The 144,179-nt window shown below is 45.8% G+C and overlaps 5 protein-coding genes, 1 long non-coding RNA gene and 2 pseudogenes across 6 annotated transcripts; 4 read left to right on the top strand and 4 right to left on the bottom strand.

The window, feature by feature from the left end:
* Positions 1–55,403: 55,403 nt before the first annotated feature.
* On the bottom strand, positions 55,404–57,853 carry LOC147956719 (uncharacterized). The gene is made up of 2 exons (XM_087531436.1): positions 57,169–57,853; positions 55,404–56,635 (listed from the first exon to the last, which is right to left on the bottom strand). The coding sequence occupies exons 1-2, from the start codon at positions 57,851–57,853 to the stop codon at positions 55,404–55,406; spliced, it is 1,917 nt and encodes a 638-aa protein (XP_087387562.1).
* A 757-nt stretch (positions 57,854–58,610) lies between these two features.
* LOC147956718 (uncharacterized) lies at positions 58,611–61,537 on the top strand. The gene is made up of 3 exons (XR_015610917.1): positions 58,611–58,795; positions 61,117–61,213; positions 61,465–61,537. It is a non-coding gene; the product is annotated as an uncharacterized LOC147956718 (long non-coding RNA).
* A 297-nt stretch (positions 61,538–61,834) lies between these two features.
* LOC147956717 (F-box/kelch-repeat protein SKIP11 pseudogene) lies at positions 61,835–63,373 on the bottom strand (annotated as a pseudogene).
* LOC125522744 (disease resistance protein RGA5) lies at positions 62,677–71,532 on the bottom strand. Its single transcript, XM_087535646.1, has 3 exons — positions 70,987–71,532; positions 65,646–66,594; positions 62,677–65,216 (listed from the first exon to the last, which is right to left on the bottom strand). Exons 1-3 carry the CDS (start codon positions 71,510–71,512, stop codon positions 63,446–63,448), a joined length of 3,246 nt encoding a protein of 1,081 aa, XP_087391772.1. The 5' UTR covers positions 71,513–71,532; the 3' UTR covers positions 62,677–63,445.
* A 2,354-nt stretch (positions 71,533–73,886) lies between these two features.
* On the top strand, positions 73,887–76,668 carry LOC125525269 (cysteine-rich receptor-like protein kinase 44). Its single transcript, XM_087531434.1, has 7 exons — positions 73,887–73,927; positions 74,012–74,121; positions 74,327–74,457; positions 74,868–75,078; positions 75,555–75,792; positions 75,888–76,038; positions 76,124–76,668. Exons 1-7 carry the CDS (start codon positions 73,887–73,889, stop codon positions 76,454–76,456), a joined length of 1,215 nt encoding a protein of 404 aa, XP_087387560.1. The 3' UTR covers positions 76,457–76,668.
* Positions 76,669–104,378: 27,710 nt separating this feature from the next.
* Positions 104,379–108,235, bottom strand: LOC125522196 (disease resistance protein Pik-2-like; annotated as a pseudogene).
* Positions 108,236–109,430: 1,195 nt separating this feature from the next.
* Positions 109,431–113,160, top strand: LOC125525584 (disease resistance protein PIK5-NP-like). The gene is made up of 2 exons (XM_087535648.1): positions 109,431–110,476; positions 110,625–113,160. Exons 1-2 carry the CDS (start codon positions 109,611–109,613, stop codon positions 113,137–113,139), a joined length of 3,381 nt encoding a protein of 1,126 aa, XP_087391774.1. The 5' UTR covers positions 109,431–109,610; the 3' UTR covers positions 113,140–113,160.
* Positions 113,161–127,680: 14,520 nt separating this feature from the next.
* LOC125522944 (disease resistance protein RGA5) lies at positions 127,681–133,086 on the top strand. Its single transcript, XM_048687984.2, has 3 exons — positions 127,681–128,562; positions 130,931–132,847; positions 132,935–133,086. The coding sequence occupies exons 1-2, from the start codon at positions 127,748–127,750 to the stop codon at positions 132,843–132,845; spliced, it is 2,730 nt and encodes a 909-aa protein (XP_048543941.2). The 5' UTR covers positions 127,681–127,747; the 3' UTR covers positions 132,846–132,847; positions 132,935–133,086.
* Positions 133,087–144,179: the final 11,093 nt, after the last annotated feature.

Below are 144,179 nucleotides of genomic sequence, written 5' to 3'. Positions count from 1 at the left end.
TACTGCTGGAAAAACAGAGGGTGGAACTCCTGTAGCAATATAAATAGGCAGCCAAACAGACAAAAATGACCATTTGAACATTAGAAAACAAAACGATTGTTGCAGTTTGAAACAGTCACAAGGCAAGACAAGCACAAAAAGTGTTCAGTAATTTCTTTTGCATATACTGTGTTAGTGAAGCTAAGTAAATAAAGTACACCACCTTCGCTAAGCTCTGCTGCACACCGCGATAAATTCCTTTTGACGTAATCTTATCCATCCTGGAAAACAAGTGCACCATGCTGTTAGAGTGGCTGCAGCTTGGAATAAACCATTGCAATTACTGGCCTGTTCTATCTATCTGTTCTATTTATCTCTAAAATTAAACCAGTACCCGTTACGAGGCAATAGTTAATTGATTAATAATCTTGGTTGCAATCAGCATAGCATGAAATCAAGTCTGCCTTGCAAACAAATTAAACAAACTGTTTCTATCACGCAACTTGAAAGCATCGTCTTGTTTTTCTTTGAAAAATTGCTGAGAACAGCAGACAAGTTAGAAGCAATTGCAATTTATCATAACATCGGAAGAGTCTATGTCAGAGATTAAAAGCAAGTCCACATACTCAACTATCACTTAGTCCTTCATAATTGCTAACACTCACGCAATACTTGTGGTTACGGAGTTTTAATCGGACACAGAGAAAGATAGGGGCTTATAGTTTTACCCCACAACCTTTTACCTCAAGGGTAATGTCAACAATAACAATTCATGCTCCCCTACATCCAATTAGATATATATATATATCATGTTCTTTCCAACATGCTGGGCTTGCCAAAGGATAAAATGAAAAAGGAAAGGTGAAGATCACCGTGACTCCTGCATAAGGTAGAAGATAATAATAAAAGATAGGCCCTTCGCAGAGGGAAGCAGAGGTTGCCATGCGCTTTTATGGTTGGACGCACAAAATCTTAATGCAAAAGAACGTCACTTTATATTGCCCCTTGTATGTGGAACTTTATTATGCAGTCTGTCGCTTTTATTACTTCCACAACAAGTTCGTACAAAGCTTATTTCTCCGCACTAATAAGTCATGCATATTTAGAGAGCAATTTTTATTGCTTGCACCGATGACAACTTACTTGAAGGATCTTACTCAATCCATAGGTAGACATGGTGGACTCTCAGGCTAAACTGGTTTAAGGGTATTTGGAAGCACAAGTAGTATCTCTACTTAGTGCTGAGAATTTGGCTAGCATGAGGGGGAAAGGCAAGCTCGACATGTTAGAGGAACCATGACAACATACTTTATCTCAGATGTAAGAAAACATAACTCATTATGTTGTCTTCCTTGTCCAACATCAACTCTTTAGCATGTCATATTTTAATGAGTGCTCCCAATCATAAAAGATGTCAATGATAATATATCTATATGTGAAACCTCTCTCTCCTTATTACTTCCTATTAATTGCAACGATGACCAAAGCTATATTTGACAACTCCCAACAACTTTTAATCATCTCATACTCTTTTTATGTGAAGTCATTACTTTCAATAAGATCAATATGAACTCTTTGTTTCTTTTTATTCTTTTCTTTTATTCAACCAAGATCATGGCAAAGTAATCAAGCCCTTGACTCAACTAATCTTTATTATATATAGCTCGCGGACTCGATTACATAGAGAAATCATAATGCAAAACTCAAAACCAGATCATGCCATGACTTTTATTCTACTGAATCGAGATGCTACTAATAGGATCGAACTAAGAAAAACGGTAAAGATAGGAGTTGTGATGGTGATACGATACCGGGGCACCTCCCCCAAGCTTGGCAGTTGCCAAGGGGAGTGCCCATAACCATGTGATTATGTCTCCTTTGTTGTTGGTGAAGAAGGTGTTGTTGATGATGCAAGCTTGTCATCTACCTTCCATGGCATAGGCTCACCCTCATAGAAGGATGATCGAGTCTCCGAAATCCTCAAATCTGCAACGGAAACAGCTCGAAACAAAAACAGAGGATATTTGCGTGATACGGTCGTCAAAACCTTTGGGAGAATATATAATGAATTTTTACCGACCGAAATACGTATCATGCAAGAAAACAGAGTCCGGAGGGCATACGAGGTGCTCACGAGGTAGGGGAGCGCGCCCAGGGGGTAGGGCGCGCCCTCCACCCTCGTGGAGGCCTCGTGTCCTCCCCGGACTGCTACTTATTTTTCTAAATATTCCAAAATGGAGAAATATTGCTTTAAAAAAATTTTGGAGTCGGTTTACTTACCGTACCACATACCTATTCCTTTTCGGAGTCTGAAACATTCCAGAAAGTGTCCCTTATGTATTCCTCCGGGGTTACGGTTTCAATAATATTAGTTTCAACATTTATAGGATTACCTGAGATATAATGTTTGATTCTTTGACCGTTTACCACCTTCGGATTTGTGCCTTCGAAGTTGTTGATTTTTATGGCATCGGAACGATAGACCTCCTCGATAACGTAAGGACCTTCCCACTTGGAGAGAAGTTTTCCTGCAAAAAATCTTAAACGAGAGTTGTATAGCAATACATAATCACCTACATTAAACTCACGCTTTTGTATCCTTTTGTCATGCCATCTTTTAACTTTTTCTTTAAATAACTTGGCATTTTCATAGGCTTGGGTTCTCCATTCATCAAGTGAGCTAATATCAAATAACCTCTTCTCACCGGCAAGTTTGAAATCATAGTTGAGTTCTTTAATAGCCCAATAAGCCTTATGTTCTAGTTCGAGAGGTAAGTGACATGCTTTTCCATAAACCATTTTATACGGAGACATACCCATAGGATTCTTATATGCAGTTCTATAGGCCCATAATGCATCATCAAGTTTCTTGGACCAATTCTTTCTAGACCTATTAACAGTCTTTTGCAAAATTAATTTGAGCTCTCTATTACTCAATTCTACTTGACCACTAGACTGCGGGTGATATGGAGATGCAATTCTATGATTAACATCATATTTAGAAAGCATTTTACGGAAAGCACCATGAATAAAGTGTGAACCACCATCAGTCATTAAATATCTAGGGACTCCAAACCTCGGAAAAATAACTTCCTTAAGCATTTTTATAGAAGTGTTATGATCAGCACTACTAGTTGGAATAGCTTCTACCCACTTAGTAACGTAATCAACAGCAACTAAAATATGAGTGTATCCATTAGAGGCAAGAAAAGGTCCCATGTAATCAAAGCCCCAAACATCAAATGATTCAATAACAAGTGAACAATTCATAGGCATTTCTTGACATCTACTAATATTACCAATTCTTTGACATTCATCACAAGACAAAACAAACTTACGGGCATCCTTGAAGAGAGTAGGCCAATAAAAACCAGATTGCAATACCTTATGTGCAGTTCTATCTCCAGCGTGGTGTCCTCCATAAGCTTCGGAGTGACACTTGTGTAGGATCTGTTCCTATTCATGCTTAGGTACACAACGTCTAATAACACCATCTACTCCTTTATAAAGATGTGGGTCATCCCAAAAGTAATGTCAAAAATCATAAAAGAACTTTTTCTTTTGTTGGTATGTGAAGCTAGGTGGTATAAATTTAGCAACAATATAATTAGCATAATCAGCATACCATGGAGTGTTACGAGAAGTGCTTACGACATTTAATTGTTCATCAAGAAAGCTATCATCAAGAGGTAGTGGGTCATCAAGAACATTCTCCAACCTAGATAAGTTTTCTGCAATGGGGTTCTCAGCTCCTTTTCTATCAACAATATGCAAATCAAATTCTTGCAGCAAGAGAACCCATCTAATAAGTCTAGGTTTAGCATCTTTCTTTTCCATAAGATATTTAATAGCAGCATGATTAGTGTGAATAGTTACTTTAGATTCAACAATATAAGGTCTGAATTTATCACAGGCAAATACAACTGCTAAGAGTTCCTTTTCGGTAGTAGCATAATTTCTTTGAGCATTGTCTAGAGTATTACTAGCATAATGGATAACATTTAACTTCTTATCAACTCTTTGCCCTAGAACAGCACCTACAGCATAATCACTAGCATCACACATAATTTCAATGGGTAAATTCCAATCAGGTGGCTGAACAACAGGTGTAGAGACTAATGCTTTCTTAAGTATTTCGAATGCTTCTACACAATCATCATCAAAGACAAATGGCACATCTTTTTGTAATAAATTAGTCAGAGGCCGAGAAATTTTTGAGAAGTCCTTAATGAACCACCTATAAAATCTGGCGTGACCAAGGAAACTTCTTATACCTTTGATGTCCTTGGGACATGGCATCTTTTCAATAGCATCAACCTTGGCTTTATCAACTTCAATACCTCTTTCAGAAACTTTGTGCCCCAAGACAGTACCTTGATTAACCATAAAGTGCCACTTTTCCCAATTCAAGACAATATTAGTTTCTTCACATCTCTGCAAAACTCGATCAAGATTGCTCAAGCAATCATCAAAAGAGGAACCATAGATGGAAAAGTCGTCCATGAAAACCTCACAAATCTTTTCACAAAAATCAGAGAATATAGCCATCATGCATCTCCGAAAGGTAGCAGGTGCATTACATAAACCAAAAGGCACACGTCTATAAGAAAAAGTACCAAAAGGGCATGTAAAAGTAGTCTTTGATTGATCTTTAGCCGACACACGTATTTGAGAGAAACTAGAATAACCATCTAGAAAGCAATAATGTGTATGTTTGCATAAACTTTCTAGCATTTGATCAATAAAAGGTAAGGGGTAATGATCTTTCTTAGTAGCTTTATTTAATTTGCGGAAATCAATTACCATCCTGTAACCTGTAATAATTCTTTGCGGAATCAATTCATCTTTATCATTAGGGACAACGGTAATACCTCCCTTCTTAGGGACACAATGGACAGGACTTACCCACTGACTATCAGCAACGGGATAAATTATACCTGCCTCCAAAAGCTTGAGTATTTCCTTTCTTACCACTTCTTTCATTTTAGGATTCAAACATCGTTGAAGATCACGAATTGGTTTGGCATCTGCTTCCAAATTTATTTTATGCTAACATAGAGTGGGACTAATGCCCTTAAGATCATCAAGAGTATATCCAATAGCGGCACAGTGCTTCTTCAGAGTTTTCAATAATCTTTCTTCTTCATGCTCTGAAAGGTTAGCAATAATAATAACAGGATATATTTTGTTTTCATCAAGATAAGCATATTTAAGATTATCAGGCAACGGTTTAAGCTCAAACACGGGATCACCCTTGGGTGGAGGAGGATCCCCTACGATTTCAACAGGCAAATTGTGTTTCAGAATAGGTTCCTATTTAAAGAATATTTCATCTATTTCCCTTCCTTCATTCATAAACATATCATTTTCATGGTCTAGCAAATATTGTTCTAAAGGGTCACTAGGAGGTACGGCAATAGAAGCAAGACCGATAATATCATCCTTACTAGGCAATTCTTCCTCACAATTTTGTTTACTAAATTTAGAGAAATTAAACTCATGAACCATATCATCCAAGCCAATAGTAACAACATTCTTTTCGCAATCTATCTTAGCATTAAAAGTGTTCAAGAAGGGTCTACCAAATATAATGGGACAAAAGCTATCTTGTGGAGAACCAAGAACAAGAAAATCAGCAGGATATTTGGTTTTCCCAGACAAGACTTCAACATCTCTAACAATTCCCATTGCAGATATAGTATCTCTATTGGCAAGTTTAATTGTAACATCAATATCTTCTAACTCAGCAGGTGCGATATCACGCATAATTTCTTTATATAAATCAATGGGTATAACACTAGCACTAGCACCCATATCACATAAGCCATGATAACAATGATCTCCTATTTTAACAGAAATAACAGGCATGCCTATCATAGGTCTATGTTTATCTCTATCACAGGGTTTAGCAATTCTAGCAGTTTCACCAGAGAATTGAATGACATGCCCATCAATATTATCAGACAAGAGATCTTTAACAATAGCAATATTAGGTTCTACTTTGACTTGCTCAGGAGGTGTATAAGTTCTAATACTGCTTTTAGGAACAACAGTTGAAGCTTTAGCATGATCCTTTACTCTAACAGGAAAAGGTGGTTTCTCAACATAAGAGGTAGGAACAATAGGATCATTATAAGTGATAGTCTTTTCTTCAACTTTAATAGGTGCAGCTACTTTTACTTCTATGGGAGGATGATATTTGATAACCCACAAGTATAGGGGATCAATTGTAGCCTCTTTCGATAAGTAAGAGTGTCGAACCCAACGAGGAGCTAAAGGTAGAACAAATATTCCCTCAAGTTCTATCGACCACCGATACAACTCTACGCACGCTTGACGTTCGCTTTACCTAGAACAAGTATAAAACTAGAAGTACTTTGTAGGTGTTTTTGGATAGGCTTGCAAGAAAGTAAAGAGCACGAAAATAAAACTAGGGGCTGTTAAGGTAAAGACACAACTAAAGTAAATATAGCGAGTATGGAAAAGTGGTGATAGGAGTTGTGGAATTGTCCCTAGGCAACTGACTATGTTACTAGACCGATAATCGTTATTGCAATTCTATTTGAGGGAGAGGCATAAGCTAACATACTTTCTCTACTTGGATCATATGCACTTATGATTGGAACTCTAGCAAGCATATGCAACTACTAAAGATTCATTAAGGTAAAAACCCAACCATAGAATTAAAGTATCAAGTCCCCTTTATCCCATACGCAAACAACCTACTTACTCGGGTCTGTGCTTCTGTCACTCGCGCCACCCACCATAAGCAAATCATAAACATATTGCAAACCCTACAGCGGGAATCCCTCACGCTTGCGCGACACAGAGGGCACAATAGGACAGCACCAATAAAATATGCAACTCAAACCAATCATAGAAATTCATCAATCACCGATAGGACAATAGAAATCTACTCAGACATCATAGGATGGCAACACATCATTGGATAATAATATGAAGCATAAAGCACCATGTTCAAGTAGAGGGTACAGCGGGTTGCGGGAGAGTGGACCGCTGTAGATAGAGGGGGGAAGGTGATGGAGATGTTGGTGAAGATGACGGTGGTGTTGGTGAAGATCGCGGTGATGATGATGGCCCCCAGCGGCGTTCCGGCGCCACCGGAAGCGAGGGGGAGAGAGCCCCCCTCCTTCTTCTTCCTTGACATCCTCCCTAGATGGGAGGAGGGTTTCCCCTCTGTTCCTAGGCTCCCATGGCTTGGGAGGGGCGAGAGCCCCTCCGAGATTGGATCTATCTCTCTGTTTTTGCGTTCTTTTCTGGCTCTGTTTCACCGTTTCGCGTATATATGGAGATCCGTAACTCCGATTGGCCTGAAACCTTTTCTGTGATTTTTTTTTCTGAATATTATCTTTCTTGCGGCAAAAGCAGAGCATCAACCGCCTTACGGTGGGCTCACGAGGGTAGGCACGCCCCCCTACCTCGTGACCACCTCGGGCACCGTCTCGCCTGGATTTTTCTTCTGGAATTTTCCATATTTTCCAAAAATAAGCTCCGTCCATTTTTATCCCGTTTGGATTCCGTTTGATATGGATATTCTGCGAAACATAAAACATGCAACAGACAGGAACTGGCACTGGGCACTGGATCAATATGTTAGTCCCAAAAATAATATAAAAAGTTGCCAAAAAGTATATGAAAGTGAATAATATTGGCATGGAACAATCAAAAATTATAGATACGACGGAAACGTATCAGCATCCCCAAGCTTAATTCCTGCTCATCCTCGAGTAGGTAAATGATAAAAAAGAATAATTTTTGATGTGGAATGCTACGTAGCATAATCTTGATCATATGTCTAATCATGGCATGAATATTAAGACACGAGTGATTCAAAGCAATAGTCTATCATTTGACATAAAAACAATAATACTTCGAGCGTACCAATAAAGAAATCATGTCTTTTCAAAACAACAAGGCCAAAGCAAGCTTATCCCTACAAAATCATACAGTTTGGCCATGCTTCATTTTCGTCACACAAAATGCCCCCATCATGCACAACCCCGATGACAAGCCGAGCAATTGGTTCATACTTTTTAACGCGCTTCAACTTTTTCAACCCTCACGCAATACATGAGCGCAAGCCATGGATATAGCACTATAGGTGGAATAGAATATAATGATGGAGGTTATGTGGAGAAGGCAAAAAAGGAGAAAGTCTCACATCGACGCGGCTAATCAACGGGCTATGGAGATGCCCCTCAATTGATGTCAATGCGAGGAGTAGGGATTGCCATGCAACGGATGCACTAAGAGCTATAAGTGTATGAAAGCTCAACAAAAGAAACTAAGTGGGTGTGCATCCAACTTGCTTGCTCATGAAGCCCTAGGGCATTTGAGGAAGCCCATCGTTGGAATATACAAGCCAGGTTCTATAATGAAAAATCCCACTAGTATATGAAAGTGACAACTCAAGAGACTCTCTATATGAAGAACATGGTGCTACTTTGAAGCACAAGTGTTGTAAAAGGATAGTAACATTGCCCCTTCTCTCTTTTTCTCTCATTTTTTTTTGTTTTTTTGGGCCTTCTCTTTTTTTGGCCTTTCTCTTTTTTTATATTTTTTTATTTTTTTTTTATTTTCGTCCGGAGTCTCATCCCGACTTGTGGGGGAATCATAGTCTCCATCATCCTTTCCTCACTGGGGCAATGCTCTGATAATGATGATCATCACACTTTTACTTACTTACAACTCAATATTACAACTCGATACTAGAACAAAGGTATGACTCTATATGAATGCCTCCGGCGGTGTACCGGGATGTGCAATGATCTAGCGTAGCAATGACATCAAAAAACGGACAAGCCATGAAAACATCATGCTAGCTATCTTACGATCATGCAAAGCAATATGACAATGAATGCTCAAGTCATGTATATGATGATGATGGAAGTTGCATGGCAATATATCTCGGAATGGCTATGGAAATGCCATAATAGGTAGGTATGGTGGCTGTTTTGAGGAAGATATAATGAGGCTTATGTGTGACAGAGCGTATCGTATCACGGGGTTTGGATGCACCGGCGAAGTTTGCACCAACTCTCGAGGTGAGAAAGGGCAATGCACGGTACCGAAGAGGCTAGCAATGATGGAAAGGTAAAAGTGCGTATAATCCATGGACTCACATTAGTCATAAAGAACTCATATACTTATTGCAAAAGTTTATTAGCCCTCGAAGCAAAGTACTACTACGCATGCCCCTAGGGGGATAGATTGGTAGGAAAATACCATCGCTCGTCCCCGACCGCCACTCATAAGGAAGACAATCAAGGAAACACCCCATGCTTCAAATTTGTCACACAACGGTTACCATACGTGCATGCTACGAGACTTGCAAACCTCAACACAAGTGTCTCTAGAGTCCACAACCACCCACTAGCATAACTCTAATATCACCATCTTTATATCGCAAAACTATTGCAAGGAATCAAACATATCATATTCAGCGATCTACAAGTTTATGTAGGATTTTATGACTAACCATGTGAATGAACAATTCCTGTCATCTCTCTAAATAGATATAAGTGAATCAAGAGAGTTTAATTATTTCTACAAAAGATATGCCGAAACTCTAACAAATATAAGTGAATCAAAAGAGCATTCTAGAAATGGCGGTTGTATATGTAAAGAGAAACAGGCAATCCAAACTTCAAATGATATAAGTGAAGCACATGAAGCATTCTATAAAGCCATGCTCAAAAGATATAAGTGAAGTGTAATGAGCATTCTATAAATCAACCAAGGACCATCTCATACCAGCATGGTGCATAAAAGAAAAAGAAAAACCTAATTGCAAAATACGCTCCAAGACTTGCACATATCGCATGAACGAAACGAATCTGAAAACATACCGATATTTGTTGAAGAAAGAGGGGATGCCTCCCCAGCATCCCCAAGCTTAGACGCTTGAGTCTCCTTGAATATTTACTTGGGGTGCCTCGGGCATCCCCAAGCTTGAGCTCTTTCCTCTCTTCCTTCTTCTCACATCGAAACCTTCTCAATCAAACACTTCATCCACACAAAACTTCAACAGAAAACTCGGTAAGATCCATTAGTATAATAAAGCAAATCACCACTCTAAGTACTGTTGAAAACCAATTCATATTTTGTTCTTGCATTGTGTCTACTGTAGTATAACTTTTTCATGGATTAATCCACAGATATAAATAGATAGTTTCATCAAAACAAGCAAACTATGCATCAAAAACAGAATCTGTCTAAAATAGAACAGTCTGTAGCAATCTGAACATTCACCATACTTCTGGTACTTGAAAAATTCTTCCAAAATTAGGAAAAATAAATTTTTTTTACATAAATACAGTGCGAAAAGAATCAGAACCATTTGACGTTCCAGTAAAAAATTAAAATTCATGCACTACAGCCAAAGTTTCTGTCCTGCACCGCACAAACCAACAAGCATTGTAAACATCCTAAAGGCAAACCTTGGCACATTATTTTTATAATACAATGGAATTTTACAAGGGGATAATTATTTTTGTTGAAAAGTTTCTCTAATTAAGATTCACAAAGTTGTCGTGAGCATGAACAAAGTTCAAGGAGCTCTCCCACTTCGACAATGCTTGTCTTTCTCACTTTCACTTTCCTTTTTGAAAAAGTTTTGGGTTCCCCTCTTTATTTTTGTTGTTTTTAAACTATATGAAAGCACTCAACAGAAATAAATGACTCTCTAAAACTTCCGGGTTGTCTCCCTGGCAGCGCTTTCTTTAAAGCCATTAAGCTAGGCATACAGTGCTTAAGTAATGAATCCACCCGGATCCCAAGGTATATCAAAGCAAATTTTAATTAGCAATGATTTGTAATTTAGTAGTAAGCACAAAGTAATATATATCATGTAATGACGAAGTCTAACTCTCTTCATATGCATCGGCATGTCATAAAACAAAAATTCATGCACACAAAGTAAAGGCCAATGCATAGTATAAATAGTTTCTTGCAATTTTATCGTATTGGAAACATAGAGAGGTGGAGATATAGTTCCTCTCTCATAATAATTGCAAGTAGGAGCAGCAAGCACATGCATATTATATCTATCAAAATCATCATGTGCAACAGTAAAAGGCAACCCATCAATGTAATCCTTAATAAGTGCAAACTTCTCCGATATAGTGTAGTCGGGAGAGTTCAAAAAGATAATAGGACTATCATGCGTGGGTGCAATACCAACAATTTCATGTTTAACATAAGGAACCATAGCAAGTTCATCTCCACAAGCATAATTTATATTGGCATCTTGGCCACAAGCATAGCAAGCATCATCAAAAAGGGATATTTCAAAAGAATCAACGGGATCATAACAATCATCATAGCAATCATCCTTCGGTAAGCACGAAGGGGAATTAAATAATGTATGAGTTGGAGGGTTGCTCTCATTAGAAGGTGGGCATGGGTTGCTAATCCGTTCTTCCTCCTTTTGTTCTTTGCTCTCCTCATCATCTTTTTCATCCAATGAGCTCACAGTTTCATCAATTTCTTCTTCCATAGCTTTCTGCAAAATATTAGTCTCTTCTTGGACAGAGTCGACTTTCTTCATAAAAGCATTAATATAGTAATTGTATTCATAATTCTCATAGCAATATTTGAGGATAGCTAACTTTTTAGATCTATAAACAGCATCTTCAAAATCATCAAACTCTTTAAACATAGATTCAACTTCATAAGCAGCCTTAAAAGCGACAAACTCTTCTATTTGTTCCACATCATAGTAATCATATATACCATTAGCATAATAAGCTAAGGTTTCATTATCATTAAATTTGCATGAAAAGGGAAGGTGTGGAGCCTTCATCCTAGAGCAACAAGTATAATCATATTCCAAGCATAGTTGTCTAGCATACCAACGCAACATAATAAATTGATCCCATAATAGTTTCCTTTTTGTGTCGAGCGATAATCCCTAAAGTATTCACGTTGATCCAACGTGTCTCCCATTATAAAGTTGAATGGGGTTTTCTCAGGATTATCAAAGTAGTACATAATATCTCTCACATAATGAGAATCGAGGGTTTTAGGAGTTACCCCATCCTCATGAGTAGCAAGTACAGCTAATTTTTTTGGTATTTTGCGTTCCATATCCATAACTAAAGATAGAGAACAACTAAGAACAGCAAATAAAAATTACTTAGTGATAAAGCAAACAAGCACACACGAGAATATTCACCCCACGCTATTGCTCCCCGGCAACGGCGCCAGAAAAAGGTCTTGATAACCCACAAGTATAGGGGATCAATTGTAGCCTCTTTCGATAAGTAAGAGTGTCGAACCCAACGAGGAGCTAAAGGTAGAACAAATATTCCCTCAAGTTCTATCGACCACCGATACAACTCTACGCACGCTTGACGTTCGCTTTACCTAGAACAATTATAAAACTAGAAGTACTTTGTATGTGTTTTTGGATAGGCTTGCAAGAAAGTAAAGAGCACGGAAATAAAACTAGGGGCTGTTAAGGTAAAGACACAACTAAAGTAAATATAGCAAGTATGGAAAAGTGGTGATAGGAGTTGTGGAATTGTCCCTAGGCAACTGACTACGTTACTAGACCGATAATCGTTATTGCAATTCTATTTGAGGGAGAGGCATAAGCTAACATACTTTCTCTACTTGGATCATATGCACTTATGATTGGAACTCTAGCAAGCATATGCAACTACTAAAGATTCATTAAGCTAAAAACCCAACCATAGCATTAAAGTATCAAGTCCCCTTTATCCCATACACAAACAACCTACTTACTCGGGTCTGTTCTTTTGTCACTCACGCCACCCACCATAAGCAAATCATACACATATTGCAAACCCTACAGTGGGAATCCCTCACGCTTGCGCAACACGGAGGGCACAATAGGATAGCACCAATAAAATATGCAACTCAAACCAATCATAGCAATTCATCAATCACCGATAGGACAATAGAAATCTACTCAGACATCATAGGATGGAAACACATCATTGGATAATAATATGAAGCATAAAGCATCATGTTCAAGTAGAGGGTACAGCGGGTTGCGGGAGAGTGGACCGCTGTAGATAGAGGGGGGAAGGTGATGGAGATGTTGGTGAAGATGACGGTGGTGTTGGTGAAGATCGCGGTGATGATGATGGCCCCCGGCGGCGTTCCGGCGCCACCGGAAGCGAGGGGGAGAGAGCCCCCCTCCTTCTTCTTCTTCCTTGACCTCCTCCCTAGATGGGAGGAGGGTTTCCCCTCTGTTCCTTGGCTCCCATGGCTTGGGAGGGGCGAGAGCCCCTCCGAGATTGGATCTATCTCTCTGTTTCTCCGTTCTGTTCTAGCTCTGTTTCACCGTTTCGCGTATATATGGAGATCCGTAACTCCGATTGGCCTGAAACCTTTTCTGTGATTTTTTTTCCGAATATTATCTTTCTTGTGGCAAAAGCAGAGCATCAACCGCCTTACGGTGGGCTCATGAGGGTAGGGGGCGCGCCCCCCTACCTCGTGACCACCTCGGGCACCGTCTCGCATGGATTTTTCTTCTGGAATTTTCCATATTTCCAAAAATAAGCTCCATCCGTTTTTATCCCATTTGGATTCCGTTTGATATGGATATTATGCGAAACATAAAACATGCAAGAGACAGGAACTGGCACTGGGCACTGGATCAATATGTTAGTCCCAAAAATAATATAAAAAGTTGCGAAAAAGTATATGAAAGTGAATAATATTGGCATGGAACAATCAAAAATTATAGATACGACGGAGACGTATCAATATTTAATCCACTTCTCCTTAGGGAGATCAACATAAGTAGCAAAAGATTCACAGAAAGAAGCTACTATCTCAGATTCAAGTCCATACTTAGTGCTAAACTTACGGAAAATATCGGTATCCATAAAAGATTTAACACAATCAAACTTAGGTGTCATACCTGACTCCTTACCTTCATCGAGGTCCCAATCTTCAGAGTTGCGTTTAATTCTATCCAATAAATTCCATCTGAATTCAATAGTCTTCATCATAAAAGAGCCAGCAGAAGAAGTATCGAGCATGGTTTGATTATTATGAGAAAGCCGAGCATAAAAACTTTGCATAATTATTTCTCTTGAGAGCTCATGATTGGGGCATGAATATAACATTGATTTAAGCCTCCCCAAGCTTGAGCGATGCTTTCTCCTTTGCGAGGCCAAAAATTATATATATAATTGCGATCACGATGAACAAGATGCATAGGTTAATACTTTTGATGAAACTCCAATTTCACACTTTTATAGTTCCATGATCTCGTATCATCACATAGCCTATACCATGTCAATGCGTCTCCCTCCAAAGAAAAAGGGAAAGCCTTTTTCTTAACAACATCATCGGGTATACTTGCAAGCTTAAATAGTCCACAAATATCATCCACATAGCGTAGATGCTCGTCAGGATGCTTTGTTCCATCTCCTGCAAAAGTGTTAGCTAGCAGTTTTTCCATCATACCCGAAGGAAATTCAAAAGGAGTTTCATTTTCAATAGGTTCAGTAGGTTGAGGAGCAACTCTTTGCTCTACTGGACGGGGTGAAGATATCGCGAACAATCCCCTCAGAGAATCACTTTCCATAGTAGCAAGTGACAGAAAATTTCAGCACACTATATAAATTTTTCCTTACCAAAGGCGCTACACTCCCCGGCAACGGTGCCAGAAAAGTGTATTGATGACCCACAAGTATAGGGGATCTATGGTAGTCCTTTCGATAAGTAAGAGTGTCGAACCCAACGAGGAGCAGAAGGAAATGATAAGCGGTTTTCAGCAAGGTATTCTCTGCAAGTACTGAAATAAGTGGTAACAGATAGTTTTGTGATAAGGTAAATTGTAACGAGCAACAAGTAACAAAAGTAAATAAGGTGCAGAAAGGTGGCCCAATCCTTTTTGTAGCAAAGGACAAGCCTGGACAACATCTTATAATAGGAAAAGTGCTCCCGAGGACACATGGGAATATCGTCAAGCTAGTTTTCATCACGCTCATATGATTCGCGTTTGGTACTTTGATAATTTGATATGTGGGTGGACCGGTGCTTGGGTGCTGTTCTTACATGAACAAACATCCCACTTATGATTAACCTCTATTGCAAGCATGCGCAACTACAACAAAAGTATTAAGGTAAACCTAACCATAGCATGAAACATATGGATCCAAATCAGCCCCTTATGAAGCAACGCATAAACTAGGGTTCAAGCTTCTGTCACTCTAGCAACCCATCATATACTTATTACTTCCCAATTCCTTCCTCTAGGCACAAATAATGGTGAAGTGTTATGTAGTCGATGTTCACATAACACCACTAGAGGCTAGACAACATACATCTGATCAAAATATCGAACGAATACCAAATTCACATGACTACTAATAGCAAGACTTCTCCCGTGTCCTCAGGAACAAACGTAACTACTCACAAAGCATATTCATGTTCATAATCAGAGGGGTAATAATATGTATAAAGGATCTGAACATATGATCTTTCACCAAGTAAACCAACTAGCATCAACTACAAGGAGTAATCAACACTACTAGCAACCTACTAGCACCAGTCCCGGACTTGGAGACAAGAATTGGATACAAGAGATGAACTAGGGTTTGCAGATGAGATGGTGTTGGTGAAGATGTTGATGGAGATTGCCCTCTCCCGATGAGAGGAGCGTTGGTGATGATGATGGCGATGATTTCCCCCTCCCAGAGGGAAGTGTCCCCGGCAGAACAGCTCTGCTGGAGCCCTAGATTGGTTCCGCCAAGGTTCTGCCTCGTGGCGGCGGAGTCTCGTCCTGAAAGGTTACTTATATTTTTTCTCATCGAAAGAGCTCATATAGGAGAAGATGGGCATCGGAGAGCCACCAGGGGGCCCACGAGGTAGGGGGCGCGCCCAGGGGGGAGGGGCGCGCCCCCCACCCTCATGAGCAGGGTGTGGGCCCCCTGGCCTTCATCTTTGGCGATGATTTTTCTTTATTTATTTTAAGATATTCCGTGGAGTTTCAGGACTTTTGGAGTTGCGTAGAATAGGTCTCCAATATTTGCTCCTTTTCCAGCCAGAATTCCAGCTGCCGGCATTCCCCCTCTTCATGGTAAACCTTGTAAAATAAGAGAGAATAGCCATAAGTATTGTGACATAACGTGAAATAACAACCCATAATGCGATAAATATCGATATAAAAGCATGATGCAAAATGGACGTATCAAGGACCCATGCATAATAATGGCTAAGTGTGTATACAAAATAGGAACATATATGCATGATATATATGTTCCTATTTTGTATACACACTTAGCCATTATTATGCATGGGTCCAATGATGTAATATATATGTTCCTATTTTGCATACATATTTAACCGTCAAATGATGCAATATATATCGCCCTCCCTTCGTTCACTGCTCTCGGGAAATAAAAGTGGGAGAAAATAAAGGAAAAGAAAAAGGAAAACTGGCAATAGCGAAGGTAGTAGCAGCGCGTTTTGTCTAAACCGCTATAGCTACTGAAGGTAGTAGTAGCGCATTTCGTATAAACCGCTACAGCTACTGAAGGTAGTAGCAGCGCGTTTTGTCCAAACGCGCTGCTGCTACGTCCACTTAACCCAAAATTCTCACTATCCCTGCTTCATCCCGCCTCCCCCCCCCAAATCCCCACTCTCTCTTCCCCCGTCGCTCGCCCCCGACCCCGGAGCTCGCCCCCGACCCGGCCCTGGCCCCCGACCCCGACCCCGGCCCTCGCCCCCGACCCCGGCACCGGCGCTCGCCCCTGACCCAGGCACTCGCCCCGACCCCGGCGCGCTCGCCCCCGACCCGTCGGCCCTCGCCTCCCTCCTCTGCTTCCTTCGCTCCCAACCTCGGCCGTCGTCGGGCCTGCCTCCTCGCCCCTGCACCCTCTATAACCCCCCCCCCCCTCTCTCTGCTAGGGTTCTTCGGTTAATTTACTTAGGTTTTAGTTAGGGCAGTATGTTAATTAGGTTATCTATTTAGTTATGAATTTAGCTAGGTTTCAAAATTAGCTGAATTTATATGCAAATTTGAACTGGACATGTGATATGTGGATATGTCATGTTTTGGACATGTCATGTTTGGAAAATGATCCGAGTGGCCTATGTTACGCCGGAATGTTGATTCATTTCCGTTCCGGTGAATTTCAGGCGCTCGATATGTCCATTTTTTAGCAAAGGTCATGCCGACATTTCCCGTGAATAAAGGCATGATTTGTGCTACACAGTTGGCATATCGAGTGCTGGCACATAGATTTCTTTTTATGTCATTTCTCATTTATTCATACTTTTAGAAATAAGTGAGGACACTTAATCATAGGAAACATGTCGAACAACGAAGAAACTGGGCCTTCTGACCAAGATGCAGACGAGATGGATTATGCGGGTGAACAACAGTACGTCGACTATTTGACTGCTAAGCAAGGTTTGTAGGTCGGCCTTGATGATGGTACTGACGCCGACATCGATAACGACAGCGCCGACACCGATGGCGGCGCCGAGACCGGTGGGGAAGGTACCGGCAGGGAAGATACCAGCGGGGAAGGTACCGGCCCCGATGCCGCTACCGAAAAGAGGAAGCATAAGAAGCAGAGGATACGAAAACCTAACAAACTAGGGATTGGACGACTTGTGATCACAAAGATGGCACCTGGCAAGTTTGAGCCGTTAGAGCCAGAAGAACCTTGCAAGTGCTATGGGAACCAAGTAGGATGCATCCTACGGGAATGCGTGAGCATCAACGACGATGACTTAACGAGTAAATAACATTTGATGAAGTTGCTCCTAACGAAGTTGCACAAGAGATTCAAGTTCCCCGACCGAGATGATAACATAGAACAACAGTGGGATGATCCGAAGATGAAAAAGATTAACAATCACACCATGGGCATGTTCGGCAATGATTTGGCCTCCTGGAAAGGGAGGGTGAAACGAGCTATTGAGGCTGATGAACCCCTGTCCAAGATTCTGGAGGAAAATCCGACACTTACGGAAGAGGAGTTCGAAAAGTTCAAGGACACTTGCGCTACCGAGGCAGCCAAGGCTAAGGCTGCGAAATCCAAGAGCCTTCAGCAAAGGAACACGGGGAAGCATCGCCTCGGAAGCCGTGGCTACCTCGGTAAAAGGCCCATATGGGATAAGGAGCACACGGAACGTGAAGCCGCAGGTCTCCCAGACCCCTTCGCGAAGTTCACCAACCCCTTGGAGCGTGACTTCATTAGGGCCCGCTACAAGTGGGACAAGGAGAAAAAGGTTTTTTACACGGATAAGATCACGAGGAAATTGATTAGACTACTGGAGAAGCAACACCAGCTTGCAGCCGAAAGCCCTACTTCTTCGATAAGGCCCAAGTGGGACACCCCTCTCAACCGGGCCTTGAACGAACTTAAGGGACTCCCTTTGGGCCAGCGGACGCAATATGGTCGTGTGCACGGCGCTGGAGACAGCGCCACGTGGAAGGTGTTTTACAACGAGGGCCCGGAGGCCAAGAAGCAGAAAAAGAAGTTTAGTCAGGCGGACATCGACGCGAAGGTGAAGCTTGCGGTCGAGAAAAAAACAGCTGAGGACGCGAAAAAAGCAGCCGAGGACAAATATGAGTTGCTATAGCAGGCAGTCAATGCAGTTGTAACTTCCTGCAGAAATGATTTTGCTACTAACTTGGTTCCAGTTATCATCAACTGGACGAAGGAAAATCCAGATAAGACGGTACATGATTTCCCGTTGCCTAGTTTCATAGGGAGCAACTCCATGAACAACAACACCATCGCACCATCACTTGCTCACGCAACCGGGCTTCCTCTCGCAGCCGCTCCCGCTCATAGCAGCCCGTCCTCAGTCTCTGGCGCGATAGGTGGGCCTTCGTCTTTGGCTGAGCTCGACGCCGTCATGGTAATTACATGTCGCACCAACATGTATATATATAATATTCCATTTTTGTTGCCTTTCGGTTGTTTTACGCCACAAACATATGTGTTTGCAGGCGAAAGAAACCCCGTGCACCATACTCTACTTGATCAAAGGACAGAAGGTGGATGTGGGAAAGGGGATGATAATGGACCCCTCGCAACCCACGTTCCACAACCAGCCGATCCCCCCTGGGCACTTCAGGGTTAGCTTGACCAGTGTGAAATAGGGGCACGAGGATTTGCCTCCTCCAGTACAGCATGTGGGAGCAGACGACGAGACCCCACCGCGGATTGGAAGCTGCAAGGGTTGGGTGCTGCTATGGCCGAAGAATCTTATTCGTCTGGAGCCGGTCGAGAGCACACCAATAACCACACATCAACAAGCATGTGCGGAGACCACCACCCCGCCTACACAATTACCAGCTCCTGTAGTGCCGGGTGAGAGCGGCGGACGACATGATGAAGGGGGTGCAATAGTACTGGTTGATGTAATTTATCCTGTAGAACAGAGAATGGATGATGAGACGGAGGTCGACCCTATGGATTTCCTCAATACAAATGCGTATGACTGTGACATAGATATGATGAGTCAACCATATGACGAATCGGGCTATCCGCTTGCTAATGAGGATATGGATGATATGCCCGGGCAGGGTTGTAGCAGGGATTGCAAAAAGTCTCTCTTCATGAAATCCTCAGAGGACACGCCTGAAGATGCCACCTCAACACAGGCTCAACTAGCCGGGCGCGAGGGTCGTACAGTACTTAGCCCGGGAACACTGGTGCAGGGGTTAAGGAAGGGTCTGGAAGGTGTGCCCAAGAAAAAGGAGAGGAAGAGATCGGGGAAGATAACTTCCTCCAAACAAGCCAGAGCACATAGCAGCCACACGATGCATTCTGAAGAGCGTGTACCCGTGAAAGGTGCGGTCATGTTCCATCTCACGGGCAAGCCGATGCTACCGCCGAAACTGCTGGAGGCACTATCAGGGGATCTCAGGAGACTGCACGACCATGTGCTGTCGACTGAGAAAATCCTACTAGCCTCAAAGGATCCAGGATATCCGACATACGCGGCTCGTGTGCCTGAGGAGAAGTGCTACGTCGAGACATGGCCCGCGGAGGTGTTCTTCCTGCGGTTTGACCATATCTTTGAGATGTTTCTAACAAGGCAGCTCGATTTTACAATCGTCCGCCTTTTTGCGCTACATATGAGCTCCGTCATGAAGAGTGAAGAAATCTCGCAAATCTGTGCGGTGGATCCGTACTACATGCACGAGTCTTTCTTGAGTCTCGGCGACTTTGAGGGTGAAATTGCTAGGGAGTACCTCCAAAACATCATGGTACAGAATAAGGACCGGGAAATTGTCCTCGTGCCTTATCATCCAAAGTAAGTCTGTTCTGGACAACCCTTTCGTACATTTCAATCATTCCTTCTCTCTCATATGGGGAATAATTTGAGGTGTCTTTTCCCCGCAGCAACGGGCGTGCCGTCCTTATCCTTCTTTACCCGCAAGTCTCCCACGCCATGTATTTTAACCCTTCCAGAGACTACGAGAAAAAAGACTACACCCACATAATGAATATTCTAGATGATGCTCTCCAAGGCTTCAGCTTTAGAGGTGGCCACGTGCAGATCAGGAAACAAAGGAACAAGAAGATGGGTTTCGCGCATAAAACTAACTTCTCCTGCATCCATGTCCCAAAGCAAGAAGGATGGATTCTACATCGTCCATCTCATGATTCAGTTCAACGCGGATCACCAAAAGCTTCGCATGAGAAGCAGAAATGATGATCATATCCACAAGTGGCTAGAATCTCATGGAGAAGCGGATTATAAACTTAGAGATGACTTCTTTCACATCCAAAGCGACATTGCGACGATCATCATGAAAGAAGTCGTCGATGAGAAGGGGATGAGTGTACAACGAGAAGGGAAGGTTCCGGGGGTGTACAACGAGTGGCATGAGTGTCAGGCGCAAGTGAATTGGTTCACGGGCGCCAGCCATAAAGGCTTCAAAAGCAGACAAGAAGGAGAAGCTAGTTACTCGAGGTTCACGCTAGCGCGAGAGAGGACTCGTAACCGCCACCTCATGTACTACATAGTTCCGCTCTCACTCATAGTGATAGCTCTTCTTGCGTATACCTTTGTTTAGATGGATGACGTTGTTGTAGTTGCAAGTATTCGAGACTTGCATGTATCGTTATTTTCGAGATGATGACAAGATACCACTTTGTGTTGGATGATGATTATGATGAGACTATTTGTATGTATATGCTATGATTACATTTGTGGTCTCGCAGGCATTTGTATGTGTATCATGATGACATTTCTATGTGCTAAAGATTCTTCTATAAAGCCTGTTCAAATACAAAACAAATATGCCGAAAAGAACAAAAAACTACTTAAATTAGCAGTAGCGAGTGTATAAAAGTTAGCAGCAGCACCGCGATAGCAGTAGCGCGTCCAGGCAAAGCGCGCTAGAGCTACTAGCAGTAGCGAGCTTCCACTAAGCGCGCTGCTGCTACACCTGTGTAGCAGTTGCGTCGGTCAGCACGCGCTACTGCTATGTGTTAGTTGTAGCGCCTTATTAGTAGCGCCACTCCCCGCGCTACTAATACACCTAAAACTCGCGCTGCTGCTAGCCTTTTCCCTAGTAGTGGTAGTCCCCAGGATATGATTTACTACTTCTTTGAAAAATATTTCCCTGCTCATAAGAAACAAGATGCCTTGCAGAAAATATTTAACTTTGTGCAGGTTCAAGAAGAGAGTCTCCCACAAGTTTGGGGGAGGCTTCTCCAGCTACTTAATGCTTTGCTAGATCATCCTCCGAAGAAAAATAAAATACTTGATATCTTCTAAAATGATGATTCTAGGGACCACCTAGATAGTTGTGCTGGGTGTGTTTTCAGGGAATGAACTATTACTCAAGCGGAGGAATTATTAATGAATATATTAAAAAATGACTAGCAAAAGAGCCCGTGCGTTGCAACGGGAGAGAAAACATAACACACGCTCTTAACCCAACAACCATCACTCAAGACCACAATAGGTTCGTCTCCTTTATTTTTGCGAGAAATCATATTTGTGTTGCCGCTTTCCTCCTTCTCACCCTCGCCAGCAATGGCCTCGGTGTTCACACAAAACAACAAAAAACATGTTTGAATATGGTTAATCCTAAGGTGTTTCTCTCTCCCTCTCTCCTCCATCTCCCTCTCTCTCTCTCTCTCTCTTTCTCTCACTCTCGATGAGAAATCTATTGTTTTCCCCTGCGACATTTTTCAGAGGTATGCATGTGTAATTATCAATGTTTTCTTTTCCCTATATGGTTATAGTGGGGTGTTTATTTGCAATCAGGATCACCGTTGGTACGAAAGAAAAACGGATCATGCGCTATAAATTATAAGTTTGCTACCAAAACAATATTTTCAAAATATTTAACAGGTAAAATTAACATCATATTTAGATTCCACACATTTTTCTAATAAAATTTCATATATAAGATGTTAAAATCGAAGTTACGGTTTAAAAGATACGGATAATTTAGAAAATCATTTGTTTGATTTAAATATTCCAAAATAATATTTAAAAATACTTAACAGGTAAAAATAATCATATTCATATTATACATATTTTTCTAATCAAATTTCATATATAACATGTTCAAATCGGAGTTACGGTCTAAAATATATGGATGGTTTAAAAAAACATTTGTTTGACTTAAATATGATCCACGGATGAATTACCTAAAACATTAGGGGGGTTTTCAAAAAATGTAAAATAACGGTTCGGGTGTGACTTAAATCCGGACTGCGGGTTGATTTCAAGAAAACACAGTGACTTTTGTGTAAAATACGAAAAGATGATTCGTTTTAACTTAAAACGGGACTACGGGTTGAATTCATTGAAATAGAGGGACTTTACTGAAAAGTGCCATGACGGACGACCAGAAACCCAATTTGCTTTATTATGAGGTAAAGATAATGAATGGACACTTCTTGAACCACCGCTTAAACCTACTCCGAAGAAGAGGGATATTCTATTTCTCAGTCTTGCTACACTTGTTACAAATCTGATAATGTTACTGTTACCGTCATCATTGCTACTTTGGTTACTCACTATCAAACTATCAAACTAGTTTACTACTAATCACTTTGTTGCAGATATCTATCCTCCAAGTATGGTTGAATTGACAACTCAACTGCTAATATATTCAAATACTTTTTGGCTCCCTTTGGATCGAATCAATAAATTTGGGTTGAATACTCTACCCTCGAAAACTGTTGTGGTCCCTATACTTGTGGGTTATCATGGGCTAATTTGACAACCCCACGCATACATCCATGGACGTGTTTGGGCGCTATCCAGGCGTGTTCACTTCAAACCCTTATTTGTTCGTGCGCGCAGCCATGCCCCTCACTTTAGCCCATGTCTAGTCACATGCATATAATTAATGGGGTGGAGGGAGAAAGAAAAAACAAACAAAGAAAGTTCTTCGGGGTGGGCCAAATCCAACATGGCAGAATGCTCGGATGCCCTCATACCTTCTATCACATATGGGCTGGATAGGAGAGTTCCTGAATAGCTTGAACATACGAGGACAATTTAAGGGCCCCATCGGGTTATTTTTCTTCTTCTTCTCTCTGCTCCATTGTTAGAGCATCTCCAGCCGCGCCCCCAACAGCCCCTCTCCCAGGCAATTTTTTAACGCCGGCGGGCGAAAATCGGCCCAGTCGCGCCCCCAGGAGTCCGTTTTTTGCCTGGTTGGGCCGAAATAACAGCCGACGCACCCGAGCCGAACCCGGCACGCTGGGGGCGCCTGGGGGCGCCGGCACAAGCGAAAAGGGGTGTAGGGCCGCTCTGTTGGCGAGAGGAGGGCCTTTTCCCGCCGTTTCTTCCTGCTTTCCCCCGGCTTTCCTCTCATTCTCTCCATTCCTCCCGCCAATCTCCTCCTCCTCCCCTCCAAGCCGGCCGCCATGCGGCCGAAGAAGTACGTGCTCCCCCTCGCCGCCACGGCTGCGACCGCCGCCGTCGTGCAGCCGAAGCAGAGGAAGCCGAGGGCGCTGCCGTCCAAGCCCCCGGGCATGTCCAACGCCGACTGGAGGGCGGAAGTTTAGCGTCGGAGGCTGTCACCACCGATCGGCGGAACCGGGCCAACTCCAAGAAGGCGCAGGACAGCGCGGCGCTCGCGGCTGCGATGGCGGCTGATCAGGCGGAGCGCTCGTCCGAACTAGCCGAGGCGGCTCACGTGGGGATGATGAACCCACCCGACAGCAACGCCCAGTACGCTCCCTGGAGCCTGCAAAGCATTGGCTCTCCGGCCGGCTTCTTGTCGTCACCGCAACCCTAGGGCTGCACGCCGTCGCCAGGCTACACCGACGGGGACGCGCATGGCGGTTTCAACCCCAACATCACCTTCCCCCATGGTCATCCGACCCAGCGCACGCCCTCGCCCGCCTTCGCCGGCGTGCAGTTTCGTGGTTCTAACTCTGACAGTGATGTAGGGGGGTATGTATGGAAAGGCTAGATCTTAGCTATGGAGGAGTTGTAAGCACACGAGGATTACGAGTTCAGGCCCTTCTCGGAGGAAGTAACAGCCCTATGTCTCGGTGCCCGGAGGCGGTCGACTGAATTATGTGTGTATGAATAATAGGGGTGCGAACCCTTCATACTGAGGAGGGGGGTGGCTTATATAGAGTTCGCCAGCCCCTCCAGCCCTCAGTAATGCAGGGTTTAAAGTACATTAAGACTGGGGGTTACTGGTAACGCCCCTAATAAAGTGCTATGATGACCATAAAAGCTACTTAATGACCGACCGTTTGCGTGCGGAGTGACTTTAGATCTCCTGGCAGTCGAGTGGTTGGCTTCGTGGTAGAGTGATAGCTCCATGGTCGAGTGTCTTGAATCCGTCGAGTGGGATACCTCCAAGTCAATTGAAAGGTGACTTCTTCCAGGGATGTCTTTGGGTAGGGCACTAAGGACAGGTCCATGCCCCTACCCTAGGTACATAGCTTCATCATTAGCCCCGAAAGGATCGAGGTTTGAGTGGGGAAGGAGTTGGGGATCCTTCCGACTGGTTCTCTGTGCTGTATGAACGCCTTGTTTTGGATCAATTGTCACGGATGACGTCATCAACTTCTTTCAGTCGCCTTGATCCATTCTAGGCCTCTTGTCGAGTGAATTTCTTTACCTGTGAAGTTCCGAGTGATGGTGAGAAAGGGATCTTCTGTTTGACAAGTTGTTCTGCAGCCCGCGGATTTTGCGGGATTTGAATTTCGGGAAGCGCGCGGGACGGGGGCGGCCGCAGTAATCGGATGGGATAAGACGGAAGCTCCTCGATCCCCGCGCCAACTTTTTTGCCACGTACCGCGCGCGCGCCTGTTGCGGGATTTGACGGGATTGCCCGGGCCTACCAGTCAGCCACTCGGAAGCGACCTCTTATAAGCTGCCGGCTCGGGACTCCCGAACAGTGCGCCTTCACTTTTCCTTCTCTCTTCACAAGATCCTCTGCCACCTCCGTTCTCATCTTGGTGCCGCAGGTCTGTTCAAGCTTCGCCGGCGACGATGGTGAAGGAGAAGACGTCGGCTCTGGAGCGCGCGAAGAAGGCGGTGGTGCAAGGGAAGGGGAAGAAGTCCGCTCGGGGCGGATCTTCCTCGAGGACTGCTCTCCCAGGGATTGGATCCACGGCGACTGGATGCCGTCGGCGATTCGGCAAGATGATCTTGATGATCTGGTCGAGGGGGCATTCATTCCCCACGGATCTGCGCGTCTCCCGGGGAAGGAAGTCGAACCCCAGCCTCTTGATGGTGAGTGCGTCCTCCTCACCACCCATATCGATCGCGGATTCTCTCTGCCCCCTCATCCTTTTTTCCGGAGCTTCTTGAACTTCTTCGGAGCGCAGCTCCATCACTTTACTCCCAATTCCATTGTGTACCTTGTTGCTTTCGTTTCCTTGTGCGAAAACTTCCTGGGTTGCCGCCCCCATTTGGGGACTCTTCAAGCACATCTTCACTTGTCGCTCTCAGTCGGTCAAGAAGGCCAAGTCGAGTGACGAACAGACGCAGGTGATCCAGCTGTGCGGGGGGCTGGTGATCTAGATGAGGGGAAAAAGTTCTTTTCCCTCTATCACTTTTCCTGAGTCGGTTCGTGGTTGGCAGTCCACTTGGTTTTACTGTCAAGACCAGGTGACCCCAGGACAGTCGACTGGGCTTCCCCCTTTCTCTCTGAACCGAGCACAAAAACCTGCCTCTCTGAAAGTGGCGCCGGAGGAAAAGGCGCAAATCAAGGTGCTGGTCAGTCGAGTGGTTCAGCTTGTCCGCGAGGGCGTGACTGGCATGGACTTGCTGGAAGTCTTCCTTCGAAGGCGCATCCAACCGCTTCAGGCTCGTGACCACCCGATGTAGCTGTACTCGGGTCTCGAGGACACCACTTGGATTCACCCAGAGGAGGTTACCGACGAGATGCTGGAAGGGTGGCTGTCGAGCATCACAGGGAACAAAGACAACCCACGAGGAGCTAGGAGGATTCCTCCACTCGACCACACATATGAAGTGGACAAGGTCTGACCTTGTGTTTCCGACTGAGATCTTGCTTTCTTTATTTGTTCTCTTTGAATCGGTCGATTGACTTTTGTCTTGTTTGCTGTCCTCCGGGTGTTGGGGAACGCAGTAATTTCAAAAAAATTCCTACGCACACGCAAGATCATGGTGATGCATAGCAACGAGAGGGGAGAGTGTTGTCTACGTACCCTCGTAGACCGAAGCGGAAGCGTTGACGCAACATAGAGGAAGTAGTCGTACGTCTTCCCGGTTCAACCGATCCAAGCACCGTTACTCCGGCACCTCTGAGTTCTTGGCACACGTTCAGCTCGATGACGCTCCCCGGGCTCCGATCCAGCAAAGCTTCGGGGAGGAGTTCCGTCAGCACGACGGTGTGGTGACGATCTTGATGTTCTACCGTTTCAGGGCTTCGCCTAAGCACCGCTACAATATGACCGAGGTGGAATATGGTGGAGGGGGGCACCGCACACGGCTAAGGAACGATCACGAAGATCAACTTGTGTGTTCTAGGGTGCCCCCTGCCCCCGTATATAAAGGAGCAAGGGGGGAGGACGGCCGGCCCTTGTTGGCGCGCCAGGGAGGAGGAATCCTCCTCCTAGTAGGAGTAGGATTCCCCTCTTTCCTACTCCTACTAGGAGGGGGAAAGGAAGGGGGAGAGGGTGAAGGAAAGGGGGGCGCCGCCCCCCTCTCTTAGTCCAATTCGGACCAGAGGGGGAGGGGGCGCGCGGCCCACCCTGGCCGCCCCTCTCTCTCTCTCTCCACTAAGGCCCATAAGGCCCATTACTTCTCCCGGGGGGGTTCCGGTAACCCTCCGGCACTCCGGTTTTCTCCGAAATCACCCGGAACATTTCCGGTGTCCGAATATAGTCGTCCAATATATCGATCTTTTTGTCTCGACCATTTCGAGACTCCTCGTCATGTCCATGATCACATCCGGGACTCCGAACAACCTTCGGTACATCAAAATACATAAACTCATAATGAAACTGTCATCGTAACGTTAAGCGTGCGGACCCTACAGTTCGAGAATCAATGTAGACATGACCGAGATACGTCTCCGGTCAATAACCAATAGTGGAACCTGGATGCTCATATTGGCTCCCACATATTCTACGAAGATCGTTATCGGTCAGACCGCATAACAACATACGTTGTTCCCTTTGTCATCGGTATGTTACTTGCCCGAGATTCGATCGTCGGTATCCTATACCTAGTTCAATCTCGTTACCGGCAAGTCTCTTTACTCGTTCTGTAATACATCATCTAGCAACTAACTCATTAGCTGCAATGCTTGCAAGGCTTATGTGATGTGCATTACCGAGAGGGCCCAGAGATACCTCTCCGTCAATCGGAGTGACAAATCCTAATCTCGAAATACGCCAACCCAACATGTACCTTTGGAGACACCTGTAGAGCTCCTTTATAATCACCCAGTTACGTTGTGACGTTTGGTAGTACACAAAGTGTTCCTCCGGTAAATGGGAGTTGCATAATCTCATAGTCATAGGAACATGTATAAGTCATGAAGAAAGCAATAGCAACATACTAAATGATCGGGTGCTAAGCTAACGGAATGGGTCATGTCAATCACATCATTCTCCTAACGATGTGATCCCGTTAATCAAATAACAACTCTTTGTCCATGGTTAGGAAACATAACCATCTTTGATTAATGAGCTAGTCAAGTAGAGGCATACTAGTGACACTCTGTTTGTCTATGTATTCACACATGTATTATGTTTCCGGTTAATACAATTCTAGCATGAATAATAAACATTTATCATGAAATAAGGAAATAAATAATAACTTTATTATTGCCTCTAGGGCATATTTCCTTCACCAGGCAACTACTGAGATGTACTCGACACCCAATGGAGCACAGGAGCAGGCCGAGGAAGGAGAGGCGAGCGGAGGCGAAAGTGGAGACGAGCAAGGAGAGTGGGAATCTGACGGCGAAGGAGAGGGGGATGACGACGACGACTCCAGCGAAGAGGAGGAGGAGGAAGTCAAACCTCCCCGCTCGGAAAGGCGATCCAAGCTTACACACGACCCTGCGCCGGAACATGGTAAGGCGACTGCCCCTGTTGGGCAGTCGTCGAAGCGCCCTCGGACCTCTTCTCCAGCGCCAACTGAAAAAGCTCCCAAGCACCCACGCGCGACGCCGTCCAAGCCGCCCATGGCTCTGCCCAAGATGAAGATGACTGTCCTCACCATTTCTGGGTAATAGTAGAATTTCTTTTCCTTTGTTGAACGTGACAGACTCTTGGTCTACTCATTGAGCAAGCTGACTGACTTTCAAAATTTGCAGTGCTGCCACCTCGGAGATCTCCGCCAAAGACGATGACCAAGAGATGGAAGACGCTATTACCTCCAACCCTGGTATGATCACTGATGCTCTGCCTTGAGTCGACTGCCGATTTCTTATAATTCCGGTCGATTGAATTTTTCTTGTAGCTCCTCCTCATGTCATTGACCTCCCTGATGACGACGACGAAGTACCGCTGAGGGCGAGAAGAAACAGGAGGGCGTCGGCTGGCAAGACCCCACAAACTACCCCGGCGCCTGAGGCCGTAGCTCGGGATGGTGGTGATACCACTCGGGCTTCGGTGACTTTCGCTGTTCCTCTGACGAGCGTGCGGCCTTCGACGTCGACTGCAAATCCGCCTTCGCTTTTTGCCACACACCACGACCCTGAGGACCAAGTGGGTGCCGCTAAAGAGGCTATATGCCAGGCGGGAATCATGATGGAGCAAGTGAAGGTGGTTCGGGAAGCCAGCCAGGCGGCTTATGACGCGAGTTCAGCTCTTCAGAGCAACGTCCAGGTCAGTCGATTCACCGCTTGTTCTGTTAGGATATGCTGTCTGAAGAATCTCTTTTCCGAAGATATTTATATCTGTACACCCACTGGATGTGTCTGTTAATTTTTGGACGAGTGGCGGCACGCTAAGTGCACCCACTGGGTGTAGTCCCCAAGACTACGGTGGACTGCTGGCAGTCGACTATAGTCTTTATATTGCGTTGCTGTAGTTGTACTTCTTCACTCGGTCTGGTCAGGCCATGTCAAATGGAACTGTATCCGGTCGACTACGGGCAGTCGATTTTTTTGGTCAAACCAGTGGGGGCACGCTGAGTGCACCCACTGGGTGTAGTCCCCGAGACTACTGTCGAATGTTTTTGATTCGGCTGTAGTCTTAGAAACGCCATCATTGTCTCTAGGTTACTCGGAAGCAACTTATCTTGGACGTCTGTCGACTGATTTTTTGCAGAAATCCTGCGAACTTGTGGCTCGCTATACTGAGTTGGCGAATAAATAGATCAAGCTCAACCTTGACTTGAAGCTTGCTCAAGAGAACTTGCAGAAGGCGCGAGAAGAAGCAAAAGGTATGGCTGGTGAAGTTTTCCATTCTTGACGAGCGACTTTTCTTTCTTGTCCATTCTTGATGTTGATCTCACTCGACGTTTCGTAGATAAACTGGAGGAAGCTCTGAAGAAGAAGGATCAAGATCTTGCCGAAGCGCAGAAGGAGGCCTTGAACAAAACGAAGTTTGCTGGAAAAAAACTGGCTTCAGTCGGTACTCTTGAAAAGGAGAACTCCAGACTGAAAACCGCTCTCGACGCAGCTAATCAAGAGGTCAGACGTCTGAAGAACGACAAGATAGCTCTGAATGACAAGGCAAGTGAACTGGCGGGGAAGAGGAACGATCTGGAGGCCTATCTCGGTGGACTCGCCAAGAAGCTGTTCGTCATGCTCGAGGGTAATTACTCCGGCCCGACTGTCTTGCAGTTACCAAACCCATGTAGATCCACTGTCTTATTCTTGAATCGTGTTTACAGAATTCTGCCAGAACTCTGAAGAGGAGACTAGTCGAGTGGAGACAGGCTTGGACCCCATCAATTCTCCAGTGAAGGACGAGGCTGCTATGAACGTGCTCCGACTGGAATCTCGTGTTGCCGGCGTTGTTGACTATCTTGCTCGGCTAAAGGTTGCGATGTCGCGGATCGACACGTCGCTCTGGCCTAGGACGATGCTTCAAAATGACCTCGAGTCCCTGATGACTCGACTGAATGAAGTCAGAATGGAAGAAATCTTCTGCTAGATGTGGCGCTGACGTCACTCTGTCCCTGGTCCGCGTCCACTGCAAGGAGGCGCAAGAGGAAAAGTTGGCCGCCATCCAAGTTGCCAATACCAGGAAGCACAGCTTTCGAGACTTCATGGAGACTTTCATTGCTGCTGCCACTCGTATTGCAGACGGGATCGACTTGGACGAGTTCGTCGCCCCTTCCGGTCCTCCGCCTGAGGAATAAAAACTTTTCATGCTTCACTTTAAATTTGCCTCGGAATGCCGAGTGGATTTTGTAACCGTTAAACTCTGTCGAGCTAGAGGCTCGAGTACTTTGATCTGCGGTCCAGGACCTTTGGATCTTATCCGAACTTGATTTATCGTTGAATATCTTCATGGATTTATTTGTCGAGTGGAACTTGATCTTCACTCAAAATAACTTCGTATTTGTGATGCAGCTCCGAAGGAGAAGGTAGCAGTCCATTCGCACCTCGTCGTCCTTGCAGATTGGGCTGTGTTCCATACTTAGGCGAGCGCTGGGCTGCAACTAAGCCCCCGAGTGGGAGGTTTGCTCCCCACTCGGTAGGATTTTAAACACTTAAGCGAGCACTGGGCTGCAGCTAAGCCCCCGAGTGGGAGGTTTGCTCTCCACTCGGTAGGATTTTTTCAAACTTAGGCGAGCACTGGGCTGCAGCTAAGCCCCCGAGTGGGAGGTTGCTCTCCACTCGGTAGGATTTTTAAATACTTAGGCGAGCACTGGGCTGCAGCTAAGCCCCCGAGTGGGAAGTTTGCTCTCAACTCGGTAGGATTTTAAACACGTAGGCGAGCACTGGGCTGCAGCTAAGCCCCCGAGTGGGAGGTTTGCTCTCCACTCGATAGGATTTTTTCAAACTTAGGCGAGCACTGGGCTGCAGCTAAGCCCCCGAGTGGGAGGTTTGCTCTCCACTCGGTAGGATTTTTCCAAACTTAGGCGAGTAGTGGGCTGCAGCTAAGCCCCCGAGTGGGAGTCTGGCTCACCACTCGGTAGAATTTTTAAACACTTAGGCGAGCACTGGGCTGCAGCTAAGCCCCCGAATGGGAGGTTTGCTCTCCACTCGGTTGGATTTTTCCAAACTTAGGCGAGTACTGGACTGCAGCTAAGCCTCCGAGTGGGAGTCTGGCTCACCACTCGGTAGGATTTTTAAACACTTAGGCGAGCACTGGGCTGCAGCTAAGCCCCCGAGTGGGAGGTTTGCTCTCCAGTCGGTAGGATTTTTCAACACTTAGGCGAGCATTGGGCTGCAGCTAAGCCCCCGAGTGGGAGTCTGGCTCACCACTCGGTATGATTTTTAAACACTTAGGCGAGCACTGGGCTGCAGCTAAGCCTCCGAGTGGGAGGTTTGCTCTCCACTCGGTAGGATTTTTTCAAACTTAGGCGAGCACTGGGCTGCAGCTAAGCCCCCGAATGGGAGGTTTGCTCTCCACTCGGTAGAATTTTTCCAAACTTAGACGAGTACTGGACTGCAGCTAAGCCCCCGAGTGGGAGTCTGGCTCACCACTCGATAGGATTTTTAATAACTTAGGCGAGCACTGGGCTGCAGCTAAGCCCCTGAATGGGAGGTTTTCTCTCCACTCGGTAGGATTTTTCCAAACTTAGGCGAGTACTGGACTGCAGCTAAGCCTCCGAGTGGGAGTCTGTCTCACCACTCGGTAGGATTTTTAAACACTTAGGCGAGCACTGGGCTGCAGCTAAGCCCCCGAGTGGGACGTTTGCTCTCCACTCGGTAGGATTATTAAACACTTAGGCGAGCACTGGGCTGCAGCTAAGCCCCCTAGTGGGAGTCTGGCTCACCACTCGGTAGGATTTTTAAACACTTAGGCGAGCACTGGGCTGCAGCTAAGCCTCCGAGTGGGAGGTTTGCTCTCCACTCGGTAGGATTTTTTCAAACATAGGCGAGCACTGGGCTGCAGCTAAGCCCCTGAGTGGGAGGTTTGCTCTCCACTCGGTAGGATTTTTCCAAACTTAGGCGAGTACTGGGCTGCAGCTAAGCCCCCGAGTGGGAGTCTGGCTCACCACTCGGTAGGATTTTTGAACACTTAGGCGAGCACTGGGCTGCAGCTAAGCCTCCGAGTGGGAGGTTTGCTCTCCACTCGGTAGGATTTTTTCAAACTTAGGCGAGCACTGGGCTGCAGCTAAGCCCCCGAATGGGAGGTTTGCTCTCCACTCGGTAGAATTTTTCCAAACTTAGGCGAGTACTGGACTGCAGCTAAGCCCCCGAGTGGGAGTCTGGCTCACCACTCGATAGGATTTTTAAACACTTAGGCGAGCACTGGGCTGCAGCTAAGCCCCTGAATGGGAGGTTTTCTCTCCACTTGGTAGGATTTTTCCAAACTTAGGCGAGTACTGGACTACAGCTAAGCCCCCGAGTGGGAGTCTGGCTCACCACTCGATAGGATTTTTAAACACTTAGGCGAGCACTGGGCTGCAGCTAAGCCCCCGAGTTGGAGGTTTGCTCTCCACTCGGTAGGATTTTTAAACACTTAGGCGAGCACTGGGCTGCAGCTAAGCCCCCGAGTGGGAGTCTGGCTCACCACTCGGTAGGATTTTTCCAACTTAGGCGAGTACTGGACTACAGCTAAGCCCCCGAGTGGGAGTCTGGTTCACCACTCGGTAGGATTTTTAAAGACTTGGGCGAGCACTGGGCTGCAGCTAAGCCCCCGAGTGGGAGTCTGGCTCACCACTCGGTAGGATTTTTAAACACTTAGGTGAGCACTGGGCTGCAGCTAAGCCCCCGAATGGGAGGTTGGCTCCCCACTCGGTAGGATTTTTCCAAACTTAGGCGAGTACTGGACTGCAGCTAAGCCCCTGAGTGGGATTCTGGCTCACCACTCGGTAGGATTTTTGAACACTTAGGCGAGCACTGGGCTGCAGCTAAGCCCCCGAGTGTGAGGTTTGCTCTCCACTCGATAGGATTTTTAAACACTTAGCGAGCATTGGGCTGCAGCTAAGCCCCCGAGTGGGAGTATGGCTCACCACTCGGTAGGATTTTTCCAAACTTAGGCGAGTACTGGACTGCAGCTAAGCCCCCGAGTGGGAGTCTGGCTCACCACTCGGTAGGATTTTTAAACACTTAGGCGAGCACTGGGCTGCAGCTAAGCCCCCGAGTGGGAGGTTTGCTCTCCACTCGGTAGGATTTTTTTTTACAAACTTTGGCGAAACGGATTCGTAGCTAAGTCACCCACTGGGGGATTTCATACGCAAACAAAAGCGGCAGCAATTATAGGAAAAATTGGAACACTCTTGTCTTTGATAAATAAACTACAGAAGTTTTTCTTATGACATCTCATCCGAGTGAGAATTCAAGTGTAAAAGGGGCGGAGCAGTTCCGCATTCCAAGCTCGTGGCTCATCGATCTGGCGATCGACGTTGTAAAGGCGATACGCTCCATTGTGGAGGACTCTGGTAACGATGAAGGGGCCTTCCCAAGTAGGAGCGAGCTTGTGTGGTTTCTGTTGATCCACTCGAAGGACCAAATCTCCTTCTTGGAAGGCTCGACTCTTCACATTTCTGGCATGGAATCGACGCAAGTCTTGCTGGTAAATGGTTGCTCGGACCATAGCCATTTCTCTTTCTTCCTCCATGAGATCAACTGCGTCTTGCCGGGCTTGTTCTGCTTCAGCTTCGGAGTAAAGCTCGATTCGGGGTGCATTGTGAAGTAGATCACTCGGCAGGACTGCTTCCGTTCCGTAAACCAGAAAGAACGGACTTCTTCCAGTCGATCGATTAGGGGTGGTCCTCAATCCCCACAGAACTGACAGAAGCTCGTCTACCCAAGCGCCTGCTGCATGCTTGAGATCACGCATTAGCCGAGGCTTTAGTCCTTTGAGAATCAGACCGTTTGCCCTTTCTGCTTGTCCATTCGACTGGGGGTGGGCGACCGATGCATACTCGACTCGTGTGCCTTGAGAGGCGCAAAAAGCTCTGAACTTGTCCGAATCAAAGTTTGACCCATTGTCGGTGTTGATGCTATGCGGGACTCCATATCTGAATGTTAACTCCCTGACGAAACTGATAGCTGTGCAAGCATCAAGATTCTTGATAGGTTTAGCTTCAATCCATTTGGTAAACTTGTCGACTGTCACAAGCACATGTGTGAAACCACTCCTGCCTGTTCTCAATGGGCCAACCATGTCCAGTCCCCAAACAGCGAAGGGCCAGACGAGTGGAATGGTCTTCAGGGCTGATGCAGGCTTGTGTGACATGTTGGAGTAGAACTGGCAGCCTTCACACTTGTCGACTATCTCTTTTGCCATTTCATTCGCTCTTGGCCAGTAAAATCCCGCTCGGTATGCTTTAGCCACAATGGTCCGAGAGGACGCATGATGACCACAGGTCCCCGAGTGGATATCATCGAGGATTATCTGACCTTCTTCTAGTGTTATACACTTCTGACTGACTCCAGTCGCGCTTTCTCTATACAACTGTCCCTTTATGACTGTAAAGGCCTTGGATTGACGGACGATCTGTCGAGCCTCTTCCTCGTCCTCCGGGAGTTCTTTCCTCAGGATATACGCAATGTACGGTATCGTCCAGTCAGGGGTGATTGCCAAGACTTCCATGATTAGGTCGACCACTGCTGGAATTTTGACTTCAGTCGGATCCGTGGCACTCTTTGGCTGCGGGGCTTCATCTGTAAAAGGATCTTCCTGGACTGACGGCGAGTGGACGTGCTCCAAAAACACATTGCTGGGAACGGCTTCTCTCTTGGAGCCTATCTTTGCCAAATCATCAGCTGCTTGCTTTTTCAGTCGGGGGATGTGATGAAGCTCTAACCCCTCTAATTTCTTCTCTAACTTTCTCACTGCATTGCAATAACCAGTCATAGCTGGACTTCTGACGTCCCACTCCTTCATCACCTGATTAACCACCAAATCTGTGTCGCCATAGACCATGAGGCGACGGACGCCGAGTGAAATGGCCATGCGCAACCCATACAAAAGTGCTTCATATTCTGCTTCGTTATTGGAGGAATCGAAGTGAATCTGGAGAACATATCTGAGCTTATCTCCTCGGGGGGAAACCAATACTACCCCAGCACCAGAACCATTCAGCATCTTAGATCCATTGAAGAACATGGTCCAGTGCTCCGAGTGAACTTGAGTCGGAAGTTGCTGCTCAATCCACTCGGCGACGAAATCTGCAATTGCTTGGGACTTGATAGCTTTCTTTGCCTCAAACTTGATATCTAGGGGAAGAAGTTCAATCGCCCATTTTGCCACTCGACCAGTTGCATCTCTGTTGTGTAAAATCTCTAACAGTGGAGCGTCGCTGACGACTGTAATGGAATGATCAGAGAAGTAATGTGCAACCTTCTTCGTGGTCATATAAATCCCATATACAAGCATCTTGTAATGAGGATATCTTTGCTTTGATGGAGTCAAAACTTCAGAAACATAATATACTGGGCGCTGAACTTTGAAGGCCTTTCCTTCTTCTTCCCGCTCGACCATAAGTACTGTACTGACAACTTGTCCTGTGGCTGCAATGTAAATCAGCAAAGGCTCTTTGCTGATTGGGGCAGCAAGCACCGGCTGGGTGGAGAGCAGGGCTTTGAGCTCTGCAAACGCTGCATCAGCTTCTGGAGTCCACTCGAACTTGTCTAACTTCTTCATCAGTCGGTAAATAGGAAATGCCTTTTCACCGAGACGAGAGATGAATCGACTTAAAGCGGCCAAGCAACCTGTAAGTTTCTGGACGTCGTGCACACGCACAGGACGCTTCATCCGGAGTATAGTTCCAACCTTTTCTGGATTGGCGTCGATTCCCCGTTCGGAAACGAGAAAACCCAGTAACTTTCCACCTGGAACTCCGAATGTGCATTTTGATGGATTGAGCTTCATATCTTACCTCCTGAGGTTGGCAAAGGTTTCAGCAAGGTCAGTCAGCAGGTCGGAACCCTTCCGTGACTTGACCACAATATCATCCATGTATGCTTCCACATTCCGACTGATTTGAGTGAGCAAACACTTCTGAATCATCCTCATGAATGTGGCTCCGGCATTCTTGAGGCCGAATGGCATGGTGACATAACAGAAGCACCCGAATGGAGTGACGAAAGCCGTTTTGATCTCGTCGGGCCCGTACAGACGGATCTGATGGTACCCGGAATAGGCGTCTAGGAAAGACAAACGCTCACATCCTGCAGTCGAGTCGACTATCTGGTCGATGCGGGGGAGAGGAAAATGATCTTTCGAGCAGGCCCGATTGATATGATTAAAGTCAATGCACATGCGAAGTGACTTGTCCTTCTTGGGGACCATGACAATATTGGCGAGCCACTCGGAGTGGTAAATTTCTCGGATGAACTCCGCTGCTAAGAGCCGAGCCACCTCCTCGCCAATGGCCTTCCTCTTCTAGACGGCGGACCGTCGAAGATGTTCTTTCACAGGTTTAACCTTTGGGTCGACTCGTAGACGGTGCTCAGCCAGTCCCCTGGGAACTCCAGGCATGTCAGAAGGCTTCCATGCGAAGATGTCCCAGTTCTCACGGAGGAACTGGATGAGCGCTTCTTATTTGGAGTCGAGCGTCGTTGAGATGTGAGTCGGAGCAGCATTTGGATCGGTCGGGTGAATGTGAACTGGCTTCGTTTCACCGCATGACTGAAAAGCTGATTCAGAAGCAGGCTTCTTGGCTCGCAGCAACTCACTCGGGTCTGCAGTCTTCTGATAATCTTGTAGCTCGACCACCGCCATCTAAGCGTCAGCAATCTTTGAGCCTTTCTGAAAACATTTTTCTGCTTTCTTCCGATTGCCTGTAACGGTGATCACACCTTTGGGTCCGGGCATCTTCAATTTGAGATACACATAACATGGTCGAGCCATGAAGTGTGCATAAGCTGGCCTGCCCAAAATAGCATGATAAGCACTTTAGAAATCCACAACCTCAAATTTCAACTTTTCCTTGCGGTAATTCTTGGAATCACCGAAAACCACATCAAGAGCAATTTGGCCGAGTGACTCGGCTTTCTTCCCAGGAATGACTCCATGGAAACTCATGTTACTGGTACTGAGCCTGGACATCGGAATGCCCATCCCTTTCAATGTTTCTGCATATAGTATGTTCAAACCGCTGCCTCCATCCATCAGGACTTTGGTCAGTCGACTGCCTTCGACAACTGGGTCGACCACCAGAGCTTGCCTCCCAGGGGTGGCAATGTGCGTAGGGTGATCAGACTGGTCGAATGTGATGGCAGTCTGGGACCACTTCAGATAATTGGGTGTTGTCGGAGCAACCATATTCACCTCACGGTTAATAACCTTCAGTTGACTTTTGCTCTCAACATCAGCAAAAATCATCAGGGTGGAATTGACCTGGGGGTAACCATCGTCACGATCTTCCTTGTCCTCAACTTTGTCCGACTCCTTTTCCTTATCTTTGGACTGCTTGCCCTCAAACTGCTGGATCAGGAGTCGACACTGTCGAGTGGTATGTTTTGGGTAAATGAGTTTACCCTCTTCATCTTTCTTGGTATGGATGTGACATGGCATATCCAAAACATCATTTCCATCTTGGTCTTTAACTTTCTTAGGGTTCTAGGGCCCTTTGGGTTTCCCCTTAAACTTTCCTTGGGTGACGGCCAGGGCCTCCCCAGGAGCAGCTGGCTCTGCTTTCCGCTTCTGTTTCCGACTGGAATTTCCTCCAGTTTCCTGGGCGATTGACTTATGCTTGCCACTTCGGAGTCGCTCCTCATCTTCAGCATTAGCGTATTTGGTGGCGATCTCCATCATCCGATTCAGAGACATTTCTCCGGTTTGACCGAACTTCATATTCAATTCTCTGTTCTTAACGCCTTCTTTAAAGGCACAAACTGCTTGATGATCAGGTACATTTTCAACTGTGTGATGCAACGTGATCCACCTCTAGATGTAATCCCTCAGAGCTTCACTCGGTTTCTGCACGCAAGACCACAATTCTGTAAGACCTGCAGGTCGCTTGCATGTTCCTTCAAAGGTTGTGGCAAACACTCGGGAGAGGTCCTCCCAACTGTAGATGCTGTTGGGTGCTAACTGATTTAGCCACGCTCTGGCTGAGCCCTCTAACATGAGAGGCAAATGCTTCATAGCTACCTCATCATTGCCACCGCCAATCTGGACAGCCACTCGGTAATCTTCGAGCCAAGTGTCGGGCTTAGACTCACCGGTGAACTTACTAACTCCAGTCGCCAACCTGAAGTTGGGAGGAATCACAGCGGCTCTGATGGCTCGACTGAAACACTCTGGCCCTGAAAAATGTACTCTGCTACTGGTAGGCGCATCTCTGTCGTGGCCTTCTCGATGAGCTCTGTTCCTGTCGACCAAACCTTGAACGAGAATGGATCTCGCATCAAAGCCTGGTTCCCTGGGGTCGACTGGAATTCTCTGCCCAACACTATGAGGGCGTCTGTCATCCTGCTGTCGAGGCGCATATGATCCACTCCTCGGGGGAGGGGTTGGAACTCGACTTCGATCATCACGATCGAAACGGTGATCATACTGCTCATTCCTTCTGTACTGATCATGCCGGTCACCACGTCCCTCGCGCCTCGGGGGCGATCTTAGGCTGTGAGCCGACTGAACTGTATCCGCTGCAACGGATCGACTATGGATCCTATTCCGCGACTGAGAAACAGCGGAATTCTGGTTTCCCGCTGCCCGGAGCAACGCTCTGATTTGCAACAAGCCCCTGCCAGCCTCTGACTGGGAGGGCTGAATCGATTCTGCTATACGGGCCGCAGCCGCCAAATTCTGAACCGGAGTTCGATATACCTGCGTAGGCGGAAAGAGCTGGCGTCGAATGGATTCTGGAGCCCGTTGACGCGCTTTCTCGTCGAGTACTCGCTGGAGATTCTCCAGTCGAGTGCGCTCGGCCAAGTTAGCCAAGCGCGCGTCCTCCAAGGCCCGGGCCTCGGGGGTTTCTCCAACGATAGGAGTGTGAAGTGCATCCATGTTCCGGCAGCGAAGCTCCTCTCGCTGCAATGACGTGAGAGGCTCGGGGAGATATTCTTCGTGGAGACGCGACGGGTCGCCCCCACCTGCACCTCCGTCAGTGCGAGGGAAACCGGGAGGACTGCATGGCCCATCGATCACCAGAACCTCTGCCGCTGGGTCGCTACTGTCGCACTCGGATGCGGTCTCTGCGGAGCCAGTCGAACAGGCCTTAGAGGGATTAGTCGGGCTCGATTGCCGCGACTTGTGGGGCGGCCGACTGGCGGGCCACCGCATGCCTCACCCACCTCTGAAGCCTCGATCGACCAGAGCACTTGCGCCGGCGAGAGACAGGAGCCGACCAATACCGGGTCGACGGCTGCCGCAGGAGGACACCACGGACGCATGCGCGAAAGTGCATCGCCCCCGCGGACGGGGAGCGCGTCGATGTCGAGTGGAGCCTCCTGAAGCCAAGCGGAGTCATCGGCGATGAACGTGAGAGCGCCGAGATGGATCTCGCGGCCCTCCACCAAAGCTCCGCCCGAAACCATGATCAAAGGGATCGGAAAAATCGCAACTTCTCCAATCTAGGCGCTAAGACTCCTAGCCCCAAGGTGGGCGCCAACCGTCGTGGTTCTAACTCTGACAGTGATGTAGGGGGGTATGTATGGAGAGGCTAGATCTTAGCTATGGAGGAGTTGTAAGCACACGAGGATTACGAGTTCAGGCCCTTCTCGGAGGAAGTAACAGCCCTACGTCTCGGTGCTCGGAGGCGGTCGACTGAATTATGTGTGTATGAATAACAGGGGTGCGAACCCTTGATACTGAGGAGGGGGGTGGCTTATATAGAGTTCGCCAGGCCCCTCCAGCCCTCAGTAATGCAGGGTTTAAAGTACATTAAGACTGGGGGTTAGTGGTAACGCCCCTAATAAAGTGTTATGATGACCATAAAAGCTACTTAATGACCGACCGTTTGTATGCGGAGTGACTTTAGATCTCCTGGCAGTCGAGTGGTTGGCTTTGTGGTCGAGTGATAGCTCCATGGTCGAGTGTCTTGAATCCGTCGAGTGGGATACCTCCAAGTCGATTGAAAGGTGACTTCTTCTAGGGATGTCTTTGGGTAGGTCAAGCTCAAGGTGGTCCCGATGGCGGTTTCAAGCTCAAGGTGTGGTACATGGCGGAGTGCGACCTCATCCTGAACCAGTTGCCGTCTACGGCGCCGCCAACTCCCACGCCCACGCCGACGACGCCGTCAAGCCCGAGCGATGATGTCTCCACGACGCCCAGCAGCACAGAGGCCGCGCCGCCGCCGCCCAGCATAGAAGCAGTTCCGACACCGCCAAGCCCGCGCACGCCGACTACGCCGACGCCGGAGGCCGACCCCGCCATTTGATGTGTTGCCCACGCGTCCTTTCTTTTGTTTGTACGACGAACTTTTCTTCCGATCGCCGAATTGGGCCGCTGATCGCCGGACTGGGCGTTTTTTTGTGAGTGGGAATGACGCAGTTTGAATTTGACGCGACTTGGGGGGGGGGGGGGGGCTGGGGGCGTGGCTGGGAGCTAGATCGCCCCAGGGGCCAATCTAGCGACGGTTCGCCCCAGGCAGCTCTTTTTCAGCGCCCTGGGGGGCCAAACGGCTGGAGATGCTCTTACACTGTCCAGTTGGGTTGTCCGTCGGGACCTATAGGGGAAAGTGATGGAAAGTGTTGGCTCCCGTTGTAGATGCTCTGACCAGCAGTGGACTTCCATGTGAACATCATTATTTGCAGGCTGGACCCATGTCGCCCACCGGTCCCTGCTATTTCTTCTATCCTTCTATTAGCATATTCATATGGTTGGCATCATTGCTAGCAAAATCGTAGTCTCCTGGTTTCTCTGCTGAGTTGCTCAACTATTTTCTGTATCCACGAGCTTCCATGAGGGCGGAGGAGGGGAGTGGAGGGAAGAATCAGTGTCAATTATGATCTGATCGGAACTCCGGCGCGGCGATGATCGAATTAACTGCGGTTGCCACGGTGGCGGCGAAGGTCGCTCCTAAGCTCACCGGTTTCTTTCTGAGAAGACGGAGGCTGCTGGCGGAACTGGAGCATGACATCGAACACATCCAAAGGGAGTGTTCGATCATTGCTGCATGCTGGTAATCATCAGCATGCGAGCGACGCCGCCGAGGCGCATCAGGAATGGATCAAGATCGTGCGTGACCTGGCGTACGACATTGATGACTGCATCGACCACTTCATACACCGCATCTCGACGGTGCCCGTCGCCGACGCGGGGTGGATCCGTCGGAAAGCCCACCGGCTCAAGACGGTGCGGGCCCGTGGCAAGTTTGCCGCGGCGATCGTCCTTCTCAGGAAGCGGTCAGACGAGGCGTCGGAGCTGAGAAAGAAGTACACCGATCTAGCGTATGGACATGGCCGGGCCACCGCCGTCTTTGATTCACGGGCACCTGAAGTGAAGCCGGAGCCGGAGACGTACACAGATAACCCCGTGGGCACGGACGCGGCCGAGGAGGAGGGTAAGTTCGACGCAAGGTCACCAACCCAAGGAGAAGCTCAATGTGATCTCCGTCGTCGGATTCGGTGGCATCGGCAAGTCTCAACTTGCCAAGCGTGTGTACGACAGACTTGACGACGAGAGCCAATACCCGGCACGGGCTTGGGTTCGAGCTGCAGAGAAAGGCCCAGAAGATCTTCTCCAAGCGATATTACAGGAACTTGGAGCACATATCACCACCATTAGCGCAAGCTCCAGCAACACCAAGCTCTGTGCAACCATACAAAAGCGCCTTGGGAAAAAGAGGTAAAGGGAATTTTCTACCCGATTATGCTTCCATTGGATTTCTCGAATCATGTTTCTCTCTAATTCCACTGTCCACCACACTACAATATCATTGATATAGCTATATAAACTGCATCTTTATTTTAGCACAATTTTATGCAACCAACAATTATTCACGTCCATTGGCACACTTTTGGAGGATGGAATTATTTTGTTAATCTCATTGTCGCATCATGTGATACAATTACAACCTCAAAAGTTATTAATTTCTCAACTATGTCTCTGCATGTTGAGATACTCCCGCAACAAGCAAAAGTTCTCAACGTTAACACTAACATCTTTGAAATGTAGTAATATGAACTGGAGTTGATTACACATAACGTACCACGAGTATCTTGTTTTCCACCTATAGCACCTTCCATGTACTGATCTATCCATACGATGTATGGCTGAAAGTTCAACAGTAACCCAATTACACAGCTCGAACAAATATTAGACACAGACTCTACAAATTGTTTTAGGAAGATGAGTCGTAGGGAGCGTCCAAGGACTGGCAGAAATGCTGGAGCAGGGTACAGGAGAACAAGCTGAAGAACTCCGACACTCTAAGCAAGAGTGCCGCCGAGCTGCACAATTCAGTGGCCCAGAGTGGGCTGCTTGATCTGACGGTTGGCTGTGTAGCGTCTAGCGAAAGTCGGTGCATCGTCAACAGCTGTCCCGGCCCTTAAGCGAGAGTTGTTTGCTTTGGGGTTGTTTTTTGCCATTGGAAAAACTTGTGACCTGTAACAATATATGAGACTCTGAATCTGCTGCCCTCTTTCTTCTCTGAATTCTACTCTCTGTCTCTTCAACTCTGTATCCTCCTGTGAACAGAGAATTACCAATCAGTTGGGTGCGTATGCTGGTTCATAACACACGGCGAATGTTAAACAACATGAAAGTAAAAAAGATAACATTAGAAGAATCTAAATTTGCACATATTAGTATATCTTTGTTTTTAGGCACAAAGGAAAAAAATTTAGCAATATTACTTCCGTTTCCTCGTGCTATCCGATAGTTGCTTTGCCTGAAGATTCTAACTCGTTTCTTTTTAGCAACATTACTTCGATTTCCTTATGCTATCCGATAGTTGCTTTGCCGAGATTCTAACTTGTTTCTATCACTTACAGGTTCTTCATTGTAATCGATGACATGCGGGAAGACTTTTGGGTCGATATAAAAGATGCATTCCCTGTGGTTCCTGGGGTCGGCAGTAGAGTGCTTCTCACAACTGAAGATTATTGAATTCTGAATATGTATTAGGGCCTCGAAGGGCTGTTTATATAAGATACAAACTTGGGGGCCAAGGATAGTAGAGATAGATTACAACTTGAACTATCAAATATACAAACCGAATATATACTCTAATACCCCCCCGCAGTGTCAACATCAGGTGTAACGATGTTGAGACTGGAGCGAATGCCAGTGAATGCTGCAGTGGGGAGCCCCTTGGTGAAAATATCAGCAAATTGTGCAGTGGTAGGAACATGAAGCACACGGACCTCGCCAAGAGCCACTTTTTCACGAACAAAATGAATATCAATCTCGATGTGTTTTGTGCGGCGATGCTGAACAGGATTGGACGCCATGTAGACTGTAGAAATATTGTCACAATAAACAATAGTTGCACGCTCGATTGGTCGATGGAGCTCAACCAGAAGCTGACGGAGCCACACCGCCTCGGCCACAGAATGAGCAACAGACCTACATTCAGCTTCTGCAGAAGATCTGGAAACTGTAACCTGCCTTTTAGAAGACCAAGAAACAAGATTGTCACCCAAATAAACACAAAAGCCGGATGTAGATCGTCGAGTATCTGGACAACCCTCCCGGTCTGCATCAGAATAAACTGTCAAGCTTGTTGGAGAGGAAGAGTTAAGAAGAAGACCATGATCAATAGTACCTTTGAGATACCGAAGTATTCTCTTGACATGAGAAAAATGAGGAACACGGGGATCATGCATATATAAGCACGCTTGTTGAACAGAATAAGATATATCAGGACGAGTGAGAGTGGCATATTGGAGAGCACCAGTGATACTGCGATATAGGGTAGGATCAGAAAAAGGTTCACCGTCGGCCGACAACTTGGTACCAACGTCGACCGGCGTACGACATGGTTGACAGTCAGTCATCCCCGCACGACAGAGCAAGTCAAGAAGATACTGGCATTGAGAGAGAAAGAGTGTAGATGAAGTGCGGGAGACAGTGATCCCAAGAAAGTGATGAAGAGGACCGAGATCAGTCATGGAAAATTCACGATTAAGAGAAGAGATAATGTGTTGTAAAAAGGAATCAGAAGAGGCAGTGAGAATTATGTCGTCAACATATAGGAGAAGATAGGCAGTATGGGAGGAGGAACGAAAAATAAAGAGAGAGGAATCGGATTTAGACAAGGTAAAACCTAATGTGTGAATAAAGGTGGTGAAGCGATGAAACCAAGCACGAGGAGCTTGTTTAAGACCGTACAGTGATTTGTGAAGAAGACAAACAAAATCAGGAGAAGAGGAATTCTCAAAACCCGAAGGTTGTTGACAATAGACAGTTTCATTGAGAGTGCCATGGAGGAAGGCATTTTTAACATCTAATTGATGAATCGGCCAAGAGGAGGAGACAACAAGACTGAGAACAACACGAATGGTACTAGGTTTTACAACTGGAGAAAAAGTCTCATCAAAATCAACACCGTGTTGCTGAGAAAACCCACGACAAACCCAACGAGCTTTATAACGAGCAAGAGTACCATCAGCATGAAATTTGTGACGGAAAACCCATTTGCCGGAAACAACATTGACACCGGGTGGTTTGGGAACGAGAGTCCAGGTGTTATTTTGCTGAAGAGCATGAAACTCATCACGCATAGCAGAATGCCAGAGAGGATCGAGAAGAGCACGTTTATAAGAGGTAGGAATAGGGGAGACAGTGGGAATGGCCGTGAGATTAAGACGTTGTGTAGGGAGGTGAAAGCCACGCTTACCACGAGTGCACATGACATGATCGTTGGCCGGAGGTATTATAGGAACGGCATTGCACGGAAGAGGCGGTGTGGAGGAAGAAGAGGAAGAAGGAGAAGAGACAATAGGGGAGATAGGCGTGGGAGGAGAGGAAGCTGCTGTCAAGGGAGGAGTGGGGGGCGCGGAAGGCTGTGGTGAAGGAGGAGTGGGCGGCGCGGAAGGCTGCTGTGGAGGTATGGGAGGCTGCTGTGGTGGTTGTTGCTCCGTGGCAATAGAGGTAGGATCTAGACGAGGGAGGAGAGAAGATGAAGAATGGACAAGGGATGATTGGGGTGTAGGTGATGTTTTTGTGGCAGCGTAGGGAAAAGTGTGTTCGTCAAAGACGATGTGACGGGAAATAATGACACGACCGGATGAGGGATCAAAGCAGCGAGAGCCCTTATGATCATCGGAGAGACCAAGATAGATGCAGGGTAAAGATCGAGGTTCTAGTTTATGAGAGGTCGTAGAAGTGATGTTGGGAAAACAGAGACAACCAAAAACACGGAGAGAAAGATAGTCGGGATGTGAAAGAAAGAGGGATTGAAAAGGAGTGTAGAGAGGACATGTTTTGGTTGGTCTAATATTTAGAAGAAGTGTGGCAGTACGTAGTGCTTCAACCCAAAAACGGGGAGGAAGAGAAGCTTGAATAAGCAAGGTGCGAAGAATATCATTGATGGAGCGAAGAGAGCGTTCTGCTTTACCGTTTTGAGGGGATGTATAGGGGCAAGAAAAGCGAAGGATTATGCCGTGAGAGAGAAAGAAAGTGCGATTGCGAGTATTATCAAATTCACGTCCATTGTCACATTGAATAAAGCGTATTGGAAGACCAAAGTGGGTTAGAACATATTGACGGAAATTGAGAAAAATTGGGTGTACATCGGACTTGGCTCAGAGAGGAAAGGTCCAAACATAATGGGAATAATCATCAAGAATTACAAGATAGTATTTATAACCAGAAACACTAGGAATTGGAGAGGTCCATAGATCACAATGTAGTAATTCAAAAGGAAAAGTACTAATAGTAGAGGATGTACCAAAAGTTAGTCTAACATGTTTGCCACATTGACAGGCATTACAAAGAGAGGAATCATGAGAGACACTAGAACTAGGGATACAAAACTCCTGTAATAATGATGATAGTGTAGCTTTATTAGGATGACCAAGCCGACGATGCCATAGATCAACTGATGCAAGCATGGCGCCAGGAGTGGAAGTGGGGGCGCCATGAAGAGGATAAAGATCGCCTGTGCTATTGTACCGAGCTAGAACCTCCCCCGTTGTCAGATCCTTCACAGATAAACCAAAGGGGTCAAAGGCAAGAATAACTTGATTATCGATGGTAAACTGACGAACGGAGATAAGATTAGTAATTAAAGATGGGACTACAAGAATATTACGTAAAAGAAAATTGTTAGAAGAATAGGGGATGTAAAGAGTCACCGGTGTAAGAGACAGGAATAGTGGAACCATCACCGATGGTAATGGAAGAAAAAGAAGAAGGGAAACATTAAGGAAATATGCCCTAGAGGCAATAATAAAGTTATTATTTATTTCCTTATTTCATGATAAATTTTTATTATTCATGCTAGAATTGTATTAACCGGAAACATAATACATGTGTGAATACATAGACAAACAGAGTGTCACTAGTATGCCTCTACTTGACTAGCTCGTTGATCAAAGATGGTTATGTTTCCTAACCATAGACATGAGTTGTCATTTGATTAACGGGATCATATCATTAGGAGAATGATGTGATTGACATGACCCATTCAGTTAGCTTAGCACTCGATCGTTTAGTATGTTGCTATTGCTTTCTTCATGACTTATACATGTTCCTATGACTATGAGATTATGCAACTCCCGTTTTCCGGAGGAACACTTTGTGTGCTACCAAACGTCACAACGTAACTGGGTGATTATAAAGGAGCTCTACAGGTGTCTCCAAAGGAACATTTTGGGTTGGCGTATTTCGAGATTAGGATTTGTCACTCCGATTGACGGAGAGGCATCTCTGGGCCCTCTCGGTAATGCACATCACATAAGCCTTGCAAGCATTGCAGCTAATGAGTTAGTTGCGAGATGATGTATTACAGAACGAGTAAAGAGACTTGCCGGTAACGAGATTGAACTAGGTATAGGATACCGACGATCGAATCTCGGGCAAGTAACATACCGATGACAAAGGGAACAACGTATGTTGTTATGCGGTCTGACCGATAAAGATCTTCGTAGAATATGTGGGAGCCAATATGAGCATCCAGGTTCCGCTATTGGTTATTGACCGGAGACGTATCTCGGTCATGTCTACATTGTTCTCGAACCATAGGGTCCGCACGCTTAACGTTACGATGACAGTTTCATTATGAGTTTATGTATTTTGATGTACCGAAGGTTGTTCGGAGTCCCGGATGTGATCATGGACATGACGAGGAGTCTCGAAATGGTCGAGACATAAAGATCGATATATTGGACGGCTATATTCGGACACCGGAAATGTTCCGGGTGATTTCGGAGAAAACCGGAGTGCCGGAGGGTTACCGGAACCCCCCCCCCCCCCCCCCGGGAGAAGTAATGGGCCTTATGGGCCTTAGTGGAGAGAGAAAGGGGCGGCCAGGGTGGGCCGCGCGCCCCCTCCCCCTCTGGTCCGAATTGGACTAGGAGAGGGGGGCGGCGCCCCCCTTTCCTTCTCCCTCTCCCCCTTCCTTTCCCCCTCCTAGTAGAAGTAGGAAAGAGGGGAATCCTACTCCTACTAGGAGGAGGATTCCTCCTCCCTGGCCCGCCAACAAGGGCCGGCCGGCCTCCCCTCTTGCTCCTTTATATACGGGGGTAGGGGGCACCCTAGAACACACAAGTTGATATTCGTGATCGTTCCTTAGCCGTGTGCGGTGCCCCCCTCCACAATATTCCACCTCGGTCATATTATAGCGGTGCTTAGGCGAAGCCCTGCAACGGTAGAACATCAAGATCGTCACCACGCCGTCGTGCTGACGGAACTCCTCCCCGGAGCTTTGCTGGATCGGAGCCCGGGGAGCGTCATCGAGCTGAACATGTGCCAAGAACTCGGAGGTGCCGGAGTAACGGTGCTTGGATCGGTTGAACCGGGAAGACGTACGACTACCTCTACGTTGCGTCAACGCTTCCGCTTCGGTCTACGAGGATACGTAGACAACACTCTCCCCTCTCGTTGCTATGCATCACCATGATCTTGCATGTGTGTAGGAAATTTTTTGAAATTACTACGTTCCCCAACAGTGGTATCAGAGCCTAGGTTTTTATGGTTTGATGTTATATGCACGAGTAGAACACAAGTGAGTTGTGGGCGATATAAGTCATACTGCTTACCAGCATGTCATACTTTGGTTCGGCGGTATTGTTGGATGAAGCGGCCTGGGCCGACATTACGCGTACGCTTACGCGAGACTGGTTTTACCGCCGTGCTATGCACACAGGTGACTAGCGGATGTCAGTTTCTCCAACTTTAGTTGAACCGAGTGTGGCTACGCCCGGTCCTTGCGAAGGTTAAAACAGCACCAACTTGACAAACTATCGTTGTGGTTTCGATGCGTAGGTAAGAATGGTTCTTGCTAAGCCTAGTAGCAGCCACATAAAACTTGCAACAACAAAGTAGAGGACGTCTAACTTGTTTTTGCAGGGCATGTTGTGATGTGATATGGTCAAGACGTGATGAGATATAAGTTGTTGTATAATATGATCATGTTTTGTCGAGGTTATCGGCAACTGGTAGAAGCCTTATGGTTGTCTCTATTGCATAAGATGCAAGCACCAAATAATTGCTTTACTTTATCGCTATGCGATAGCAATAGTTGCAAGAGCAATTGTTGGCGAGACGACCATGTGAAGACACATTGATATAGATCAAGATGATGGAGATCATGGTGTCATGCCGGTGACAATGGAGATCAGGACGATGCTTTGGAGATGGAGATCAAAGGCACAAGATGATGATGGCCATATCATATCACTTATATTGATTGCATGTGATGTTTATCTTTTATGCATCTTATCTTGCTTTGATTGACGGTAGCATTATAAGATGATCCCTCACTAAATTATCATAGTAAAAGTGTTCTCCCTGAGTATGCACCATTGCGAAAGTTCTTCGTGCTGAGACACCACGTGATGATCGGGTGTGATAGGCTCTACGTTCAAATACAACGGGTGCAAAACAGTTGCACACGCGGAATACTCAGGTTTAACTTGACGAGCCTAGCATATAACAGATATGGCCTCGGAACACGGAGACCGAAAGGTTGAGCGTGAATCATATAGTAGATATGATCAACATAGTGATGTTCACCATTGAAACTACTCCATCTCACGTGATGATCGGACATGGTTTAGTTGCTATGGATCACGTGATCACTTAGAGGATTAGAGGGATGTCTATCTAAGTGGGAGTTCTTAAGTAATATGATTAATTGAACTTTAATTTATCATGAACTTAGTCCTGGTAGTATTAGCATATCTATGTTGTAGATCAATAGCTCGCGTTGTTGCTTTCATATGTTTATTTTGATATGTTCCTAGAGAAAATTGTGTTGAAAGATGTTAGTAGCAATGATGCGGATTGGATCCATGATCTGAGGTTTATCCTCATTGCTGCACAGAAGAATTATGTCCTTGATGCACCGCTAGGTGACAAACCTATTGCAGGAGCAGATGCAGACGTTATGAATGTTTGGCTAGCTCAATATGATGACTACTTGATAGTTTAAGTGCACCATGCTTAACGGCTTAGAATCGGGACTTCAAAGACGTTTTGAACGTCATGGACCATATGAGATGTTCCAGGAGTTGAAGTTAATATTTCAAGCAAATACCCGAGTTGAGAGATATGAAGTCTCCAACAAAGTTCTATAGCTAAAAGATGGAGGAGAATCGCTAAACTAGTGAGCATGTGCTCAGATTGTCTGGGTACTACAATCGCTTGAATCAAGTGGGAGTTAATCTTCCAGATAAAATAGTGATTGACAGAATTCTCTAGTCACCATCACCAAGTTAGTAGAACTTCGTGATGAACTATAATATGCAAGGGATAACGGAAACGATTCCCAAGCTCTTCGTGATGCTAAAATCGATGAAGGTAGAATTCAAGAAAAACATCAAGTGTTGATGGTAGACAAGACCACTAGTTTCAAGAAAAGGGCAAAAGGAAGAAGGGGAACTTCAAGAAGAATGGCAAGCAAGTTGCTGCTCAAGTGAAGAAACCCAAGTCTGGTCCTAAGCCTAAGACTAAGTGCTTCTACTGCAAAGGGATTGGTCACTGGAAGCGGAACTACCCCAAGTATTTGGTGGATAAGAAAGGATGGAAAAGTAAACAAAGGTATATTTGATATACATGTTATTGATGTGTACTTTACTAGTGTTCATAGCAACCCCTCAGTATTTGGTACTAGTTCAGTTGCTAAGATTAGTAACTCGAAATGGGAGTTGTAGAATGAACAGAGACTAGTTAAGGGTGAAGTGATGATGAGAGTTGGAAGTGGTTCCAAGATTGATATGATCATCATCGCACACTCCCTATACTTTCGGGACTTTCAGGATTAGTGTTGAACCTAAATAAGTGTTATTTGGTGTTTGTGTTGAGCATAAATATGATTTGATCATGTTTATTGCAATACGGTTATTCATTTAAGTAAGAGAATAAATTGTTGTTCTGTTTACATGAATAAAACTTTATATGGTTACGCACCCAATGAAAATGGTTCGTTGGATCTCGATCGTAGTGATACACATATTCATAATATTGAAACCAAAAGATGCGAAGTTAAAAATGATAGTGCAACTTATTTGTGGCACTGCCATTTAGGTCATATTGGTGTAAAGCGCATGAAGAAACTCCATGCTGATGGGATTTTGGAATCACTTGATTATGAATCACTTGGTGCTTGCGAACCATGCCTCATGGGCAAGATGACTAAGACTCCGTTCTCCGGAACAATGAAGCGAGCAACTGACTTATTGGAAATAATACATACTGATGTATGCGATCCGATGAGTGTTAAGGCTCGCGGAGGGTATCGTTATTTTCTGACCTTCACAGATGATTTGAGCAGATATGGGTATGTCTACTTGATGAAACATAAGTCTGAAACATTTGAACAGTTCAAAGAATTTCAGAGTGAAGTGGAAAATCATCGTGACAAGAAGATAAGGTTTCCACGATCTGATCGCGGAGACAAATATTTGAGTTACGAGTTTGGTCTTCAATTAAAACAATGTGGAATAGTTTCACAAACTCATGCCACCTGGAACACCACAACATAATGGTGTGTCCGAACGTCATAACCGTACTTTATTGGATATAGTACAATCTATGATGTTTCTTACCGATTTACCAATATTGTTTTGGGATTATGCATTAGAGACAGCTGCATTCACGAAAAAAGGGCACCATCTAAATCCGTTGAGACGACACTGTATGAACCGTGGTTTGGCAAGAAACCAAAGTTGTCGTTTCTTAAAGTTTGGGGTTCCAATGCTTATATGAAAAAGCTTCATCCTGATAAGCTCAAACCCAAATCGGAGAAGTGTGTCTTCATAGGATACCCAAAAGAAAATGTTGGGTACACCTTCTATCACAGATCCGAAGGCAAGATATTCGTTGCTGAGAATGGATCCTTTCCAGAGAAGGAGTTTCTCTCGAAAGAAGTGAGTGGGAGGAAAGTAGAACTTGATGAGGTAACTGTACCTGCTCCCTTATTGGAAAATAGTTCATCATAGAAATCTGTTCCTGTGACTACTACACCAATTAGTGAGGAAGATAATGATATTGATCATGTAACTTCGGATCAAGTTACTACCGAACCTCGTAGGTCAACCAGAGTGAGATCCGCACCAGAGTGGTACGGTAATCCTGTTCTGGAGGTCATGTTACTTAACCATGACGAACCTACGAACTATGAGGAAGCGATGATGAGCCCAGATTCCGCGAAATGGCTTGAGGCCATGAAATCTGAGATGGGATCCATGTATGAGAACAAAGTATGGACTTTGATGGATTTGCCCGATGATCGGCAAGCCATAGAAAATAAATGGATCTTCAAGAGGAAGACAGACGCTGATAGTAGTGTTACTATCTACAAAGCTAGAATTGTCGCAAAAGGTTTTCGACAAGTTCAAGGTGTTGACTACGATGAGAGTTTCTCACTCGTATCTATGCTTAAGTCTGTCCGAATCATGTTAGCAATTGCCGCATTTTATGAAATCCGGCAAATGGATAAACAAAACTGCATTCCTTAATGGATTTATTAAAGAAGAGTTGTATGCGATGCAACTAGAAGGTTTTGTCGATCCTAAAGGTGTTAACAAAATATGCAAGCTCCAACGATCCATCTATGGACTGGTGCAAGCATCTCGGAGTTGGAATATACGCTTTGATGAGTTGATCAAAGCATATAGTTTTATACAGACTTGCGGTGAAGCCTGTATTTACAAGAAAGTGAGTGGGAGCACTACAACATTTCTGATAAGTATATGTGAATGACATATTGTTGATCGGAAATAATGTAAAATTATTCTGCAAAGCATAAAGGAGTGTTTGAAAGGAGTTTTTCAAAGAAAGACCTCGGTGAAGCTGCTTACATATTGAGTGTCAAGATCTATAGAGATAGATCAAGACACTTGATAAGTTTTTTCAATGAGTACATACCTTGACAAGATTTTGAAGTAGTTCAAAATGGAATAGTCAAAGAAAGAGTTCTTGTCTATGTTACAAGGTGTGAAATTGAGTAAGACTCAAAACCTGACCACGGCAGAAGATAGAAAGAGAATGAAAGTCATTCCCTATGCCTTGGCCATAGGTTCTATAAAGTATGCCATGCTGTGTACCAGATCTATTGTATACCCTACACTGATTTTGGCAAGGGAGTACAATAGTGATCTAGGAGTAGATCATTGGACAGCGGTCAAAATTATCCTTAGTGGAATAAAGGATATGTTTCTCGATTATGGAGGTGACAAAAAAGTTCGTCGTAAAGGGTTACGTCGATGCAAGTTTTGACACCGATCTGGATGACTCTAAGTCTCGATCCAGATACATATTGAAAAGTGGGAGCAATAAGCTAGAATAGCTCCTTGCAGAGCATTGTTGACATAGAAATTCGCAAAATACTTACGGATCTGAATGTGACAGACCCGTTGACTAAAATTATCTCACAGGCAAAACATGATCACACCTTAGTACTCTTTGGGTGTTAATCACATAGCGATGTGAACTAGATTACTGACTCTAGTAAACCCTTTGGGTGTTGATCACATATCGATGTGAACTATGGGTGTTAATCACATGGTGATGTGAACTATTGCTGTTAAATCACATGGCGATGTGAACTAGATTATTGACTCTAGTGCAAGTGGAAGACTGAAGGAAATATACCCTAGAGGCAATAATAAAGTTATTATTTATTTCCTTATTTCATGATAAATTTTTATTATTCATGCTAGAATTGTATTAACCGGAAACATAATACATGTGTGAATACATAGACAAACAGAGTGTCACTAGTATGCCTCTACTTGACTAGCTCGTTGATCAAAGATGGTTATGTTTCCTAACCATAGACATGAGTTGTCATTTGATTAACGGGATCATATCATTAGGAGAATGATGTGATTGACATGACCCATTCAGTTAGCTTAGCACTCGATCGTTTAGTATGTTGCTATTGCTTTCTTCATGACTTATACATGTTCCTATGACTATGAGATTATGCAACTCCCGTTTGCCGGAGGAACACTTTGTGTGCTACCAAACGTCACAACGTAACTGGGTGATTATAAAGGAGCTCTACAGGTGTCTCCAAAGGTACATGTTGGGTTGGCGTATTTCAAGATTAGGATTTGTCACTCTGATTGACGGAGAGGTATCTCTGGGCCCTCTCGGTAATGCACATCACATAAGCCTTGCAAGCATTGCAGCTAATGAGTTAGTTGCGAGATGATGTATTACAGAACGAGTAAAGAGACTTGCCGGTAACGAGATTGAACTAGGTATAGGATACCGACGATCGAATCTCGGGCAAGTAACATACCGATGACAAAGGGAACAACGTATGTTGTTATGCGGTCTGACCGATAAAGATCTTCGTAGAATATGTGGGAGCCAATATGAGCATCCAGGTTCCGCTATTGGTTATTGACCGGAGATGTATCTCGGTCATGTCTACATTGTTCTCGAACCGTAGGGTCCGCATGCTTAACGTTACGATGACAGTTTCATTATGAGTTTATGTATTTTGATGTACCGAAGGTTGTTCGGAGTCCCGGATGTGATCATGGACATGACGAGGAGTCTCGAAATGGTCGAGACATAAAGATCGATATATTGGACGGCTATATTCGGACATCGGAAAGGTTCCGGGTGATTTCGGAGAAAACCGGAGAGCCGGAGGGTTACCGGAACCCCCCCCGGGAGAAGTAATGGGCCTTATGGGCCTTAGTGGAGAGAGAGAGAGGGGCGGCCAGGGTGGGCCGCGCGCCCCCTCCCCCTCTGGTCCGAATTGGACTAAGAGAGGGGGGCGGCGCCCCCCTTTCCTTCTCCCTCTCCCCCTTCCTTTCCCCTCCTAGTAGGAGTAGGAAAGAGGGGAATCCTACTCCTACTAGGAGGAGGATTCCTCCTCCCTGGCGCGCCAACAAGGGCCGGCCGGCCTCCCCCCTTGCTCCTTTATATACGGGGGCAGGGGGCACCCTAGAACACACAAGTTGATCTTCGTGATCGTTCCTTAGCCGTGTGCGGTGCCCCCCTCCACCATATTTCACCTCGGTCATATTGTAGCGGTGCTTAGGCGAAGCCCTACAACGGTAGAACATCAAGATCGTCACCACGCCGTCGTGCTGACGGAACTCCTCCCCGAAGCTTTGCTGGATCGGAGCCCGGGGAGCGTCATCGAGCTGAACGTGTGCCAAGAACTCGGAGGTGCCGGAGTAACGGTGCTTGGATCGGTTGAACCGGGAAGACGTACGACTACTTCCTGTACGTTGCGTCAACGCTTCCGCTTCGGTTTACGAGGCTACGTAGACAACACTCTCCCCTCTCGATGCTATGCATCACCATGATCTTGCGTGTGCGTAGGAAATTTTTTGAAATTACTACGTTCCCCAACAAAACAAGCTGACAAAAAATTCATATTTGAAGACATATGCGTGGATGCACCAGAACGAAAATCCAATCCGTACCTTCGTTGTTGAGGGTGAAATTGTTCATGGCGGCGATGAAAGCAGCCTGATCCCAACTTGGCGATGTTGTCGAAGGAGAGGGGGCAGGCACGTTCATTGGTGCATGCTGACTGTATGCGTACGGTGACAGGGCCGAAGGAGCACCGGGCGCATAGGGAACCAGGGCGTAGCCGGGCGGTAACACGGGGGCGCCGAGCGGGGTCGGTGTAGTGGTGGCGGTGTAGACGTGAGCCGGCGGTCGGGGTCCGAGGAGACCAGGAGAGCCAGTGGCAGGACAATGGCCCGGGCTCCAGGCTCCCGTGTATGCTGGAGGAGCGCCGTAAGGAGATGGAGCAGACCAAGGCATGGGCCATGCCTGAACCAGCCCGGTCCAGGGATCTTGCTGCAGGTGCCATGCCGGTGGACTAGATGCCGGTGTAGACGATGATGATGATGACGCTGAAGAGCTGGCGGAGCGAGGCTGGGGTGGCCGATAGACGGGATTCTTCCTGCGGTAGTTAGGGCTTGGGCGCCAGCCTGGAGGCGGCTGGGCAGGTGCCGGCGACGGAGTGGATGGAGCTGGCGCCGAAGACTTGGTGGTGGCGTGAAACACTTGCGGGCGAGTGGCCTTGCGAGCTTGGTTCTGAGCCTCGAGCTGAAGGAGAGAGCGGACCTCGCCGAAGGAAGGGTAGGGCCGCAACATGGGGATGAAGGCCACCTGTTTCTCGAACTGCTCACCAAGGCCGACGAGAAGAGCGTTTATGAGAACGCGGTCGTCGACGTGATCACCAAGTTGCCGGAGTTCATCACCGATCGACTTGATCCGCTGGCAGAAGACGGTGACCCGGGAGTCTCCTTGGGTGATGGTGCGGAGCTCGGTGTGGAGAGCGTTGATGCGGGCGTTGGAGTTGTCTTGAAACAACTGTTGAAGAAAGGCCCAAAGCTCGGCTACGGTGGCGTCGTCGTTGGAGACAAGATTGAAGAGCTCGGTTGAGATCCGAGTATAAATCCATTGGATGATCGTGAGATTATCCTTCACCCAACGAGGATTGGCAGGCTGCGGGACAGAGGATGGATGTATATGGTGGCATAGACCGCAGCGACCAAGGTGGATGTGGAAGAGATGGCGCCAGTGGTAGTAATTGTGGGCAGCGAGATCAAGCGAGATGGGTATGAACGGCGCAACATCGGCAATTGTATCTGCTAGAGAGATTTATGGTGGCAGAAGGGCGTATTGGTAATGGGTAAGAGAACTAGGGTTGGAGGAGGAAGAAGAGACGGATGGCGATCTGGCAGCATTGAACTCAGCCGCGGTAAAGAGAGGCCGCGCCGAGAGAGGTGGAGGGGCCGGCGGAGAGGCCATGTGGAGGAGATAACCTAGGCGACGGATACCATGAAGATTATTGAATTCTGAATATGTATTAAGGTCTCGAAGGGCTGTTTATATAAGATACAAAACTTGGAAGCCAAGGATAGTAGAGATAGATTACAACTTGAACTACCAAATATACAAACCGAATATATAATATAATAACAACGGCCAGGCAGACCATAGCAATCAAAAGCAGCAGTCGTGATGGTCATGTGTATATAATGAGAACTCTTGACGACGATCATTCAAGACAACTGTTCTGTGAGGAAGCCTCATTGGTGTCTCCACCAACAGTCGGTGATACCAAGCTGAGTTTAGAAGTCATAAAGAGGTGTGATGGTCTGCCCCTTGCCCTTGTTACCACAGCACGGTTGTTGCACGGTGAATCCAGACAGGAACAATGGGCAGATATGCATAGGAGTTAGCACACATTTTCGTCGTGATTCACGCAGGACAGAGCTCGTCTCGCGCACGATGCAGCTGGACCGAGCTCGTCTCGCGCACGATGCAGCAGGACTGACCTCGTCGCCCTCTCGTCGCTGCAGGACCGAGCTCATCTCGCGCTTGGGGCAGCAGGATGGGTCGGTGGGTGCCAGTTCTGGCCGACCTATTGGGTCTCGACGCTGGGGGTCGCCCAGGGGCGCGAAAGGTGGGACCTTTCCGCTCGTCTCTTTCGTTGGGGTGCGGCGGGTCACGGGCGAGGTGGTGTCGAGGTCTTGGATGCTGGGGCGGCGGCCCTGGTGGTGGTGGTGGTTGCGCGGTGCTCTTGGACAAAGCCAATGCCTTGGTGCTGCCCGGTCATCATGGTCGTGTGGTCGGCGTGGTTGCCGGGGTGTGGCGTTCGGTGGCGGTGATTGTTGGCCGAGGTGAAAACCTGCTCTATCTTCGGACGGACCGGCGGCGGCGAAGATCGCTCCCTTCTTGAAGGCGTCGTCGCGGCTCTCATTGCCCGTCATGCGGCTCCTGGGGAAACTCTGATCCTTGGATCGGGCGGTGGCGGCGCTCCGGCGTCGTATCCTTCCTGAAGGTGCCGCCTTGGAGCACATGGTTCGTCATATGTAGCTTCATTTCTTCGGGGCGGTAGTGCTAGGAGTGGTGTTGCTGCGCTCAGCGCCTATGTATCATGTCTTGGGTGTGTGCGTGTGTTGCGGTGGCGTGGCGTGTCGTTGTACTGGATGCTTGTGGTTTGGTGCTTTATATATAAAGCGGGGCGAAAGCCTTTTTCGATTATGTTAAACCCCCCTTTTTTTTGAACATCAGTACAGATACAAGCACTCATATACACGCGCATACACTCATTCCTATGAATGCACACACGCACATCCTACCTTTATGAGCACCTCCAAAAGACTGAGCCAGTATATCATCTTGAAATTTTGAAGTCACCGTAGGCACCTTTCTTTCTGTAAGTATGATAATGAATGAGTTCATACATATGCGTGGGGCCTTTTGCATTTTTACTTGATGTAATAAACATTTTTTCCATTTCTAAAGTGCCGTGAAGAACCCGCAAAAAAAAGTGCCGTGAAGAAGGTATCAAGCTCCCTTGTGATAACTGGGTGAAATGTTTTGAGTTGTGCCGTCTCTTCGGCGAACAAAAAAGGTATTGTGATGGAGGTTCATGACAACCCCTCAATCAAACATGGCCAATGCGGTAAGCTGTCTACAAAGAATGGATTTTACTGCTAAAAAAAGAATGGATTTTACTAGAGCAGAGTCAGTCACCTGAAATAAAAAGACTTGCTGTAAATCGCAGCCGACTTTCCGTAGCCGTCCGATCTGCGCCAAGATTCGCGCGAACACTCATAGCGCTGGGCCGCGGGCGCCTCTCCGGAGCAGAGTTGTATGAGAAAGATGCCGGCCGGAGAGGCGGCGAGCCGATGTTTCTGCCGGCGGCCGGTGGTGCGGAGGAGGTCTCCCGGAGCCGGAGGCGGCAGCGCCGTACCTTCCCAGAGCGGGAGTTGGACACCATCGCGGCCGCTTCATCTGTAAGTGTTGGATCTGTAGCTAGAAGAAGCTAGGGTTCTGGATTCCTGCTGCTATCGAGATTCAGGCGGGGCTGGTCTTAGTTTTTTTTTTTTTTGGTCGCAATATTGTCTAGTGCGGAGTATTTCTTTCTCCAACAAAAGGATTGCATCAGCCATTGGCAGCGTCTCCCTCCGTCCTCTGCTCTGCTCAGGAGCAAGATGGAGTCGCTGGAGCAGAGCACTTGGCGCACAATTCTTAGTTCAGACATGATCCATATTACAGTAGCTTTTATACAGGATCCATTATGGATAGATGATTGACAACATTGATTGCTTTGTCCATTCGGAAACCAAAAATTAAATAAACTCTGGAAAATGTAGGTACATATAATATTGTCAACAACATACAAATAGATGATCCTGTAACTGTAACTGAATGAAGGATCATGGTAAAGTCCTATGAAATTCAGACAGGTCAAAGTCGTCCGGGACCAAATACAGTATGCATATGACAACATACACTCTTACATGGTGAGTCTTAGCCTTGTTATGGCAGAAAAGCCCACCAAATTGGAACATATGAAAACAATCTCATTTACTAGAAGCAAAAGTAAAGGGAGGACAAACTTGTTGGTAGAACTTCATCATATTCAGGAGACGGAGTCCATAGCCATAGCGGTCAGTCTGGCACACCCAGTCCACATTCTATAACTTCATGGTCTTGAGGAGATATTCCATATCCTATCTTCAGGAGACACAGTCCGATTCATCATTAGAAACTGATAACACAGGTTCCTGATAGTCCAAACTAGAGCAACTACTCCAAGAACCCTCAAATTTCTAACATTCTCCAGCAAACTTCAGAAATCCAAATCGACAAATCATTGAAAGAAGCAGAAAACAACCTGAATGTTCTTAGTCACACTCCACACATATTTAGAAACAGCGTGCAAAAGGAATTAGTGGCCTACTGTTTCTGAAGCACAAAAAACACATAGATTTGGGTCTGCTTACACCAGGGGAAACATAGTTAGACCTACTTAAACATGCTTCACTTTACAGCTCAACTACATACGTCATTGAAAGAAATAGGACCTATCGGAATATTCAGTGTGCAGCTTAACCACACTCCACAAATATTCAGCTTCCCTATCACTTGTCACTTGAATAGATTTATTTAACTCTCCCAACTTTACCTCAGATTTAATATCCACACTAATAGGAGGGCACTAGAAGAATTTAAGACAATTGGTTTGTGTAAATTACCTGCGAGCCATCTTCCATCCGCTGATTTTCTTAAACTGCCACTTCTTCCATCCTCTTTTTAAAACTTGGCATGGTAGTGCTTATACCATTTTCACATGCAAAATCAGTTGCACCATCAGTGTTATCTATATCTTCTGTCTCATGATCATCATCATTAGTTGAGTTGCGAAGCTTACCTGCCGGAGATCCCTTGATGACAATGCTGCTAATTATGTCTGTCTCTTGAGCTGTAGCGCTTTCCTCTGCTTTTGCTCTGTTTTCTCAACTCTGAATACTTTCCTGTAGCTTAAGGTTTCAGGCGTCAGGTCCACTTGGGAACATACAGAGATGTTAACTGAGTACAGACCACAAAATAGACAATGGCACTATACATAGTTATCCTGAAGCTTGGCAACGGAGACTGAACAGAAAGGCCTATGGATATAGGCAGAGGCAGATCTTGTCTGAGATCTTTGTAGAAGTCAAACAATACTAAGGAAACAGCAAAAATAGGGGATCATGAATCTGGGCCATTCAATCCTGAGAAGGTCCTTACTTATTGCTGTCTTACTGGACCGGAGAGCCTGATCAAAAGCAGTAGCGATATCGGCATCTGCGAAATTGCCAGATTCTCCATCGCCCATATCTCTTAGCTACAGGGTATCCGTACATAGGAGGAAATTTGAACTATTTCCAGTAGTTGGGATACTAGTTTCACCACCGATTTGTGGTCAGGACTCCGGACTACACACTGCAACTGTCCGTGTAAGATGAAATCCACGCAACCGTTTCGAGAAGATATTCGGTCATATTCATCTGAGTGAATACAAAATGATACTCATGTGCTTTTTTCCAAATAGTTTTATTTATTCAGAGTTTGGGAAATTTTGAACAGGAAACAACTCAAGATACAGACTGAATTTGATGTTCAAAAATAACTGATAGTAGCATGCTAAGGTACAGATAAAGTTGGGTCATAGTAAGTGACAGTAACATTTCTGGAATCCAAATTGAAACAATAAGTCACAGCTAGCTAACAACTGAAAAAACCAAATTGTCACTTTCTCCAAACTCATACATGTCTTCTCTTTTTGTAGCATCAGTGCTCACCGGACATTTCAGCAGACTTGAGAATGAAGCGCCCAGTGAGACGTTCCTGCAGCCACTGCATGGATATATGAACAGAAACACAAGGTCAGTCAAACAACTCGCAAATTGACCAGAACAAGTTCGCAACTAAAATTAAAATAATTTATTGAAGGCAGCACATTATAAACAGCAAATATTCACAACCAGCAAAACAGCATATCATTACCATTCAGATTCTGATAACTACACAGCGGAATAAAAGCATATCATGGAGGAAACTGGTTAGAAAAAAAGGCTACGGGTGAACAGGAGGTATGCACCTTGTTGATAACAGAAAAGACATGCCTTTGTTGCAGGAGCCAAATAAGGATTCAAGGGTTGCATAAGAGAGACTGCTGCCGCTCAGTACAAACTAAGGTCTGAAACCCCCACTGCATTCAGCATTTTTTCTGTGGACTGACTGCTCAGCAACCCATCACCGCACATTTCATGAATCGGCCCATGAATGGCCATGTGGCAACCAAATTCCACACAGGCGGTTGCCCATACGGGGTCCATGAATGAAGCTCAACCACTTTTTCATCAGTAGGATTGATTGGAGGCCCAATAACAATCAGGCGGTCACCACACGCTTGGAAACCCATGTCCCAGCCATTGTCCTTAGACAGTACAGGCAATTTTCCAAGAGTGATCCACTTGTTGTCCAGCTTATCATACTGCTTCAATTCATTATTCTCACTGTAATCAGTGCCATAGAGTTCATTGTTGACAACTGCAAGGAGCGGAGGACCTCCCTGGAGTCTGCCGTTGAGCCCATGAGTTATGTTGTCGATGACCCTCCATGACTTCTGGTTCAGGTCATACTCCTCACCGCATGTCAAGAGCTTGTGGCTACTGCTACTTCTTGTGGTGCTAGACCTTTGTGTGCGTGTGTGTGTTGTTGAACCTTGTCGTGGTGCTTGGCTTTATCTATAAAGCGGGGCGGAAGCCTTTTTCGGTAACACCACCGATCACATAGAACTTGCCGTCCATGAACGCGCCACAGCATCCGTACCTGGCCCTATTCATACTGGGAATGGGTGTCCAAGTATGTGCCTCCGAGTCATACATCTCTGCGGAGCTCAATGTCTGAAAAGAAGAATCACGGCCTCCCGCGACATACGCCTTCTCCCCGACACTTGCTGACCCAAACAAGCACCGCGGGGTGTTCATCGCATCAGCATCAGCCAGCCATGTCCATGAATTGGTAAGGATGCTATATCTCAAGGCAACCCTTCCGCGGTCCCCAAACAGCAGCAGCTCGGTTCCTACAGCCAGCGACTCCCAGAAGAAGATTTCAAGCGGTGGCATCTTGGCCACTTGGATCCAGCGCCCAGTGGACGGTTCATAAGCGTCCCACTCCAGACGATTATTACTGCTGGAGAGGTAGAGCCAGTGTTCTGCGACCCCATTCTTCCGACGCAGACGGTAGATGTCCCCATTGCGAACCACTGAATTGAAGTCACGGTTGAGGGAGGCGATGGCGCCATATTCCCACCTGGAGAGGCGGTGGAGGCAATAGATGAAGAGTTCCCGACCTATCACATCAATGGTATTGCTCCACGAGACCACAACCTGCTGCTCTCCACTATCTGGACCTGACAAAAGTCAACAGTTCATCCATCGTCTTACTAATTTTTATGAGTAATAATTTATCTCCTGATGACGAAACGTCTCTATTACTATTACAACTCGTGTTGACTGAATAACATACCAGGAGGATGCAGGCACGAAGAGGACTCTGTTGACCTCGATGATATCCTGCAGATTACAACAACCATTTACAGTGGCGTAACCAGCCCGATAAGTCAGGGCGGTCCATTAATAAAAATATTTACGTAAGTTTATTTATTTCTTTTTTTTGCACTGGTAAGTTTATTTATTCTCACAGAAATATTTTTTACTACATTATATACAAGCTATGGGAAAATTCCAGGGTGGTCCATGGACCACCCTGGCCACCCCCTCGCTACGCCACTGACCATTTAGACCATGAATAGTCAAATCAGGTTTAATTGAATAACTGAAGAGTTACAACAGCAACAATAATCATTTAGCTTGGACTGGCAGGCACTACCTTTGAGCACCACGGGAACCAGAATCTACTAGTTGCACGTCGATTATAGGATTGCTCGGATGATTGCTAACTACACCCATCCTCGACACATACTTCAGATCAGCAGCTGCACCCCCAAATTTTGCAGAGACCTCTCTAAGGCTTGTCATATGCTCAATGCTGATTAATGCAGTACCATGTCGATATTGTTTCAACTGGTCTCCTACTGAATAAAGATCAAGTCATTGGTCCAATTGGGGGATGACGTCGAAACCGAGCCTGAGCTTCCAGAGATTAGGCATTGCATCCTCCTCAAATTTTAGCCAAGCTATTCCAGTCATGAACCTCAGCTTCAGGTACTTGAGAGCTGTGAATCCAGCAGCCGTGCCAAAGATTATCTTAATATTAGGCGACTTCGCGACATACAACGTTAGAGCAGTAAGGGCAGGCAACCCTCTAAGAATATCAAAATTATCTATCGACAATCCATCCACTGCAATCTTCAGAATGCATAGGTTGCCAAGTTGTTCCATCCACACATCCAGATGAGAAAATATGACGATTTTGTGCGGTGAGAGCTCAAGTCTCTGGAGATGGTGGGGAGGTTTGACGAAATACCAGCCAACTCTTGCTTTTGAAGCGTCACCACACCTAACCGAGGATCTGTGAGCCACCACTTGTATAGTTTTCAGGCTGCCATGTTCAGATAATAAAGAATTCAGAGCTTCCATGCTTCTCTCCAGATGGTAGGAATCGGAAGAAGGCGGCGTAGAAATATAAATATCATGCAGGTGGCTCAACATGCCAAGGCTCCTAGGTGGATTGACGGACCAATCCAGCAGATTTGAGTGAGCTGGAAGACTGAGGTGCAACAAGTGTGGGAGATATATAATATCCCATGGAACATGAGTACCTCTTGTTGTATCCTTGACATCCAGTGTTTCCAGACATTGAAGCCCTCTCATACGGCTAGGCAGTTTTATGCAGACATCACAAGCAATCTTCAGATATATCAAATGGAACAGTTCTGAAATCCCAGTGAGGTCTATGGCCAGGTCTTGGTCGCCATTATGATGGCCTGATAGTTGAAGGTTCAGAACACGAACAAGCTTGAACTCTCCAACACAAGGCATACACTCTGCTAATCCAAAAAATCCAAGTGACCACACTTGTGACTTTCTGATGTTTGCTGGAATCTTGGCATATTTTGCATCACCAAGTTGAAGAGAGAGTCGATGGACCTTATGAGAAAGTGCCAAAATCTTCCGATTGTGATCTACTACCACAACGAAATTCTCTTCTGCAGACTTGTGTGCAATAAAATCATGTACCAAGTCATGCACTGTGCAGGACACCACCTCATTGTTGAAGTTCATATACATGGGCTGGATGAATCTTCTATCAACAAGCTCATCGAAATACATCCCTGCAACTTCCTCTGTGTCTTGCCCTTCACTAGTAGAAATAAAACTTTCAGCCACCCATTGCTTCACCAGGTCATGTTTGAAGATTATGGAGCCCTCTGGATACATGCCAAGTTGCAGCAAGCATGTCTTGAGGTAATGAGGAAGGTTGTTGTAGCTGAGGTTCAGTACTTGTCTCGTTCTTTCTGAAGTTGAGTTTGATGACAAACAAGACACTAACGAATCTTGTATGTGCGTCAATAAATCCACTGATACAGAAGGCTGGTTTGCTAGCAGACTTGCTATGCTGATGGTGGCTAGCGGCAAATCACCACACATTTCTACAATTTGGCTTGAAACTTGTTTGAATTCTTCAGGGCAGTCACTTTCAGAACCAAAAAGCCTGCCAAAAAATAGCTTCCTTGAGTGATCATCATCCAAAGGTTTCATCTCAAAAACTTGTTCTGGGTGATCACAGCCACACGCTAATGCAACATCTTCAATCCGTGTAGTTGTTATTACTCTGCTGCCTTGACTACCCTTGGGAAAAACCTGATTAATAACATCCCATGCTGATGTATCCCATAAATCATCAACAACTATTAGGTACCTGCATGTCAAGAATGCACGCATGTCACATTTATGTGTCAGGCTAACAGTAACAAAAGAATGAACTTTGAGTCCATACATGTCCAGGACTTGATGATATTAACCTGAAGTTAAATGTTATTGTCAGTATCAAGTTAGTGCTGTCTTGAAGAGTAATACTAATGTCCGTTGACTCGACACAGGCATGTACTGAAGATTTTCTAGCTCACTGTAAAGCTTACTATTGAGCTTTTCTAGCTCACTGAAAAGCATGTCCGATAAACATTTTTTTCAGAAATTGACTATATATCATCATGCCTTTTTTGTCAAAAAATATAAGAGCAACCTGTAGGGATTTAATGTAGTACATGCGATTCTGGATCATGTGGAAAATAAGTACATAGTATGCAATACAACTAGTACATGTGATTTGAATGTGGAAAATAAGTACCTCTTGTCATGTAGATAATTCCTGATATTTTCAGCAGTAACACGAAGTTCATCAGAAGCGTCTTGCCTTACTTGGGGCTGCTTCCGCTGGAATTGTGATAGCATGTCGCGGAAAAGCCTCTTCATATCAGGCTTTTTGGACACCCGGACGAAAGCCCAGCACTGGAATTTTCTCCGAATTTTATTGTACAACACTTTGGCAAGCATTGTTTTACCAAGACATCCAGATCCATGAATAGACACCGCCTTGAGCTGCTGATCTGCGTCGTTAGACAGAGAGTTGATAAACTCGCTCATCCGACCATCAATTACCAGGCCGGAACAAGTTTTCTCACAAGGCAGTTGAGGCATTGGCATTATAGGCCCAATGGCTGAAAATCTACGTGCCGCCGAGGTGCTACAACAATGGAGCTGGTACCTCTCGTACCGTCGGATTGCCTCCCGGGCATAGATCGTGAATTCTGATACCTTTTCAACCATCTGCTGGTACCACTTGAGCTTCCTGGGAGCACGAATGACATCAACACGAATGATTTTGGAGATAACATGTCCTGACACATCAGGAGCTGCACATTCAATCTGTTTCTGCCACTTGAGCCTCTTGGGCATCTTAACATGAGTCATCTTGTGGTCAGATTTGTAGCCAAGAGACTCAGGGGACACAAAGTTGTCAATACAATCGTGGATGTCATAAGATAACTCCCATGCCTCTTTCATCCAACACCTGGCCGCCAGGGGAGGGTCCTCCACCTCTAATAGATCTTCAAGGCATGCGCCTATTTCTTCAAGGTCATCTCTGAGGAGCTGTGACCTATCATTGACCCGCTTGGTTAGCTTGCATCCATGAGGACCAAGCATCATGTCAAGCTTCTTAAGAAGGGGTCTCATGACACCCAGAGAAATACTGATACTGGCATCTATCTCTCTGCCTCTACCTCCTGTTGAAACATCTGGAAAAAAACATACGACAAAAGAACGATTTAATTTACACAACTAATGTTGCATGTAATACATAACTACCAGTGCATGTCACATTCACATCTATTTCTATTCACATATCTGACATTCAGAAAAGCTAAATTATATCGATTTTGTACTTTATACTTCACTCATCATATCCACCAACACATTTAAATTGCGGAGTAAAAATTGCTTATAGATAATTTTTTGATAAAGAGTGGACTTTATTGACTCAAAATGAAGCATCGAAGATACAAGCACAATGAGCACACACCCGTTGTCTGCATGGCTAGGACGCCCACAACCAATACTAACGCACACACACCAAAACACACAGGCAAAGAGAAAGTTCACAAAAGACAGAAACTCAACCTTGTTTATTCAACCAGTTTGGCTGACGATCCACTTGTAGAACATGTGGATGATGTATGTAATCTTGTGTCTGACCAGTTGTGGTCGTGCTTTCTTTTTATTTTTAGTTTTGTTTGGTACTCGATGACTTGAACAAAATTGGTTGTGTGCATCTTCTGATGCAGAGGCCGGAGCACTCCCCTTTTCGGAAACAACAATTACTCTGTAATATAAGGGCAGCAAATTTGGGATTACCTAATTAGCTTGCGCACATTGCTATGTCATTGTGATGTCCAGTCAACTCTCATCTAGTGTTATTATGGTTTTGCTAACCTATGCTTGCACTAGTTTTAAATACTCCATTTTATATGTTTACTATTGTACTTTCTTCTTCCTATGCCACCACCTTCTTAAGGCGGCTATGCATATCTACTCCCTCTATTTTCTAAAACGGATATACATAGACACGATTTAGTGTGTTTGTTGGCTTATTTCAGTCCGTATGTAGTCTATATTAAAAATATCAATAACATTTTATATTTATGAATGGATGGAGTATTTAAAACACAACCCACCACCACAAATCTACTAAATGTTCTACCCAAGTGATTTGTACACGTGGAAGGTGGGTGGCGCGCAGCTGGTTGGGTCGTATCCTAGGCATTTTGTTAATTATTGGTTTGTTAATTTTTTAATGTAGATCAACCCCTGCCCTCTAGACCTGTTGATGTGCACAGCCATATATGATTGATTATTCAGTGATGGCAAGCAAATTTAAGTATTGAAGCTTATAAAATTGGCCTACATAAAGAGGAAAAAAATGTAGGAGAAAATGTTGGAAGCACGTTCAGGGCTGCCTCCTCGTCCCTTCTAGCCACTGCCTCATCACCATCTGGGTGTTTCCTACCATATTTATCAATCTAGCCTAGCTGATGCGGGGGCCAATGGCGCCATTCACCACTCCACCTGGAGGTTGGGACTGCTATCTATAGGACATGCGACACAGGCGGCACACTTGTATACATGAAGCCCTAGCCGCCGGGGGCTCCCCGTCCTTCCATCCCTCCCTCCGCCGCCGCCGAAGGACGCCGCCGGCCTATAGCCCGGGGGCTGACGGCGGTGGCGGGGGCCTTCCCTCTCTCCCGCGCCATGGGGGAGGTGCGGAGCCCCGCGGCATATGGTGGCACGGCCGATCTGGCCTTCGTGGTGTGGCGGGCCTGCCTTGACCGGCGGCGGCCTCGTCCTAGGGCGGTGGTGGTGGCGGGTGTGGTGGCCGGCCCTGCGTCGGGCAGCGGCTTGGCTGCGTTCGGTGGCGGCGGCTGGGTCTGCAGCGACGGACCATCTGACCTCGGATCGGCGGTGGCGGCATGGAGGGCCTAGTGGTTGGGTCGGCGCCATGCGTGGTTTGCCCTTCGGACAAATCTGATCTACCCGGTGCGGCTTGCTCGATGTGCGGCGGTTCAGATCGGCGGCGACCCGTGCACACGATGCTTGATGGAGGTTCTTCGAGCGGATCCAGGTGAAAACCTTGTTCTCGGCTTGATGCCAAGACCGGCGTTGGCGGCACTCTTTTGTGTCATTACCTTCTTGAAGGCATCGTCGCGGAGAAGTTCCAGACCTCTATCTGCTACCTCCGGGGGAAACTCTAGATCAGTAGATCGGATGACGGCGGCGCGTTGGTGTCGTTTCCTCCTTGGGGGTGTCATTCTTGGAGGCGTACACGGGATCAAGGGACCAGTGGGCGGCTTTTTTGGTGGAGCGGTGCTTCATCCTTCACATTGATGACGGCGGATCTCGGCGGCGTGGCGCAGTGGAGACTCGGCACCCGATGCGCGGTGATGGACTCGCGCAGGAGGAGGTAGTTGTCTGACGTCATGGTGGCGCCGATGACAGAGTGACCTGACAAGGTAGAAGCCTCAATATCTGCTCTGAAGACGGACCTGTGGAGGATGGCGGCGGCGACACTTGTGAGTGCGTCAGACCAGTTTAAGCCCTAGACTCGGTATGTGGCTCGGCTGGGGCTTCTGGCTTTTGATGATAGGCTTAGGTGAGTGGTCTGGGTATTTGGCCCAGCTAGCACCCCTTCATCATATGGATAGGAGTAGTGGCATATGTAGCCAAGATGGTGGATTTGGGCATATTGTTGTAATACTTTGTAAGGTCCTCGAGAATAATCAATAAAGTGGCAGCATGCATCTCGGGGGTCATCCTCCTTTTCTAAAAAGAACATGAAGCCCTAGCCGATCTGCATATGCTCCACCTGCCAGATTGACATGAAACCGTCAACTGCATAGCTCCACTGACAATCGTTGTTGATGGATGTCGCAGATGCGTCAGACATCGCCTACCAAAGCCGACACCATGTTGCCATGTGTCCACACACACTACCACGGGAAAAGATGGTAGAAGTAGCCCGGATGCCAGCACAAAAACGTTGGCTGATGTTTCTGCTACACGAATGGAAGACAATGGAGTAATGTGAGCTACCATTTGTTGCTACGGTGCGATAGGCAGAAGCCCACCGAGGGACACTGCCCACTTCATCTCTGCCTTTCCCGACCACCACGAAGCTAGGGCTTTCCACGCCCCTCGTCAGAGGCAAGCCCCGCCGCCACCCAACATGGAGGTTATGCCTAGCGCATCGACAATGATGAGAGGAGGAGATACATGGAAGGAGCCATAGCGTTGGTGGCCTGGTGGTGTCGCCAACGCAAGCTCCTGTTTTTTCGATGGATATTGGTGCAACATATATAATTAGACACAAAGTTATGGTGAGTGTGGCTAGTGGTATGCCTCAAAAAATAGCCATGATACCATTGGCGCACCCAACTCCACTATGGTCAACTGCCCATGCACTTACAAAATCACACACACTACCGGTCACCATTTTTTTTATGTCAGCAGTCACCCGTTTGATGTAATTCATACACATTAGCATCGAGAATTGTGTTGATGAGAGATCGACATGGGAGGTGGTTGCCTCTGTTGTGACCAATGTTTTAGATTTCATTTATTATTGATGACTAATTTCATGAACTTCAAAATATTTTGTTGTGAATTTTGGATGAATTGATAAACCATAATTTTAAAATTCAAAAAAGTGCAGGAAAAAATATCGTTAAATTCTAGAGTCAACCCTGCAACTTCACTAAGGCGTCGTATGTTCTTTACCACTAGTATGTAGGAGTAGATGGTAACTGAAATACTTTAGATTTCCATGTCTTTTTATACAACTATATATATACTTTATTTAGTTAGAACGGCTCATAGCCAAAATGATTTTCTTTCAAACCACACTAAAACCTTGGCCCAGGGATGGTGGCTATGACAATGCGGATGGCCCAAGCCTACCGCTGTGGAGAGATGATGGTACGGCAAGAATTTTAAACGGGAGAGAGACAAGGTTTTGTGCAGTGTAAAACTTAATAATTTTCTACTTTCCTCTTTGTTATTGTCATTACAAGGAAATTTCATGCCTAAGCTGATGCTGCCGGTCATGCCATCCCCCGACGCTTGGTGTGAGCTAGGTGTGCGCACTTGCCGTGATCACCACGTCATGCCATCCCGTGACCAGATCAATGTTAGCACTCATCTAGACTTGCAATTGTTTTTAGAGTCTTTGTTTGTTTTAGTATGAGACTGCACCTACTCATAGGCTGTTGGTCACGTTGATGAGAATGCACTACTCATAGGCTGTTTTAGTATGAGGCCTGCATGGGCGTCATAAGCCTAGTCTTTAGGATCCTAGCTAGAGAGATTAGAGGAGAAGATAAGACCTATGTTGGTATACATGCGAGCTGTGAGAGGCAGAAGAAGGAGCTGCGCCTATTCACCTAACGAACTAACAGAAGAAATCCATCAGCTCCAAAAAAGTCATGTGCAGAAGAAATCCTGGCCGTTTATTTTGCTAACTGAAGAAAATAACAGCAGCAGGGTTTAGGTTAACATAATGGAGGGGTTTTTGTTTTCTTTTTGTATAGGAGCTAGCAGTACAGGGATAGGAATTAGGAAGGAGAGAAGCGAAGTGTCACCTTGGGTTGGATAAAAAAGGACAACCCTCTCCTCCTCCTTCTCCTCCTCCTCATCCTCAATAATGCCATGATCCACCACCTTGTTGCTGCACTTTGGGCAGGCCGCGGAGCCGACCCTCCTGTGGGCTTCGCACAGGCACGCACGGCACGGCCTTGGGGCGGCGTCGAGGAGAGGCCGCAGCCCGCCGGCCCGGTGCAGCTTCCTGACATCGTCAGGTCCGCCGACGAGCCGGCCGCCGACGAGGAGCTGCGGGAGGGAGAAGGCGTAGCCCCGAGCCGCGAGCAACGACTTGAGATCGCTGCGGTGGGCTTTGCTCCTGGACACGTCGCGCACGTCCACGGCCAGGCCGTAGCCGCGCAGCAGGGCGCACACCGCGTAGCGGTCGGCGGAGGTGCGCGCTCTGCGGCGCGACGCTGAAGCTGACGCCGTGTAGAGAACCACCTCCGGCTGCAGCTCCTCCTTGCCGTGCGGCCGGGGCCGGGACGAGGAGCTGCCGCCAGGGTCACCCATGTCCGGCGGCCTCATCACCGAAGAGAGAGTGTGGCTACAAGGGTTGTGGCGAGAGGAGTGCGGAAGCAGATTGAGACGGGGACAAGTGTGATGCCTCGGTCTCTCTCTCCTCTTGTGGTCACATCACATGCATGGCACTGCGGGCTGTGCCTCTACTGTCGAGCCTGCCTCTTGTTAATTCCTCGTATGCTATGCGTCTTTGTCGATTGCATAGCTAGGTGCTCACACCGCTAGTTAATTACCTTGGCCTCTCCCTCACACTACATAGTTTCAAACACTGGAATCCGATTCGACAATCTCATTGGTCTTATCTTCTTTGGATTTGAAAGAGTAGTCGTACTTCGTCTCAAGTATTATACTGAAACTTAAAATACACGTAGGTTCTTGGATTATTACTTTCGAGGAGACTCTTGTGAGTGAACGTCGACAGGTCCCGGCCCAGGCGCACGCACGCTAGGAACATGCACATGGAGCGTATAGGATAAAATGGCACGAGCGCTCTCATGTGTATGCTCTCTCTCACCACATCACGTGACATGCACATGAGGAAAAAAGGGGACTGCCACGGTACTACCTCTCTCTCCCTCTCTCGGGCAAATACCTTGGAGGAAAGCTTTCTCAAAATTAATCTTAGAGGTGAAATCCATGATCTGGTGTTCAATTTTTGGATCCTGTGATATTTATGTTTTGCCCCGTCGTTCTCTTCATTTAGGCATTGCTTTTGAAGAACCTCTCTCTCGGAGTTCATGTGTTGTCGCGGTGGTTGGTCTTGTTGATTCTTGTAGCGTTCTTCTTATCGCTTGTTTGGTGTGATATATTTGTTTTATTCTTATTAATAATTAGATGGTGTGCAGCTGTGCACGCTTGATGTCTTGGCTAGATCTTACAATGTATTAGAAACCACAAATTAAGCCGTCTAAAATGCTATTTTCTCAGATGAAATCACTATAAAAAAATCTGACTAGGTCATCGCGCCGCAGGTCATCAGGGACGCTTCCAGGGCCAGAGAGGCGGTAGATCCATATCAGGTTGATATTAACATGTTGCACTTTAAACCGGGACGACAAGCTGCCGCCAGGATCGCCCATGTCTGCTGGCCTCATCCGAAGAAGAGTGTGGCTCGTTATATGATAGGGGAAGTAGATGGAGACGCGGACAGGTGGTGCCTTTCTCTCTCTTTCTCTCTCTCTGTCTCTCTCTCTCTCTCTCTCTCTCTCTCTCTCTCCTCTTGTGGTTCATCTCCTTACATTGTCACATGCATCACACCGGGGGCTTGCGCCTCTACTACCGTGCCTGCTGCCTTGTGTTTATTATCAAGCTAAGTACTCACTCACATTTTAGAGAAAACATATCATCATTATTAATGGTAGCTAAAAGAAACATACCCCCACCGTTCCTAAATATAAGCCCTTTTAGAGATTCCAATATGGACTACATACTAAGGAAAATGAATGAATTCCACTCTAAAATATGTCATGTAGTCCCTAGGGAAATTTCTAAAAAGGCTTATATTTAGAAACGGAGGAAGTAGCTTTCTTCACATGGAAATTAAATGATCACTCATGAATTAATTTATTTTACAATTGTTTCTTAATACCATTCATAATTGAAAGCATATGCCCACATATGTTGTGGCAACAAGCAATATCAGTACTAGTTTCAGAGGTTTATACACCAAAGAAAAGTAATATGATTATCTGTGTGCATGAGTAATTGAGCAAGATCAGCACTCCTGTGCAAATTGACGAACTTGTCATGTACTAACACATTGTTGATATAAGTTTGAAGTTCAAGACCAAGATCATTCATTTTTGTAAAATCAAAATTATATAAAATAGTGTGTCTCTGGATAGAAAGTTTGGGAGAATACCTTCAACAACAACATTTGGACTTTACTTGCAGTGCCCTTGAAGTCATTATCTGAATTTGGTGGTGTATTTCTCTTTTATGGAGTATCGCTCCATAACCTAGATTAGTTCAGGAAAAGGCAATTAAAAATTAGGGCAAAATCCATTGCCGAAATAAGCTACTATATTAGATTATATTAGACATATGCAAAGAAGAGAGAAGCAGTGGTGATCTAATCTTCCATACCTCAAATTTGGTTTGGGACCTGCCGCTGCCGGCGGTGACTCTGGCGATCGATCAGCGAGCGAACGAACAGGACGCCAGGGGGACGAGAGACAAGATCGATGGGGGAGTTGCCTGCCGAGAGGGGGGAGTAGCGGCGGCCCACTGGATATGTACGTACACCTGGGATATCTACAAGGGGGCAAAGCCATGGGAATCGATCAATTAATCAAGGTTATTTTTAGGCTTCTGGGCTGGGCTAATCAAGTTAGAATATTTTAAATGGAAGACTTTGCTTGTGCGCTGTAGCTACTTTCCGATGGGTTCAGCCTTAAAAAATTACTGGGTTCATAATAGTCAGTACCTGTGGACATATACGTGCCAGAGAAAACTCGTTGGGTTCAGTTGAACCCAACGGCTGTACGCTGCCTCCGCCGCTGGTAGCCCTGCAATCCTGCCAATTGTCCTCCCTGTTGCAACAATACTTGGTTTAATCTCAGCTATATCAATTTGCATATGGAGAAAGAGATCCAGTGTAAAGAAGACACAATCATGTAAGTACCTTCACAGTATACTATCAAACCGGGACCGCGAAAACTTCAGTAAATTGAATTATGAAGTCCCATTTCACCCTCACTTACATAAAGCATCCATTACAGATTGCTCCCTTGGTACTATTTCTTTTATAGCTGCTCTTTTAGTAGCTCTCTACAAGAAAAGAAAAAGAAAAATTGTCAGTTCTTTGTATTTTATATGCAGATACAGCTAGTTCAGAGGATATTGAAGATATTAAATCAGTGTTGTTGGACCCATCAGTAATAAGAATAGCAACAAGTAACTTCTCTGAGGAAAATAAACTGGGGGAAGGAGGATTTGGCCAAGTGTACAAGGTAATCCAGCAACAAACCCAATATTACTAGTTGTCTACAGCTTCCTGCTATTGTCATCATACTGTTTCACCTGACTTCCAGCTGACTCCTATTTTCTGTCATGAACAATTGAACCATCCATTAACAGGGCAATACATATTAGCTAACTTAGATTAAAGCCATTATGTTTTCTAATCCCACTTTGCACTTATGTGCTCTTTGCCTTCGAGTGGTGTGGGATTTACACTTTATGTCGGTCATTCAAAATTTATCTACTAACTGGCTTGACTTTGTAACTTCTCAATCCTATTTGAAAGCTAGTTTCACCTTACACTTCTTATACTAGCACAAACAATAGATACATGTCAAGCTAGATTACAAACATAATTGGATTTTATGATGTTATAATAATTTAAGTCGTTGCGTTGCAGGGTATGATGCCAGATGGACAGGAAATAGCAGTAAAACGATTATCGGAAGGATCAAAACAAGGCCTTCGTGAGCTAAAAAATGAGCTATTATTAGTTGCCAAGCTTCAGCACCGGAATCTGGTGAAGTTAATAGGCGCATGTCTCAATGGAGAGGACAAGTTACTTGTGTATGAATATATTCCAAAGAAAAGTCTTGATGCCTTTATTTTCGGTACATGAGTTTCTACTTAATTTTCTTATTTCAAGCAAACTTTGGATTGAAAAATACTAGTTGTACTTGGAATTGTTCTTTAAATAATGAAAATGGTTGATAAAAATAAAATCAAGCTTTTCGTGAAGCTACTATAAATTAAATTTAATACATACATTCAATGGTGGTGATAAGATAATACAAACATCAGTTCATGTCAATTAAACAAATCATTGTGTGCACATCAGTAGAACAAGCGTATAATTTGGATTCTCGAGAACTGATTTTATTTATTTAACGTGAGCAGGAACTTGGCAAACTCATGATTTTGTTATAATAAATAAAAATGGAGCTTGTTACCTTAATTGTTAGAGTAATCAAAATATCTACTTTGCTCTTCCACATGCATCTTTGCCACTTTAAAGTTAGTCCCAGTGTGCATGTTTGCATGTACGTTTTGTGTCCCCTGATTTATTTGGCTTACAATGCCTGTTTAGATGACGAAAAGCGTGGAAAATTAGCTTGGGATACACGATACAAGATCATTTGTGGTATTGCTCGAGGCTTGGTGTATCTACATGATGAGTCCCGTATAAAAGTTATACATAGAGATCTGAAACCAGGCAATATATTACTAGAAATGGATATGAATCCAAAGATCTCTGACTTTGGTCTGGCAAGTATTTTTGAGGGTGATCATACAAAGCATATCACAAGGAGAGTAGCTGGAACCTAGTAAGTCTATGGATTCGGTTAATCATATATATCATAAGTTCGTAACTATCACGTTCACAAAGAAGCAATGCTTAACCGTTTTCTATCACGTACAGTGGGTATATGGCGCCAGAATATGCTGTACTTGGACATGTTTCAACCAAATCAGATGTGTTCAGCTTTGGAATGATTATTCTAGAAATTATGACTGGGAGGAGAAACAGTGTATCCTCTGAAACGATGATGGCTGAGCATCTTTTAACTTATGTCAGTATTATATTCAGTGATTTCCAGGTCTTAAAATATGTTATGACATAGTAAGCTGTTTTCATGAGTCATTGCTTGTGTACAGGTATGGGAGAACTGGACCAAGGGGACAAAAGCTGAGATAGTGGATCCATCATTGCACTATAACAACAGCTCTGAAAATGAGGTTCTCAAGTGTGTACACATTGGACTATTATGTGTTCAAGAGAATCCAGGTGATAGACCCGGCATGTCCAATGTGATCCTGATGCTTGTTGGAAAGTCTACTACCTTGCCTGCTCCTTCTAGGCCTGCTTTTCTATTTAGGTTGAATGATGAAAACCATGCCCATGGTGGTGTAAATAACCGACTAGATGGCTTGAACGAATCAAATCCAACATTCAATAATTTGACAATCACAGAATTAGAACCAAGATAGCCCTGACCCACAAGTATGTAGTTAGGGCAGAGAAACAAGAAACACCATTATTTTTGTCAATTCAGTAGGATTGTCGAATAAACATTTGTAAATCCTATGACTAGCAAGACATATTTAGGGGATGATAGTGTGAGAATCTAACTGGTCAAATGACAAGAGTTATGACTTATGAGGTGCAGATCCGAAATTCTTCCAAAAGGGAAAAAATTCAAACGCGGCATTATTGGCTCATTCTCTGCGTTTTCCTTCAACTACTGGTAGAAAATCTGAGATTCTCAATGTCCCTCTCCCTCTTAATGTCTTCGTACTACCAAATTTCTCTGTCAACAGTCAAGGAAATTGCACAACCCATCTATTGAGGTCGATTTTGCATGGAATACCTACTATTCTGGTTTGTTGCACAAAACACCAGAAATTGGTGTAATTCATTGCAGCTAGCTCTAATCCATCATTTCACTCCATTAAAATGTTGTAGCTAGCTCTAATCCATCATTTCACTCCATTAAAATGTTGTAGCTAGCTCAAATCCATCATTTGACTCCGTTGACATGATTCTAGGCGGGTGGGTCCTGCTTGTAAGTTGCATACGTGGCAAAAATAAACAAGTCACACCAGTCAGCCAACTAAAATGGCCAATATCTCCCAAACTAGTGGTCACATTGTATGATTTAATTTTTTTATATTTTCTAAAATGTTGAATTTTAAACACCATCTTAATGAACCAACAAAACTGATGTATCTAACTTGTAATCCAAGTAAGTTGATTTTTTTCCATATCAGTACTAGGTAGAGATATAATTTGGAGTTTTAAAAAAACAACATTGAATGTTAAGACAAAAAGCTGAATGAGAAACTAAAACTACCAATGCCGATGGTCTTATTTGGCCAACGGATGTGGCCTTTTTTTACAGCGTGTGCACCTATAATGGGGACCCACCCATTAAGAATCATGTGAATGGAGTCAAAACGATGAATTAGAGCTAGCTGCAACAGACTACACCCAATAGGTGGTGTTTTCTGCCACAAACCGGAATAGTAGTTGTTCTATGCAAAATCAGCCTCAATAATTCACTATTGGAATCACCGAAGATACCTAGTTCTAGATGTTTGCCGAGTTCTTTTCATCGGGTGCTCAACAATGCTACACAGTTGCCGGGTACTAACTTAAATAAACTCGTTAATGACAAAAAAACTCGGCAATTGAGGCAGATTTCCCAGTGCCATGGAAAACAAACTCGGCGACAAGATTAAACTCGGTAAAGTCTAACATTTGTCAAGCACTATTCAAAATAAACTCGGCAAACACCTGACCGATGGGACCCAAACGGGACCAGGCAACAACTATGTGACGACGGGCAAACTTTGCCGAGTTATCCTTAATGGAGGAGATATCAACAAGGAGGGTGAGGGAGTCCTGGATTAAGGGGTCCTCGGGCGTCCGGGCTATGTAACGTGGGCCGGACTGATGGGCTATGAAGATACAAAATAGAAGACTTCTTCCCGTATCCAGATGGGACACTCCTTTGCGTGGATGGCAAGCTTGGCATTCGGATATGTAGATTCCTTCCTCTGTAAACCGACTTTGTACAACCCTAGGCCTCTCCGGTGTCTATATAAACCGGAGGGTGTAGTCCGTAGAGGCAATCACAATCTTACAGGCTAGACATCTAGGGTTTAGCCATCACGATCTCGTGGTAGATCAACTCTTGTAATCCTCATATTCATCAAGATCAATCAAGCAAGAAGTAGGGTATTACCTTCATCAAGAGGGCCTGAACCTGGGTAAACATCGTGTCCCCCGTCTCCTGTTATCATCGACCTTAGACGCACAGTTCGGGACCCCCTACCCGAGATCCGCCGGTTTTGACACCGACATTGGTGCTTCCATTGAGAGTTCTATTGCGTCGTCATCAGAAGGTTCGACGGCCCCATCAGTCATCTACAACAATGCTGCCCTAGGGGCCAACTCGCTTGGCCATCTAGAGCAGATCGACAGCTACGCCCCAGGTCACCAGATTAGTTTTGGCAATCTGGACTATGTCGCTGATATCCGAGGAGACTTGGTCTTCCAAGGGTTCACGACCCCAACCTCCGCTCTGGCCCTAGATCCGGAGCGCATCGCCAGGTCCGAAGACGGGATTACCGAGCCCGCCGGACTATCTGCGGCCACTAAACCCAGTACGAGAGAGCCGGAGGAAGTAGTGTCGCTGGCAACCCTCGTGAAGCCGGACTCTTCTCCGGGCACTGGCTCCGAACCCTCGGATTCAGCATCGTGTGAGTTCGGCCAAGGAGTCTCCCTCCCGCCATACTCCACGGACTCCCTTCTCCCTGGCCAAACCTCGCCTTTAAGCGAGGCTCTGGACTTAATGCGATCCCTTGTCATTATAGAGGAGCAACGTCCGAACTACACCCAGCCCGGACTAGGGGCTGAGAGCAGGGAATTTTACGTCCCACCCACCACCCACTTTATAGCCACTGTCGAAGACTTAACTGACATGCTCGATTATGGCTCCGAAGACATCGACGGTATGGACGACGATGCCAGAGAAGATCAGGCCCAAAACCCGCCGTTTACCGGACGCTGGACGACCACCTCTTCATATGACGTGTACATGGTGGATACACCAGCTAACGGCGATGACAAAGAAGATCCAGTCGAGGATAAACCTCCTGAGATACAGCCAAAGCGCCGACGTCGGCGGCACCGCTCTAAATCACGCTGTGGAAAAGACAGCAATACCGGCATAGGAGACAACAACACTCTGGACAATGCCGAAGACAAAGAAGACCCCGTCGAGCCAACTTTCGAACAAGACGATCGGGAAGATGGGCAAGTTAGCCCTGACGAACAAGACGTAAACGAAGACTCGGAGGACAGTAATTATCTCCCACTCTCCAAGGACGAGGTGAGCCTCGGTGACGAAGACTTTATCGTACCTGAGGAACCTCTCGAACAGGAGCGCTTTAAGCGCCGGCTAATTGCCACTGCAAGGAGCCTGAAAAAGAAGCAACAGCAGCTTCAAGCTGACCAAGATCTGCTCAACGGTAGGTGGACTAATGTCCTGGCAGCCGAGGAATACGGCCTCGAGCGCCCAACCAAAAGTTACCCGAGGTGTAAACGACTACACTAATTTGACGACGAGGCCCTCGAGCCCGTACCATCAGCATGTAATCCGGCTGACCGACCACCACGTGGCTGGGAAAAAACGACAACTCAAGCTGAACACCAGCCCATACTACCTCGCCATAAAGGTAGAGACATAACATCTCGAGGTTATACATATGATCTACGACAGGACCTGGAAAATAGAGCATGTCAGACCAGATCGATCTATGGATCACGGGGGCTTGCTCCGACGCGCGACGATGGCTATCTAGTTGGACGTGACAAGCGTAATCACGTCCGAGCCGAAAACCACAGACGGACTCCATCCGAGCTACATCGCGACTTGGCCCGATATAGAGGCACCGCACACCCCCTCTGCTTCACTGATGAAGTAATGGAGCACCAATTCCCAGAAGGGTTTAAACCCGTAAATATCGAATCATATGATGGAACAACAGATCCCGCGATATGGATTGCGGATTTTCTTCTCCATATTCATATGGCCCGCGGTGACGATCTTCATGCCATCAAATACCTCCCGCTAAAACTCAAGGGACCAGCTCGGCACTGGTTGAACAGCCTGCCTGAAAACTCCATTGGCAGCTGCTACCTCTTGAGCATGCGTTGGTTTTCCCTTGAATAGGAAAGGGTGATGCAGCAAAGTAGCGTAAGTATTTCCCTCAGTTTTGAGAACCAAGGTATCAATCTAGTAGGAGGTTACATGCAAGTCGCCTTGTACCTACACAAACAAATAAGAACCTTGCAACCAACGCGATAAAGGGGTTGTCAATCCCTTCACGGCCACTTGCAAAAGTGAGATCTGATAGAGATAATAAGATTTTATGATATATATTGGAAAGTAAAGATTGCAAAATAAAATAGATTGGAAACTTATATGATGGAAAATAGACCCGGGGGCCATGTTGGAAATATGCCCTAGAGGCAATAATAAAATGGTTATTATTGTATTTCCTGGTTCATGATAATCGTCTATTGTTCATGCTATAATTGTATTGACTGGAAACCGTAGTACATGTGTGAATACATAGACCACAACATGTCCCTAGTGAGCCTCTAGTTGACTAGCACATTGATCAATAGATGGTTATGGTTTCCTAACCATGGACATTGGATGTCATTGATAACGGGATCACATCATTAGGACAATGATGTGATGGACAAGACCCAATCCTAAGCATAGCACAAGATCGTGTAGTTCGTCTGCTAGAGCTTTTCTAATGTCAAGTATCATTTCCTTAGACCATGAGATTGTGCAACTCCCGGATACCGTAGGAGTGCTTTAGGTGTGCCAAACATCACAACGTAACTGGGTGGCTATAAAGGTGCACTACAGGTATCTCCGAAAGTGTCTGTTGGGTTGGCACGAATCGAGACTGGGATTTGTCACTCCATATGACGGAGAGGTATCTCTGGGCCCACTCGGTAATGCATCATCATAATGAGCTCAATGTGATTAATGGGTTAGCCACAGGATCATGCGTTATGGAACGAGTAAAGAGACTTGCCGGTAACGAGATTGAACAAGGTATAGGGATACCGACGATCGAATCTCAGGCAAGTAGCATACCGATAGACAAAGGGAATTGTATACGGGATTGATTGAATCCGCGACATTGTGATTCATCCGATGAGATCATCGTGGAACATGTGGGAGCCAATATGGGTATCCAGGTCCCGCTATTGGTTATTGGCCGGAGAGTTGTCTCGGTCATGTCTGCATGTTTCCCGAACCCGTAGGGTCTACACACTTAAGGTTCGATGATGCTAGGGATATTAGGAAGACTTGTATGTGATTACCGAATGTTGTTCGGAGTTCCGGATGAGATCCCAGACGTCACAAGGAGATCCGGAATGGTCAAAGATTTATATATGGGAAGTCCTATTTTGGCCACCGGAAAATGTTCGGGATTTTTCGGTATTGTACTGGGAAGATTCTAGAAGGTTCCGTAGTGGGGCCCACCTGCATGTGGGGACCCACATGAACGTGGGTAGTGGGGGCAAGGCCCCACACCCCTGGTCAAGGCTCACCAAGATTCCCCCTTAGAAGGAATAAGATCATATCCCAAAGGGATAAGATAAAGATCCCTAAAAAGGGGGATAACAATCGTTGGGAAAGGAAATGATGGGATTTCTTTCCCCCACCTTTGCCAACACCCCAATGGACTTGGAGGGCAAGAAACCAGCCCCCTCCACCCCTATATATAGTGGGGAGGCACATGGGAGCCACACCCATGCCAAGGCGCAGCCCCTCCCCTCCCCAACACCTCTCCTCCTCCGTTAAGAGCTTGGCGAAGCCCTGCTGGAGTACTGTTGCTCCACCACCACCACGCCGTCGTGCTGCTGTTGGAGCTTTCTTCCTCAACCTCTCCCCCCTCCTTGCTGGATCAAGGCGCGGGAAACGTCCTCGCTCCGTACGTGTGTTGAACGCGGAGGTGCCGTCCGTTCGGCGCTAGGATCATCGGTGATTTGGATCACGACGAGTACGACTCCATCAACCCCGTTCTCTTGAACACTTCCGCTCGCGATCTACAAGGGTATGTAGATGCACTCCTCTCCCTCTCGTTGCTAGAAGACTCCATAGATTGATCTTGGTGACACGTAGGAAAATTTTAAAATTCTGCTACGTTCCCCAACAATGGTATCAGAGCTAGGTCTATGCGTAGTTTCTATGCACTAGTAGAAAACAAGTTGCTGTGGGCGTCGATTTTGTCAATTTACTTGCCGTTACTAGTCTTATCTTTGATTCGGCGGCATCGTGGGATGAAGCGGTCCGGACCGACCTTACACGTACTCTTACGTGAGACAGGTTCCACCGTCTGACATGCACTAGTTGCATAAGGTGGCTAGCGTGTGTCTGTCTCTCCTACTTTAGTCGGATCGGATTCGATGAAAAGGGTCCTTATGAAGGGTAAATAGAAATTGGCATATCACATTGTGGTTTGGCGTAGGTAAGAAACGTTCTTGTTAAGAAACCTATAACAGCCTCGTAAAATTTTGCAACAACAATTAGAGGACGTCTAACTTGTTTTTGCAGCATATGCCGTGTGATGTGATATGGCCAAAAAGGATGTGATGAATGATATATGTGATGTATGAGATTGATCATGTTCTTGTAATAGGAATCACGACTTGCATGTCGATGAGTATGACAACCCGCTAGAGCCATAGGAGTTGTCTTAATTTATTTATGACCTGCGTGTCAACGTAAACGTCACGTAATTACTTTACTTTATTGCTAAACCGTTAGCCATAGTAGTAGAAGTAATAGATGACGAGACAACTTCATGAAGACACGATGATGGAGATCATGGTGTCATGCCGGTGACGATGATGATCATCGCGACCCGAAGATGGAGATCAAAAGGAGCAAAGATATTGGCCATATCATGTCACTATTTGATTGCATGTGATGTTTATCATGTTTTACATCTTATTTGCTTAGAACGACGGTAGCTTAAATAAGATGATCCCTCGCAATAATTTCAAGAAAGTGTTCCCCCTAACTGTGCACCGTTGCGAAGGTTCGTTGTTTCGAAGCACCACATGATGATCGGGTGTGATAGATTCTAACGTTCGAATACAACGGGTGTAAGCCAGATTTACACACGCAATACACTTAGGTTGACTTGACGAGCCTAGCATGTACAGACATGGCCTCGGAACACGGAAGACCGAAAGGTCGAACATGAGTCGTATAGAAGATACGATCAACATGAAGATGTTCACTGATGATGACTAATCCGTCTCACGTGATGATCGGACACAGCCTAGTTGACTTGGATCATGTATCACTTAGATGACTAGAGGGATGTCTATCTGAGTGGGAGTTCATTAAATTATCAGATGAACTTAATTATCATGAACATAGTCAAAAGGACTTTGCAAATTATGTCGTAGCTTATGCTTTAGTTCTACTATTTTAGATATGTTCCTAGAGAAAATTTAGTTGAAAGTTGATAGTAGCAATTATGGGGACTCGGTCCGTAAACTGAGGATTGTCCTCATTGCTGCGCAGAAAGATTATGTCCTTAATGCACCGCTCAGTGAGCTGAACCTCGAGCGTCGGTTGTGGATGTTGCGAACATCTGACATACACGTTTTGATGACTACATGATAGTTCAGTGCGTAATGCTAAATGGTTTAGGATTGAGGCACCAAAGATGTTTTTTTTTGAAACATCGCAGAACATATGAGATGTTCGAAGGACTGAAATTTGGATTTCAGGCTAGTGCCCATGTCAAGAGGTATGAGACCTCTGACAAGTTTCTTAAGCCTGCAAACTAAGGAGAAAAGCTCAATCGTTGAGCATGTGCTCAGATTGTATGAGTACTACAATCGCTTGAATCGAATGGGAGTTAATCTTCCAGATGAGATAGTGATGGTTCTCCAAAGTCACTGCCACCAAGCTACTAGAGCTTCGTGATGAACTATAACATATCAGGGATAGATATGATGATCCTTGAGCTATTCGCGACACCGCGAAAGTAGAAATCAAATAGGAGCATCAATTGTTGATGGTTAGTAAAACCACTAGTTTCAAGAAGGGCAGGGGCAAGAAAGGGATACTTCATGAAACGACAAATCAGTTGCTGATCTAGTGAAGAAACCCAAAGTTGAACCCAAGCCCGAGACTAAGTGCTTCTGTAATAAGGGGAACGGTCACTGAAGCGGAACCACCATAGATACTTGGTAGATAAGAAGGCTGGCAAGGTTGACAGAAGTATGTATTGGACATACATTATATTAAATGTGTACTTTACTAGTACTCCTAGTAGCAGCAGGGTATTAGATACCGGTTCGGTTGCTAAGTGTTAGTAACTCGAAATAAAAGGCTACAAAATAAACGGAGACTAGCCAAAAGTGAGACGACGATATGTGTTGGAAGTGTTTCCAAGGTTGATGGGATCAAACATCGCATGCTCCATCTACCATCGGGATTTGTGTTAAACCTAAATAATTGTTAATTGGTGTTTGCGTTAAGCATAGACATGATTGGATTATATTTATCGCAATACGGTTATTCATTTAAGGAGAATAATGGTTACTCTGTTTATTTGAATAATACCTTCAATGGTCTTACACCTAAAATGAATGGTTTATTGAATCCTGATCGTAGTGATGCACATGTTCATGCCAAAAGATATAAGATAGTAATGATAGTACCACATACTTGTGGCACTGCAATTTGAGTCATAATGGTATAAAACGCATGAAGGAGCTCTATGTTAATGGATTTTTGGACCCACTTGATTTTGAATCACTTGAGACATGCGAACCATGCCTATTGGTATATATGCATGAAGAAACTCCATACAGATGGATCGTTTGGGCTCAATTGATTTTGAATCACTTGAGACATGCAAATCATACCGCATGGGCAAGATGACTGAAAGGCCTTGTTTTCAGTAAGATGGAACAAGAAAGCAACTTGTTGGAAGTAATACATCTTGATGTGTGCAGTCCAATGAGTGCCGAGGCATGTAGTGGATATCGTTATGTTCTTACTTCACAGATGATTTGAGTAGATGCTAAGTATATTTACTTGATGAATCATGAGTCTGAATTATTGAAAGATTCAAGTAGTTTCAGGGTGAAGTTGAAAGATCGTCGTGACAAGAGGATAAAAATATCTATGATGTGATCATAGAGATGAATATCTGAATTACGAATTTGGCACACAATTAAGACATTGTGGAAATTGTTTCACGACTAATACCGCCTGGAACACCATAGTGTGATGGTGTGTCCGAACATCATAGCTGCACCCTATTGGTTGTGGTGCATACCATGATGCCTCTTATCGAATTACCACTATCGTTTATGGGTTAGGCATTAGAGACAACCGCATTCACTTTAAATAGGGCACCCGTAATTCCGTTGAGATGACACCGCATGAACTATGGTTTAGAGAAACCTAAGCTTTCAATTCTTAAAAGTTTGGGGCTACGACGCTTATGTGAAAAGGTTTCAGGCTGATAAGCTCGAACCCAAAGCGGATGAATGCATCTTCATAGAATACCCAAAAATAGTTGGGTATACCTCCTATCTCAGATCCGGAAGCAAAAGTGATTGTTTCTAGAAACGGGTCCTTTCTTGAGGAAAAGTTTCTCTCGAAAGAATTGAGTGGGAGGATGGTGGAGACTTGATGAGGTTATTGAACCGTCACTTCAACTAGTGTGTAGCAGGGCACAGGAAGTTGTTCCTGTGGCACCTACACCAATTGAAGTGGAAGCTTATGATAGTGATCATGAAACTTCGGATCAAGTCACTACCAAACCTCATAGGTCGACAAGGATGTGTACTACTTCAGAGTGGTACGTAATCCTGTCTTGGAAGTCATGTTGCTAGACAACAATGAACCTACGAGCTGTGGAGAAGCGATGGTGGGCCCGGATTCCGACGAATGGCTCGAGGCCATAAAATCTGAGAGAGGATCCATGTATAAAACAAAGTATAGACTTTGAAAGAACTACTTGATGGTCGTAAGGCTGTTGGGTGCAGATGGATTTTAAAAGGAAGACGGACAATGATGGTAAGTGTCACCATTAAGAAAGCTCGACTTGTTGTTAAGATGTTTCCCGACAAGTTCAAGGAGTTGACTACGATGGGACTTTCTCACTCGTAGCGATGCTAAGGGTCGGTTGGAATTATATTAGCAGTTACTGCATTATTTATGAAATCTTGCAGATAGGATGTCAAAACATTGTTTCCTCGACGATTTTCTTGAGGAAAGGTTGTATGTGATACAACCAGAAAGTTTTTGTCAATCCTGAAAGATGCTAACAAGTATGCAAAGCTCCAGCAATCCTTCTAAGGACTGGAGTAAGCATCTCGGAATTGGAATGCACGCTTTGATGAGATGATCAAAGATTTTGGGTTTATACAAAGTTTATGAGAAACTTGTATTTCCAAAGAAGTGAGTGGGAGCACTATAGAATTTCTGATGAGTATATGTTGTTGAAATATTGTTGATCAGAAATGATGTAGAATTTCTGGAAAGCATGCAGGGTTATTTGGAAAGTGTTTTTCAATGGAGAACTTGGATTGAGCTACTTGAACATTGAGCATCAAGATCTATAAGGATAGATCAAAAACGCTTAATAGTACTTTCAAATACAAGGTGTGAGTATTGAGTAAGACTCAAGACCTGACCACGGCATAAGAGAGAGAAAGGATGAAGGTCGTCCCCTATGCTTTAGACGTAGGCTCTACAGTATGCTATGCTGTGTACCGCACCTGAAGTGTGCCTTGCCATGAGTCAGTCAAGGGGTACAAGAGTGATCCAGGAATGGATCACAGGACAGCGGTCAAAGTTATCCTTGGTAACTAGTGGACTGAGGAATTTTCTCGATTATGGAGGTGGTAAAAGAGTTCGTCGTAAAGGGTTACGACGATGCTAACTTTGACACTAATCCAGATTATTCTGAGTAGTAAACTAGATTCATATAGTAGAACAGCTATTTGGAATAGCTCCAAATAGAGCGTGGTAGCTGCATCTAGGAGATGACATAGAGATTTGTAAAGCACACACGGATATGAAAGATTCAGACCCGCTGACTAATAACCTCTCTCACAAGCGAGATATGATCAAACCCCATGGGTGTTGAATTCATTACAATCACATAGTTATGCGAACTAGATTATTGACTCTAGTGCAAGTGGGAGACTTTGGAAATATGCCCTAGAGGCAATAATAAAATGGTTATTATTGTATTTCCTTGTTCATGATAATCGTCTATTGTTCATGCTATAATTGTATTGACTGGAAACCGTAGTACATGTGTGAATACATAGACCACAACATGTCCCTAGTGAGCCTCTAGTTGACTAGCTCGTTGATCAATAGATGGTTATGGTTTCCTAACCATGGACATTGGATGTCATTGATAACGGGATCACATCATTAGGACAATGATGTGATGGACAAGACCCAATCCTAAGCATAGCACAAGATCGTGTAGTTTGTCTGCTGGAGCTTTTCTAATGTCAAGTATCATTTCCTTAGACCATGAGATTGTGCAACTCCCGGATACCGTATGAGTGCTTTAGGTGTGCCAAACGTCACAACGTAACTGGGTGACTATAAAGGTGCATTACAGGTATCTCCGAAAGTGTCTGTTGGGTTGGCACGAATCGAGACTGGGATTTGTCACTCCATATGACGGAGAGGTATCTCTGGGCCCACTCGGTAATGCATCATCATAATGAGCTCAATGTGATTAATGGGTTAGCCACGGGATCATACGTTACGGAACGAGTAAAGAGACTTGCCGGTAACGAGATTGAACAAGGTATAGGGATACCGAGGATCGAATCTCGGGCAAGTAGCATACCGATAGACAAAGGGAATTGTATACGGGATTGATTGAATCCGCGATATTGTGGTTCATCCGATGAGATCATCGTGGAACATGTGGGAGCCAATATGGGTATCCAGATCCCTCTATTGGTTATTGGCCGGAGAGTTGTCTCGGTCATGTCTGCATGTTTCCCGAACCCGTAGGGTCTACACACTTAAGGTTCGATGACGCTAGGGTTATTAGGAAGACTTGTATGTGATTACCGAATGTTGTTTGGAGTTACAGATGAGATCCCAGACGTCACGAGGAGTTCCGGAATGGTCCAGAGGTAAAGATTTATATATGGGAAGTCCTATTTTGGCCACCGGAAAATGTTCGGGATTTTTCAGTATTGTACCGGGAAGATTCTAGAAGGTTCCGTAGTGGGGCCCACCTGCATGTGGGGACCCACATGAACGTGGGTAGTCGGGGCAAGGCCCCACACCCCTGGTCAAGGTGCACCAAGATTCCCCCTTAGAAGGAATAAGATCATATCCCAAAGGAATAAGATCAAGATCCCTAAAAAGGGGGGATAACAATCGGTGGGGAAAGGAAATGATGGGATTTCTTTCCCCCACCTTTGCTAACGCCCCAATGGACTTGGAGGGCAAGAAACCAGCCCCCTCCACCCCTATATATAGTGGGGAGGCACATGGGAGCCACACCCATCCCAAGGCGCAGCCCCTCCCCTCCCCAACACCTCTCCTCCTCCGTTATGAGCTTGGCGAAGCCCTGCCGGAGTACTGCTGCTCCACCACCACCACGCCGTCGTACTGCTGTTGGAGCTTTCTTCCTCAACCTCTCCCCCCTCCTTGCTGGATCAAGGCGCGGGAGACGTCCTCGCTCCGTACGTGTGTTGAACGCGGAGGTGCCGTCCGTTCGGCGCTAGTCATCGGTGATTTGGATCACGACGAGTACGACTCCATCAACCCCGTTCTCTTGAACGCTTCCGCTCGCGATCTACAAGGGTATGTAGATGCACTCCTCTCCCTCTCGTTGCTAGAAGACTCCATAGATTGATCTTGGTGACACGTAGGAAAATTTTAAAATTCTGCTACGTTCCCCAACAGGCCATAGGTTTCACTAGTGGCTTCTGTCAAGATAGCATCTACGGTGGGTGAACAAATTACTGTCGAGCAATTGATAGAAAAGCGCATAGTTATGAGAATATCTAGGCATGATCATGTATATAGGCATCACGTCCACGACAAGTAGACTGAAACGATTCTGCATCTACTACTATTACTCCACACATCGACCGCTATCCAGCATGCATCTGGAGTATTAAGTTCAATAGAACAGAGTAACGCATTAGGCAAGATGACGTGATGTAGAGGGATAAACTCAAGCAATATGATATAAACCTCTTCTTTTTATCCTCGATGGCAACAACACAACACGTGCCTTGCTGCCCCTGCTGTCACTGGGAAAGGACACCGCAAGATTGAACCCAAAGCTAAGCACTTCTCCCATTGCAAGAAAGATCAATCTAGTAGACCAAACCAAACTAATAATTCGAAGAGACTTGCAAAGATATCAAATCATACATATAAGAATTCAGAGGAGAACCAAATATTGTTCATAGATAATCTTGATCATAAACCCACAATTCATCAGATCTCGACAAACACACTGCAAAAAGAATTACATCAAATAGATCTCCAAGAGAATCGAGGAGAACTTTGTATTGAGATCAAAAGAGAGAGAAGAATCCATCTAGCTAATAACTATGGACCCGAAGGTCTGTGGTAAACTACTCACACATCATCGGAGAGGCTATGGTGTTGATGTAGAAGCCCTCCGTGATCGATTTCCCCTCTGGCAGAGCGTCGGAAAAGGCCCCAAGATGGGATCTCACGGGTACAGAAGGTTGCGGCGGTGGAAATAGGGTTTCGTGGTGCTCCTGGATGTTTTCAGGGTATATGAGTATATATAGGCGAAAGAAGTAGGTCGATGGAGCCAGGAGGGGCCCACGAGGGTGGGGGCGCGCCTACCCCCCTGGGCGCGCCTCCCTGCCTCGTGGCCGCCTCGTTGCTTCCTTGACGTCCACTCCAAGTCTCCTGGATTGCGTTTGTTCCAAAAATAACTCCCCCAAAGGTTTCATTCCGTTTGATATTCCGTTTAATATAAAAGTGGCGCCAAATATATGTTTTGCAGTGCTTCAAAAACAGTGTACCACTTATTCCTTTTGCACCTGTTTCTGAATATTTTGTGGAGTGTGACTAAAGAGCACACTGAACATTTCAGGCTATTTTCTGCTTCTTTGGATGATTTGTCTAGTTGGATTTCTGAAGTTTGCCGGAGAATGTGCGAAATTTGATGGTTGTTGGAGTAGTTGCTTTAGTTTGCACTAGGAAAATTGCCCGTGCGTTGCAATGGGAAAACAAATAGCACACGCCCTAAGCATGGCTCCAGATCCGCCCCCTCCCCCCAACTACAAACCGCTTAACGTTCGTCATGTCCTCTCTCTCTCTCTATCCCTGTGTATGTAACCTCAATGTAAGTTACTGCAATAATATTTTTATTACTACGAACAAAAATATCCCATCGTTCACATAGCTTCAGTTCACGATCAGTTTATTTAAATGCCATATGTGTGAGGGCTTGTTCAGCATCATTGTCATACTCTTGGGCGAAGGCTTTGCATTGTGTACACTCAATTCAGTTAAAGAAGGTCCTACATCTGTGGAATATCTGGGTTTTTTATGCTAATACTTCTATCCATATGATCATCTGGCCATGCAAATTGAACAAATCAATTTTCAATATAGCATATTGCAGGAATCTGAACAAATATAGAGGCATATATTTGATTGTGACAAATAAACTTATAAAATAAAGTCTTTAAGGATAAACGTTTTTCAACTTCCAATGTTTTTGTAATTATCAAGCATGTCCCAAAGAGCGACATAGCTTGGGAAACCATGCTAAGGATTGTCTTATTTTGGTTTATAACCTAGGTCGACATCAATGGTAATTGAACAATATATGGACATTGGGAGTGCAATGCTTGACGATGAGTGAAAACATATGTGTGACGATGAGTGTATCTTCCATCCTATGCAAGGTCATAGTCAGTAAGTAGCATATTGCAAGGTTTAGATACATGGTTAGAAAATATTCTAAAGCGAGAAAAACAAAATTGACCCTGGAGGGAGAAAACAGTGACTCTGCCTTAGGTTTCAAACCCCCTGATAACAGTGGAATTCGTGTTTCATAGTAAAAATAACCTAGTGTAATTCCTATATGAAAAAGAAAGGAAACACGGTATCAAGACAATCAAATATACTGAGGTATCATACCATAAGTCTTTGCTGCCATTCTTCTTCGCGTAATTGAGGGAACTACACAACGCATCATGTACTTCATAGCACGCTTTACATTCAGAGTCATTACTAACCGAGCAATGTCCTACAAAAACATTGGAAGTAGAACCACCAGCACCCAGCAAAGAAAATTTGTCCGCGGCGGACGATTGGACAAAATAGATGCCACGGGCTACCGATCTACACAAATGGGCATTACCAAGTAAGTTCATGTTCAGGCCCTTCCCTGTGTGACATTTGACATTCAAAATCATGATCAATTATGTTCCTCTATTAAACCAGGATCATGAGTGACACTGGATTCTACCCAATATCCCTAAGCATCAGAACAAAGAGTGAAGCATTCAGAGCTTTCAACAATTGCCACGGATGTGTTGTTGGAAATATGCCCTAGAGGCAATAATAAAATGGTTATTACTATACTTCCTTGTTCATGATAATCGTTTATTATTATACATGTGTGGGTACATAGGCAACACCATGTCCCTAGTAAGCCTCTAGTTGACTAGCTCGTTGATCAATAGATGGTTATGGTTTCCTGACCATAGACATTGGATGCCGTTGATAACGGGATCACATCATTAGGAGAATGATGTGATGGACAAGACCCAATCCTAAGCCTAGCACAAAGATCGTATAGTTCGTATGCTAAAGCTTTTCTAATGTCAAGTATCATTTCCTTAGACCATGAGATTGTGCAACACCTGGATACCGTAGGAATGCTTTGGGTGTGCCAAACGTCACAATGTAACTGGGTGGCTATAAAGGTACACTACGGGTATCTCCGAAAGTGTCTGTTGGGTTGGCACGAATCGAGACTGGGATTTGTCACTCCGTGTGACGGAGAGGTATCTCTGGGCCCACTCGGTAGGACATCATCATGATGTGCACAATGTGACCAAGGAGTTGATCACGGGATGATGTGTTACAGAACGAGTAAAGAGACTTGCCGGTAACGAGACTAAACAAGGTATTGGATACCGACGATCGAATCTCGGGCGAGTACAATACCGCTGGACAAAGGGAATTGAATACGGGATTGATTGAATCCTCGACATTGTGGTTCATCCGATGAGATCATCGTGGAACATGTGGGAGCCAACATAGGTATCCAGATCCCGCTGTTGGTTATTGACCGGAGAGTCGTCTCGGTCATGTCTGCATGTCTCCCGGACCCGTAGGGTCTACACACTTAAGGTTCGGTGACGCTAGGGTTGTAGAGATATTAGTATGCGGTAACCCGAAAGTTGTTCGGAGTCCCGGATGAGATCCCGGACATCATGAGGAGTTCCGGAATGGTCCGGAGGTAAAGATTTATATATATATATATATATAGGAAGTCCAGTTTCGGCCACCGGGAAGGTTTCGGGGGTAATCAGTAATGTACCGAGACCACCGGAAGGGTCCCGGGGGTCCACCGGGTGGGGCCACCTATCCCGGAGGGCCCCATGGGCTGAAGTTGCGTGGGAACCAGCCCCTGGTGGGCTGGTGCACCCCCCTTGGGCCTCCCCCTGCGCCTAGGGTTGGAAACCCTAGGGGTGGGGGCGCCCCATTTGGCTTGGGGGGCAAGTTTCCCCCTTGGCCGCCGCCCCCCTTGGAGATGGGATCTCCTAGGGGCGGTGCCCCCCCTAGGGGCCCTATATATAGTGGGGGGAGGGAGGGCAGCCGCACCCTAGCCCCTGGCGCCTCCCTCTCCCTCCCGTGACACCTCTCCCTCTCGCTGAGCTTGGCGAAGCCCTGCCGAGATCCCGCTACTTCCACCACCACGCCGTCGTGCTGCTGGATCTCCATCAACTTCTCCTCCCCCCTTGCTGGATCAAGAAGGAGGAGACGTCTCTCCCAACAGTACGTGTGTTGAACGCGGAGGTGCCGTCCGTTCAGCGCTAGGATCATCGGTGATTTGGATCACGACGAGTACGACTCCATCAACCCCGTTCACTTGAATGCTTCCTCTTAGCGATCTACAAGGGTATGTAGATGCACTCTCCTTCCCCTCGTTGCTAGATTACTCCATAGATTGATCTTGGTGATGCGTAGAAAATTTTGAATTTCTGCTACGGTCCCCAACAGTGACATCATGAGCTAGGTCTATGCGTAGTTTCGATTTTGTCAATTTACTTGCCGTTACTAGTCTTATCTTGATTCGGCGGCATCGTGGGATGAAGTGGCCCGGACCGACCTTACACGTACTCTTACGTGAGACAGGTTCAACCGACTGACATGCACTAGTTGCAGAAGGTGGCTAGCGGGTGTCTGTCTCTCCCACTTTAGTCGGATCGGATTCGATGAAAAAGGTCCTTATGAAGGGTAAATAGAAATTGACATATCACGTTGTGGTTTTGGCGTAGGAAAGAAACGTTCTTGCTAAGAAACCTATAGCAGCTACGTAAAAATTTGCAACAACAATTAGAGGACATCTAACTTGTTTTTGCTGCATATGCCGTGTGATGTGATATGGCCAAAAGGATGTGATGAATGATATATGTGATGTATGAGATTGATCATGTTCTTGTAATAGGAATCACGACTTGCATGTCGATGAGTATGACAACCGGCAGGAGCCATAGGAGTTGTCTTAATTTATTTATGACCTGCGTGTCAACATAAACGTCATGTAATTACTTTACTTTATTGCTAAACCGTTAGCCATAGTAGTAGAAGTAATAGATGACGAGACAACTTCATGAAGACACGATGATGGAGATCATGATGATGGAGATCATGGTGTCATGCCGGTGACGATGATGATCATGGTGCCCCGAAGATGGAGATCAAAAGGAGCAAAATTATATTGGCCATATCATGTCACTATTTGATTGCATGTGATGTTTATCATGTTTTACATCTTATTTGCTTAGAACGACGGTAGCCTAAATAAGATGATCCCTCGCGATAATTTCAAGAAAGTGTTCTCCCTAACTATGCACCATTGCGAAGGTTCGTTGTTTCGAAACATCACGTGATGATCGGGTGTGATAGATTCTAACGTTCGAATACAACGGGTGTAAGCCAGATTTACACATGCAATACACTTAGATTGACTTGACGAGCCTAGCATGTACAGACATGGCCTCGAAACACGGAAGACCGAAAGATCGAACATGAGTCGTATAGAAGATACGATCAACATGAAGATGTTCACCAACGATGACTAGTCCGTCTCACGTGATGATCGGACACGGCCTAGTTGACTCGGATCATGTACTGCGGCCATTCAGATGACGAGAAACGACGGCCATCGAGATGGCGCAAGCCTGGCCGGCACGTAGGCTGTGGCAACCGCGACCCTCTGACGGTCTGACCCCAAGCAGGAGCAAGCATCGATGATGATGGCCGGACAGGAGGAGGTGTCTGCAGCTGGAGGCATCATCAGTTGGCTAGCACGCCCTCATCTCTCTCTTGTTCCCAGAGTATGTGTTTTGTTTTGTTTCAATTGTTTTATCAGGTTTCGCCGGTGGAGGCACGGCCAGAGAGGGACGCACGGCCAGAGAGGGGAGGCGAACCCATGCAGCCATCCATCCATCACACGCAGCACCCCATCCATCCATAACTCACGCACCCGAGGCCGTACGGCGGCAGCCAGCCCGTGGTGGCAGCGCCAAGGAGGTGAAGACGCGCCCATGGCAGAAGCGTCCTGGAGATACGCTCGTCGGGTAACCCTGTTCCGCGGCTGTGCGTGCCCTGAGGAGGGAGAGACACCCAGGAGGAGACGCGCCCCTGCGGCAGCGTTGACGAGAGTTGGCATCTTGCCGGCGGAGATGTACAAGTGTTGCGGCAGCGCCGAGGCCGATCAGACGAGGAGAAGCGGCCGCGTCAGGAATGACGACTCGGAAACTGCCCAATCTTGGCCGGCGCGTCGTCAGTAGCCACGACGCCCTCATCACCCTCTTCCTCCTAGTACATGTGTTTTCTTTGTCATTGTTTTTCCAGGGTTCAGGGAGGGGAGGCCTCGCACCAGGAGGCACCAGGAGGAACGCCCCAGGAGGCGACGGCGTGCCCGCGGTCGCGCAATCGCAAACCATGCACCATATGTGATGGCCGAGGAGGAAGAGATGCCGGCGACGGGGGCGGTCTACCCACGGCGAGCATGCAGGCGCCGGAGGAGATGAAGAAACGGGAGCAGACCAACCCCCGCTGACTAATTCTATTTGTTACTATATCTTCCATCCATCAGGTTCTACACGAGAAGAACAACCGGAAGAAGCAGGCGGAGTCCTGCACACACAAACATCCGGAGAGAAGACAAGGCGGAGACGCGCCCCTGGTGGCAGCGTCGAGGAGATCGGAGGGCGCGCCCTTGCGGCCGCCCGTGCGCCAAGGGCACCCAGCCGAGAGAGAGGTGCAAGCACACGTGGGAGACTCGTCCGTGGCGGCGATATGCTGCAGGGCGCGTCGTACACGACGAGCATACCGGACTCGAGATGCATGCACATGCAACAACCCTCTTCTTTTCATTTCCTTAGCAGGTTCCTCGGAAACGGGAGAGAGACCACGCCTCACGCACGCACCAGGAGGCACCGGGAGGGATAGCAACCCAGGAGGCAACGGCGCCGGGCAGGAAGAGACGCCGGCCATGACGGCGGCCTGACCATGGCGAGCACGCAGGCGCCTGAGGAGATGAAGGAATGGGAGCAGACCAAGCCCCGCTGGCTAATTTTTATTTGTTATACTATATGTCTTTCATCTAGCAGGTGCTATGGGAGACAAGACCAAGAGAGGAGATGCGCCCTAGCGGCAGCGTCGAGAAGGTCGAGACGGAGATGGTAGCCAGCCGAGACAGATGCGCCCACGGCGCCGGCTCGCTCGCTGCGGTGCAAGTACACGCGCGAGAAGACTGGCGAGAGGATGCGGCGGCGGCGGCAGAGACACCTCTCCGAGCTCGACGACGGCAACGGCAACACACCCGAGGCCGTTTGCGTGTAGTCAAGCTAGCTTGTCTTGAATTGCATGGCACATGCATGCAAGGGCACGTACGGCGTGTGCTTTTCTCTTCAGTGGCTCGTTCCTTTTCTTTTTTTAAAGCACCAGATCGCATCAAGAGGAATCCAAGCAACAAACACCCGAGAAGAAGAAGAAGAAAAGGGCACAAACAATAGAGGAGAGGAGGCTCCCGCGGCAGCGCGCACGGCGCGTGCGCCCGGGACGCCAGGAAACCAGAGGCAGGACCGGGGGGACGCGAGACGGCACGCAGCGGACGCGCCAAGAGGAGACGCGCCCCGCGCCGGCGGTGGCGCTCGCTTCGTCCCGAGTTTGCTGACGAGCCGACTGCGACGGTGTCGACTCGCAAGGCACGTACTGCGTGTGCGCTGCCGTGAGCTGCTCGCAGCGGCGCCGTGTTGGAGGCGTCGTGGCGGCAGAGAAGAAGAACACGCCACAGCGACGACGGCGGCGGGAGTGCGTTGCCAACGATCTGAAGTTGGACACGCTCAAAGCAAGCAAGCACCCGACAAGATGAAGAACGTGCAGCAATGCATACCCTGCTGACTAACTTCTTCTCATCTATATGTATGCTTTCGTCTAGCAGGCGGCCAAAGAGAAGACACCGAGCCAGGAGGCGACGGCGCAGGCGGCATCATCCAGAAGCGGAAGCCTCGCACCGGGAGGCACCGGGAGGGATCCAGAAGGAACGCCCAGGAGGCGGCGATGGCAAGCCGAGGAGGAAGAGACGTCGTTCACGTCGGCGGTCTGCCCATGGCGAGCATGCAGACGCAGGAGGAGGAGATGAAGAAACCGGAGCAGACCAAGCCCCACTGACTACTTCTACATATTACTATGTGTCTATGTCTTTCATCTGTCAGGTGCTACACAAGAAGAACAGCGGAAAGGAGGAGGACGGAGGGAGCCGAGGGACAGAAGACCAAGAGGAGATGCGCCCTAGCGGCAGCATCGACAAGATCGGGCGAGACGCACACACGCGTAGACGCCGCAAGGCCACCGCCCTTCACAACGCACACATCCATCCATCAGGAGATCCATCCATTCACAACGCACGACCGGAGAGCCACGCAGACGGGAGAAGACCAGATCACATCGATGGATGAACGCAGTCGGCATGCATCCGCTGCATGGAGAGTACGTGCCGGTCACCGGAGACGACGCTCGTGCGATCGCGTCGCCGCCGCCAAAATTGACTTCACCGGACCAGATAACTGCACCGACACCGCCGGAGTTCGTCTATGCCAAGCCCCCTTCATTTTCAAGTGTCATGTTTTGGCTGGAGATTACTCAGGGAACAGTCGGACGCAGCCCAACCGCTAGCCCCGGCGCTCTACCATGGCGGCCTTCATGGCACTCGGCGAATAGCCCATGGTGTACAGGTCGCGACGCACAGATTGCAACGAACAGGGCCACGATGAATAGGTTCATGGCGAAGGAGACACAAGCGTACAGGTTTTGCATCATGCTCTTGAAGGAGACGGCCTGGCGAAACCGGAGCTCGCCGACGACGGAGCCCAAGACCCGCCTTTCCCTTCATGGCGTCCAGATTCTCGACGGAACCAGTGTCTACAGCGACGCGGCCCACGACCGGTCCCTCCTTTATGAGGTGCACGTCCCCGACAGATAGGTCAATGGCAAACAGATCACAGGCGTACAGGTTTTGCATCACATTCTTGGAGGAGACAGTGTGGCGGAACCGGAGCTCGCTTACAATATAGCCCGAGACTCGCTTCTCCCTTCATGGCGAACAGATCTTTGTCCAAACCGGAGTTTGCAACGACGCGGTACAAGACCAGTCCCTCCTTCGAGAGGCGCACCCAATCGTGGCGAACAGGTCCTTGACGTACAGGTCTATGGCGTCGCCGGCGCACAGGTCACTCTTTCACGTAGCACCAGCCCAAGGCGACGCGGCCTCTACGACGCCACTTTCCACTGCCCCGTGAGGCAGCACCTTTGCCTTGGCGGACCGCCAAATACTTGGCGTCTAGCCGAGACGAGGTGCCAACCACCCCGGCCACGCCAATGTGAGCGTGCGTTAGTTTTTACACTGATGCCGGTCTCCCCAAACCATTACTCCGGCAAGGAGTAGCCCCTTGAACACCCCGATGAAGTAACCGGTCGTCGAGAAGTCTAAGCCGAGCGCGACCCATGCTATCCCAACACCAACTACTCCAACGCCGCCAAGACCGACGAGGCACAACGGCGAGGGCAGGCGCGGCCACCGCTAAGGCCACGCTACATACGGCGCGTGTACCGACGAGGACATGGGCTCTGCCGCCGCCCACACACACATCATCATCATGCATGGAGAACGCGAAGCGAAGACGACGAAGACGACCACACAGCTTAATCGGAGGTATCCCGCGGAGCAACCCGTGGGAGTAATTAACCGGGAGCCTTCCGAGGCCCCGGGAACCAGGAGACCGCAATCGCCACAGTCAGACTGGCCGCGCTAGTAGGCTACGGAGCGCACTTTTTCTTTACGGGATTTTGTAATTTTATTTCTCCACTGTGATTAATGAAATACTCGTTTTTCGTACCTTTTTCTTTGTGTACTACGGTACACTGGCACGCCCGCATATTTTTTTTCCCTTTCCCGGCGCAAGAGAGAAATACGCTCCCCTTCCCTTCTCGCGGAGTCCTAGATATTTTTCTCGTGTCAAACACATAGCAAAAGCAGCAAAAGCAGAGGATGCTTCCTACATGCAAATATTCAGAGTTCAGAAAAACAGGGGAAGTTCAGGTTATGGTGTCGCTGGAGCAACGACCAACGAGTTTGCAATCCAAGCCCTCGGCTCGAAAGAGAGACAGAATTAACAGCATGATCATCACACAAGGGATCTCCTGCAGGCGATAAGCAGGCTGGGATGCCGGAAGGAAAGTCACGGTCGACATTCCTGTTGAGGATTGTTCAGATTCTAAACACATAAATTCAGAAACAAACACATTCGGTTTGGCTTATCATACTTTCTGCCTCGGCCTCCTCTGGAAGTCTGAATTTTCTGCGAAAGGATTCCTTCTGCCTTATGATTCTTCAGATTTGGTTTACCAATCTGAGCCTTTTGTTTGGTAGGCTGCGCATCCTTCTTGAAAACATGTTTACTATTTGTATTCTGCAGCGCGTGTGGAAAATGTTGTTGCAAAGCTGACCCTTGTTTTCGGAATAAATGAGGGGCTGATCCCAGTCGTCAAAGACGCAGCTGCGTTGGCCATGTCAGATCGTTACGGAAATTACTTCACTCGCTGGGATTATGGCACTTCATTATGCTTTGAGGGACGGCCTTCCAGAACCGATTGCAGAAGCACTGTTCGAGATAACACTTCCAAGGTTCTCTGGTGATGCGTTTCCAAAAACAGAGGCTGGTATAGTCCTTGCGGTTGCTCATAGGTACTTCCTGCACATCCATTACCATTGTTAATCAGATGTTGAATTGAAAACATAAAATTTTCGTACACTGGGAGAACCTTGATTCTGTTAATGATCTTTTTTATTTTCACAGACTGGATAGCATAGTGGGTCTGTTTGCAGCTGGATGTCAGCAAACGACCCATTTGGACTGGTAAGGGAAACTGAAGTTGCAAATATCATCGTATATAAAGGTTCTCATAATACATTTTGTGCAGGTCCAAATATTGGTTGAGAATAAGAAGAACTTTGACCTCACCAAGGCTTTGACCTTGGTGGCAGAGGTGCAGCCTATAAGAATAGACAGTGACGTTATAAATGAAGCCAGTATGTTTTTCAGATCATCAGTATGTACTAGTATGATGATGAATACATGGTTTTTGACAACTTTGATCAAATGCAATTTTGCAAACTTTAAAAAATGCCACTGCAAACTTTGAAAAATGAAAATGGCATTTTACAAAGTTTGAAAATTGCAGTGACGTTTCTCGGAATCGCCAAAATTCGAGTGGCATTTATCAAATTATGAGATGCATTTGTTAGACGCAACAAAAATTACGTGCTCTGAGGCGTGAACGGCTACATGTCGTTATCTCCTAACGTCCACTGCACCAAGGAGAAGGGGGAGCTCTCACATGTCACGGACAACTAGTTATCTCGTGGGAGCCCAAGCTCGTTATCCCGCATGCAAAGGCTAGGAAGGCTTTGGCTTCTTTTATCATGCTTGTCTCATGAAACGTTTGGAAAGAGAGAAATAATCATGTCCCCCGCCACCACACCTCCCCCATCAACCTAGTTACTTCAAGAATCAAGGAGGAGACCAAGCTTGGGGCTTGGGCCGGTAACTTTCGCTTGCGCATTGTAACTCCAGGATATTAATGACTTAGACTTGTGTTTGTAAGCCCTAGGATGTGTTTTAGTAATTCAAGACGTAAACAGTGAACAAATCACAAAACAAGAAAAAAAAAGAGAAAACGATGCACCGCGTCAGGCTTCGACGCGTGTATCGCGTCACCTTCATTTTTGTTTTTGTTATTGATGTTGTTTTCTTTGAGTTTGATTTCCTCTGGTATTTTTGTCCTCTGACTGTTTGTTTCATTTTTATTAAACTTTTCCTTTCATTTGTTCTGCTTCTGTCTCATTTTTTACTTTTTCTATCTATATTGCTATCTTGGTTTTCTCTTTTTTCTGTTGTTTTTTTCTTTGTCTTCTGATATTTTTGATCTTTTCTATACTATATGTTTTTCAAAGAGCTATATGAACAATTATTTAGATATGCAAACATTTTTATACTATAGTTTTTAAGTGCATGAAAATTAACCCGCAAAAAAAGTACATGAAAATTTTATTTCATAGTGAACATTTCTTTTCTAAATTTCAAATAGTGGGATTTTTTTATTATAAAAGTAATTGAACATTTTACCTGCTTCTTTCTTATAAAATATAAAACATTTTGACAAATGCATTTTTTTAATACATGATGTTTCAAAATATGTGATGAACGTGTTAATACACGTTGGACATCTTACAAATACACTATAAGTATTTTTAAATACATGATGAACTTTTAAAATACACGATATTTTTTATAAATAGAAGATGAAAATTCTTTTAATGACACATTACTCTTTTTTAATTCATGTAGAACATATAATATTATAAGATGAATATTTGTTTTCAAAATGAGTATTTGTCAATACATGATGAACATCTTCATAAATACACAATACAAAGTTTTTCTTGCACAACGAACAATTTTTCATGCATGATGAACACTTTTAAAGTACACCATGAAGATTTTTTAAATAAATGTTAAACATTTTTAATACACAGTCAACCTTTTATATATACACGATGAGTATTTTATAATACACCTTGAATATTTATAAAGTACATGATTATGAGTTACATGATTTTCTTTTTGCGGGAAAGGAATTATGAGTTACATGATGATCCTTTCTAAGCACACGATGACATTTTAAAAGACCCATTGAGAGTTTTTCACATACAATCAATTTTATAAAAATATATGATAAACATTTTACAAACAATGTTATATATTTTGAAAATCATGGAGTACTCTTTTTAAATTATACATACGTTTTTTATATTCACGAATTTTTTATGGCCATACTAAAACATTGTTTTTAAAGTACAAGAATATATCTCTTTGGCATGATAACGTTTTTGTTATACAGAAATAAATTTTCCAATAGACATGATTTTTTTATATACACGAATAAATTTTGAAATACATGAATATTTTATTTAAAAAACAGGTGATATTTGCTTAATTTACTCAAAAAAATATAAAAAAAATGTAAGAAAAAAAGAGAAGATTAGGCGCTGCTGGGCCTAGTGCAGTGCCACGCAGTGTAAGCGACTGGCCCCCATCGGAACTCCCCCCGCCGCCGCCGCCGCCGCACTCACCCTGCTGCTCTCCTGCTCCTCGCCAGCCAAGGACCTCAAGAGGTCCTCCAATCTTGTTGCTGGAGGCGCCTCCGCCAGATGCCCGCCGTGCACGGGACTTTTCGCTTCCGTCAGGACTGCTGGGGAAGTGGGACGCCGCTGCCGCTGAAACCGGCGAGGGGAAGGAGGAGGAGGCTCTGATGGGATGGGGCAGGCCACAAGCCTCGTGTGGTCGGCGCACTCGATGTGCAAGCTGAGCGTCCCCCGGGCGAGCTATCGGAGAAGCTCGTAGCCAGCAGCAGCTCATCAGAGAAATCGAAAGGTGACTTCTTCTCTACTGATGCTGCAGAGGTTACGGATTGGGGAAAACAAAGCTGTCGCTGTTGTTTGATAAAGTGAAGGAAGCTATGGGGATGGGGGGCAGTTAATTAGCCACTGCGCACGTTTTCCCCAATGTAGAGATTGCCTAAAGTTCCCAAGGTATGAATCAATGAACCACTGCGCATGTTTTTTGTTACTTATATTCCGTAGATTTCAGAAGCATCTTGAACAAATAGCAAGTCAATTCTGTGTCTAAATGTTTATCCTTACTCCTGCTAGGGAACACGTGACTTTTGGGGGAGATCAAATGGCCATAAGGCGGCGTGCGCTTTCAATAATAACATGCGTATTTGAGATCCATGGTGCTGTTCAAATTGATGCACCCTCATGGGCAAATATGGTGAAGACTGGTATCTGACCTTGCTGCTCAGGTACATGCAGTTTCAGTGTCCTTTTATAATTAGCTAATGTTAGCGGAAGGGTTTGGTTTTGCTGAGAATCCCAAATTCTGTTTGATTTGTCATGTGCTGGTTCTGTATATACTCCCTCCGTTCCTAAATAATTGTCTTTCTAGATATTTCAACAAGTGACTACATACGGAGCAAAATGAGTGAACCTACACTCTAAAACATGTCTACATACATCCGTATGTTGTAGTCCATTTGAGATGGCTAGAAAGACAATTATTTGGGAACGGAGGGAGTATTCAGACAAGTTTAATTGTTGAATTGTTAGTATGGCGCCATTCAGCAACTCCGTCAGTCCTTTATTGCATTATATACATTCCTAGATGTTTCAACTTTGAAGGGTGTTGAGCTTTGCTCTCTGCGGTATGATCTGACCATTTTCATTTGCCCGGTATCTTGCAATGAATAACATAAGTGCACTGAGGAGGTACCAGATAGCAAAACTATACAGGAGAGAGATAACCCATCAAAGGGAAGATACCGAGGATTCTACCAGCGTGACTTTGACATTGCTGGAGTATATGAGCCAATGGAATTCTGACAGAATTTCTGGATAGGCTAGATATTGGAACGTATGATAAAACTAAATCACAGAAAGTTGCTTCATGTCGTGCTGGAGATCTGCGGTGTGCTTCCTGACAAGTTCAGAATGGTCTGCTCAAGCATCGACAAGCTTGACAAACTGACATTCGAAGAGGTGAAGTAAGAACTGATATGCATGCAGTGGTACTAACTACTCTGTTTCTTGGCAGCAGATCATATTGACACTTTGCATCATTCTTTTGCTCTGTCGGCAGAGATGAGGTACCCTGTTCTCTCCCCCCTGCTCCTGGTTAGTTATTCAGATTAACATCCATTTATGTGATAAATGACTGTAGGATCTACTCTCCTGAGCTCTCTGAAACCTTATACATTGGATGTATACAGCCAAAATTTCAAAAACTGTCACTGGTAGCATTGAACTTATATGCATTCGAGAATTCCTATGTTAAAATACATGACTTTGTTGCCAATGTCCAAACACAAAAATTGGCTGTTTCCAAACACGAAACATGGCATAGTTTGCTACAGTACGGTCGCAAAAAAGAAACCTTCGAGCATTGATATACAAAACCGGGGTTTCTTCTTTGCTTTGCTAAGACAGTCAAACACGTACAAAGCGAGAGTTCCTGGTAAAATAGGTTAACACAAACTCTACATTGCCTGCATGCATTTGAAGGCAATCTACCTTCCTAAAACTCCAGCACTTTGGGCAAGAGACCTCCATACACCAACTGAACCATGTGACTGCTATTTAGTTAAATATAGGGTACAGAAATCTCAATCAAACACATACTGTAGGATATACATACCATAACTGAACACGAGGTAAGTTCAAAAAGATCAATAATGGAAGTAACATTACAATACAAGTACAAATTACAAGATCAGTGATGGATTCAACAGTGCCACATACATATGCATTACAAGAATCAATAATGAATGCAGTCTGTTTATTTAACCCTCGAGAAGGCAACGTAGACTTGATGAAACAACCCCCACTTAATTATACAATACGTACCAGATGATTTTTTGGTCAATCAAAAGATAATGTGACATATTCCAGTCTCTTCACTCGGTGATTATCTTTGGCCACTTGTTGGCATACTTTTCATCCAAGTACTTGGGGGTGTCCTTCAAATCTTGTACCAAGAACTTGGTTATTTCATCTTCTTGATTACCAACACTGAGATGCACCTCTTGGAGGCTCTTGAGAGTCTCAATGCCGTAAATCCCTTCAAAGGCTTCAAACCGCATATCAATCCTCTCCAGTGCTGGCATTACCTCTCTTCCTCTAACTGCAAAGCTCAGCCTTGGCACCATAGTTGCAAAGAAGCGAAGCAGCTTTAGACTCTTGAATCCTCCAGGTGGAACAATGATCTCCCTGTCGGTAAGCTGTTTATTTTCCTCAAGAATGTCCACTGTGTCCCTATCATCCTTGGCTACGCTGAGTGTAAAGGTGAGCGTAAACAATTTGGGCAGGTCCTGGATGAGCTTGAAAGTATCAGTCCGAAGAACTGTCACAGAAAGGGTCATCTTATAGAGGTTATTGAGTTCCTTGATCCACTTTGGGGGCCTTTCCATCTTGCCAGCAACTCTAGGCCGATGATGTATCTTGGAGGAGTGGTCATGGTGTCTAGAGAGTTGATAAAATTAGAGCTCTCATCATTGATTGCCAATGTCTGCAGACCGCAGCTACAGAGGTACTCAATGGAGGAGCGTAATTGTTTGAAGGTCTGACCACCTTCCCTTATATTGAGCTTGTAAATGGCAAGCTTCCTTAGCCCTGTCAGCTGATGAAGGCTTGCTACAGCTGATGAGTCCTCACCGATCTCAATCCCTGACAAGATCCGAAGTGCTTTCATCGGCTCCTTGTTCTTCTCATGTGGCAACTTCAAAGCCTTCTTTGTGTTTTTATTCCCTCCAAGCATGCTACGGAGCTGTTTGAGCTGTCCAAAAGCTTTTGGCAGCACCCCGACATTTGTCTCCCTTATGTCAAGAGTTTCTAGATACTGGAGCTTCTCGATCTTTGATGGAATCTCAGAAACCTCTGTTCGTCGGAGGCTCAAATACTTCAGCACAAGCATTTTACATATGTCATTCATATGCTTATCTGTCAAACCCTTCCAGCCCTCAAGATCAAGCACTTGTATTATTCCATTATTGAATGAATGGAATGGGAGTCGTCGGTTTTGGCTTCCAAATGCTGTCAGTGACCGCACTTGAGACAAGTTCATGCCTTTTGTTGAATTCCCATGCTTGGAACCACTGCTTTGCATGGAGAGTCGACGGACTTTGTTGCTAGGAGTTGGCATCAGCCAATGTCCACCAACAACAGTAATAAAATTCTCTTCGCTTGACTTGGACACGATATATTCCAGGATCATGTCATGAACTTTAAAGGATTTTACCTTCCCGTTGCTGATGTGATCCACAGGGCGTATTATTTTCGTGCTTACAAGCTGATTGAAGTATGTTTCTGCCACTTCCTCTGCACTCAGCCCTTGCTTCTCAGTGACGAAACATTCTGATATCCATCGCCGGGTCAGACGCTTCTTACTAATTTTCGAGCCCTTGGGGAATATGCTCAGATACAATGAGCATGTCTTGAGATCTGCTGGCAAATCATTATAGCAATAATCAAGTATCCTTGTGACCCCCTCCAATGTAAGGGGAGCCACCTGCTCCGGGAATAATGACTTGCAAACTTTACTCCAATGATCATTGTTTCTTGTTGGGTTGCAAGCCACAAGGCCAGCCATGGTGACTATGGCCAAAGGCAGCCCCCCACAATATTTCCATATCTCCTCATGGACCTCTTCTATCTCCCTTTCTTTGCTTCTCTGTGGATCAGAAACACGGTCATCGAACGGACCTTTGGCATTGGCATCACTTGGGCCATCGGCTGAATGCAGATGATTTGTTCCATCTCCTTCAGAGGACTCATCACCAACAGCTTGAGATCTTCTATCCATTCTTTTGCTTTCTTGGCTGCTTGGGGATTCAGAGACACCCAGATGAAATAGACTTCTGTAGTCGGCATCACTTAGGGCATTAACTGTATGCAGATAATCAGTTCCATCTCTTTCTGAGCAAGCCGCACCAACAGCTTGAAATCTTGTAGTTACTATTACTCTACTATCCTTATTATTATCATGTGGCAACCAATTTCTAATGGTCTCCCATGTTTGTACAGACCATATATCATCAATCAAGAGGAGATACCTGCCAAAAAACAGGAAACAAAATACAAGTGAGAAGAAACATCCTTAGCTTATTTAAGTTCATACCACTGAGAAAAAAATCCTCCGAATAGTCCAAGAGAGCCTTATACGTATTCAGATTCAACACAAATTCAACTAGTTCGACCCAACCTATGTCCAAATTGCCATATTTTTATGAATTGGATGGATATAATTTTATGATTTTGATTCTACTTTTTAGGTCCAATTTTAGTATGTTACCTGCTACGTTTTCTATAGATAATTTTATTTATACTCGACTAGGTTCAGCTATAAAATTTGCTATTGGTAACAAGTTGAAGTTCAGTTATAAAATTTCCACAATTATTCCTTGTGCAACCTTTTTTTTGACGAAACTTCCTTGTGCAACTTTAACTATTAATATTTTGGTGTTTATTTATCAAGGCTCCACTAGTTAGATAAGGTTTCTATTTTCTGAAAAATATTCCTTTTCTCATTCACTATTGTACATACTTAAGAATGAAATGTCTGTGGTAAACAACACAATTTTATCGCAGCTTTACTACAATTTAGACACTTGATGCATATACACAGTCATTACTATCTAACTACGAGTAATTTAGAAAAAACAAAAGAAATGATTTTGAGGTACCTCCTTCCAAGCAGGCGCTTTTTGAGTTCTTCAATAAGCTGGTCACGATTCATTGTTTCTATCTTATTCTGCATGCTGCCATCATTGCTTTGCGGCCTGTGACCAGAGAGCAGTGGCACAACTCGCTTAACTGAGCTATTAATACCTGTCACTAGGCTCTTCTTCTCCACCTTCCCTGCGTTGCTGACCTCCTGCACCTCCTCCTTTGTCTTGATTTGACTGTCTGCTGGCTTGATTTGCCCAAGAACATCCCTTAGGACTTCATCTTCATCAAAGTTCTGAGACACTGTGACTGATGCCCTGCAGTCAAATTCATTCCTGAAATCTTGGTACAGTGCCATGGCAATGGTGGTCTTTCCCACACCACCAAATCCAATCAATGACACAACAGCTCGATGAGAGCCTTTATCATGTTTGGCTAGCCAACCTCCGAGCTTCTTCATGTCCACCTTCACTCCCACAGGGTTCTCTGTGCGGATGAGCTGACGGCTCGCCACGAAATGCTCAGCAATGCCATAGGTAACAGCATGGGTTGCTCCGGCTCCGGAGCTTGTTCTTGGGTTTGGGTTGTTCACTCCATATCTGCTGCGCCTCTCAGCAATGTACTATGCCCGGACCTTGAGCTCGGCAATCTTGGAGGCAATGTCACGGCGAGGCCAGAACGTCCACATCTCGTAGACTATCGTCACGATGAAGGAGCATCTTGCATCGTTGAGAGAGTCCTGAGGGAGGCGATGAGCAAAGTCATCGATGCAGTCTTCCATGTCGTATGCCATGTCACGAATCTGCTTCATCCAGTTCTTGAGCCGGCGATCGTGGTCATCCAGGGCAGAGCCGAGGTCGCCAAGAAAGGCCTGCATGCTGGCGAGCTCGTCGCTAATGTACTGGATGTCGCCGCGGATGCCGCGGATCAGAGTGTACTCTTGGGCAAGGAGACCGCCCAACTTGCCTAGGAGAGATCTCATGGTGGCTTCCGAAGCACCCACTACAAACTCCATCTTCCTTATCTGTGATCTTCACTGCTACAATCTGCCCCCCGTTGTTGTAACTTGCAAGTCACCGTCCGCTCCGCCTACCGGTTCGCCATGGACGAGCGCGAGCGTCCACTGGCCACCGCCACGAGCAGGGCACCGGATGGTCATCGCGCCATCTGGAAGATCATATGGGGGTGCCCTGCTCCCCCTAAGGTACGCATGTTTGCTTGGAGGATCGTCACCAACTCGCTTGCTACTTGGGCAAATAAGCTCTCTCGTCATCTTGAGGTGTCTGACCTATGCCCCTTGTGTGGACTGGAACGGGAGGATATGTTCCACGCCTTTTGCAAGTGTCCCTTGGCTAAGGAGCTGTGGCACAGCATGGCCATGGACTGGTGCATCCCCAAGGTGGAGGACATCATGAACACTGGGCCAGAATGGCTCTTCACCCTGCTGGACCCCCTGGACGAGGCAACGAGGATGATCGTACTTATGATCATGTGGAGAACCTGGCATGTCCAGAATGAGATCACGCATGACAAGAAGCCGCCCCCTCCTGAGGCCTCACGTCGGTTCTTGCATGGGTATATCACCTCGCTGCTCTGTATCCAACAATACCCAAATGCTGATATGGTCAAGGGGAAGATGACGGTCTCCTTGCCACCGTTTGTCACTCGCCCTCCCAAGGTGGCTAAGGAGGACAGATCATGGACCGCGCCACCGCCAGGCTGCACTAAGCTAAACACCGACGGAAGTTTTGTTGCGGCGACGGGAGCGGCCGGAGGAGGAATGATTCTGCGCGATGATCGTGGAGAAATCATCTATACTGCATGTAGAGAGTTGCGCACATGCGATAATGCCCTGGGTGCGGAGCTCGCGGCTTGCAAGGAGGGCCTCGACTTGGCTCTGCATAGGACCGGTTTGCCTATCACGGTCGAGCTTGATTGCGCGGAGGCTGTGGCGATGATCACAACAAATGTGGAGGATCGTTCGGTGCACCGCACCCTCATTCAGGAGATTAGAGATATAGTGGCTGCCGCTGGAAAGGAGATCTCATTTACTCTTTGTAATCGCTCAGAAAATAAATGTAGCCATGAACTTGCCTCTTACGGGCGTAGGACCCCCCGGACCACCGTGTGGCTCCACTCGGGGATTGAGTCGGTTGTACGTCTGGCCTCTGCTTAGAGGCCACCTTAAGTAATGAGAACTCCCTTTTCACCCGCAAAAAAAATCATCAAGACAAAGAACCATTTTTCTATTTGTTGGAATCTGGGTTTGCTGCAAGCTAGGAGAAGGCATAACTTAATCTCACCTCTGCTATGATAACCAGCTGAAGTAACCATTTGGAGGTTGATCTCCACATTCCACCCAGATTGACACAATTCGCAAGGATGGCCGCTGGCTCCTGCTCCGGCTCTCCAGTGCATACAGCCTGCACGGCCTAGCTGAGCAATGGAGAGAGCTCCCGTGACAGCAGCCACGGGGGCCTTGGGACCCGTCGTAGCCAAGCTGGGTGCTTTGCTGGGCAGCGGCTACAAGCTTCGGCGGCGGACGCGCAAGGACGTCACGTTCATCAAATCCAAGCTCAAGTCTGTGCACTCCATCCTTTGGGCGATATGGGACAAGGAGATTCTTGATTCGGAATCCAAGGTCTTGAAGAAGGAAGCGCTGGATCTCGCCGATGATATGCACGACGCCATCGACGAATTCATCCAAACTATGAAGCCCAGCCGCAGAAACAAGCACTTGATTATCCAAAGCAAGATCGAAGCCAGCTGCCCTTTCCAAGATCTGAAGAAGAGGGTAGATGACGTGTCGGGCCGGTGCCGCAGCAAGTGGAAGTGGAAGAAGAACAAGTGTGCTGAACCCATCTCCAGCTTATTTTCAAGAAGAAACTCCAAATCCAGCCCTCCCAGCAAACCGCCTCCTCCTCAAGCTCCATTCGTCCACAAGGATGCGGCGGAGATGGTTGGTATGGACATATGGAGGGATGATCTCATCACATTCCTGGCAGGAGGAGGAGGAGAAGAAGAAGGAGAAGAAGAGACCACAACGGTGCCGCCGCAGCTAAAAATGGCATCCATTGTTGGAATGGCTGGTGTGGGGAAAACAACCCTTGCCCACCTTGTGTACGAGGATGAGGAGATTAAAAGTAAGTTCCAGTCACGGGCTTTTGTGTCCGTCACTCCAAGTCCCAACATGAAGGAGGTCCTCACAAGTATTCTCCAACAAGTAGGAGCTGAACCACTTGCTGGCACCCAAGCAAGGACACAGGAAGATCTCATCCACACCATATCCAATTTCCTAGAGAACAAAAGGTGCGCAAGTTTATAAAAAAAAACCCTCGATTTAAGTAATGTCTTCTGAGATGTGCAGTGCTAGCTAAATTTATATTGTCTACTAACTAAACTTGGTCAAGCTGTCTATACTAACTATCTTAATTGTACGTGCAATCAACTTGCCTAGGTACCTGGTAATAATTGATGACATATGGCATTGTGAAGAATGGGACATCATCAGCAAGTCTTTTCCACAAAATGATCTTGGTAATAGAATCGTCATCACAACTTGTATTGCTTCTCTACCAGGAGATGATTTGGATAATAGCAAGCTCTACATCAGAATGAATCCTATATGGTTTTCTGTTAAGGAAAGATGGTTGTACGGACCTCTTGTGAAAGATTTCACCGCTCGGATGAAGCCTGGCATGGTTGGAGAAGGTTTTGACCAGCACCATCCTATTGTGCGCATGTGTGGTGGTGTTCCGTTAGCACTAATTTGCCTGTTTTCTGCAATGGCAATGATCCAGGAACAACAGGAACAACTAGGGGTACATGTAAAGGCATGTGATGTGCAAGATATGATTGAGAAGCAGCTTAAGCAAAGCGGAATTCAGAACACTCCAGGGTTTGAACCGTTGGTAGAGAGTTTGCAGCTTTGCTACACCGATCTTCCTCACCATATGTTGAAGACCTGCTTGTTGTACTGCAGTATATACCCTGAGAATTACTATTTTCAAAAGAAAGATTTGGTCACGCGATGGGTCGCTGAAGGATTTACTTATAAAGTTGATGTAGCAAAAGATTATCTTGAAGAGCTTGGCAACAGGGGGTTGATGCTGCGGGGTGGTGATGGTGACTACCAAATGAACCCGATGATGCGAAATTTCCTTAGATGGAAATCGCGTGAAGATAATTTCATTACTTGCAGCTCCGACATCACATTGCCATATGCATGTCGCATCCATCGGGTATGTATCGACGATTATCTAGTTGATGACGGTGCGGTGGAGGTGGTGGATACCTTGTTGGAACTAGATTGGTCCCAGATTCGATCTCTTGTTGTTTTTGAAGGTGCTAAGAGATATGTCCCTTTTGAGAAGTTGGACCGTGTGCGAGTGTTGGATCTTCAATATCATCATCATTATTTTGAATTCGTACAGTCTCCTTGGATGTCTCTAGATTTCGAGGCCCTTGGAAATCAGCATGTGAAGGATATATGTGGATTGCTCTCTGTGAGGCACCTATTCGGCCTAGAAGGGACAGGAATCAGTGAGATACCAACAGAAATAGCAAGGCTACAACATCTGGAGACTTTGCAGGTAAGATTCACATCGATCACAGAGTTACCCAGTGAGATTAGGGACCTACAACAATTGAAGACTCTTGTCGTGAGTCAGAACCAAAAGCTGGCAGAGCTGCCCAGGGAGATAGGGGATCTGCGACAATTAGAGACTCTGGACCTGAGCTGGACGAAGCTGACGGAGCTGTCACGTGAGATCGGGAACCTCCAGAATTTGGAGAATCTGATCTTGCATCACACCGAGCTCAAAGAGCTGCCTCCGGAGATTGGGAAGTTGCAGCATTTGAAAGCACTGGAGGTGGGCTGGGCAAGCATCACAAGGCTAGGCAGTGAAATTGGGGACCTGCATCATTTAGAGACCCTGGACCTGAGTTGCAACGGGCTCACACAGCTGCCTCGTGAGATGTGGAAACTGCAGAATTTGAAGCGGCTGCTCTTGAATGCTACAGGGGTGGCGAAGATACCAAGGGAAATGGGGGAGCTGAAGAAGCTGGAGATTTTGGAGTTAGACTATACCATCTCTGCACTGCCTTGGGAAGCTAGTCAGCTCTCGAAACTGGAGGGAGTGCCCGAGTGCGTCCGCCAAGCCTGGAAGAAGAGTGATCTTGTGTCTGAGTTAGCCGGGGAGATCTTGTTCGTTCAGCTGGTTAATCGGGCCACTGATAGCGGCAGCCTAATCGTTGGCAGAAAACACATGGGAATTCCACGGTGGATCAAGGATCACTTCCACGACCTTGACTCCTTGGATATCAGGATCTGCAAGCTAGAGGAGAAGGATCTCCTGATTTTGCGGGAGATGCCCGACCTGTACGATCTGAAGCTAAGGTTGGAGGTCGTCCCAAGAGAGCCCATGGCCATCAGCGGTGAAGGGTTCCCGAGGCTCGGGGAACTGGTTGTTGACTGCCGCGTTCCACGGGTTGTCACCTTCCAGGAAGGAGCGATGCCGATGCTGGGATATCTCTACTTGGAGTTCCAGTTCTACGGTGGCCCACCACCAGCTGCAAATAAAGGAGACCCTCAGCTGGGTATCAAGCACCTCCGGCGCCTCCTGTGGGTAGAATTTAAATGCAACTTGGAATGGTATGGAGGAGCAGCAGAGAGCAGCCCGTGCATCAGCGCCATGATTGACGTCGTGAGGAAAGAAGCCCAGGAGCATCCCAGAGAGATCTGCTTTCGTGTCTCTGGCCGCAAAGATGAGGACTTTCCAGCGAACAAGGAGAGCGCACAGTCTTCTAGCAGTGGGACAAGCGAGATCAATGACACTCCAAATGGTGGGAGGGGCGAGATCCAGGGGGAGGAGGAAGAGACTTTTCCAGCGAACGAGAGCGGAAAGGTTTCCGACAGTGGGACGGCCGGCGAGATCGAGGAGGAGGAGATCCACGAAGAGGAAGAAGGGTGATTGGGTTTCTTGACGAGTATTGCCGAGGTAATACATACTCTTGGCTCTTTCGTTGTTTTATTTATTACCGCCACTATATATAGCTAACTAATGCACTTACTTGTACAGTCGTCCTAATTTGCAGGTTGGTTGGTTGGTTATTTCATCATCGTAATTAATGACTGCCTCAAATCTATCTGCAACCATCTTCAACTATATATCTACGCATGGCTCTTCTTCTTCAGGCTTTCTCCATCTGATGCTAGCTAGCTGTTGCTTAATTTCCATTGTCATATGCAACCAAGGCTTCCAAGTTGAGTTGGCCCTTCAAAGGCACCTGTATCTGTATGGCACTTCAAAGGTGCGTCTGCCTTGCACCGTGCAAGTGGTGGAACACTTTGAATTAGGGCTTGGTATTGTCATGTAATTTATTTAATAGTAAGGAATCGCTTTGAAGGGAGCCCAACAATTTGCTCCTCGTATCTACTAGAGTAGCTTTTATCATGCACTTAATTGTTATCAAAACTCTCTTCTTATTATGTAATAATAATAAAAGTGACGAGTTTTCTTGTTTGTTTGTGATCGAGCTAACGCTCAAGCAGAAATTATATTATATAGTGTTTCACAGGTACACAGTAATATAAGATCGTTTAGATCACCAAGTAGCTGGGGGGGGGGGGGGGTGTATGTACTGATTGATAAGAGTAAGCAGTTGGAATTAATTAGATTACGAGTATATCCGTCTACATATTATACATATCTCTTTATTTTTTTCTGCTCCGTTACTACTTTAAGTTAACAACTCCACATACTAACATCGATCATCTGTAGGCAGGTCCAACAGAAATGTTAAGAATCTTACACTTTTTATACTACATGCAACCATATCATACACGGGTAAAAGCCAGAAGAAGGAAGCAACATTTCATTTTAGGATTTCTCTTCTTCCATTGTAATGGGAAGGCCCTTACTAAAACAATTACGTACGCTACTAAACCGGATTATATACTACAACAACCCGGCAAAAGCTAACTGGTAGTATCTTTTACCAAAAGATTGACCAAAATGATCAGGAAGGAACCAACAGACAAAAGGAAGGCTAGCTTCAAATGTTTCAACCTTCTTCAAACAAAAATTATACAGACAAATAAATCTCAAGATCAGGGAGCGCCTGCCTGATCTGCTTGAAATTGGTAATATCTAAATGAATGCCAAATAAATTTTTCCTGGGTCACCATCCTCCAATCAAAGAGGATCCCAAATAATATCAGCAACACAACACAGAAGAAGAAAATGCATTTAATCAACTAGCATAAACAACATACTAATACAGAAACCCTGGGAACTGAACCAACTGCTATGAAAGGACCTGTTGTTACATTCTCATTCTCATTCTTCACCCAGTAATTTTTTCCCCAGATGAATGACCAGTAACAAATGTAAAAAAAATGGCTCCAACTTGAGGACACCAGCTCAAAAATGGGACGTACCCTCTAACTCGACCGCCTGCTCGCTCCAAGGCTGACTAAAACCCTGGTAAAACCGAGAGGTCGGCGATCCCCTTGGTCAAACTCGCAACCTTTTGCAGCAGCGCCAGCCGATTGTTGCGGATCCTCTCGTTTTCCTGTCCCATGGGCCATCACCATACAAGTTTAATTAGCAAAGCTATAGATATGTGCATATGTACACTGTCAAGTGGTAAAATGAAATGAATCGTGGTACATCTTAAAACACATAGATTTGTGCTCACCGCCATGACAAAAACATTGTTGAAGAAATCCTCCAGGGGTTGTATCAGAAGCAAGGAGGCCTAGGCGAAGGTTTTGACGTCGACTCCTGCAATGGCAGTGAACAGAATAGAGTACAGGTGAGCAGCATGAACTGCAGATCTGAAACCTGTCGCTTTGAGAAATAGTAGACTTGTGTACCAGGATGGATCTTATCGGCAGCCTCTAAGTAGGCGCTCCACAAGGCCTTTTCTTCTTCTATCTCGAATGCGCTTGCGTCAACCTGCATATTGCATCAGCAAGCTTAGTTCATGACTCAAGCTGCACTTTGAGTATGTTACTATAAAGAATTGTGTTGGTACATGTCTACGTAAAAGCAGCTCGTACCTCCCAAGCAGACTCAATTTGCTTCCCACGTATAATCCGAACTGGCCTTGAATACGCCTCGACAATTTTTGGAAAATCTTCAGTTCTTGAAAAAGCTTCCATCTGCAAGTGTCCACATACCAAAACCATCACCCAAAAACTTAGGATGCTTCAATAAATTCCAGCAAGTTAGTAAGCACATAAAACGTAACGCGGATATTTTACACCACATAATATGGAGTTCCAGGTTACAAATACAGCCTTTGAAATTAATGTAGCTTCTAATCCACGGAGCATTAAAAAAATGATCTTAAAGTTTAGCACTGTATGATTTCTTACTTCAACTGCCGTTTGTGATGCTAGATAAGGGCAGTTTGCACGCTCCATAAGCACTGACCGGACTATTTCATAGTTAATTCCTTCATCCACCTGATACAAAATGAGGAAACAACGAGTCAGTTAAAAAAGACATGGAATTTTACTCACATACAGGTTTTATAACAATGTTTATATGTCTATCCTCAGTACATTCTAAGAGGATAAAGTACAAGAATCTTGGAGAAGAATAGCCTTATGTGCAACTCTATTGTTATGACAGGTCAAGAAGATACTTACCAAAAGTTGTTCCAGTCTCCGTGTTACAAATTGTACTACCTAAGAATAATTTGATCAGAGTTCTCATAAACCATTTATTCATGAACATACTGCATGGTGATGAATATGAAATATATACCGACCTCATTTATGACGTCACTGTCTATTCTGATAGGCTGCACCTCTACCACCAAGGTCAAGGCCTTCATGAGATCAAAGTTCTTCTTGTTCTCAACCAATATTTGGACCTATATAAAATATATATGAGAATAGTTTACATGTAATGATATTTTCAGTTTCAACTTCCCTTACCAGTCCATAAGAGATCCTTCTCAGTCCAAATGGATCGTTCGAAGAACTTGGCTGACATCCAGCTCCAAACAGACCCACTAAGCTGTCCAATCTGTGTAAGTAAAAAGGTCATTATCAGAATCAAGGTCCTCCAGACTTTATCAACATTTTGTGTATTCAATTTAGCTTCCGATTAACAATGGCAATATATGTGAGAGAAGTACCTATCAGCAACTGCAAGGACTATGCCAGCATCTGTTTTTGGGAAAACATCGCCAGAGAACCTTGGAAGTGTTATCTCAAACAGTGCTTCTGCAATCTTTGACATGAAAATTTGCTCAGTCAAAGTTGAGGACCGGCTTAACTTTCCCTCTTAAGAGTTGGCAACAAATGTACCTCTTCTGGAAGACCGTCCCTTGAAGCATAATGGCGTGCCATAATTCCAGCGAGTGAAGTAAATTCCGTAACAATGGAAGTGGCAAGATCTGACATAGCCAATGCAGCTGCATCTTTGACAACTGGGATCATCCTCTTGTTTATCCCGAGAACAAGGGTCAGCCTCTGCAACAACATTTACAACATGCGCTGCAGAATCCAAATACTAAACATGTTTTCACCAAGGACACGCGGCCTGCCAAACAAAAGGCTCAGATTGGTGAACCAAATCTGAACAATCATCAGACAGAAGGAATCTTTTAGCAGGAAAAATTCAGACTTCCCGAGGAGGCACGGGCAGAAAGCATGTTAAGCCAAACAGAATGTGCTTGTTTTCTTAATTTATGTATTCAGGATCAGGATCTGTACAATCCACAACAGGAATGTCGACCGTGACCTGCTGGAGATCCCTTGATGATGACGCTGTTAATTTTGCCTGTATTTCAAGCTCAGGGCCTGGATTACAAACATCATCTTCGTCAGGTTGCTGACTCGACTCGGTGCGTTATCAGCAGGCTTTGTGAAGGCGGAAAGCAGTGGACAAATATGGAGAATCAGAACTGATGCGTATATAGATACATACTGTAAGTGGGCTTCCTCTTCTTTGCTCTGCTTTCTGAACCCTGAACACTTGCCTGTGGCTTCCTCTGCTTTTACTCTGCTTTCTGGACTCTGAATACTTGCCTGTAGCTTGAGGTTTCAGGTGTCGCACTAGACTGTCTTCCTCCTCCCGACCAGAGCACGGGTGGAGATGCTGCCTTCTCACGTCACTTTAATGGCGGCTGATAACTTTCTTTACGTTAGCAAGGAGAATACACACTAGACTGTGTGATATTAGATACTCGATCTACGAAGCCGAATCTACTGCATCAGGAAACTTAACTAGCCACAGACCCAACACTTACAGACTAAGCCGCATCAACCCCACTTGAGCTCTGGATCATATACTAGCCACAGACGCAACACTTACTTGAGCTCTGGATAAGGGTGACATAGTACATCGATGACACTTGCTCAATCTGTATATCTTTGCATAGAACAAAGTCCATGTCTGAATGAACCGTACCTTAGAACAGAGACCGACTTTAATTGAGCTGTATAGTATAATTTTCCACTGGTAGAAGTAGACACAAATCTATTTTTTGTAGTGCCTCAGAAACTGTGGACCACTTAATCCTTTTGCACTCTATGTCCAAATATTTGTAAAGTGCACATTCAACATTAAGGTTGTTTTCTGTTTCTTTCAATGATTTGTCTTGTTCAATTTCTGAAGTTTACAGGAGATATTAGACATTTGATGGTTATTGGACTAGTTGCTCTAGTTTAGACTATAAGGAGCCTGTGTTATCAGTTTCTGAAGAATGAGGGCTATGGACTCTGTTTCCTGAATATGATGAAGTTCTCCCAACAAGTTTCTCCTCCCTGTACTATTGCTTCTAGTATGTGCATTTGTTTTAAAAGCATGTCAATTTGGTGAGCTTTTCCGCCGTAACAAGGGTCACCATGTAAGAATGCATGTTGTTGACGTATCTGAATTTGGTCCCGGTCGACTTTGCCGTGGCTGAATTTCAGAGAACTTTTACCATAATACCATGGTCCTTCATTCAGTACTAGCATATATGCCGGTGCGTTGCAACGGGTGAGAAAATTAATATATACTTAAATTTAGGAAACATGGATGTGCAGTCCTCACGTCACCGCAGTCCTCCTCGCGCCAAGGGCAAGCACAGCAGCGGCAACACCAACAACGGCGGCTCTCGCGGCGGTCGCCCCATCTCCACCAACAACAGGGGTCGCCGCGGCGGCTCGGGTCGTTCACGTCCTGATGCCGTTCGATGCCAAATCTGCGGGAAGCCAGGCCACACCGCCAAAGATTGCTGGTATCATTTCGATGAAGACGATGCCTCCTCTGAAGATGATGACAAGGTTGCCGCTGCCGCTGAAGGATCCTATGGCGTTGAAACCAACTGGTACCTTGACAATGGCACGACCAATCACCTCACGGGTGAGCTGGAGAAGGTGACCCTCCGTGAGAAGTATCACGGGAAAGATCAGATTGACACCGCCAGTGGTGCAGGTATGAGCATACGTTACATTGGTCACTCGGTTATACGTACCCCTTCTCGTAAAATTCATCTTCGGAAAATCTTGCATGTTCCTAGTGCCAACAAAAATCTCTTGTCCGTTCATCGCATTACCATTGACAATAATGTCATGTCTTTATTGAATTCCATTTTTTTTCTTTTTGATAAACGATCAGGCCACGAAGAAGGTACTATATCGAGGTAGATGCATTCGAGGGCTTTACCTGTTGATTCCGAAGCTTAGGAGATCCAATAAACAAGCCTATGGTGTTGTCAAACTCTCATCAACACGTTGGCACGATCGTTTAGGCCATGCTTCTTTTCCTCTTGTTGAACGTTTGCTTAGGAAAAATAAGCTCCCGTTTGTTGGTGAGCGAAATATTGAAACTATTTGTGATTCTTGCCAAAGAGAAAAAAGTCATCAATTACCATATCCTATTTCTACAAATGTCTCTACTCAACCATTGCAATTAATTTTTTCTGATGTTTGGGGCCCTGCTCCTAGTTCTGTTGGTAGACACACATACTATGTCAGTTTTATTGATGACTACAGCAAATTCTCCTGGATCTATCTTCTCAAGAAAAGATCCGAAGTTTTTCAAGTGTTCAAAAATTTCCAAGCACTTGTGGAACGTAAGTTTGATAGCAAGATCATTGTTGTTCAATCTGACTGGAGAGGGGAATACGAGAAATTAAATTCCTTTTTCCAAACACTTGGCATTTCACACCATGTGTCATGCCCTCATGCTCACCAACAAAACGGTTCTGCCGAACGTAAGCATAGGCATATAGTTGAAGTTGGCCTCGCACTCCTAGCAGGTGCTTCCATGCCACTAAAATTTTGGGATGAAGCGTTTCTCACTGCCGTTCATATCATCAATATGCTCCCAAGCCGTGTCATAAACAATGAAACTCCCACAGAACGGCTTCTTCATGTCAAGCCCAACTACACATCTCTACGTGTCTTTGGGTGTGCATGCTGGCCCAATCTCCGTCGCTACAACCCTCGCAAACTCATGTTCTGATCTAAACAGTGTGTTTTCCTTGGGTATAGTGCACAACACAAGGGGGTTAAGTGCCTAGACATTTCTACAGGCCGTGTCTACATTTCTCGTGATGTTGTGTTCAATGAGAACAAGTTTCCTTTCGCTGATCTACACCCTAACGCCGGTGCTTTACTTCGTAAAGAAATCCTCCTTCTACCATCCTCTCTTACTGGCCTCGATGAAGGGGAACGAAACCATGATGATCATATGTTGACTAACCCCCAAACCACTGTGCACGAGTTGTGTGATATTGCAGGAGAAAACGGATCAGAAAATGATGAAGAAAATGATGTACGAGGGCCATATTTCATGTGCCCCGAACCAGGGAGCAAATCAGCCTCGGGATCAGCTCCCGTGACAGCGGTAGACCTGCCCAGCGGATCAACCTCGGGATCCGGCACTGCTGGCAGGGGGGCAGGATCTCCTCGGGAATCCGCGCCATCAGCGCCAACAACCGCGCGTGGACCCGCGCCGACTGCGCGTGGGAACAGCGACACCGCGCACGCCGCGGCCAGCGAGTCCGCGTCTGCCACTTGTCCGCCTCCGATTGGTCCCTCGGGGGCCAGGTTCTCGGTCCAGCCCGTTTGCTACAAACGGCGTGATCTGCGTCGGCCGACCGGCGCGGGACCCGCCTCTGGCGCAGCGGACGCTGGCCCCTCATCACGGCGCAATGATGAGCCCTGTCCGTTGGGATCTTCTGCGGAGCCGCCCCATTGCACACCGTCGCCTACTGCCATAGAAGATCCACCGGCGGAATCTGCCGCTGAACCTACTGCTGCTTCGCCCAGATCCGCCTCGGGATCAGTTCCTGCTGCTCCTACAGGCTGCACGGGATCTTCTACGCCACCAGTACAAGCTACACCACCACCGAGATGTACACGGCTACAACAGGGAGTAATTCAACCAATCAATTATAAGCACATTACGAAATATGGCATGGTGTGTTCTACAGGTGAACCAGGTGAACCTTACACACTTGATGAAGCCCTAGCTGATGAAAACTGGAAAAGGCTATGAATGAAGAATACATGGCACTGAAAAGAAACAAAACATGGCACCTGGTCCATCCACAGCAAGGTAAAAATCTCATTGATTGCAAATGGGTGTTTCGGATCAAGAGAAAATCTGATGGCACCATTGATCGTTACAAGGCAAGACTTGTGGCAAAAGGCTTCAAGCAACGGTATGGTATTGATTATGAGGACACATTTAGTCCAGTGGTAAAAGCTGCAACCATTCGTCTTGTTTTGTCCATTGCTGTGTCCAGGGGCTGGAGTCTCAGACAGCTAGACGTGCAGAACGCGTTTCTTCATGGTGTTCTGAAAGAGGAAGTGTACATGAAACAACCTCCTAGGTTTGAAAGCAAAAGTGCACCGCTGCATGTGTGTAGACTTCACAAAGCTTTATATGGGTTAAAGCAGGCTCCGAGGGCGTGGTATTCACGTCTCAGTCAAAAGATGCAAACTCTTGGCTTTGTTCCATCTAAGTCTGACACCTCACTGTTTATTTATAACAAGTACAATACTTATATTTTTGTTCTCATCTACGTTGATGATATTATTGTTACAAGCTCATCTGATGAAGCCATAACAGGATTGTTGAAGGATCTCAGTGCAGAGTTTGCTCTTAAGGATCTCGGAGATCTGCACTATTTCCTAGGGATAGAAGTGAAGAAACATAATGGTGGACTTCACTTGTCTCAAGAAAAATATGCAACTGACCTGGTAAGAAAGGCTGGTTTGCAAGGCTGTAAACCTTCACCTACTCCATTGTCCAGTTCAGAAAAATTGTCTCTCATAGAAGGACAAGTCTTGAGCCAGGAAGACAGCACTAAATACAGAAGTCTTGTAGGTGCACTTCAATATCTTACTCTTACAAGACCTGATATATCATTTGCTGTTAACAAAGTCTGTCAATTTCTTCATGCACCCACTACTGTTCATCTGACTGCTACTAAGCGAATAGTTAGATATGTCAAGAACACTCTTAATATTGGTCTTAACTTCAGCAAAGTCATCATCCATATTGCTTAGTGCTTTCTCAGACTCTGACTGGGCAGGCTGTTTGGATGACAGGCGTTCTACTGGGGGATTCGCAGTGTTCTTTGGTCCTAACTTGATTTCATGGTGTGCAAGGAAACAGGCCACTGTTTCCAGGTCCAGTACTGAAGCAGAATACAAGGCATTAGCAAATGCTGCAGCTGAAATCATATGGATGCAGTCTCTCCTAAGGGAGCTTGGTGTAAAAAGCAAACAAGCTCCATGCTTATGGTGTGACAATTTGGGTGCAACTTATTTGTCTGCTAATCCTGTTTTTCATGCCAGGATGAAACACATTGAAATTGACTTTCATTTTGTCAGAGAGCGAGTGGCTCAAAAACAGCTTGATATTCGTTTTGTGCATTCCAAGGATCAGGTTGCAGATGGATTCACCAAGGCTCTACCCATCAGAAATTTTGAAGACTTTAAACATAATCTCAACTTAATGAAGTTGTGATTAAGGGAGGGTGACAAACACAACATATTGTGTCATGTACATGTCACGCATGAGTTGAAGACTCCAAAGTGTCCAAGGCGCAGGATAGGATAGATTTTCAGTTTAAGATCTCTTCCTATCTCCTGGAACCAATTCTATCTCTTCTTCTGCAAGATGTAAACCTCCTGTAATATCTCAACGATGTATGCGCTTCAGGGAGGTGCGCCCCTGCCTATAAACACGTAGCACGTCGCCTCAGGTCGAGGTAAGACGTTTCCGCCTAACGCACAGACATTAGCAAGTGGCTTTGGTTCAGTTTACTTTCTTCTAGATGCTTCCGAGCAACAGCAGGTAACACAATCAGTGGGCATTCAAAACCATAAACTTTTGTGCATTTCACTCAGTTGAGTAAGGAAACTTCCCCGCCATCTCTTTTTGTACAGTATAAGGAAGCACTCTTGGCATATGCTATGTTACTCGGCAGAAACAAGTATCAGGTATGCCTTGCTACTTTTAGTACTTGAGACTTGTCACATTTCATTTACAGAATCTTTGGCCTGATCCCATCCGTGCAGGTGTCTTCTCGCGCAAGCATCAGAGATATGTGTGAGCAGTTTATGTATGAGAAATTTAATGCAAAGGTGTGGTGTCGACACCTTCCGTATCTCTGCCTGTCTTTTCCGGTTATCATGAAACCGTCAAGTGAACTTCTAATTTTCCATATGTCTGTCTGTTTATTTTCTGCCTGTCATGAAATCTTTAAGTGTGGTCCTGATTTTCTTGTAGATTGAAATGCCTATCGACAAAGCTATGGAGACGCTGCTGCGGTTGGGTCTGGTGGTCGAGCTGTCAACTGACGGCAGCTCCTCCTCTCTAATAGCTCTTCCCTGTCCAGACGCTTACGAGATCCTCAAAGGCCGCTGGGATAGTCTGCTGGAACATATATAAGACATAACAAGGTTAGTAAACATTGATGAACTCGAAGCATAGCATAGCTATTCAGCAGAGATGTAGTGACCAAGTAGACGATTATGTGATGGAGAATGATGCATGTTTTGCAGGGTGACGAAATCTCGCTATCGAGTTTTGTTCGTACAGCGGGGGCCGAAATTACAGTGTAGTCAAGTGTGATAGCTGATGGGAACCGCTGCTGATTTTGCTTGATCTCTCCAAGGTGCACACTGGAGAAGTCGAAGGAAAAATACACTGCCGAACTTACAAAAAGAATAAATGCTTCTGGATTTCGAACCTGAGCCAACGAAGTATAGCAGTTGTTGATAGAAAATATGATATTTTTCTCTCTCCAACTCATGTGATGTGGAGACAAGTGGGAATTTCTAGGATCTGAATTTGTGCATATATAAGCTCACTCCAAGATTTGTATATATTTTTGAGGTATATATATTTATTCGGAAAATGTTCAGCGTGCCATACAGGACACAAAAGGGGATCAACTGAGAATTACAGGCGGTTTTTGCCAGGTGATAGATGATCTTGTTCCTTTTTTCTCTGTTGAGAAGACAGGTTAAGCTCCTGGTCTGGCAATGCTAATTGGCGGTCACCTGCCAGTTAGCTCATTAAGGGCCCAATTCCAACAAGGTGTTATTTCTTTTTTGTAAAGCTCATTAAGGGTCGAGCGCGCCCCGCCGCGGCGGTACAGCTCAAAGCCGTACCCCGGCGGAGCTGGCACGACGCCGGCGACCGCCTGCGCGCGGTACGGCTCGACCACCTCCTCGAAGGTGCGCCCGTCCCAGAGCTGATGCCGCCGCGCACGGTTGTGCTTCGTGGGCGGGCGCGGGCCGGCATAGGCGTGGAGGCGCCGCAGGTGATCGTCGGCGAGGCGGTCCGCCCAGCCGGGGTTGTTGGGGGCGTACTGGGGGTCGGCGAGCTCCTCCGGCGACAGGCAAGCCCTGTACAGGCCGACGGCGCGGGCGAAGAGGTGGGTGCCGACCTCGGGCACCGGTGCAACGGGAACGCCGTCGACGCTCAGGCGCCACCTCGCCGGCAGGCGCACGTCGGACGCGGCGGGGATGCCGAAGTGGGCGAGCTCCTCCGCCTCCTCGATCGTCAAGTTGGGGCGGGCCATCGTCGGCGAGAGGGAGAGGCACGGCGTGCGAGGTGGTGAAGGGCGCAAGAGGACGACGCCGGCGACAAGGGGAGAAGGAGAGGCGAGGCGAGGGTGGTGTGCGAGCCGACGGAGGGCGCGAGGCGCTTTTTATAGGGCGTAGTGGTGGGTGGGGCGGGGTGCCGGCGATCAATGCTGGTGGGCAGCCGAGCGGTCAAGGGCGCAGAAGGGCAGGCGGCGGCGTGTGAATCGGCGCCGGCGATTAATGCCTGGTACGCGAGGGCGGCGTGCGCGGGCGGTCAAGCGGTGACGTGCGCAGGCGCGCGGCAGGCAGTGGAGTGTGAATCCACACCGCCCGCGGACCGACGCCGGCGACGGGACGGTTCACTGTGTCGGTGTTAATGGTTCGCCTAATCCGTGCCGAATTAATGGATTAGGTTTAGTACATGTGGGCCCTCCCTCCTCCTCACGCGGCGTACACCGCCCACGTACGGGCGTACAGCGGGCCGTACGGACACGTGCCTCGCTACGCCGCGGTACGCCGAGGTACGCCTCCCCCACCTTAATTTCTCATCCTACCCCTACTAACTTATTCTCACGAAAGGGTATCTTTTAATCTGGACCGTTGATGTGTACAGAGGGTTGTACCGAAGAAGAAGTGTTACACGTGGTTTTTGTCAGACTTTCTAGTATCTGGAAAATCTGGCTCCAACCTTTTGAATTTCTAGAACTTTGGAAATGTCAAAACTTATGGTAATTCGGACTTTAAGGAATTTGGAACTTCTGAAAATTTCAAGCTTTCATAGTTTCAGTTTTCTTCATTAAAAAAATCAGAAATTTCTGGTGCCCGGGAGGGGGGCATTGGAGAAGTGGAAGGAAACATTTGCTTCTGAATTTCCAGGAAAAAAGGCGCTCTTCTGAACATTTTTCAAGGAAAACAGTAACTACCCTACTGCAAGCACATAAAAAATTTCAAATGCCTGTAACTGAAGTAAAATAACAAAACATAAAGATAGCGATTCTATTCAAATATAGCCTTCAACCCGTGCATGCTTTTAACATTTGCACCGTGCATAGCCATGGCAAGCTCTGCTTTTAACATTTGCCCTCCATCTATAGAGGGAGGTTTGGCTGGGTTTCTTGTGCCCCAAATGGCCCAGCCCAACTGATCAGAATAACCAGCCACCTCAATGAAGAAACAGCAAAGGTTTGCCCAGCTCAGGCCCAGCTGCTCTCTGAAGGAATGAAAGGCAGTCTTGAACTGATGCCCCCTGGATAGATTTCGAAGGCATGGGCAGATTTACTGCCAGCAACTTGCAGCACATGTGCATGAGAAGAAGAGACGATCCCTGAATTCTAGCGGTAAATTTGCACACAAAACACAAGTGTAATCCTGCAAGTGAAAAATCTCCTGATGCAGTTCTTCTGAATTTCCCAGCCTTGAGCCAAGGAGAGAATTGTACAACAGTTTTTGAGGATCTGACATCTCTGTTGAGAAATGAGAAGCCCGTTTCTGAAGAGCCGACAGTTTTAGTTGCATGTATTCTTAAAAATTCTCAGTTAATATATAACCTTGCGGATCCATCAATTGACAGATGGGAGTTCAAGGAGCCTCTTTTTCCGAGGGAAACCCACAAAAGCTTAGTGCTGCATAGATTCAGATCTGAGAGAGGTGTGCAAAAAAAATAATCTACGTTTGAACATGTCTTGGGATGCCGACACAGTTTAGACGGTGGCCCTTGGACAACCGATGGGACGAGCTGCTCACTAAGCAAAATCATTTAGTTCCGGACTAGACTCGGCTGGTGCCGGTGAGTCGTATTGACTACATTAGGTTCCAAATGCTACGGTTTGAGTAGGACTAAAATACACCGACCATTTGAACTAGGGAATCATCCACATGTACAGTTCATCTCTCGTAGATCGGTGGGCTTAAACTAGAACGGAGATGAGCCAGCTGGGTGTCAGAGGTGTGGCACTTAATTAAGCGCAGCATCTTAATCACTGTGCATCTTAATCACATGCACATAGATCATGTTCAAACTGGTGGTGGAGCTTAATTGCGCCTAAGCGCAGCATCTTAATCACGGATGTTGTTGTTTCTTACATTTCACAGCTAAATTACTTTCGCAAAGCACAAATAATACTGTATGTTCAATGGACATAAGTATAACAGCTCCCTTTAGGTCCGGTCATGCAAAAGGTGGACTGTTTTTATAACATTGCAACAAAAATTTGCATCTACAGTATCATGCCCTAAAATGTCAAATACAAACTCAGAGTTTCGGAAATAAAGATACAAAACCATGTGGCGCAAAGTAGTTGTGCAAGTAGATTTTGAATTAGTCACAGTACTATTTCCTCATCACTCGTCATTCTGTTTCACGACACATGCATTAGTTGAAAGTTGAAGCTATACTTGAAAGTTGAAAGTTAAAGCTAGTACAAAGTTGAGTCACTTATTTTGGGACGGAGTGAGTATATGATAGATGAACCTTGTGTCAATGCAGCTAAAAGGGCATGCTTACCTCTCCAGATTGCATGAATTATTTATATGCAACAGAGTGAATAACTGGAGGACAGTGCCTGATCTCCGTTCAAAGTGGTACCGTGAACGCATTGATGATGAAGTTGACTGGCATATATATGCAATTAAATTGAAGATAGTACGTCTCAACTTGCACAACTTTCTGTTGTTAATTGGCATTAGCTCACTATGTATGTACAGCCTGTTGGCATCTTCGAGAGACTCTTGTATAAATGTAGTTAAATAGTGCAATAATGGTTTATTTGTTTTAAAGACCAACGTTAACAGGGGGTCTTGGTTGCTTTTTTCGTACATGTATATGCATATACCATGTCATCTAATCTGCTTGAAGGGTTGGGTAAAAGTGTAGAACCATCCTTGACAAAACCATGTATGTATGCTGAGTTAGTATGAGAGCAATATGCCTACAGAACTTTTTGTCACAATTTTCGATTGTAAATGTCCGCTGAAGAATTAAAGGATACAAAACGAGAGAATTTTGCAAAAAAATGTAATTCTAGTTCTTCCATGCTCAATATATAGAAATAAACATAATGAGGTACTAGTTCTCAAATTTTTGAAATGGGTGGATTTATTGAATTAAGACAATCATTAAGCCTTGATAGACAACACGTATATGCACGTACCATGTGCATTCAGCACAGTCAAAGCCTAGATCCACGCGAGTAGTTGAGCCAATGCACGTTGTAGTACAATGTGCATTTAGCACGGTCAAAGCCTAGATCCACGAGATTAGCTGAACCAATACACGTTGTACCATGTGCACTTGATACATGCTAGCTGTAGTGCTCCTGAGGAAAACGGTGGGCAAGACATAGGAGAATGGAAGACAAGTTTCTTTGATCTCAGTTTCAGTTTGAAACAACTAGAAAGACAAGTGTGTGAGGACAAAACTTACCCCCCCCCCCCCCCCCCCCCACACACACACACACACCCTCACCCACAGAAAGCACTATTGTGCACAAACAAATCGAGCAACCCAGCTGCTGAGAGCGACCATGGACCTCGCGACGGGGGCCATGGGCAGCCTGCTCCTCAAGCTAGGCCAACTCCTCATGGTGGAGTACAAGCTGCAGACGGGCGTCAAGGAAGATGTTGAATATCTCAAGAGAGAGCTGGAGAACATGTATGCTGCCCTCCGCAAGGTGGGGGGCGTGCCGCGAGACCAGCTCGACGAGCAGGTCAAGCTCTGGGCGAACGAAGTCAGGGACTTATCGTTCATAATGGAGGACATCGTCGACAAGTTCCTGGTGCGCGTCGAGGGAGCTGAGCCAGCCATCAAGCCACACAAACTCAAGAAGCTCATGAAGAAGATGGGGAACTTGTTCAGCAAGAGCAAGACTCGCCATGAGATCTTGGATGAGATCAAAGACATCAAGCTCCGCGTCATGGAGGCGGCTGACCGACGTGATAGGTACAGGGTCCACGACGTGGTTGCTAATCCAGCTAGTGTAACCACGATTGATCCTCGCCTGTTGGCTCTGTACAAGGACCAGAAAGAGCTTGTTGGTATTGATGATTCATTGAATGAGCTAACCAAGAAGATGAGTGATGGGGATTTTGACGCGTCCAAGCAACTCAAGATACTCACTATTTTCGGATTCGGAGGCCTTGGCAAGACAACTCTTGCCAAAGCAGTGTATGATAAGCTTAAAGCGCAGTTTGATTGCAATGCTTTTGTTCCGGTAGGACGGAACCCTAGCGTGAAGAAAGTTCTCAATGACATAATCCTTGAAATTGACGGGCAAAAGTACTTGGAGTTGGATGAAAGGCAGCTAATCAACAAACTCAAAGGATTACTCGAGAACAAAAGGTATGCACCATATTATGTAGTTTCATATACTTGAAGTAGTAAATAGGGGGGTTGCATGAAAGGCATCCAATCGTTGAACTGTGAGAACAAGTGGTACGCACCCTGTTATGTAGTTTCATATACATCAAATAGTAAATGGGGAAAAGTTGCCTCAACCCTGAGAAGAAATGATTTAGAGATGCATGCAAAATTTGGTTCGAGACATATTACAAGAGAAGGGTTTCAATGTTCCTATCATCACTCTTGTGTTTTTTGCAAAAAAAGTGTATTTTTTGCAGATAATAATGTATTGTATCAAGTTTTTATACCTTCTTTGCCATAATTTGGGTTGTGACTTACCCTCGAATCTTTGCCGGTGTTCATTTATTCTAGAACTTATAATTGATGTCAATTCAAAAATATATCTATTAACTAAAAGTATCTAGATTGGGAAATGTTGTTAATCAAAACTAGAACTCTGGACCATGAGCTAGATTGGGACCGAAATCTTGTCCCTCTCCTCACGTCGTCCCCCTGGGCGGCCGGTGGGAGCACCCAGATCCGCCGCCTCTCGCCCCCCCCCCCCCCCCCCGCCCCCGCCCTCCTCGCCGCCATCGTCGTGGGTTGCCAGGACAAGCCCGGTCGGCGTGATCTGCAGCGGGGCCGTCTTCTCCTCCCGCTCGGCGCGGGGTGCTCTCCTCTAGTGGCGGCATGGCGCGGGCGTGGGGCACGACGGCGCGCGCTAGCGGAGGTGGATGATGGGCATGCGATGCGCCCAGATGGCTGTGTGGCGGCGTCCTCTTCTGTGCCAGCGGTGGGGTCCGGTTTTCGGCTCTGCTACGGGCTTGGGCGACTCTGTTGCCCAGGCGCGGCACGACTGGTTGCCGGCGGGGCTGTGGGCTGCAGCTGGTGCACAGGGCCGACCGACAACGATGGTGCGGGCTGGTAGATCCGGATGGATCTGTCGCCAGGCGGCCAGCTGGTGGCGTATAGAGGTGGAGAGTGTCCTTGGGGGCCTCTTGGCGGATGGTTGGCAGTATTGTGGGATGTGCATTTCGCCTGGTACGATGCTGGTGGCGCGGGGTGGTGGTGTTGCTCTCCTTCGGGGTTTGGTCCGACTGGATGCTCCAAATTTAGGGTTCATGCTCGGGTGTGCCAGTTCGGGCCCTGGGGCGAACCAGAGCTTGAGCTTCGGGTAGGAGAGGTCAGGCTTGGTATGGGATGTGCTCGCGGGTGGTGCTCATTCTCTCCTCGTGGGTATGGTGGTTGGTGGTGGTGGTCGGGTCTTGTTGTCCTGTCGGGCAGATTAGCGCTGGTGACCACGATTGAGGCGTCGCGCGAGCGGGCTCGGCGGCGGCCGTCGGTAATCACAGGGTTGTGTCCCTCCCGGTCCAGCGAGACTGGCTGGGGATGCAGGTGTGGATGCCCCCTACCGTGGGGGCATCGACCCAGATCCCGTGACTGATACCGGGCTATGAATGAAAGGAGATCCCTTTCTTTCCTCCTTCCGAGGTTGGTACTCCGTGATGTGGACGAATGATGGTGGCTTGGACGTGGATGCCAGAGCGGCGGCTCCGGATGGCTATCCGCAAGGTTGGCTCTCCGGCGGGCACCATGTTGGTGGTGGTGACTCTCTCTCTCTCTCTCTCTTGGTCATGTGGGCGGCGGGAGGGTAGATGTGGCGGCTCGAGCACTCTCCCTGTATTTGGCAGTCGCGTCGCCTTGATCCAAACCTGGGGAACTAAATTCGTTGCGCTTGTCCTGAAGACCTCGTGGTGGCATGGGGGAGCTATCAAGTGAAAGCTCCACGCTTTGTGGCCAATGAAGGCGACGCTCGCGGATGTCGCTATCTTCTTGACGATGTCGTCATGGTGCTCCTCTTTGTGCCATGGTTTCGGGTGAAGACCATTGTTTGTTCTAGACTGCCCTCGGCAGTGGTGACACTTTCCGGTGTTTTCCCTCCTAGGGGCGTTGTCGTGGAGCTTAGGTGTTTAGGACTTTATGTGACATTGTACTCGGTTTGTCAATGCTTTCTTTCCGTAGCGTAGGCGTGTTCTGCGTGATCCGGCTATCTTGGGATTGACATTGTATGATGGCTACCTCACCATCTTGTATCGTTCGGCCGTGTACTCGGTTCAGTGATTACTTTATATATAAAGCGGGGCGAAAGTCTGTTTCGAAAGAATTCTGGATGATGGTGGAATTAAACTCTGCCCGTGCATACATGTCTCTCTCCTGGACCGTCCATTACCTGATTCAGCAATACAACTTTAGATTCCGTAACATGCATGCATTCTCTTTTTGAAGATATTTTGAATACTTATTAGGCGTCTCATAAAATATTTCCACTAATTTGTTATATCCCTTGCGCTATGGATGGCGATGATAGGTACTTGATTGTCATTGATGACATATGGGATAAAAAAACCTGGGAACTAGTCAAGACCACTTTGGTGTGTAACAATTGTGGAAGCAGGATAATCACAACTACTCGTATACTCGAAGTTGCCACAACGGCCAGTGAAGTATACAAGCTACAACCACTTTCTCCTTCTTTATCCAAGGATTTATTCCATAGAAGATTATCTTGTGGTGCAAAAGAATGGCCTAATCATCTGCCAGCAGAGGTATACAATAAAATTTTACATAAATGTGGTGGTGTACCATTGGCTATAATCACAATAGCTAGTTTGCTTGTCGGTAAACCTGTGGAGTTTTGGTCCAAGGTGTACACTTCAATTGGTTTTGGGCATGAAGAAAATGAAGACGTGGAGAACACGAGGAAAATACTTTTATTTAGCTATTATGATCTACCTTGTCACCTCAAGACTTGCTTACTGTATATGAGCATCTATCCTGAAGACCATCTGATTGAAAAAGATAGTTTGATATGGAAGTGGGTTGCCGAAGGTTTTATCCATGAGGAACCAGGGGTGGGACTATTCGAGATTGGTGAGAGGTACTTCAATGAGCTAGTGAACAAAAGCATGATAATGCCGGTAGAGAGAAATCAATATAGCAGCATCATAACTGGGTGTCGTGTCCACGACATAATGCTTGATATGATATGTTTATTGTCAAAGGAAGAAAAGTTTGTTACTGTTTTGGATAGTAACGAGCAATATGCAAATTCACATTGCAATGCTCGTAGGCTAGCTGTTCAACATATAGTCCAACCTCTGGCTAGCACGTCAATATTACAAGCAAGGTCACTCAATGCCATGTGTAATGCTGAGATGTTGCCATCACTTTCATGCTTTGAAGTTTTGCGTGTCCTAGCTTTAGAAGGCCCCTCGGGTTCGCACAATCCTAATCATCTTGAGCATGTTGGAAAGTTAGTTCACTTGAGGCACCTCAAACTAGGGAGCATTGGCATCAGTGAGCTCCCAAAGGAAATAGGGCATCTGAAGTTCTTGCTGGTATTGGACTTGGGTGAAAATAGCATAAGTGAACTTCCAGAGAGTATTGGTAGATTAAGTCAACTTAAGTACTTGAACATCTGCAAAACTGACATTGAAGTGCCATGCTGGATCGGGGACTTGACTTCTCTGGAAGAGCTATGCCTATGTGTAGTTGATGAGGACTCCAACTTTGTGACAGAGCTGGGCAAGTTAACAGAGTTGAGGAAGCTCCGCATTACTATAAGTTTAGATCTAGCTGATGATAGTGCAATGAATAATTGGGCCAAGCCTGTAGCCAAACTGAGCAAGATCCAAGTCATAGACATTGATAGTGTCTTGGGGAGTAGAGATTCCACTAACGAAGAGAACCCTTGGGAACAGTATGCCCTCTCTCCACAACTCCGTGTTCTGCGCATGGCCTACCTAGAACCTGGGCTGGTGGCAAGGATCAATCCGAGGCTACTTCCCAACCTGTCCCATTTAGACCTGTTTGTATACAGTCAAGATCTTGATGTCTTTGGAAGTTTTCGGGAGCTTGTTTCCCTCCGGCTGGACATGGAGTCACCTCTGCACCATGACACCACGGGCGGTGCAGGTGCCTTCCCCAAGCTGAGGGTATTCAAGACATCAGCAACTCTTCGCTCGTTTCAAGAGGGAGATATGCCGGTCCTTGAGTCTCTCAGGTTCCGCGTCATAGCACAGTCCAATGATGATGGCATTAGCTTTGACTTTGACTTTGGTAGCCTAGGGAACCTCCCTTTGCTTCGGGAGGTCACAGTCATTTTATATGCCCCTCCTGCGGACCACGAGAAGGCTAAGGAAACGGCAAGGCGTGCAATTAAAATGCTTCCCAACCGTGTCAGGCCTTATACCAGAACAAGGGATATAAAGTACTGGAGTTAGAGGTAACAAAGTGTATATTTATTTATTCGTAAGTGCTTATCTCCACGGGCAGTATCTCACAGATCTTCTTTTTCCTTTTTTTTTGCCAGATTGACAAACAGATTGAGCTAAGCTTATCTTTCTGTTCAAGAGGTGTTCAAGAGGTATTTATGTACCTCCCTGTCTATATGTATTTATGTACACCTTATCTTTCTTTTCTTTCTAGAATAAATAACAGCAGTTGCCAGTCAACTGTAAAAAAGTCGATTACCAATCTGTGTGCATGATACATATATCGTTCTCATTGTTTTATATAGTAACCATTGATACTCCAGTATACATTTTCTGAGAGTTACTACTCCATATATGTAGGCTGGCAGCTGTGTTAACGAATCATCGCGGAGAAAGAAAATATATCGGGAGGCGTCCATTTGTTTGCTCTATTATTTTTTTGAAGCAAACAAAAAAACACCAAAAAAGCATCTACTTATTTTACTGTCTTTTCAAAAATGAAACCGCACAAAGCCAAAAAGAAGTGCTTTTTTTTGCAATGTTTTCATTTTTTAGCAGAAGAAAAAATTAAAAAAAATGTTTGCTTGTTTCTCTGCCTTCTGTAGTAATGGGGAAAAAATCACACAAAAAAAGTTTGTTTTGAGGGTTGAGTTGTCTGTTGCTTTGTTGTTCACTCAAAAAAAATTCTAAAAGAGGGTCTTGGGCTTACCATTTATTTGGTGTGTGTCGTTTGGGTTTGTATCTTGGGTCTTGGTTTTGGAGATCGTGCTTGTGCGTGTGTGTCTTGTTATTTGGGTTTTGGTTTTTGGTTTAGTGGGGTTTGATGTGTATATGGGTGTGTGTGGAGTGGGGGTGTAACTCCTCCTATGCTAAAATGATGGTACGCTTCATGTTGCATAGCCGGTCTCAAGCCCGGAAAAAGGAGGAGGGGCCAAACTCTGTTTATTATGAAATTGTGTGACCATCTTATCTTCTTATGCTTGATTCTACCCATTACCAGTGCTTCAACTAGACCCGAATGGCTTTTGCGCGAGCATCAGCTTATCAGCGGAGGACTCGGAACAGTTAACGGGCAAGGACGACCCGCAAGCACCGGGGTGGAGGAAGAGGTGGTTTGTCTCTTGGTTCTGCGTGTATTTAAGTACTGTTCAATCAGATAGCAGAGGCTTTCGCTGCAAGTGTAGGGTAGCAGATGATACTGAACTACTAGAAACTTTCAGGTGTTAATAAATGATATATATGCTCAGTCACGTGGAGGTTGTAGTTAAAGATTCCAAAAGACTGTTATTCAATCACAATTCGTTTAACAGATTGAACCTCTGAGTTTGAAAATTTCTAAGCACCAAATCATTATGCAAAAGCTTGTAAAGGTAGCATTTGCAGAACCAGAGTATGCAGCTGGTTTTTGGCATTTCCTTTTTGCCTCTTAGAGTTCCATTTCCATTTACTGTTGTTTTTCCTGAGGGTGCGGCTATATCAGGTATGTCATACATACCCATGTCATACATGATGTCCAGGAGATGTAACGGGTGAAAGAAATATCAGGTATGTCATGTTTATGTATGAAAAATCCTTGAAAAAAAATTGATGTAAAGGAGAGGAGTCAATACCTTCTGTCTGCAGTTTGATTCATGATTTCATATCTGGATTGACAAACTGAAGCTTGGGCTGAAAGAGCAAACTTATGCAGAGAATTCACTGTTGTTGATAGAAAACTACTCCTGGGATAGGCTTACACCAGATCAATTACCAGATGCAGATTTTCCTATTTGGATTGCTGCACAAAGGACAGTCTCTCGTTATGAAGGATCTTTGCCAGAAGCAACGCTAAAGCCTGATATTGAAACAAAACAATCTGAAGGCTGTGTGAGGTTAGATTCCGAGTAAATGTTGGTTACCATCTGCTATTTTAGGGGCACATCTTTGGTTCCTGCTTTATATCAACTTAAGAAAATCCACTTCATTTGTACAAGGAGACCAGGGTTTGACTATGAACCTCATACCACTTGCTTATTATAAGTTTCTACTGTTCACATTCTCATTTGCCGTTGCGAACATGCTTCCATGCCACCAGAACCCCAAAAGTACTGATGTCACCCGTATTTATCAGGTTCTTTTTTTTCCTACGCATATTATCGTAGAAAGAAGTGTGATATAATCAACATTAAAATTGATACTATAGAGCTTTCCCTGTTTATTTGTGGTGCCTTCTTTGGTACTTGACCATTATATATTCAAGAATTTATGAAGTATATTCTGCTTTCGCTTCAGGCCTAATTTTCTGCCTAGAATTACCCTTGCAAACATATAGGAGCCAGCAAGCAGAGAATCTTGTGGCAACAATATTTGGGGGATAATGAAAGCTTCTTTTGGCATTTTATTTGCCAAGTATACTCTCCAGGTATCTAGTAGTATTTGATATCTAAACATCCTTTCTTACCAGTAGGTTATGAATACAACTATTTATATAATGATTGTGCAGTATTTAGCATGTTGTGTGTAACATGTAACCATTGGGAGATTGTCTAGTGGAAGTGTGGAACAGAGGACTAGCCAATGTAGAAAATGTTGATGGGATTCTAAGCATAGATAGCGCTTCAGCAGAGTTGTAGTAATAACCAATGTAAACAATGTACAAAAGGTGGACAATGTGCTGAAGGAGATTCAAAACTCTCCCCTTTTACTTTTGATAACATTAAAAAGCAGACGCTTCTACAATGATGCACATTGTTGTATAGCTTATCTTGAGATCACAGTAACACCGCCATGATGCAGAAATTTAAGTGCCTTCTGCAATGTGAAGAAGAGTTAGCGATCGAATACTAACCATGTAAGCATGTTCCATGTTGATGCTTACCTTCCCTGGTGCATACACAAACAGACGACTATCTTATCCAAGTTACAATCCAGTGGCAGTCTCCCAAATGCTCATCCCTTCCCAATCAACAAATCTGTGTTACAGACAAGAAAATTAGCTTTGACATTCTGCATTTACTTTCTTATAAAAGTTTGTTTTTTCAGTAAAACTGAAATTACCCATTGTGATTCGCCTAGCAACAGAACAAAATTGCCTACTCACGGAAGAATACTTGTATTGCAGAGATTCACCTGAAGAGGATTCACATTCTGAACCGCAGTTCAAGAACCTTGGACTTGCATCTGGTTCAAGGATTTAATGCCTGGGTGGAGAGAACTGTAACGGCTTCAGCCCCATGGCCGATGCGTCCGGGACCTCCACATCGGACTGCTCCGGCCGTGGCTGCCCGCCGGTTCTCCTCTCCCCTCGCGTTCCCTGTTCACGGGGAGAGGAAACCGCGGTCGCTGAAGCCCCCAGCGCGAGAAAAGTGACGGAGAAGAGCGGGGAAGGGAGAATAATCAATAGAGCGGCGGCGGAGGTTTGTCGCCGGCGGTGGTGGAGGGCGACGGCATAGGTCTCTGTCCTTTTTTCCCATTTGTTCCAGAGAATTTTTTTTGAGGGGTCCTTTCTTCCAGAGATGACGAAGAGAGGGGCCAAGCGAGCATGGTGTCAGAGCATCTCCAGCCGTTGGCCCTCCGACGCATAAAAATCGCAACTGAGGGCGAGCCGGCAATACAATCGGTACTGGGGCGGTTTTGCGCCATGTCGTCGCCCCCAGGCGCTGATATTGGCCTACTTTTCAGCCCCCTTTCGGCGAATAAAGGGCCCATATGGGCGAGAATAGGCCCATATTCGGCGTGGCTCGGCGTTCAATTATCAACATAAATATTTTTTATCACATATTTCATTACAGAAAAATCAAATACTTCAACAAAATAGTAAAACAACAAATAGTTCAATACAAATTATATAGTTTAACAAATAAAAACTCATATTTCATCACACGTTGCGCCCGGCGTCGCCCTTGAGCCTCCATAGGTGCTCCACCAGATCATGCTGTAGCTGATGATGCACTTGTGGGTCTCGGATCTCCTGACGCATACTGAGGTAGGCAGTACAGGTTGCCGGTAGCTGGTGATCAACTTCGGCTAGAGGACCCTGCCTGTAGTATCGTTCAGTGCCAAACACTGGATCTTCTTGCTCGCTCTCGATGATCATGTTGTGCAAGATGACACAGCAAGTCATGATCTCCCACATTTGATCTTTCGACTAGGTCTGAGCAGGATACCGGACAACAGCAAATCGAGATTGGAGCACACCAAATGAACATCATCTAACAAGTTTCTCCTTTTGACAATACCGAACTTTCTCACTTTGAGCATTTTTCCATTTAAGTTCATCTTAATTTTGTTCTTGGCCGTGCCAAAATCTGATGTCAACAGGTGCAACATTGCCGTGTGAGTGGTATGCACATTGCTCCAACTCGAGTGACTTGACCCTAGCTGGAGCTAGCCGTAACTCTCATGCATGCATACTCTAGATTTTGGGAACATTGCCGTGTGAGTGGTATGCACTTTTCTATAGCTGTTGTCAGAGAATTGTGGGGGGTGAATGTAAAACTATATTTTGGGAAGATGAATGGATAAAGGATAAACCTCTTTGTTTGATTTTTCCTCGTCTTTATAATCGAACTTTTTGCAAACATGTTACTATTGCAAAAGTATTTACCTTGGAGTTTAATTGTATTAGGTTCAGAAGATGTTTACATGGGGAGACTCTTGATATGTGGAATAAGTTACTTGATGTGTGTGGTCAGGAGATTTTGTCGGATAAGCCTGACAAAGTCAAATGGCTACTTACAAACTCCGGTAGCTTTTCCGTTAAATCTCTATATCACTATCTTATAGCTAGACAAGTTGTTTTCCCTTTTAAATAACTATGGAGGATGAAGATGCTTCCTAAAGTTAAGGCATTCTCTTGGTTAGTAATCAAAAATAGGATTCTGACCAAGGACAATCTGAGTAAAAAAGGCCGGAAAGGTGCTAAGTTTTGTGAATTTTGCGACTGTGAAGGGAGTGTGAATCATTTATTTTTCTCTTGTTCCTTAGCTAAGTTCCTGTGGAATATTGTGGGATGTGCTCTAGGGAGCCAGAGAGCTCCAATGTCTTTTTTCGACTTATGCCAGAACTGGTTGTCTAGCTATACTGGCAAAGATAGAGTAGTTGTTTTATTGGGTACTGCTGCTCTCTTGTGGTCTATATGGAAAACAAGGAACAAATCATGTTTTCAAAGTGTTATGCCTAGAGATCCTACTGACATTATCTTTCTTGTTTATTCCCTACTTGACTCATGGAAAAATCTGCAGAAAAGAGGGGTGCAAAGCATGCTTCATCAGGTGTCTAGGCGTATCGTGATGGTGATTCGTGATATCTTCAGAGGAGGGCATGGTTTGGCGCCGCATGTGAGAAGGATTTTGTGAAGCCAGCCGTTGGAAATGCTTGATGGCTTCAAAGCATTTATGTTACTTTGGTTATCGTCCTTTAGTCTGTTGATACTTTTGTAGCTAGCGTAGCACTAGGCCCTTCATGGCTAATTTTGGACAGTTTGAAGCATCCTGATGTGATATCAGTGGTGTGATGATTAGGCTGGATAGGGTGGAGCATCCTGGTGTGGCTTCTAGATCAGTGATGTAATGTTGGTATGATGCCTTGTAAACAACTCCATTTTCATAATGAAAATGGGGGCCGTGTGGCCCCTTCGATCGAAAAAAATCTGACAAAACTTTATAAACAGGACTTTGGTGAGAACCAACTTTCTGGGCAAATTCCATGAGAAATAGGCTGGTTGTTGAGCTTAGCAACAACACATTAACAGATTCCATCACAAACAGCCTAGCTAGACTATGCTTGTAGAATTATCCTTCTGGAGATACTGTATCACAAAAAGTAGAAGGTGCGCCGTCTTCATCCAACCCTGCTGCTGCACCCGCTATTGGAACCTCAGCCCTCTAGCTACCTCTCCTCTCACTCAAACGGAGATGGAAGAAGAAGAACAGTGGACACAAGATTTTCCGGCCGGCGCACGAAAGCCACCATGGGGCGCACAAACGCCCCAATCCTTTTCTTTCTTACAGTGGCTACATGGCTACACATGGCTCACACACAAGCAATACACAGGGGCTTATTTTATACCCGACTCGCTAAGCAACTGACTCCAACAGCCCCTCATGCGCACATATGCATGAGCTCCTCAAGACCCGGCCTCTTTTCGTCGTGAGCCATCTACTCTTCCGTAAGAGCCGCACATCGTCCGAGCTAGCCACTGGATCACGCCCAACGCTCTCGCGATCAACGCCTGCGACTAACCTGCGCATGCACGTCGACTAACAAACTCTGTGCATGCTAGCTTCTAACTACACACACACACAACGCACGCACACTGCCCATGCATAGGCGGACTATGCCCATACACCACTCGGACTATGCCTAGACACACACACGCACATAAACCACTATCTCGCCGTTGCCGGAGTTGTTGCAGCTCCTGTCATTGTCGTCGTCACGGCCGTGAACCAGCCCGCTGACCCGACCCGGCGCATCGACGCCGGTCGCACTGCCACGGACCTGACCTTGCGCACTGACGTCGGTCGCACCGTGCTCCGTCACGACCCCGGAGAAAGACACCAAGCTACTTCTCCGCCGACGATGATGATGACATAAACCTGGGGTAGGGTAATGGGTCTGACCTATACGTCCTACCCAAGGTCACTGTCCTAGAAGCAAAAGAGGCTCAAGAGACAACAGGGAGGGCCCAACAAAGGTGTCGAGTGCGATCCACTCGACCTGCCAGTCACTCGGAAACCCCTCCTTCCTTGGATCACTCGACCACTCAAACATTCGACCATGCAAGAATCCACTTGACTTGTCTGAAGACCAAGAGTCATCCAGAACGGCATCGGACAAGCGTTCACTCTGTAGTCTTTAAGGCCATTAAGGCATTTAAGGTTGGCGTTACCAGTAACGCCTCCTCTTTATGCACATTGAACTCTTGGTAATGGAGGATGGTCGGGGTCCTGGCACACTCTATATAAGCCACCCTCCTCCTCTGACGGGGGATACGATGTTTACCCAGGTTCGGGCCCTCTCTATGGAGGTAATACCCTACTTCCTGCTTGATTGATCTTGATGAATATGAGTATTACAAGAGTTGATCTACCACGAGATTGTAATGGCTAAAACCCTAAAAGTCTAGCCTGTATGACTATGAGTATATATCCTGCCTCTACGGACTCAGTCCTCCGGTTTATATAGACACAGGAGGGGACTAGTGTTGCACAAAGTCGGTTACAGAGAAAGGAATCTTCATATTAGGACGCCAAGCTTACCTTTCACGCCAAGGAGAGTCCTATCCGGATACGGGAGAGAGTCTTCGATCTTGTATCTTCACAGCCCATCAGTACGTCCTAGGTAACATAGGCCGGCTGCCCGAGGACCCCTTAGTCCAGGACTCCCTCAGTCGAAGCGACACCTTGCAGCTTCTCCATGGCCCACCCCCTTCCTTCAACTGCATGCACACAACCACGCGAACAGACACACACACGCATCAGATCCAGGGAAGAAGAAGAAGAAGAGCCAGAAGAAGAAGATGCTACTTTTGGAGGGGATCCTGTGCTGCTGCACCTCTGCCGAATTTGGGCTAGGGTTTCAGGTGGAGAAGGAGGGAGCTCCTGCCCGCGACGGACCTCTGGTGGTTGCCGCAGCCCGGCCACGGTATCGCGAAAGGAGGCTCCTCCAAACGACCGGTGAGAAGACGAGTTGGGGGGCACGGGTGAGGGCGCCGACGTCCCTGTCACCGTCGTTTGGGGGTGGAGGAGGCATCGATGGCGGGATTGGGAGGAGCAGTGGCGTGAGAGAGATTGGATGGGGCGTGGGAGGGAGAGCCCGATCGATCTGAGGGGAGAGAACACATTGCGGTGCGGTGTGGTGCGACCAAGTGCTAGCGCGGGACACGGATGCCGCGCTGCCACTAACTCAGGCACACAAGCTCACCCGGTCTATCCATAGTAGTAGCGCGGGGCGGCATACACACGCTACTACTATCAATTTAGTAGTAGCGCAGCTTTTATACCCCACGCTACTACTATTGGATGTCCCGGGGGCATGATGAGAACCACTTACTAGTAGCATGGGAACAGTAGGCCCGCACTACTACTATTTTTTAGTAGTAGCGCATTTTTTTACCCACGTTACTACTAAGTAGTAGTAGCGCGGGCCATATAAGCCATGCTACTAGTAAGCGGCTGTCAATGAGGCTTTCTTCCTAGTGATGTGTGAGCTGGTCAATTCGTTGTGACAGGTTTTGTCTGGTTTTTAGTTAATTAACTGAACAGATCTCTTCTTCGTAATTAATGGACGAGGCAAATATTTTTTCCTCCGTTTCAGGGAAAACATATCTCTTAATTATATGGTTTAGTAGATATATAAATTAGTCAGGTATTTATTCATCGTTTTCTGTAAAAAATTCCGACAGTGGAAATAATAGTAGTCTGTAATGTCCACGTACAGGTCTATTTTAGAAAGAAAAAATCTAGATTTTATTGCATTGTACTTCTAGTCATAAGTACATCTATATTTTGTCTAGATAGTAGGGCTGCAAGACGGAACTAATCCCACCGGAGTTCAAGTCCTAGATTTCAAATGGATGTTGTACTATGTTTCTAAAAAAATCATTTAATAAAATCAGAAAAAAGAGGTAAACCGAAGTCAGGTATGCATCAAGTCTAGAAAAGGCTAAATTCAGGAGTATTGGTTTGTACGTAATACGCACGTCTAAGCGTCTGTCAAAGAGAAAAAACACAAGTTTAAGTCTCAGGCTATCTTTGGTTCATAGGATAGAAATTGCATAGGAATAGAAAAATTATAAGAAATGAGGTGCATGCATCTTGAATCCTATGAGTTCTCAGACCATTGGAATAGAAAATTAAATGCCCTTTGATTCACTGGATAGGAACACACATAGAAAACATAAAGAAATACTCTTTCAAAGTTTGAATCAACTAGCCGTTAATACAATCTGTACTGTTACCTTTTCAAAGTTTAAAGCAACTAGACATATAATGGGACTAGTGAGATGGCAAAATATGTACTGTTACTTGTTACTTCCTCCATCCGATAAAACTTGTCCCAAGCTTATCTCTCAAATGGATGTATCTAACATCCTTCATCCGATAAAACTTGTCCCAAGCTTGTCTCTCTAATGTATCTAACACTAAGTTAGTACTAGATATATCTATTTGAGGGACTAGTTTTTTCGGACGGAGGGAGTACTTTATTAGGAAGTAGAGGTTATATAAACAGTGAGTAGCAAATTCACCTTTGACCCTTTGAGACAAAAAGATAAAGTGTGCCGGAAAGGTGAACATTCTGCTCATAAAAAAGAGGGTTTGATTCCATCCAATTTTTGTACTTCTGAGTGAGCATCGATGGCTTCTTTTACTATCTTTTACCTCAGTACAATCACATCTTCAAAAAAGTAGAGGCAAGGGACTAAAGACTCAAGATACGGAAAATTGCTTGGGGCAACTTATACCGGCAAGCTGGACTGGACTATTTCTCCACTAATTAGCACCAGATCTGAATATGGAGAGACAAGGCAAGATCGATCTAAATCTGAAGAGATTTGCGGCAGATTGATGCCGCTGGAGCTTGAAGACTAGCAGGTCAGCGGTAGATGCTCTCTAGCTTACCGATGTTTGCTGGCTGCCGACCGGATGTGGCCCCGTCACTCGGCCGTCCGTTGCCGTGCTCCTGCCTGTCAGCTGCGCCGTTCTGTGTGAGAGGAGGAGAGGGATGGGCATGGGCTCGGTTTTGTTTCTTTCCCCCTTCTCTCTATTTCTACGCGGGTGAGCAATGCGGGCGAGCGAAAAAAAGCTAACAGTTGCCGACTCGCGTCGTTCACGTCAGGGAAGTTTTCCAAGAGGTTGGACCTCTTTTTTCTTTTCCTGTGAAACATGAAGGAAAGGAAGAAATCCTGTCCAGGAATAGGATTCCATTCCTTTAAACCAAAGGCCGCCAAAGAAAAATTCCTCTAGAAATCCTGTGAATCAAAGGACGCCTCAAATTCTAGCATCTCAACGCCAAACTGCATGGATGCCGATGGTACAAGCACCCTGTCCGGTTATATTAATTGGAACAGCTGAGAAGATACCTGTGCAGATTGTAAAGGGCGTTCCTGGTCGTGTATTCAGTTTGGAGGAAGCGTGGAAGCTTTCCTGACGACAAGGTGTGTAATCATGGTTTTTTGTACGGCGTCGGATTCACTATCAAGATAATTAATGGCAGATGGTCCAGGCTAGCAATTTGTGGGGATTTGTACTCTTTGTCTGGTGCTTCTCAATCAGAGTCGTTTTCGTGCAGGGGTAGCCGACAGTTTCAACTGTCCGGATTTGCCCAGATTTTATTCTAGCATGTATAGGGTTGATAAGACAGTCATATCTTAACCCTTTCACTTAATCTAAAGATAACAATAAAATATGTTGTACAATGGATTATGTATTTGTTTTATCTCTAATAATGAGATACACCTAGGGCCCAGTTCTTTGGGGTGGCTTCAGAAAAGCTACCCCCTAAATTTGTTGAGACTTTTAATTAGCTGTGCCATAACTAATTTAGAAACCCCAATGAATAAGAGAGGCGGCTTATGGAAAAGCTAGGGAGTAGGCGGCGGCCTATTTTTTAAGCTACCATAAGAACTGGCCAATATTTAGTGAGGGTTGTCGTTGGTAAGAGATAATATTTTAATTAAGAGAAAGCCAATCTTTTATTCTGGTTTCTCTCATCCACCCTTAATACGCACCATTGCACACACCCTTATTAGTAGCACCTACATGTAGTTGATGTTTACGGTTGCTGAGTACATGAGATAAGGAAAAAAAGTTACCATGTGGACCCGTATGATAGTGCCATTTGAGCAGCATTTTATGAGATCTCTATTGTTACTTTCTCTTAGCTAGATAATGTGGAATGCATAATGAAACCATCTTATCAACCACTGTTTATGCAAGCCGTGACACTAATTAATCATGTATAAGAGTGTTTACGTGTGGTTCATCTCTTTAGTTGCCTAGCGTACATAAGATAAGGATAATAATTAATTAACCATGCGGACAACTATAGGCCAGTCTAGAAATTTAGTCTGTGGTACCGAGCAGTTATAACATGACAATAGTTCCGAGCAATTCTTGAGTGGTAGAAATTTTCCATCACAATTGACATTTATGATTAGTATTTTTCAATAATAAGAATTTTATTGACTAAATCCTTGCATCAGGGAAATACAAACGCATCAAGCACAAAATCTAGCCTCTCTATACAAGTTGCACACAACTAAACAAGTTTATAAAATTAAAAAGAGAATAAAGTGTGTCACATGATTCGACTCCCCCAAAAAGAAAAGCAAAGACACTCTAGCTAGGCCGGTAGAGGGTC

Source organism: Triticum urartu, chromosome 7A, assembly GCF_056163025.1.
Source record: "Triticum urartu cultivar PI428250 chromosome 7A, HENAU_Tu73, whole genome shotgun sequence".
NCBI classification, from domain to species: Eukaryota; Viridiplantae; Streptophyta; class Magnoliopsida; order Poales; family Poaceae; genus Triticum; species Triticum urartu.
This window is presented reverse-complemented; position numbering and strand designations above follow the sequence as displayed.

What these genes read in the sequence shown, in the direction of transcription:
- LOC147956719 (XM_087531436.1), bottom strand. Translation starts at nt 57,853, where the DNA reads ATGTGCTCCAAGGCGGCACCTTCAGGAAGGATACGACGCCGGAGCGCC. An exon ending in CGTGCAACAACCGTGCTGTG is followed by an intron (nt 56,636 to 57,168) that starts GTAACAAGGGCA and finishes TCTCTCTAGCAG; the next exon opens with ATACAATTGCCGATGTTGCG.
- LOC125522744 (XM_087535646.1), bottom strand. Translation starts at nt 71,512, where the DNA reads ATGAGGCCGCCGGACATGGGTGACCCTGGCGGCAGCTCCTCGTCCCGG. An exon ending in CCTTTTTTATCCAACCCAAG is followed by an intron (nt 66,595 to 70,986) that starts GTGACACTTCGC and finishes GTTTTTTTCCAG; the next exon opens with ATGTTTCAACAGGAGGTAGA. An exon ending in AATTATCTACATGACAAGAG is followed by an intron (nt 65,217 to 65,645) that starts GTACTTATTTTC and finishes CTTGACATGCAG; the next exon opens with GTACCTAATAGTTGTTGATG.
- LOC125525269 (XM_087531434.1), top strand. Translation starts at nt 73,887, where the DNA reads ATGGGTTCAGCCTTAAAAAATTACTGGGTTCATAATAGTCA. An exon ending in TACTGGGTTCATAATAGTCA is followed by an intron (nt 73,928 to 74,011) that starts GTACCTGTGGAC and finishes CGCCGCTGGTAG; the next exon opens with CCCTGCAATCCTGCCAATTG. An exon ending in GATTTGGCCAAGTGTACAAG is followed by an intron (nt 74,458 to 74,867) that starts GTAATCCAGCAA and finishes GTTGCGTTGCAG; the next exon opens with GGTATGATGCCAGATGGACA.
- LOC125525584 (XM_087535648.1), top strand. Translation starts at nt 109,611, where the DNA reads ATGGAGAGAGCTCCCGTGACAGCAGCCACGGGGGCCTTGGGACCCGTC. An exon ending in AATTTCCTAGAGAACAAAAG is followed by an intron (nt 110,477 to 110,624) that starts GTGCGCAAGTTT and finishes CAACTTGCCTAG; the next exon opens with GTACCTGGTAATAATTGATG.
- LOC125522944 (XM_048687984.2), top strand. Translation starts at nt 127,748, where the DNA reads ATGGACCTCGCGACGGGGGCCATGGGCAGCCTGCTCCTCAAGCTAGGC. An exon ending in GGATTACTCGAGAACAAAAG is followed by an intron (nt 128,563 to 130,930) that starts GTATGCACCATA and finishes TGGCGATGATAG; the next exon opens with GTACTTGATTGTCATTGATG.